This window comes from Lampetra fluviatilis, chromosome 7 (genome assembly GCF_964198595.1).
Source record: "Lampetra fluviatilis chromosome 7, kcLamFluv1.1, whole genome shotgun sequence".
Taxonomy (NCBI): Eukaryota; Metazoa; Chordata; class Hyperoartia; order Petromyzontiformes; family Petromyzontidae; genus Lampetra; species Lampetra fluviatilis.
The window spans coordinates 4327895-4472073 of NC_136281.1; the positions used below are offsets into that span (position 1 = coordinate 4327895).

The 144179-nt window shown below is 48.4% G+C and overlaps 6 protein-coding genes across 11 annotated transcripts in view; 3 read left to right on the forward strand and 3 right to left on the reverse strand.

Annotated features, from left to right (window-relative positions):
- Positions 1 to 804: 804 nt before the first annotated feature.
- MRPL4 (mitochondrial ribosomal protein L4) lies at positions 805 to 11263 on the reverse strand. The gene is made up of 10 exons (XM_078858016.1): positions 11215 to 11263; positions 10649 to 10779; positions 9452 to 9527; positions 4151 to 4292; positions 3261 to 3312; positions 2944 to 3061; positions 2650 to 2756; positions 1855 to 1964; positions 1538 to 1611; positions 805 to 1297 (listed from the first exon to the last, which is right to left on the reverse strand). Exons 1-10 carry the CDS (start codon positions 11261 to 11263, stop codon positions 1152 to 1154), a joined length of 1005 nt encoding a protein of 334 aa, XP_078714142.1. The 3' UTR covers positions 805 to 1151.
- On the forward strand, positions 11209 to 14464 carry POLR2G (RNA polymerase II subunit G). The gene is made up of 8 exons (XM_078857914.1): positions 11209 to 11348; positions 12159 to 12268; positions 12993 to 13152; positions 13339 to 13389; positions 13536 to 13601; positions 13691 to 13762; positions 13913 to 13946; positions 14098 to 14464. Exons 1-8 carry the CDS (start codon positions 11337 to 11339, stop codon positions 14109 to 14111), a joined length of 519 nt encoding a protein of 172 aa, XP_078714040.1. The 5' UTR covers positions 11209 to 11336; the 3' UTR covers positions 14112 to 14464.
- Positions 14465 to 17358: 2894 nt separating this feature from the next.
- Positions 17359 to 32973, forward strand: SDCCAG8 (SHH signaling and ciliogenesis regulator SDCCAG8). 4 transcript variants are annotated; one of them, XM_078858226.1, is made up of 18 exons: positions 17359 to 17621; positions 19683 to 19832; positions 20062 to 20144; positions 20398 to 20520; positions 20702 to 20827; positions 20995 to 21144; positions 21455 to 21519; positions 22750 to 22926; positions 23505 to 23643; positions 23869 to 24021; positions 26123 to 26257; positions 26473 to 26589; positions 26755 to 26897; positions 27251 to 27378; positions 27914 to 28022; positions 28684 to 28815; positions 31767 to 31893; positions 32843 to 32973. In XM_078858226.1, the coding sequence occupies exons 1-18, from the start codon at positions 17558 to 17560 to the stop codon at positions 32867 to 32869; spliced, it is 2148 nt and encodes a 715-aa protein (XP_078714352.1). In that variant the 5' UTR covers positions 17359 to 17557; the 3' UTR covers positions 32870 to 32973. The 4 variants fall into 4 exon arrangements, with proteins under 4 accessions (XP_078714352.1, XP_078714351.1, XP_078714354.1 ...); XM_078858225.1 differs by lacking the exon at positions 32843 to 32973 and having other exon boundaries at positions 31767 to 32555; XM_078858228.1 differs by lacking the exons at positions 31767 to 31893; positions 32843 to 32973 and adding an exon at positions 29601 to 29836.
- Positions 32974 to 33248: 275 nt separating this feature from the next.
- Positions 33249 to 100483, reverse strand: LOC144933461 (RAC-alpha serine/threonine-protein kinase). Of its 3 annotated transcripts, none has more exons than XM_078858233.1 (16): positions 100380 to 100483; positions 79434 to 79541; positions 77243 to 77396; positions 72960 to 73104; positions 53126 to 53251; positions 49671 to 49782; positions 46977 to 47124; positions 44190 to 44321; positions 43705 to 43770; positions 42959 to 43027; positions 41907 to 42032; positions 40614 to 40742; positions 39489 to 39703; positions 36720 to 36807; positions 36452 to 36554; positions 33249 to 35291 (listed from the first exon to the last, which is right to left on the reverse strand). In XM_078858233.1, exons 4-16 carry the CDS (start codon positions 73003 to 73005, stop codon positions 35212 to 35214), a joined length of 1440 nt encoding a protein of 479 aa, XP_078714359.1. In that variant the 5' UTR covers positions 73006 to 73104; positions 77243 to 77396; positions 79434 to 79541; positions 100380 to 100483; the 3' UTR covers positions 33249 to 35211. The 3 variants fall into 3 exon arrangements, with proteins under 3 accessions (XP_078714359.1, XP_078714360.1, XP_078714361.1); XM_078858234.1 differs by lacking the exon at positions 100380 to 100483 and adding an exon at positions 80067 to 80087; XM_078858235.1 differs by lacking the exons at positions 77243 to 77396; positions 79434 to 79541; positions 100380 to 100483 and adding an exon at positions 74050 to 74213.
- Positions 100484 to 108648: 8165 nt separating this feature from the next.
- ZBTB18 (zinc finger and BTB domain containing 18) lies at positions 108649 to 117144 on the forward strand. The gene is made up of 2 exons (XM_078858230.1): positions 108649 to 109042; positions 113773 to 117144. Exon 2 carries the CDS (start codon positions 113793 to 113795, stop codon positions 115638 to 115640), a length of 1848 nt encoding a protein of 615 aa, XP_078714356.1. The 5' UTR covers positions 108649 to 109042; positions 113773 to 113792; the 3' UTR covers positions 115641 to 117144.
- Positions 117145 to 127239: 10095 nt separating this feature from the next.
- Positions 127240 to 144179, reverse strand: part of ADSS2 (adenylosuccinate synthase 2) — a 21446-nt gene continuing 4506 nt past the window's right edge. Inside the window, exons 2-13 of the mRNA XM_078858237.1 lie at positions 136786 to 136888; positions 135743 to 135805; positions 135594 to 135644; positions 134992 to 135058; positions 133700 to 133807; positions 133396 to 133477; positions 132467 to 132593; positions 129778 to 129932; positions 129059 to 129183; positions 128566 to 128663; positions 128295 to 128444; positions 127240 to 127776 (exon numbers count right to left, since the gene is read on the reverse strand). Coding sequence (XP_078714363.1) covers positions 127724 to 127776; positions 128295 to 128444; positions 128566 to 128663; positions 129059 to 129183; positions 129778 to 129932; positions 132467 to 132593; positions 133396 to 133477; positions 133700 to 133807; positions 134992 to 135058; positions 135594 to 135644; positions 135743 to 135805; positions 136786 to 136888 — 1182 coding nt within the window. The 3' untranslated portion in view covers positions 127240 to 127723. The remainder of the gene's footprint in view (positions 127777 to 128294; positions 128445 to 128565; positions 128664 to 129058; positions 129184 to 129777; positions 129933 to 132466; positions 132594 to 133395; positions 133478 to 133699; positions 133808 to 134991; positions 135059 to 135593; positions 135645 to 135742; positions 135806 to 136785; positions 136889 to 144179) is intronic.

The window sequence follows — 144179 nt, forward strand, 5'->3', positions numbered from 1 at the left end:
CTCAAATAGTTTTAAATAAAGAGTAATAGTTTATTGATATGGAAATCATGTATGACACTGACCCACTGTATTGCAATGATTGTTGACAACTGGCAGTTCAACCCAATAACCAGCATTTACCATGGTCTTTTCATAGTAATACTAATAATTATTCAACCTGTAACGTGCCACAGTATTTGCTCACTCGCAACGAGAATGAGACGGTGAGAGCCAGAACCAAATACCTCCAAGCTCTGTGGTCCTCTTTGTAATGTTATTGGCCAATTAATATATTTTTTACACGTGTGAGAAAACCCACATGTGTGGGGGGGGGCAACACTACCCCATGTCAGTGTGTGTATGTATGTTGAACTTCTTTCGCACCGTACGTAGCGAACCGTGATAATCGGTGGTGCGGGAACTAATCGGAGATGGAACAGGTGGAGTTCACATTTGCTGTACCGTATTCTCTTGGCAAGCCATGGTGATATGGAACAGGTGGAGTTCACATTTGCCATACCATATTCTTTTGGCAAGCCATGCTATTGCACCTCGACACCCATGGGAAGGGAGTTTTACAACATTTCTATGAGCCACCAACTCTTGCCTCCACAGCGATGGATCACATGCGCATGCCACCACCGCCCAGAGACAATATTGATGTCCAATCACAGCTCTTAGCATTTTGCCTCGACAGGCCCTTCAGATGTCAGAGTCCTACGTCAAGAGCACTGCAGCATATTTAGAAGATAGGGTATGATTTCTGCTCATCTTTATCTACGAACTAAAATTTTAATATGGCGTTTGGCTTGAATTCACAAAAAAAAATCCAAACCATTTTAAGATGTACAATGTTTATTACCCAAGTTTCAATGTAATTATCAGACAAAATGTATACATTTTAACAAATACTCGCCAAAAACTGGATGAAGTACATAATACATCTAAGTGCACATCTGCACCCTCGTTCGCCAATACCGAAATGAAGGCTTGCCGAATAAGTCAAGTGTAATAGATACAATTATAGAAGAAAAAAGCACAAAACAGATGATAACATTTTACATTTCACATCATATCCGTGAAATCTTAAACGTATTGAGTCCAGTGAACACCTTCCATCGGTATCCTGCAGGTGATCTCGGCGGCCGCTGAGATCACCTGCCGCATCATCATCAGGGCATCCCGGTGTAGGGCAGCTTCATTGGGTAGATCGGCCCGTAGCGATCCTTGTGCCAGAGCAGCTTGCGTTCAAGGAAGCGCACCGTGTCAACTGTGAGCACGAGCGTGTGGTACTTGAGCATGCTGTACACGTTCAGCCCTGCAACATGACGGCGTGGTAAGCAGGGGTGCACGACATCAATCGTCCATGACCAACGACAACTTTGGGCGTGCACAGCCACCACCGCCATCGAGCAGACTGCCATGTCAGCATTTAAAAAAAGACATTAAAAACTAGATTACCTGGCCGTCCAGGCTAAATGGGTTTAGGCTCGGACGTTTCTTTTATCGTCTGGGTCTATTTTTAAGGCTATTTCAAGTGTGCTATAAAATAGCTTACCCAATGCAGGCATCACAGTGATGGTCTTCAGTTTTTCTGTTGCCTCCAGGATATTCTCTGGCATCTGTTCATTCCTACAAAAACATTCAAAGTAAACAATCATTGCGTTCATGGGCTTCACTTACGGCTTTATATACAATCCTTCATTGGACATTAGTTAATTGTAAAAAAAAAATACTCACGTAAACAATCTGTCATTGTGTTTTGAATGTCCCACATTTTAAGCAGTTGTATAGTGGTACTGTTAAAACGACGCTGAAGTGAGACGTAACGAAAACGAAGAATGATCACAAAGGGGCATCTCTCGTGGCACTCACACGTCCACGATGAGGACGGAGTCGCCCCACTGTCTGTACTCCGCCAGGTCGAGCAGGTACTGGGGGTCGGCCGTGGGTATGTCCAGGGAGTCGACGATGTGCAAGTCATCCTGCGCACACATCATTTCTGTAGAACTGATTTTTGTGTTTAGTTGTGCTTCACCCGCACCTTCGATTAGCACAGTTGGCTAAGTACGGTGCGAAAGAAGTTCATCATGCACCGACACCATCATTTTATTTAAAGCACACCTCGAGCTTGAGAATAGAGTCTCAAAGCACCTGTATGACCCTTTGTCAATCCAATGCCGGATGAAGGCCTCTCCACACCATGTGGGTCATGGGGGTTATTTAACCCATGCCTGTCAACCCCTTATCTATACCTACCTTATTACAGACCAATTCAGACCTTATTGGTCACCCCGTGCCCTTATACATCTCAACGTTCATCCTACAAATTCCAATCACAAGGGAGAGGCACAAACAAATAGACAAAAACAATGGGTTTTTTGCCCGTATTGAAACGGCTATATGTCGTATGGACCTGAAAACTCAATTTCCCTGTACAAGAATATGGGTAAACCATGTGGGTTGACAGGTATGTTAACCATACTTCACCATTCTGGCCAGTGTGGAATGTTGAAGGTAGGGAGCATAGTCGTAGGAACAGAGCCACAGTACAATGGATTTTATTGCACTTCCAACCCACATTACATTATTCAACCCCAATTACTCTTATATAACTGTTTCAAGTATCAATAGGAAAGCAATGCCTCTGTCGAACGAAGCGGACCGTACCTGTGCGTGCTTTACACTGAGGGCAACTGTGAGACCCTTGACGCGGACCTTCATAGGAAGCATGTAGTAGTAACTGATCGGGCCCCGAGGGCCATGCGCCACGCCACCTGCCGCACACGGTGTCGCATCACATTAACCAAATGCCACCTCACACCACTGCGCACCACTGGCGAGAGCTAACACAGGACGAAGAAATGCGTCAGCCACACGTGCTTTCTAGATCACACCACCAAACTGCATCACCGTGCTGCATCAGCGAGCGCTAACACAAAGGCACAAGCGTGCCATCCTCACCTCCTTTCCAGATCGGGGACCGGATGCTGCCGTGTCGTGCGCGTCCGCTGCCCTTCTGATTCCACGGCTTGCGACCACCGCCGCGCATCTCAGCGCGTGTCTTCGCTTTCGCGTAGCTCTGTGAATGTTGACAGGTCACACGTGTGCCGAGGGCATCGATGTAGCCACAACCAGTAAGCTGAACAGTATCTCTGGCGCTACTGCAAATGCGTACATGGGTGCTGGAATTAAAAAAATATATTTTTTTGTCAAATAAACTGCACGCATATTAAGTTTATATGTGCTGCTATCTATTTGCTGTGAAATAGAGCACTCACAATCCTCTTGAAATTCTTCTGCCATATTAAGACTTGATGTAGGATGTCAAGCCTAATGAGAAAACAAAATGTAAAAAATGTTAATAGCAGAAATACATAAAGAAAAACACCATTACAAATTATGACAGTCCCCGTATGGGTACAAAAGACTACACCAACTGACCTCAATGAGCCATTCTTTAAAATAACTGGTTGTTTCCCTCCTGAATTTCCACACTAATTTCCGTGAATTGCATTGGCTCAAAATTCAGCAAACAAAACTTGATGACAGCAACTCAGATGCTCTTTTTAATTTTAACATAGAGACATTCAACACAATGTACAATTTAAATAAGGAGTGGATCTGTGACAAAGTGGTTCCCACACTGCACTATGAACCTGATGACATTTAATCCCAGGCCATGGCTGAAATCAGTGCCAAGTGTATCTGTACAAACTCACACTGCGTGAAGTAAAAACAACCCCCATGACAACAACGGATTGACAAAGAGCTATAAATACAATATCACAATTTAATAACCACCAACAGAATATGTGACCTACAGTGTGGCAAAAAACTCAACACATTGCTCATGCATATTGCCATAAAAGAAAAAGTACATATTAAGTGACATTTTTGGCAATGGCTCGTGATTTAAATATGAAGGGCCATCGGCAAAAACGTTGCCTATTTTTCATTTTAAGGCAATTTTATTGATGTGTAGAATTTTTTGTTATTTGTACTTAAGCACAACTGCCAACGCAGTATCACCACATAATTTACCGGATGGCAATAGGGTCTAACAGCAAATACTGCTTCACCAATCAATGTAAAAAATCGCTCGCAATGGAACAAAGTGTGTGTTGCGTCACTGTGTGCGCCACAAGAAGAACGAGGAATGGGGCCGCACCGTGGGGGGACACCGAACACGTCCGGGTGGAGGTCGACGAGGCCCAACTGATCGACATCAAAACCGCGCAGAGACTCCAGCCATGCCTGGCGCATGGGCGCATACACGGGGGCGGCCACCTCGCAGGGCCACACCACGGACTCTTTGGTAGAAAGGGAGGAACGACAAGCGCACACGATTGAGTCTACGCACGTGCTTTCTAAAATATAACCCAAATAAATGAGTAAAAAAAGACATGGATTATTTAACACAATGCATCATTTGGTTATTAGTAAGAACATAAAATATGGCACACACAGACGCGTTAAATATAAAGAATTAAATTAAACTTTGAAGAGTTAAAAATGGAAAAACACATTCTCACCAAAAAAAATGGTCAGCCTATTATCTTTGAAAAAGTTGGAATTATGAGATAAACATATCAATGACAAAAAACTAAATTTCCTTTCCCATAAAGGCAGAACTGAAATGACAACAGGAATGGGCTTCATGGGAAACTGCCAAGGCTGTCATTCCATGGAAGGAAGTTGTCACAGCTCATCACTCTCTTCTAAAGGGTAGCCTATGGCAGCAAGTGACTCGGTCGAAATTATTCTCTCCCACAAATTGCAGGAGCAATGTCTGGCAATTAGTGGCCTTGTTCATTTCAAGGGGCATTACTGTTCTTTCCAATGCTATAATTCCTAGCAAAAAACAGCATTATTTTTACTTGATTTTAGAATACCAATCAAAGATGCATTTTTTTTTATCCGAGCTCCAGGTGGGCAACTAACATGTATTAATCAAGCCTCTCCTACACTGTTGGGAACGTCTGTCATTGTAGTTTACATGCTATTACCAATAAACAACAATGTTGTTACATTGGAATACATTTTCTGAGTCAATGGAACACCTTCTGGACAAAATTACGTTTTCAAGAACACAAGTTTTATTTTGTATTTTTTTTATGTCCTTAACATATGCATTTGGCCTGGGCTTCATATAAACTTGGGAGTGTGTAGATCAGCAACTCGGAAAATATTCCCACACCCGACACACATAATCCATTATCGCTCTCCCTATGGCTATGGCTACTAGTCACATGCCTACACCAATCTACCAGCGACCCAGAATATCGTCCGTAATTACGCCGTGCTTACAGTATTTTCCACTCCAGGCCAGAGAATTGTGAATTACTTGTGTAGTGGTGATACGCGCTGGGTGTATATGTCGTGTGCCAGCGCGTATGTACGGGTGTGTGTGTGGTGACGCGCGCTGACGGGGAGGAGCAGGCGTCAGTGCGCGGGTGGGGGTAGTGCTGCTGATTGGCTGTGTGCCGGTGACGCGCCCAGAGGGAGTGATCGGGTAGCAGCGCGGTGTGATTGGTCGGAGAGTGGAAACACGCGCTGAGCGGAACCGGATCGTGGGGATAGCGCGTGGGGATTGGGTAACGGAGGAGCGGTGCCGACGTTGAGGTCCGCATCCGCTCCGTCTCCCGGGAAGAAGGGGTATATAAGGTGATGCACAGAGGAGCAAGGGGCAGAAGTGGAACCATCTAAGAATGAAGACGAAGGTGTAGGGATAGAGCCCGGAGAGGAGAGAAATGGAGAGTAGAAGAGAGTAAGGTATAGTGTGTAGCCAGCGAGATAGAAAGGTCTACACGAGCTGAGTAATGTATAGTGTGTAGCCAGCGAGATAGAAAGGTCTACACGAGCTGAGTAATGTATAGTGTGTAGCCAGCGAGATAGAAAGGTCTACACGAGCTGAGTAATGTATAGTGTGTAGCCAGCGAGATAGAACGGTCTGCACGAGCCGAGTATGCATACGGTGTAGCCAGCGAGAGAGAACGGTCTGCACGAGCCGAGTATGCATACGGTGTAGCCAGCGAGAGAGAACGGTCTGCACGAGCCGAGTATGCATACGGTGTAGCCAGCGAGAGAGAACGGTCTGCACGAGCCGAGTATGCATACGGTGTAGCCAGCGAGAGAGAGGCAAAGTCTACACGAGGAGAGAGAGAGGAGTGTAGCAGAGGCGCAGAGTCTACACGAGGCGAGAGAAGGGTGTAGCCGAGGCGCGGAGTCTACACGAGGCACAGAGAGCCGGCAGCACAGAATCCTGAGTCAAGAGAAGTGCGGTGTGAAGAAGAGAGGCCACGCGTTGTATTGTTACAAGTCAAGATTTAATAAAAGAAGTGTGTTCCCGTCAAGGAGTTTCCTGCCGTCATTTTCCAATACTTCATCTGGCGTCAGAAGTGAAACGGGCTTCCAAGTATGGAGACGAGGAAGACCCGTAGGACCCACGGGATTGACCGCGAGGAAGACCTGGACGACTCGGAGCCGCTGGTGGCGGGGGGTGAGGAAGAGGACTTGCCCACGCTGCAGGGTCCGTCGACGGCGCCGGCCGAGCGACCGGGGACAGACGCCGGGCTTCGTGAGGCGCACTCCCGACTGGCGGAGCTGCTGCTCGCCGCCGCGTCCATCTTGGCGGAGATCAGCTCGTCGGGAGGAGCGGGGACGGTGGGGGACATTTTACAAGGTCGCCCCGCAGATTCCCGCCAAAACGAATGGGGGATTCCCGCCATTGCGCCTGGGCCTACTTTTGGCGGGAACGGCGAGCGCCACGTGGTGGTGGGTTCCCAAGCGCGCGCATCGACTTCATCAGCGCGCGAGGGGGTCCGCCATCTTACGTCTGCTGCTGGAGCCGCCATCTTAGACACCGACGGACAGGCGGAGAGGAACCACGAGGCGAATGACTTCATTTTTCAGCAGCGCCTGCCCACGTTGTCAGCCTTCAAGGCGGAAGGCGGAGACTGGGGCCAATTTCAGCGAAGGTTTTTGGCGCATCAAGAGATGTCAGCGTGGTCCGATGCTACGGCGCTGCGGGCATTGCCCGCCATGCTGGACGACGATGCGCTCGCGGCCTTCAGGGCTGCACGGAAGTCGGACCGCTCCACGCTGAAGGATGCGCTGGGTTTGTTGGCCAGGGTCTACGGGCCTCCCTCTACATGCCGCCATCAGTTCTACGCAAGACGGAAAGCGGCCACGGAGACCGCGCTGGCCTATCGCACGGCGTTGCTGGCTCTTGCTGATGCTGCGTTCCCTCGGATGGACGAGGAGGGCCAAGACGCGATGGTTTTGGAGCAGCTGCTCAAGTTGGCGCAGGACCTGGGGGTCCCTATCAACACAGCTGACGACATTGATATTTCTTCTTTGAGAGTCGCCACGAGTATTCAAGCGCACGAGGCCCTACAACGGAAGCAAGGCGTTGGTTGCAACGCTGCTGTCGTCGCAGCCCCGGGGTTGGTGGTCGCCGAACCCCAAGTCGTCAGCCCACGAGAGGAGGCGTTCGCCACGGGACGACCAGGGGACTGGAGGCCGGGGGCCCGGTCGCCTCTGCGATCGGGCCGAAAGTCGGAGCAACCAAGATCTACTCCGACCCTCGTCACGTGCTATAACTGCGGCCTCCGGGGCCACGTGGCGTCCGGGTGCCGCGCTCCGCGGCAGCGCGCCATGGGAGCTCGGCTGGACGACGACCGAGAGCCCAAGTCATCTCTACAATCCCCGGTGTCTCGGAACTGACAGCTGCCGATCACCGGCGGCCGGATCTCCGCGGCGGGGCCGGCCCTTTCAGGCCCGTTCCGCGCCGTCTGGAGCGGCCGGAACCGCCGGACGGTCGTCAGTGTCCCGCCCCATACGATGGACCAGCCAGACGGACTCGCGCCAGGTCGTGCTACTTTGCATGACCTGCCTCGTGAGGAGTCGGGGCAGCTGGAGCGCCTCGTCACTGCGTGTAGTCGCAGGGACGTGGGGCGCGTTCGTTTCGTATTTGCTCGTATCGTGTTATTGTTGACTTTTCGCGTTCATTGTCAATCTGTACATAGTTATTCTTGTTGTTGTTGTTGTTGTGTTATGTTACGGGGCACACTCGGGGGGTTATGGGGTTTTTTTTTGTTGGTTGTCGTTTTATCGTCGTGGTTGGTTGTTGTTAGCAGCCGGGCCGGCTGCGAGCTATGTGGGAGGGGGTGATGTAGTGGTGATACGCGCTGGGTGTATATGTCGTGTGCCAGCGCGTATGTACGGGTGTGTGTGTGGTGACGCGCGCTGACGGGGAGGAGCAGGCGTCAGTGCGCGGGTGGGGGTAGTGCTGCTGATTGGCTGTGTGCCGGTGACGCGCCCAGAGGGAGTGATCGGGTAGCAGCGCGGTGTGATTGGTCGGAGAGTGGAAACACGCGCTGAGCGGAACCGGATCGTGGGGATAGCGCGTGGGGATTGGGTAACGGAGGAGCGGTGCCGACGTTGAGGTCCGCATCCGCTCCGTCTCCCGGGAAGAAGGGGTATATAAGGTGATGCACAGAGGAGCAAGGGGCAGAAGTGGAACCATCTAAGAATGAAGACGAAGGTGTAGGGATAGAGCCCGGAGAGGAGAGAAATGGAGAGTAGAAGAGAGTAAGGTATAGTGTGTAGCCAGCGAGATAGAAAGGTCTACACGAGCTGAGTAATGTATAGTGTGTAGCCAGCGAGATAGAAAGGTCTACACGAGCTGAGTAATGTATAGTGTGTAGCCAGCGAGATAGAAAGGTCTACACGAGCTGAGTAATGTATAGTGTGTAGCCAGCGAGATAGAACGGTCTGCACGAGCCGAGTATGCATACGGTGTAGCCAGCGAGAGAGAACGGTCTGCACGAGCCGAGTATGCATACGGTGTAGCCAGCGAGAGAGAACGGTCTGCACGAGCCGAGTATGCATACGGTGTAGCCAGCGAGAGAGAACGGTCTGCACGAGCCGAGTATGCATACGGTGTAGCCAGCGAGAGAGAGGCAAAGTCTACACGAGGAGAGAGAGAGGAGTGTAGCAGAGGCGCAGAGTCTACACGAGGCGAGAGAAGGGTGTAGCCGAGGCGCGGAGTCTACACGAGGCACAGAGAGCCGGCAGCACAGAATCCTGAGTCAAGAGAAGTGCGGTGTGAAGAAGAGAGGCCACGCGTTGTATTGTTACAAGTCAAGATTTAATAAAAGAAGTGTGTTCCCGTCAAGGAGTTTCCTGCCGTCATTTTCCAATACTTCACTTGTACTCAAAAATTGGCTGTGACAAAGTGTCACGGCTATTGGAGGTAACTAGGTTCATTGCAACTGTGTTTGCTCAACCAGACAGTAGAGTCAAGACAACATTGTCATTTCATGTTAGGCAAACGAATTCAGGTGGTCAGATTATAATACTTTAGAGCATAGATGCATTAATAATCGAGTACAACGGTTTCAGACCAGGTATAATTAAAGTGCAAGCATCATGGATGGGTAGAAGGATTGGGGGAACACGTGGGTACCTGGGTGGGCTGCATGGCATAGGCTGGCGTGACTGACCACGACAGGTAATTTTGGCCCCACTCCAGCCAACAGCAACTACATCAGCAAAAATAACAACACCACCAACAAAAACGTATGAGTTCATATGCACGGCTTGAATCAAGCCAACCCATCATACCACTGAGGTCCATAAATTGAGAAAATTAAAATTACAACCAACTCCACGACAGGTACGTGAAATGTACAATACTGGCTTGGTATGGCGATTAGCACCGTCAGATACTGGGCACTATGAAACGCCAGACACACCTAGGCACAGAGCTTGAAACCTGAGTGGTACGAGCTAAGTTTCTCCGACATGACCCCTAAACCACCAGGCCACCTCGTCGCGTCCACAACCTATCCCTCTACCCCTCGCCTCTAAACTCATCATCTCCACTCACCCCTGACCCCTCTCCACTCACTCCTGTATTCATAACCCCCTGCGCTCTCTCCCATAACCTTCCTCACCCTCTCGTCTCACTCTCCGCCCTCTCCCTCACCATGCACGCTCCCTCTCTTCTCCACTCACCCTCCACCCTCTTCCCAACTCTCTCCCCTCACCACCTCTCCCCTCACCATGCACCCTCTCTCGTCTGACCCTCGCCCTCTCTCCCCTCACCACCTCTCGCCTCACCCTGCACCCTCTCTCGTCTGACCCTCACCCTCTCTCCCCTCACTCTGCACCCTCTCTCGTCTGACCCTCACCCTCTCTCCCCTCACCACCTCACCCTACACCCTCTCTCGTCTGACCCTCGCCCTCTCTCCCCTCACCACCTCTCGCCTCACCATGCATCCTCTCTCGTCTGACCCTCACCCTCTCTCCCCTCACCACCTCACCCCACACCCTCTCTCGTCTGACCCTCACCCTCTCTCCCCTCACCATGCACCCTCTCTCCCCCAACCACCTCTCCCATCGCCCTCTATCGCCTCAACTCTCTCCCCTCACCACCTCACCCTGCACTCTCTCTCGCCTCAACTCTCTCCCCTCACCCTGCACCACCTCTCCCATCGCCCTCTATCGCCTCAACTCTCTCCGCTCACCCTGCACCCTCTCTCCCCTCACCACCTCACCCTGCACCCTCTCTCGTCTTAACTCTCTCCCCTCACCCTACACCCTCTCTCGCTTCTCACCACCTCTCCCATCGCCCTCTATCGCCTCAACTCTCTCCCCTCACCCGGGGCGCGGCGCCCCGGAGTTGTCCCGCCAGCAGCCCGAGCATCACTTCGCGATCCCCGCTCCAGCACCACGAGGGCTCGAGGTCAAGCGCCGGGTGGTCTACTTCTGGGGTCGCGGACAGCGACACGACTCAAAATTTTATTTTAGTCACAAAAATATTAAATTCTTCCTCTATTGAAAGACATTCAATCAGAGGTTATATTTAATACAAGTCAAAGCAAAAAAATAAACTGTTGTAACTTGTGTATTGTTGGAGGCTACTCAAAAGTGTATCCGGTTCGCGGACTGCCCGTTCACGGGGGGAGGGTTCGTATCGATATCATTTAAAACAACTTTTTTTAAATCGATTCACGCGGTAATGGCACGGTCTATTATTAAGCTCATCGATGGTTTGGAACGCACACGACCCATGTTCAAACTCGATCTTTGCCATCGCAGACGGCACGAGACGCCGTTCAACGCAAACGAGACGGAACAACGCAACCGAGCGGCTGCAGACGAAAATCGACTCTTGATTTTTCGATTCCATTTCGGAATCGAATCGGATCGCGTTTGGATCGTCACACGTGCGGCGAGAGTGAACGACGGCGGGCGGAGTGGGGCCAGCGACCATTGTCTGGGAGACGCTGCGAGCAGGACACGGCGAGAGGACATCCCTCCACCGCACGCCCCCCGTGTGAGAGAACATGTTCTACCATGTGAGTGCCTCGCGTTAGGCGGCCAGGGACATCGACTTAGCGAGACTCTGGAGGACCCAGGGCCCTGGTTCAACCAGGGGCGTTGTGGAGTCCCGGTGACTTCCAATGGTGTAAATGAGTTCTGACCTGGTTACATTAAATATGATAATTGGTTTTTTACCCTTTTATCTGGCTAGCAACAAAACTGTCTCAGATGGTGTTGGACCAGATGACGCCGAAAGGCGGATTCCAACATCATGTGAGACTAGGCTCTAAGGAAAGCTGTCTCGGGTGTGGACCAATCAACTTCAAGGACAGTGCATACATTATCAGAGTTATGTTTTTTGTTTGCATTATGACTGCAGGTATTGTGGTTTATGCAAACATGACTCCTTGTAAAAAAGGTGTCAGTTTTGTTGCCAGATAAAAGGGTAAAAAACCAATTATATTTTCTTGGACTGTGGTGGGGCTCCAGCTGTTCGAGGATTAGTGGGTACTGTGGCTGAGTACATGGAGCCTCGGCCGTCGGGTTTAGAGTGGGGACTGACAGAGGCTCCCGTACGCGCGGTCTTGGAAAATGGGAAATTAGTGATTCTGCAGAACTTTAAAGTGATTAAAAGCTACGACTCTTTGAGTGAAAACGTTTTATTTTTCGAGATGTTCATCGTTTCCTTCCACTTTGTTTGAGATGAATTCATTATTTTCCCCGTCTCGGATGAAATATGCTGCGACGTTTCGTTGTGTGCATCGGTGGAATCTTTTAGACGTCTCCACGTAGCCGCCACACGTGTGCCCTGTGTACTGTCTGCGTGTTTTGTGTCTCCCGAGCAGATTTCCCTGGAGCATGAGATTCTCCTGCATCCTCGATACTTCGGACCCAACCTACTGAACACTGTGAAGCAGAAGCTCTTCACTGAGGTGGAGGGAACCTGCTCTGGAAAGTACGCGGGGGTGGTCCTCCTTTTAGGACTGGGCCAAGGTCCGGTTGTTTACACGATCTTGTGCTGAAATGCTCGACTTTCAACAGACATTTCAAAAATCCACTATCGGATAAAGGGCCTCCCCCACTACGGACGGCTTGTGAGGGCCAGAGGTGGGACAAAGTCATTGTTATGCAAGTCCAAGTCGAGTCGCAAGTCATCAAATTCATGACTCGAGTCTGACTCGAGTCCAAGTCACATGACTCGAGTCCACATCTCATAGGTGGGACAAAGTCATTGTTATGCAAGTCCAAGTCGAGTCGCAAGTCATCAAATTCATGACTCGAGTCTGACTCGAGTCCAAGTCACATGACTCGAGTCCACACCTCTGGTGAGGGCTATTCGACCGAACACAATTTGGCCATATGTAAAATACTCATCCAAAGCCCATTACGTTGCTTCAGTTAACAACAACAACGTTGCAACTCTCTGAGTTGTAACATAGAATCTAACACACTCAACACAAATTGGTCAGTTACATTAATGTTATTAATTGGCGTGATGTTGTCAAGTTCAAGATCAAGTTCATTTATTAGGTATAGCCCTGTGAGCCATTCGGCTCTTGAATCGGGTGCAACCGCAACAAACAAAAAACAAAAACATGAACAAAACAACATCTTAAAGTGAATATGTGACTCATTAGTTCTGTGGGCACCATCTGACGTGTAATGCTGTGTCTCTGCAGGTATGGCTTCGTCATTGCGGTGACCACTATTGACAATATTGGCGCCGGCATGATCCAACCCGGAAGGGGATTTGTCCTCTACCCAGTTAAATACCGCGCCATCGTCTTCCGCCCGTTCAAAGGCGAGGTGGTCGATGCCGTTGTCACTCAAGTCAACAAGGTATTTCACAGGTTGGCTTGTGCTACACCCATCATTGTTCAACTATAATATCGGAATGTTTTCATGAATTTGGGGATTATGTCCAGGGATCTGATGTCAATTCTTTAGCGTGACTGTAATGAGGTGTACAAGATGACCAGCATAGAATTAAACTATTAAATTATCGCCGCTTGCCTCCACCCCCAGGTTGGCCTGTTTACGGAGGTCGGCCCAATGTCATGCTTCATCTCCAGACATGTAAGCATTGGTTACAACATGATGCACAGCAACGGCAGATATGTTACCTGTGTAATAATTTACTCGCATATGGATTCGATTGTTCTGGAGGATGTTTAAGTTGTTTTGCAAGTCTTTGTTAATGTGTGTACTCTTCGTTTTCACAGTCTATTCCATCGGAGATGGAGTTTGATCCAAACTCAAACCCACCGTGTTACAAAACTACTGATGAGGTATTGTGCAGCTGAAATCGCACATCGAACAGTTTGCAAAACTACGACAAATCAGAGTTTATACTTAATTAACGTTTTATTTTAAACAGGACGTTGTCATCCAGCAAGATGATGAAATCAGGCTCAAGATCGTGGGAACAAGAGTTGACAAAAACGACATTGTAAGTGTTCAATACTTAATGCACACACAACTTCATGCACTCAGTATTTTCAAATGTGAATAAATCCATATCTTTAACAATGATACGTTAATTTAATGTTCAATGTTTCGTGTGCAATGTATGGTCTGACTTTATCCTTTGTTTATTCAGTTTGCCATCGGCTCCCTTATGGACGATTATTTGGGTAAGTGTATAACCATCTTATACATTGAAGCATAACACTTACGATTATTGCATAATAAGGTGTATAAAACAAATATGTACTTACATGATGTGTTATGATGAATTGTCATACAAAAGCACACTGTTTAAACTTATGTATGTTTGTTGTTTAGGTCTTGTCAGCTAAATTGCTGCACTTCGAAGATGCTGGGATGGCTACAGATTCAACCGTGTTAATATTTTTTCAATCATAACACACTGGCATAAAATAGAAATAATACTTTGATAGTTTGCATCAACAGAAAATATTATTTGAAAATGGATCTTTGTAGGTTAAATGATAAATGAACATTGTTCAAATGTAAGTTGTTGCTTTTTTATATCTTTGAATAAATGTACATCAGACTAATTGTTGACCTGTCTGTATATACAATTTCATTACATGTCTTAATTTAAACAAAATAACTTTTTTTCCCAGAAAACTTACTCGGTCTTCTTATTCCAAAAATAATGTAGATTTGCAGTTTATAAAAAGGTACAAATTCTTGTAATTCTGAATCCGAATCTTTCTTTAGACTGGAGGAATCTGATGAACTATGAAGCTTTTTTTCACAGATGTCCCAAAGGACAGTAAACTTAATAGGTGCATTAAAATGTGCATATACATGGGAAATATTATTCAAGGTATTAACAGGAGAAAATCCTATTAAATTCACAAAAATAACTGAAATAAATATGCCCCCATGCCATATCAGTGATGGGGGGTTGGAACATACTTCACCAGTTTCTGGTTAAATGATTCACACAAAAAACAGGATGTACAAGCACAATGTGCGTACTTAATATATGTTTATTACAATATGAATAACCCAATGGATATCCATAGTAATGTATATGCGTTCATTAACCCCCTCTGGCCTTTGCACCTGATTGACTCAAAAGTAACATCACATGTTTCCCTCTAAGAATGAAACAGGAGGATTTATCTACAACTCTGGCTCTTGCCTGATGATGCTAGTTGTAATTACCGGCGAATTGTAAATGTTGTGGATTTACTTTCCAACACACCGGTGTGTTGTACTCGTAAGGAATTTGCATGTTTTGTTTTCGTGACAAACCTTGCTAATTGGTGGTGGTGGGTTAAACTACACATTTATATTTATGCGATCTAACCTAAAAAAAAACTCATGGATAAATTATACTGCTTCTTGATGAGGATTGAATGGCGTGTAGGATTCAGCACTGGTTCATATCTCACTCGCTGCTCGTGTTAGGCATGTCCATGTTTTATAACGAAGTGTGTGAAACGCTCTGGAATGTTTGGTAATACAGGAACAATGCATACCTGTTACAACCCATACGGGTTACCCGCATTCTTGTACAGGGAAATTGAGTTTTCAGGTCCAGAGTTTTCAGGTCCATATGGCGTATAGCCGTTTAACTACGGGCAAAAAATGGTCTGCGTGTTTCTCCCTGGTGATGGGACTTTGTCGGATGAACGTTTATATTTATAAGGGCACGGGATGGCCAATAAGGTCTAAATTAGTCTAATAAGGTAGGCACTGATAAGGGGTTGACAGGTATGGCTATGCTTGTTTTTTCACGTGTATTAAACTATTATTACACGTGTTTATTGTTACACGCATGATCCCGTTTAGCAATTTGACTATTTTACGACAAAGATCCGCAGTGTGTGAGCACGGCAACAACAAAGTGGATGAGAATAAGTACAGGTTCCTGAAGGAATATCATAATCTTTATTTTGACTGCAGGAATCCGGTTATAGCTATGAAGCTCTTTTCCAAAGATGTTCCAGCAAACAGTACAAAAACAAACACCGGTAGGAGTGCAAAATAGGTCACTCAAATATTAATAATTACTGGTCATACTCTTGGTTCTTTCGGTAAAGTCACGTAGGAATAAAATAAATGAAATCACGACGTTTCGGGCGCAACACAAGTGCCCGTCATCAGGTGGGACAACCACAGCAAGAAACAATTGCTGAAGTGGGCAAAAGGGTCTGCTTGTAACAAGAGGCTATACAAGCAGTCACGAAAACTTCAAATCTACTTGTCAGAGTTATGCTGTCAGCAGAGGGCAGTGCAGCGAAATCGCACCGTGTCTGCTTCTACGGCCCCCGCAACGACCAGCGTGGTGAAGTATGGTCACAGAACCGTGCCCACGGCGTGGAGAAGCGGGTCCTCGTCCAGCAGTGGAGTAACGAAGAGGACTTCACACGACGTAGCTGTCAACCCATGCGGTTTACCCCGTATTCTTGTACATTGAAATTGAGTTTCCAGGTCCACGCGGCGTACAGCCGTTTCAATAAGTGCAACAAAAACATGTTTTGTCTATTTGTGTTTCTCCCATTTGATGGGAATTTGTAGGATGAACGTTGAGATGTATAAGGGGCACGGGGTGACCAATAAGGTTTGAATTGGTCTGTAATCAGGTGGGGCACTGATCAGGGGGTGACAGGAATGACGTGTAACTGACGGTACAGCACGTCTAACGCTAACACATTCCTGCGGAGGGAGCTGGTAGGAACGTTGGGTTGCTCGGTCAATGGCCAGGGTCAACGGCGGCGTGGTGTATTCCGCAAATCTGGCCGACTGAGAGGGCGGGCACAAGCCGGCGTGAGTAGGTGAAACGTTGCGTTTTATAAGGGCACCACGAGGTGACCAGCCCCTCCCCACCCAGCCCCACCCCTCCCACCCCCCACCCAGCCCCTCCCAGCCCCACCCTCCCCACCCAGCCCCTCCCCACTCAGCCCCTCCCCACCCAGCCCCACCCCTCCCATTTTTGGATGCACGACGGACGGACGGACACAATAATCCCCTGTGGGCTGGTGGAACCAGGAGGTTCCTACCAGTATAAGCACTCCGCTTATACATGTGGTGTAGTAATGTATTAAAATAAACACTACGCTTATGTGCTGTAGTTATAATGTATTAATATAAACACTACGCTTATAAATGTACTGGACGATATTAAAATAAACAGCTTATAAATATACTGTAGTAATACAATAAACACTACGCTTAAAAATGTACTGTAAGATAAAAATAAACACTACGCTTATAAATGTACTAGAGTATTACAATAAACACTAAGCTTGTAAATATATTGTAATAAAATAAACACGACGCTCATAAATGTGTTATGGTATTAAAATACACACTAAGCTTATACATGTACTGTAAGTATTAAAATAACCACTATGCTTATAAACGTTCTGTAGTAATAAAACAAACACTAGGCCGATGTTTGTGCTGTAGTAATAATGTACTAAAATAAACACTACGCTTATGTGCTGTAGTAATAATGTATTAAAATAAACACTGCGCCTAGGTTAGGCCGAGGCGGTTGCCTTAGGCAACGCGTGACGTCACGCACAAGCGCCCTCTCGCGCACCCATTGGCTGCGGCGGCGACGGTCACGTGGCCCACGCGAGCCCCACCCCCCTCCCGCGTGTCGTTCGTGCGGGCGGGCATCGGATTCCGGCAGCAGCAGAAGAATCGTCGCAAAGTTCCTCGTCCCGTTGCTCATCGCCGCAGCCCTAATCATCAGTACAAGCTGACAGCGACGACGACGACGAGTAAGGTTCCATCGGCCCGCTCAGGAGCGTCGCCGATGACCACGCGACTCCGCCGAGGTGACGAGGAAGGCCTGGCCGCCTACCGCGCTAGCCTGAGAGGTAGAGTCCCGGAACGTCGGCACCCACCAGGAGCCACGAGGTCGCGGTCCCTTCAGTCTCGAGCACAACTCCCCCCTGGGTCTCCTTTAAGCCATGGGCTCCTTAGCCACGAGATCGGGGCCACCTTAAGCCACGGCAAAGGGAACCCTTCAGTGCTGAGAACGGATCACTTTTTGCGTTCTTGAGGACGACTTTTATTACACTGGTCAACACACTTTTTCTGGCATAAGGTATTCTAACGGTTTTAAGGTAATTTTGAGGTGTTGATTCCAAATCTGGCATCAGTTTTTGTCTATCACAGGGTTTTGAGATATCAAATATTGCATTTTCAATAAAAGCTGCAGAAGAAAAATATTTAATAAATGTGGATATCTACATAAAATGATATTATAAACACACTATCCTAAAAATACAGCACCATATTTTAACACTAAAGCAGTCACTGACTCGCAACAACTTGCAATCATAAGTGACAGAGTTCATTTCGGGTAAAATCAATGAAAATGGGGTATGCCGATAGCATAAAAATAAAATGTGATAGAGCAAATCTGAGATCAGATTTGAAATTAGTCTAAAACAGCTGCAAAATTCCAGGCCAGAAAAAAATGTTTTTTTTTGTTGACCAGTGTTATTATTATTGTTCCACCCTTATGTATCCCAGGATATGGGATTGCTTTAGTCCGGAGAATTGTCAGCAGGAGGCTACCCTCGTTTGTGTGTCCTCTCTCTACCACGGACGTAGCTGCCAAGCGAGCAGGCGGTGCGATTCCACCGGGTGTCGTCAAGCCACGAGCACGGGGTCAATTTTGTTCCGAGAAACCCCGAGGACGACGTTCCATTCGCTTCGGTGGTGCTCTCATCCCCAAGATCCCGTTCTTGGTGTATCCCCTCGCTGGGAGGACGGGGTCGCCATCGCCGTTCGATCCCGTGGTCTTATAAATACAGCTTAATGACGGCTCGTTTTAAAGGCCGGCGAGCATAGTGCTGGCCCGTGTCCCAAAACTTTAGTGCAGTGCTTGGTACCTGGAGTCTTGAAACTCTGACCGAGGGCTGAAACCACAGCAACAGGCGGGAATTGGTCACTAGGATCGCCACTCGGCTGTGTTAGAATCAGCCGAGTTAGAATCAAAATCCGATAAGCTATGAAGCTCTTTTTTCCACATGTCCAGCCTGAGTGCTTGCAGCCCCCCATTGTAACCACACGGGGCCGCCAAAGCAGCGGCCACAGATAGGACCGCAAACGAGCAGGGGTGAATATTACATTGTCCCACTGAATGAACTGGGAAAGTGAAACAAAACAACGCGTTTCCTTCCGTGCATAGTCCACGCTTGGGCGAGATCAACCTTGCCCACGATTAAAATCGTGTACTGTAGTGTAGATGGCAACTAACGCGCTTAGCATCCTCGAGTTTGATAACCCCGAAATCTTTTTTTAGTCACCAAATATAATTAAGCTGCGCGTTTGAACCGTTTCCTGTAGAATATGCCCCTTAGTTGCAACACAAAATGAGCCAGTTGAGACTAGAATTGTCTTTTTAAGAGAGATCTGAGATTTTTAAAAAAATACATGAAACAACAAAATGTTGTGTGCTAATAGGGGTTTTCCCCTTTTTTCTGGCAACAAAACTGACACCTTTTGCAAGGAATCATGCTTACATTAACCACAATACTTGCAGTCAAATGAAAACAAAAAACAATACTCTGATAATTTATGCATTGTCTTTGAAACTGATTGGTCCACACCAGAGAGGATAGTATAGAGAGCTTTGTGTTTTGACTTATCAGACAATGCATAAATTATCAGAGTATTGTTTTTTGTTTTCATTTGACTGCAAGTATTGTGGTTAATGTAAGCATGATTCCTTGCAAAAGGTGTCAGTTTTGTTGCCAGAAAAAATGGGAAAACCCCTATTAGTATATTTTGGTACTGGCAAAGGAGGTCCCATGATGAAAATGTTGTGTGTAAATAAAAAAAAGTTAGTCTGGCATTCAGCCTAGCGTTTTAACAAATTGTATTGTGACTGGGTAACCATGAACAATGATGTCATGTAAATTAACCAGAAAGGGCCACCTTCAGCCTGGATCTACAAGGCAGCACGTTGGAGGAGCGAGCCAAGGACCCACTGGACACATCCCACACTGAGGATGAGTGGGCCCCCCTCACGGCAACTCCAAAAGTCCAGTGGCAAGAGCTGAGGCATAGCGATGCTGGTAGGAACTCGCACCAACTCCCACATCTGTTGAAGAGCAGTGTGCTGTGAATGTGCAGGGTTGTGTTTGAAACGACGTGGAGTTTCTGCGTGTTTGTACACAACACAGCCGTGTCATAACATGCATGACAACACATGTAATTTGGGTGCGTCTGACGTGGACTTTAAATATAACACCAATGCACTGATTAATTTAGAGCAATTAACCATTTTATGCCTCATATGCACAGTCACTCAGCTGCGAACCCTGCTACGCAAGCATGAAAACCAAGAATTGCCATTTTCCTCCTCACCTGGTTCATCACCCCAAAGGGTAAGGTACCAATAAAGTTGTTAAATGTAGGTAAATAATGAATGTGGAAATGTGCGTTTCACCTTGTGTAGGCTTCTGTACATTTGTGTGGGTAATATTTAATGTATGTTTCCTTGACTGTAAACCTCAGTACCCAATTTTAATGATGCTTGCTCATCTGACACAAATTTGTAAGGATAGTATAGAGAGCTTTGTGTTTTGACTTATCAATTATAATTCTTTTGAAATCCGTTCCTTGTAACTTTGCACAAAGGACCATGGATCCGGATTCCGAGAATCGGACATAAACGTGCCAACGGTGGATGAGCTTGTGCCAATCATCCACCGGCAGGCAGAGTATGTACAGCACCTGGAGGCTCAGGTGCAATTTTGCAAAGTAAGTTCAAAATCCTCAAGCTACACCACAAGTGAACCCTGTACACCTGTCCATTATTCTAACATCAAATGCACCACAACCAATAATTATGGAGATTCACTCAGCTGTGCAACGATGCTTGGCTGGAGGAAGAGTGCATTTGTGAAAGCTTACACAAGTGACGTGACTAATGACGTTACAGGAGGAGCTGTTGGGGATGAAGCAGCGAGTGAAGGTCGTTGTGCTGGAAAATGAAAATCTTCGCGATGAACTGAAGGGGGAATCTGTGCAAGAAAGTCTATCGGATTATGCAGAAAATTACGTGCTGGTAACTGCTTATTCATTTTTTCGACGTTCATATACTGTTCTATTTTATATTACACAGATGTGTGCAAACTGTCCAGAATCTTGAATTAATGTCTCACTCCTATTGTAGGTACATTACTGAAATAGGGTGACAAATGTACGCCTTGTTGCATTCCCCCATGTATATAGGATGAGGTACAGTTACCGCGTTCCCAATCCAACGAGCTTCCCAAGCGTGTGGCAGAAGAGAAAACATCAAACACAAAGCGAAGCCCATCCCACACTGCCGCTTCCTCCGTGGCCACCGCGATTCAGCAGGAAGAATGGAAGTTAGAGCTGGTATGAATTGTCAGGAGTGATTTTGCCACATTTCTTTTTTCACGTGTGTATTCATTAATAGGCATTTTAAGCATTGTGTTCTGTTATTCGTTGGTAAAAAAAAAATCTACAATGAGCTGCTTAAAAAGACATCCTGTAACATCGCAATTGTGCTAAATGCCTCGTATTGTTAGAGTCATGATTGTATAAAAAAAACACAGCTACATCAAATGGAACATGGTGCGGTCGTGTTAAATGTATTAAGTTGTCCACAAACCATTTTCTTGCTTTTACAATAATGAAGTAATGTGTATTTCCCTCTCTTACTAAGGAACGGCTAAAAGCTTTACACGAAGCCAGAACCCAGACCATGGAGGCTCAGATGAATTCATTACGGTTAGTTGCTTAAAATAACATTTGACTACTTATGTTCAAATTCTGGATTTCCGCTATTAAGCATTTGTATAAATTAATTTAAAAGACCATTCTCGTACTTTCCGAGTACAGTTGATCATCGCTTATTTGGCGGCTTAGGAGGGAAGGCGGCGCCAAATGAAAAACAACGCCGGATAATCACAAAATTATTAAAAATAGCTTATTTTTGTAGATTCTTGAATAAAATGCTTTTAGGTGTTGTGTATATTTTTGGTGTTTAAAAAAATTTCTACATGCAATTGCATAAATAAGTATTCAAATTAACAAAAATAAATATTCTGTATAAAGTTACTGCATGTGAGGTCTGTATATTGCTCGCTAACGCAATCAAACACACTGCTTGTTTCAACCATGTGTTTGACGATCACCAACCAGACTGATGCAGCCTTTAAACTGGTGCTCCGGCGAACGCAAAATCATATGCACCACCGGATTGTCCTGTATATTTTCTGTTTTTATTAGTTATTCATCATGACATATGTATATAGTGTAGTTTTTTTCATTGTTTAAGTTGTATGTAGTGCATAATGTACAGGTACATAATATTTGACACTGAAATCAAGTATAGCTACTTTTTTTTGTCACGCACATGGTGCCAATCGCCGGATTGGTACAGCCTTTGGAGCGGTTTTCCGGCGATCGCAGGATTACATGCCGGTTTCGGGGGATCGGCCCGGGACTGCCGGATAATGTTGGAAGCTGGATAATCGCGTGCCAGATAATCAATGATCTACTGTGTATTTTTTTAAAAATTCAGATGAAACAGGAGATGAATTTAGCTGCTGTAACAATCATTTATGTCCTGTCAATACAACCTATCGAAACAAATTATACGTCTTAACAATTCAGCAGAAATTCATGGGCAAAAAATAAATGAGGTCACAAAATGCATTAATCTGCCAAAAAGCCTACTCTCACATTTACTAATTTGATGCTTATAATGTGAGTTATTATTCACATAAACGTCACTTTTTAAAATACAGTGTTTAGCAATTTGTTGACACTGCAAGATTTAAATATGGGTTTGGTTTGCATTCTACTCATATTTCACTGTTTTTGTGGATAAAATCTGGAAAGCTTCTGCGTCAACTTTTTTTTGCAATTGTTTTTCTGGACACTGCCCAATAGATACATTTGCAAAACCTTGTGACGCACGAGCGACCGTGCGTTAACTGTGCAATTGATGGACAGGATGGATCTGTCGGAGTCCAAGCGCAAGTGTGAAGAGTTTCGGCTCAAGCTGCGGCAGCAGGAGGGACCTGGAGGCGGAGTCCCCGGGGGGCTGTGTGTGAAGTGTTCCCAGCACAAGGCGGTCTTGGCACACACGCACAGTGACGCGCACGTGCAGACCATAGGCAGGCTCACAAAGTGAGTCCGCAGGGGTGGCCCCTGCCGACGCTGTATCTACTGCGCATTTAAGCACATTTCATGCGTTACTTCATTAACGGTTTTCAAACCATTATGCTTGCATGGAAAGCAGGGTGGCACAGTGGTAATGATTGTGCCTTACAGCAAGAAATGTCTGGGTTTGATTCCCAACTCGGGCACCATTCTGTGTGGAGTTTGTATGTTCTTCATTTGTTCCGCATGGGTTTCCTCTGAGTTCTTCGATTTCCTCCCAGAGCTAAAAATAAATGTATTTTGTATCGGCCAAACACCCCAATGATGAAAGATGATCTTCAGATTACTCGATTATGGGATTACACATAGCGCCATCGCCCTCGACTGCGGGAAACTTGGCAGGACCCTTCTGAAAAAGTTTGAAGACTTGGTGAGGCTTTCCTGAGTAAACAAGCATAACTATAATACTAGAACAATGTAAACTAAGTAATTATAGTAATATAACAACAAAAATCACACACGATTCCAAAAACTGTCTATTTATGCTGATGTATATGCTATAAAACAAATCTGACATCAGAACACTTGTGTGTGTGTGTGTGCAGGGAACGAGATGAGCTGATGGACACCTTGGCAGGGCTGAGATGCACTGTAAGTGAGCTGCAGCGGAGGGAAGCTGCCGCCTGCGAGCAGGTCAAAGCCACTTTGGAGACAGCCGAGGAAGCCAACCTGGAGAAAGCCAAGGCATGACGTTCAACCTCCAATGCAGCATCACTCAATGTGACCAGAAGAGGAACCGAGGTTGCCTAACTTTGCCGAACGGCTGAATGTTAATTTTGCAAAGTGTTAGCGGTCAGGGAAAATTTAATAATCGGATTTGATATGGTGGCGATTTTCTCTCATGGCTAGCCATGGTGATCTACCATTGACTAAATGTTTTCTGCTTGCCTCTACTCTCTGGCCCTGCAGATGGCAGTGGAGTGTGAACAGATTCGGTCGGAGCTGAGCCGGCAGAAAGAGCGGCTCGGAAAGGAGCTGTCCCTCCTTCAGGAACGGATCGTGCTTGCCCGCAGTACAGCCCACCATGAGGCTGGAAAGGAGAAGGAGGCGTTGGATTCTACTGTAAGTCACCATGAGCTAAAATGAAGTAATCCGCACTGACAACGAGCTGAGAATGTGTCAGTCACTGATAGCACGCTTGCCTATGATCACCCAGAATGTACCAAATCTCATTAGGTCTCAGAATTTAAGCAGTTTCAAGCCCTTGCAGTGCTTGATAGAGTGACCACCATGCACAACAGGTTATAGGATACGGGGCTACATGGTGAGCGGCAGAGAGCATCTATGTAGCCCGCGTGCCTAGCCAACGCATGCCCAAGCCGCTTCTGTTTGGTCTGATTGAGGGGGTTAGACGGGCACGGCATGGGCTAGAAAAGAGATGGACTGATGCGGTACAGAAGAATGTGGAACTGATTGGACTTGCCAATGATTCGAACAAGCGGTGTCAAGATTGGCCTCTGTAGAGGAGACTCATGAAGGACACTACTGGGCAGTTGGAGGAAGCCGCCCTCCAACAACAGCGGTGGACAGAGGAGCAACGCTCATAATAACAAGCGGAGCGCCGGATGGCTAAAACGCGGCAAGTTGGCAAAGTAGGGAGCACAGGTGGTGCCTCTGACGGTCATGTCAGTCAGCCCATGGCACCTTTGTCTGCCCCTTGACCTCCTGCCGGCAAAATCTTGGGACACTTCACATGGTCTCAAGGTGCACCTAGCCTGGCACAAGCACCGTGGTGACGTCACCACCACTTATTGGCGAACTGCGATTGTTGTTGCAGCAGCGATGCTTTCTGCCTTCACAAATCCACACTACAGCATGATGAAGTATGTTCAAATAATCCCCATGACCTACATGATGGGGGAAGGCTGTCATCTAGCAGTGAATTGACAAAGGGCTATACACGTACAGTGTAATGCACTTGAATGTTTAGGCAGCAAGTGCTTGGTGAAAACTAAAATCTTATTTGGTACACTTCAGCAAGTCTTTATGTTATTGTGCATTTGTGCAAAAATCACACTGCTAACGCTTGTAATTAATTACTCTTATGAAATTATAGTGATACATCCACATTTAATGTTTATTATTGCAAATTGTTATTGCAAATTTTTTTTTTGTGCAATGCCTATTATCAACAGTTTTTAACTCCAAATTTAGAGGTATGCTTTTGCATTACTGATATTCTACAAATTATTTGCCTCTTGTACGTGCCTTGCCTTTTCACAAATTTGTACCGTATAATTTATTGTTCACTCTCCCGTAGGGGGTCACTCAAAAGATAAACTTTCTTTTTTTGTAATGGGCTCTCGCCTGGTTGTAAATGAAGGCCAACTACCATTTCTGAGCAGCCTTTAAGGGAAGGCAGTAACAAAATGCATGCATTATATTCCTGAATGTATGCCCTTGGTGAACTTGCACCGGCAGATGGTGGGTAGTTTTTTAGAGAAATTAATTATTTATGAGAAGCTGCAGCTTTCCTCGTTCAGTTTTTCCTGATTTTGAGTGCAGTCTGGGAGTCTGCTTTTACAGTGTAGTTCGAGGATGTTTTTTGTCATGCCCTGGGGTGTTGAATGCTTCGAACATGAACATGTTTTTGCAAACTGTGAAAAGTTTAGTCTTCCCGAGCTGTCTGTTGGCATTGTATGAGATTACTTGAACAAGCTAAGCGGGGTAGTGTCCTGACCTTTCGGCCAGCACCTTCTGTCAACATCCCTTTCAGATGTACAGCAAGCTTTGACACACCATGTGCTTTGTTGTCAAATCACAACTTTATAACCTTAATAACCCACGAGAAAACATGGGATTTTTTTGTTTTTAACAAGATAGGATAGCCTTACAAAAGAAAATCTACTGCTGTGTTTGTGCATGTGTGGACGTGCGTGCACAGCGGGTAGCGCGCTGCGCTACGAACCCGGCCCACCCGAGTTCCATTCTCGTTCACGACCAACACCAGTGACGATTATCTGAACTGGTCCTGGGCCTCCTCTAGGTCGACTCGGCCTATAAATGCGTGCCTGGTATAGTGTGTAAATATCTCTACTAGGGAGACAAAGGCGGCCAGGCACGGTGCTGGCCACCGAACCGTCCTTCGTGTGCCGTGCCAGCCTTCATAAGTGCTCGCTGTTAAAGGCTACACGGGGGCTCTTTGTCTTTGTGTACCACCCAGGTGAAGTTTTTGTCTGAAAAAGTAGGCACCCTGGAGGCGCAACTGGAGCGGTTGGCCCGAGAGAAGGGAGCCATTGGCGAGCAGCTGGAGGAGGCACAGAAGCAGCTCACGGCTCACGAGACCGACCTCACTAAGGTGCAGCCGTCGGTGCCTCCTGAGTGTTGCTGCATCTCTTAAACATTTCCATAAAGTGCACTTGCAATGTTGCTCGCAGCGAACATATTATGTAAATATGTATCGTATAAAAACACTGAAATTTAGATTGGGAATTTTTTTTTTAAATAGATCTGATGAAAACACCTTTTTTCACTCTGGTTTATCGAGCTGTGCCACTCCTGTCTGATGTGCAGATGTGTGGAGAGATGCGCTTCCAGCTAAACCAGGCAAAACTACGCAAGGACGAGGCAGAGAAAGAACTAAAAGAATACAGAATGAAAGCAATGCGGCAGATGGATGTAAAAGAGCAGGTTTGTACCTTCTCCCTGTAAATTAATTCAAACATTTCTACCCGTTTGCCAACAGCTTTCGAACTGTTCATCACTTGCTAATTTTATCAAGTTCAGCAGCACCAACTGCCCACAGAAACACTGTGTTACATTAGAAGTATTGTCCCCGGCCTTGCTGTTGAGCAGGAGGTTGAGCGGCTGGAGATGGAGTTGGCGGAGCTGCGGCGGCGGCTGGAGCGAGCGGAAGGCGAGGCTGCACATGCCGGGGATGAGCGCATACAGCTCACGCACCGGCTGGGCACAGCCGAACAGCAGTTCCAGGTCGCCAGGTGAGCAATCGCCAAGCAGGCTAAGCGTAGCCACTGTCGGCAATAACAACTGCAGCAGCAGCAGCAGCAGCGGGCTGGCACATTGTGTAACCCAAGATTTCCCAAAATGCATTCTTCACGCCTCCCCCTCAACCCTCCGTGGCATAGCTTTCCATTTTTACTCGCCAATCATCAGGTGCTTGCAAGGTGTACCGACTTAATTTAGATGTCGACAGAGATTACTGGTAAAGATGGAAACCTGCGCTGTCGGGGAGTGCAGAGGGAATCGAGTTTGGCATTGCCACCAGATGTGCCATTCTCATGTTTGGTTTGCGCACACGCTTTGCCCGTGTGCTTGCGTGCGCACGAGTTAGGATGGAGAAAGAATCTCTGCAGAGACGCATCGCCGACGACTCGAGGAGCCTGCACACGCAGGCTGAGCAGCGAGAGCAAGAGCTGATTGCACACATCCAACTCTCCGAGAGCCAGCACCGGGAGAGAGGCAAGTCAGGCCCTCTCCCATCAATATCAGCAATGAAAATGACGTGTGCATGAAATTGTATTACTTTTGCAAAAAAAAAAGCAGTCGTTTTTTTTTACTCTCCCCAAGATTTCAGTAATAGGACTAATGCACAGCTAACATGTCCAGTGGCTTATCCTCCAAGGTATGATGAAACAGCTGCTGTTGGCTTCTTTTTTTGCATTTACGTTTCATCAAGGAAATGTCACGTTGCCCAGGGTGTTTGCAGCACAGCTGTCTTCAACTATACACTCTGCCACACCGTCTGTTGCATTTGCTAATCCAGTGAAACAGATGGTTGTAAAAATCTTAGCTTGGATGCACTCAGTTAGTTTACAAGGATAAGTCATATACGTACAAATATAAATCCTTGGTCTTGATAGGGTTACCCTAGACATTAGATTTAAAATTCAGGTAAATATACAACTGCTCGAACTGCATTACTCTTCTGTACGTGTGGACTGCAGAGGATTACATTTCCCTCATTAAGGAATGCTGTTGCTTCATATATTTACAGTGGGTGAATTGGAGGCACTTTCAAGCTCTCAAAATGCTTTGCTGAAGCAGCTAAAAGATGAATGCAAGCTCCTTTCTGGGCAGCTCGGTGGAATGAACGAGAAACGCCGGTACGCCCACGGTTGACATTTTATTTCACTATTTAACCACTAAAGCGCCAGGCATATTTCTTGTCACGTCTTACGATAATTCAGACCACAAGCCGCCATGTTTAAAAGTAAGTGGGGCTCGTAGGTTATAAACATCAGTGTCCACTTCCGCTTGTGTTTTTTTTATTGTTTTTGTTTTGTACGGCATCGTGATACGCAGTTGTGCTTGCGTGATGCTGTGATTTGTGATTTCTGTGTATCACGGATGCCTCGTGTCTGATTTTTTTCATGCCGATACCGTACCTGATACAGTTGTGTAAGTTAGCTGTAAATGCTATCGCACTACTCTCACTTGGTTGCTATGTTGTTCCAATGGATGTGGGAACTTGGAGGGTAAGGAGCGCACTGATCTCCATCTTTTGAAGAGGGGGGGGGGGCGAGCGATACGTCGTGTCATTTCATAACCTTCATGGACCACTCCAGCTACTTCCTTCCCCAACTCATAAATCATTCAGATTTGACCGTCCGACCCCCCTACTTGGTGAAGCAGAACGTCAAAAATATTGCATTTTTATTTAAAAGACCTCCCCACCCAAAATATGAATAAAGACGTGGCACCCTCCTCGTGTGCCCCTTTCCCACAATGCCAGTGTGGACTACCGCTAAATCTGTCGACGTGCAGGGCAGAGGTGGCCCAGCTGAGCCAAGAGAATGGCGAGCTGCACGAGCGGCTCGCACGCACGCGCCAGCGAGCGGACGATCTGGAGTCGCAGTGCGCGCAGCATGGCCGAATCCACGAGCGAATGAAGGAGCGGTGAGCATCGCGCGTACACTTCCCAACCAGTAACCGTGCACATTGGCCAACCGAGCAGTCATGGGTGTCCCCCTCGATTAAGTGGAATTATTATCAGCTGCAGTAGTAGCATTTGGTTCATTATTGGCTTCATGATTTGTCAAGTGTGCAAATGTTCTTGCCAGGCATAAAAATTGTAGAGGCATGGCAAGATTTAAAAGAATACAAATGCCTCATTGCTTGTTAATCTAACCATGAGCATTCATTGACATCATCATCACCGAATGCAGGGTTGCATGTGACCAACGATGTCTATTGTCGCCAAAGCATGGGGAGATGGCACACTTCCAGCCTGGAGTGCTCTCCTCTGGATTTAGCATCCAGCTTGCAGAAAATATCACATTCTGTTATCTGCAAATAGTTCACATGTGTAAGAACACCCTTCTTATGTGCACATTCCAGCTCTGGCATATCTAGAGGGTTATTCTCTTCAGCCACCACACTTTTTTTTTAAACCACCTAAAAGTTTTAAGATGATCATCAGATACACTCTAATTTACAACTCTCACTATAAATTAAAGTAGAAATTAGATTGGCAGTTTCGCCAGGTTCATTTAAAGGTTGGCTTAACCGCTGTTGGCAAGTGGAGAAGCGAAACGAGGATGAGTCATGGCAGCTGGCATCAGGTATTTCCGTCAGTCGAGAGAGTGATGGAATTGGGAGTGGAAGGGAGGGGGGGAGACGGCACCACTATCTCCCGTCTCCCTGCCACCCCCCCGCCCTCTTTCCCGTGCCCTTGCCCACAGCAGCCCTTGAGTGCGGCTCCGGTCCTGACCACACCTGTGCCCCCCGGCAGACGCGGCTCCTAATAAGGGCGGCACAGCTGCGGGTGCCGCCAGCCAGTCTGGCTGCCGTCGGCCTGAGCCGGGTATCGGGTCTCCCGTGCAGCAACCGGAGCCTCCAGCGCGCTCCCAAATAACGCTGCACACAACACCGCTTCCAAAATAAACCCCTGTACAGAAACCGTACACTCTACCCCCACTCCCCCTTTACAATCATCCCTTTCCACTATGACTAACTTTTAGGAAGTATACACAATGTTGAGTATTGGCGCACGCAAAAAAAACTTCAGTAAGACCATTTTGTTTGGGTTTGGCGAGCGCATTTTTTCCAGTGCATAGCCCACAAATATTCCTTCTGATCAACGTAGTTCGGCGTGAGTGACGAGGCAAAATGTGAAAGAAATATAACTTGGTTCTCTTACCTGGCGGTTACAACCCAATGAGTAGCTGGCTGGGGTCAAAGAGAGTGCATTGTTATCGTGGCGAATCCTAAAAATGTCAAGAATATTTAGTCACGCTTGGTTGAATTACTGTGTTTCATATTACCACACTCGCTGGCAGGGGTTGTAATTTATAGGGCACATAAGCACGCATTATGAGGAGAGCACAAAAAGTGCACACACGGCCCTAAATTGGATAATTTAATTGGCCGGAATATGGTCGTGTGATTACTTTGCAGTTTGTGCGTTCAGTTCAAGAGGAGTTTAAGCGATTTGAAAGTGGGTAGGAAGGAGTGTTGAACAATGACAGACGATGTTGCAAGTGGCCGAGTAGACTCACAACTTGGAGTGAAAGTTCTTAAAAGATAAATTGCGCAAACCATTACACCATGTATTTTTTTTTATCAGAACCCATGTAACATGCTTTTCATATTTAATTACAAAGAGAGTGAACACATGGATTTTAAGTAAAATGTAATGTGGGCCTGTCATCTATTTTGTGATCAAAACAAATAAATGCAGAAAGTTCCAAACCCAGATCAAGTACAACATACTGTGGGCATCGATGTGACAGGCGAAGTAAACATTTCCATTCAGACCCGTATTCAATACCGCACATAGACACACCACTAAAATGTTGTATGCCTAATGAAAGTGTTTTTGAGATAACACTATATACCTCACTGGGACGTTTTACTAATCAAGTAATATTTTCGTAGACAAAAAAATGTGAAGACATGAAAATAGGTCACGAAACGTAGCAGTGGGAAATGCGCGTGCGATCTGGAAGGGCTGTGGTGATGGATGGTTGTGGTGTTGGTGAACGTTGCTATTTTGAAAAAGATGGATTTACAAAAATGTCATTCCGTATCGGGAAACTCAAAGAAGCTTCTTTGTACACAAGCATTTCAAATAACTTAATTGAATAACTAATTTTCACAGAACTGTGCATATAATACGTTACATAGAACTTGTTTTTTTTCTTATCAACGATGGAATTTGTTTATTTTTTGTATGCACGTGGAGCCACAATGGCTGCTAATTTATGTTTTGGGGCAAAGGGAGGTTGTGGCCTAAACACAATTGGGAAGTAATGCTGTTCGAAACCTAACAAGACAATAAATTGCAATCTAGCCTCAACTCCCGAGTAAAACAAGCACTGTACGAGTTGCGGATACGTTTTCTGATTGTCTACTTCCATTTCAAAAAGTTAATGGTATTAACAGCGATGGAAGGTTCTTGCTGGTAGCCAGCAGTACTGCCACACCTACACGCTCCACAGGTGACGGCGACTGTCGGGCTGGAAAAGCAGGAAACATAATTTGCATGCACAAAGAGGAACTTCAACGTGGCTTACATCCGATGCTGCGGTTATGCGTATCGGTACATTTAAATGTTTTATTAAGTTTGAATGGACATTACTATTAAGTGTAAAATTTTTAAAAATTTATCAGGTTAGCTGCAATTTCAATACAACAGTTCCATGTTCAGAGAACCGGACATTACCGTGACCTGACCTTACAGGGTTACGACTTGTGCGGCAGCTAAAATTATACACCAAGCAGCTACTGCGGGCGGACAGTTGTTTGCAGCAGGTTATTTAAACACTCCTGTCACTCCTTCCCCACTTCCCCCACTAACCCTTGCCCCCCCCCACCCCCCCCCCCCAATCGACAAACCGCCTGACCAGGTTGCAACAGCTGGACGTGCACAGTCAGGCGAGTGTGCGCCAGGTGGTGGAGCTGCTCGGCAAGCAGGGAGCCCTGCTGCACGAACGCCAGCTGCTCTCCCACGAGACGCACTTCCTGAAAACCCAGGTAAGGGTTTGGCCCAGTTTGGCGGCTTCACGATCGTAAAAAGCACCCTGGAAAGGTTTTTACGTAGAAAAAGTGCCCGCCGCCCCACCACCCCCCACCACCTTTTCAAGTTGCTATGACATTATGAATTAGTGTTAAATTCGCTTTTTAAGCGCACGTGCTCCATTTGTTCAATTTCCAGTGTGCGCATTGTCAAAAAACAATTTGTATCCCATCTTAGATTGTCAGGCCACCGTTTCCTCAACCCTAACCAAAGCAAAGCCTTTACTTCCTTATCAGTGACCCACATCCTGTTTACAACCAAGGCAGTTACGGCTTCTTAGAAAGACCCAGTCATGGACTGTGGTAACCCGCACTGCACCAGTGCGGGTTACACAGTCCATGTAAAGAGGGGGAGGGAGGGAGGCAACTCTACTTGCTGGAATCAATGTGTCGAGCGGACGGTTGACCAGCCGCCCTTGAGACACAAGCGTCACTAGTGGAGGCAACAGCTTGGCAGTGGCAATGTGAACGAGCCAAAATATTTGTTTCAATACTTTATTTAAACAAAAACGTGGCTTTAGTGTGTCCAAGCTATCAAATGCTTATATTCAGGATTCACCCTGTGACTTGTATTTTTAAGTTGTAATTATATAAAGAATTGCAAACATGTTCAGGTATATTTAGCATATTTGCACATTGAGACTTACTGTAGAATGAACAAACAAGTCTTAAGGTATGTAGCACCACTCCTTTACAAGTAATACTATTGAAGTATGCCATTTTGCTATTGCACCTCTAAAGGATTATTGTCTTTAAGTTATAACAACTCGAGATTGGCTGTATTCTTCTCACAGGCTCGTGGTTGTTGGTGGGCATGGCAACAGGAAAAGTACATGAAAATTTTATATAAAAACAGTGCACAACTAAAGCAGCATTAAAACATTACCTCTTGTCCTGTTCCTTTCAGCTGAACTTTTCCAAAGCAGATAAATGAAGATGAAGCCATCACACAAAGGAGTTTGGCTTAATATCCATGTGTGGTCCACTGTAAGCGTGTCCGTGATGTACCAATGTTAAATGATTTTTTAAAAGGTGGAAGGTTTTTTTCTAAATTAAAAAATATATATAGTGAGGGGGAAGGGGGGGGGTAAGGTTAGCATACAAAATATATTTTTCCATGAACTAATCTTGAAATTGCTTTTTTTACCATGTCTTTATATGTTTTTTTAAGCATGGCAACTTGTCATGATAAAAACCATACATGCAATACATTTGTATATGATTGTCTATTATTTACTACAGTATTGATCACTTAATAGTTCATACATTACCCGACTCTGTGAAAATGCAAAATTGGAGTGTAGCACACGTCATGAGGTACGTAATATTTTTTTATTTAAGCGTCTGAAAAAAAAAACAAATCATTTGTGCAATGAAACTTCAACTACAGTTTTACAGCATACAAAGCTTCACTGATAGGCCAGTGCCTCTGGTAAGGGGGAGAAGGAGGGGGGGTCCCAGTACACTTACCCCAGACAAACTGTGACTAGTACACCAGGTGAAGCTATACCATACAGAACATAAATCTGCTTAAGTCCTGTGAAAGAAAGCTCCGTAAATGAAAACATCCCAGCTGCAGCTGATGACTGTCCATGGAATGGGTGGAAAATATCCAATGCGTGGAAAGGCCTCCTCCATCCTGGCCTGCTTTGCACAATTCGTTTTTGTGAAGGAATAAAAAGACAGATGAAAGTCCTGCAGCATTATTTCATTAGAGGCACTAATTGACATGAGCTCTCCGATTTCTACAGTACAATGTAGAAAATATAAAATAACCTCAAATAAACCACGTGCATTTGTTACAGTAGTTTTTATTGCTTTCATGACCTGACCTTGTCATTCATTGATCTGGCTTCTAGGGCTATGCTAGTGAATTGAGAAAAATGGCTTGCTTTACTATTCTACAGTATATTCACAAATGTAGGAACTACGGTATTAGTATTTTAGCAGAATTATAGTTTACTAGTCGCAGCAAAACTAAGGCAATGAAAATGACTAAGTCACTTTCACTTTTTAAACATTCACTTTTGCTGGCTTTCTTACATCAATTCGTGCACAGGGTACCAATTAGTAAAAAAAAAAAATCACCTTTAATATCAGAATTGTTAAATATTCCATGTCGCGCTCGTGTGCCGTTCATACGGCAGAATCTTCAACATGATTTGTCAAATACCTAAATATTACCACAGCGTGGAAGTGTTTAGAAATGCAGCCGACTGCATTGTAGAACTTGAAATTCATAAACAAAAGCAGGTTTCATAAAATAAAATGAATGTCCCTTTTTCTACATTTTCACTAAAACGGATGATATGTACATGCAAGTCTTTTTTTTTTGTACAAGAAAGATTACAAGCAGTGGGTTTTTTTTTAATTGTAGCAGCAAACCTTTACAGAAAAGAGGTTAAAAAACAACAGGTTCACTAGACCTGGGCACTTTGGAAAAAGGAGGAAAAAATCTCGGTGTGATTTAAAATACAATTAAAAATTGATCCATACTGAGATGTATTGTCCATTCAATTCTGTATTTTTGTCTTTACTTTGGTGTGCTTGCAAATTTGACAACATAATTCTTCAGTGAACAGGGCTCATCCAAGTAATGGTTCTTCCGTAGATAGAAGTCATGTTGTACCTGCAGCCGTGTGTGTTAGGCTGAAAGATGTTGGGGGGAAAAGCAAAACAAATTTCACGTCTAAAAAACTCCCCAATGGCTGACCCTCATCATCCTCGTTCGTGGGACTTGCCGTGACCAGCTTACTCCACCAATTGCTTTAAAAATTTCGCTTACCTTATCTTCTGGGAAACAGTTTATCCACTGTTCACACGTCAGACCTCATTTTCCATATTCACACTACTACACTTGACAACGGCAATTTGTAATTATATTCGGCAAACAATTGTACAAAACAAAGCTGTGTTTGCCTCAGTACCTAACGCCTCTACGAATAATTATTACAGTTGCCCATTTGTATAACTTCAGGCCTTGATGCTGCGTCAGTTAAGTGGAAAGCCACCCACAGAGTTCGTCTTCACGATCATCAGCAACTTCAGGTGATCCAGTACACCTTCTAGCACACCTGAGCATTGCCGTGCACTGCCTGCCTTGAGCTCTCCTCGAGGCAGGGGAGGAGGTATCGAGCCTGTGATCGACTGGCACCGGAGGCAGGGGTTGTCGCGAGCTCATTTCGGAAGGGAAGGTGTCCTTGGTCTGGCCGGTGGTGCGGATGGGTTCGTTTGCGATGGGTCAGGCGTGAGGTCTGTGGCGTTGCCAGTGTGGAGCTACTCCTTGCCACTGGCGCAGTAGGAGAACTGCGGGAAGTGTGGTCTCCGTTCGTTGTCGAGGGACTCCATGCTGTCAACTGTGCAGAATTAAAACGCACGTTAAATCAGGTGCAACACTCAATACAAGTATATTTCATACTAAAGTTTTTTGGGTTAGATCGCGTTATTTATAAATGTGTCGTAACCCTCCACCACCCAACACGGCCAAACAGTAAAAAATGTGTCACGTTTACAAAGGACAAAATAATTCACTTCTTTAGCCCACCGGTGTGTTGAAGAGCGAATCAACATAATAAAAAATGAGTACGACGTGTTAGGTGGTGGAGGGTTACAACACATTTATAAATAACGCGATCTAACCCAAACACCTTCATTATGAATGATATTGATCGCGAAAGCCTACGTGTTAAACAAGTATATTTGCTTTTATACATAAATAAACTAGCTTTGCAATACATAGAATAAGAGCATAAATCTTAATTTTAGAACTTTCGTGACTGCAGGAATTATTATTTGGTTCTTTCGGTTAAGTCACGTCTAAAGATAAAATAATAAATTAAATTAAATAATAGAATACGACGTTTCGATTGCAACACAAGCAATCATCATCAGGTATAATGAAATAGCGACAAAATCTAACCAGAAAACTATAGACAGACATATTAGCAGAAAGATATCACCAAGATACATAGCGGGAGCAACACAGGTAACAGAGAGGGGTGATCGTCTCTGTGGGGTGGCCTTAAATAGACGGAGGGGGGGGGGCGGAGGCAGAGAGAAGGAAGGTGGGTTAGAGAAAAAATTAGCATATCAATGAGTGGTCAACAGACGTGGTGCAGCACCACGTCTGTTGACCACTCATTGATATGCTAACCCACCTTCCTTCTCTCTGCCTCCGCCCCCCCCCCTCCGTCTATTTAAGGCCACCCCACAGAGACGATCACCCCTCTCTGTTACCTGTGTTGCTCCCGCTATGTATCTTGGTGATATCTTTCTGCTAATATGTCTGTCTATAGTTTTCTGGTTAGATTTTATGTCGCTATTTCATTATACCTGATGATGATTGCTTGTGTTGCAATCGAAACGTCGTATTCTATTATTTAATTTATTATTTTATCTTTAGACGTGACTTAACCGAAAGAACCAAATAATAAGAGCATAAATGTTTATAACCTTAAGGTAATTATGAGATGACTAAGAGATTTCTAAGCCTTGTGGCATTAACAGAGGTACTCACATCTGTCCGGCGGTGTGATCGTGATTGTCTGTGCCGTGAACTCTTCGTCAAAGTAACGCGTATCGGTTTCTGAGGCTACTTGCGGCTTAAAGGGAGGCGTCATCTGGGGGTTGCGAGGTTATTGATAAAGTTAAATCAAAACATTTCTACAAATCCAGTCGAAGCTCTACCAAACAGCAACTTTCACTCAATTAAACAACCAGCACCAGACAACAACTACATTGGCAACAACACAGCAAGATGAACTCTTTAAGGAGGCTGGGCTTACCTTTCTGTCATACACATCTTGCCAGATTATTCCAGCAAAGAAACTGTGCCTCATGATCTCCTTGGCATCGTCGACGCCGCCACCCAGTCTGCCACGAGACAAACGACAATATCAAATACGTGCAGTAATCACGAGATATGAACCTGCCTTAAAGTGATAACCTTTAGTTTAATCTCAACTAGTTATGCTCTCAAAGTTCTCACGATCTGACACATTTACAACTGCTTTTTGCATCTAGTTTGTGGTCCTACCCCCACACCTGATCAGCAGTTGGCTACGGATGGTGTGCGAATGAAGTTCAACATACACACACATTCGTGGAGGATTTGGAATAGAATCAAATTATATTCTTGGTTCTTTCGGTAAAGTCACGTAGAAGGGAAATAATCTATATATATAAAATCGCAAATCTGTCTGTCTGTGTGTGTGTCTGTGTGTCGCCGGACCATACGCAGTTTCATTGGACGGCGGTTGCCCCTGGCAACGGGTAGCGACGCATTCGCTGCCGGGTGGACGCCATTTTTAATTCCCGTTAAAAATATGCGCACGCATTTGTGGTATAAACTCGATATACCCAGCGTTGCCCGGGGGGAAAATACATTTAAAATCTTATGAAAACTTTCAAACATTACATACCAATGAAAAAACAACTGTGTAATTACTTTTAAACCTGACGCGCCAAGAATCGATTCTCTGAATCGCGCAAAGGAATCGAAGGTTGTAGATTCCTTTAGATTCGGACGATTCCCGTTTACTATAAGTTGCTTAAAGTCGATATAAACTGCTACGAACGGGAAATATCCGGCGTTGACCAGGGCAAAAATGTAATTAAAAACTCCTGAAAAAATAAAATAACAATGAAAATGAAACTCTATCATTCAAAATGTAAACCCCCAACATGCCAGGAATCGATTCTTTGAATCGCACAAAGGACTAATCGAAGGTTGTAAATTACTTTAGGATCGCGCTTCCTGTTTAATAACAGGACCCTGCGGGGTGGGCTGGTAGGAATAATACTAATACCGGTAAAGGGATATCGACCGCACACACACGCACACGCGCACACACGCGCATAAACGTACACACGCACACACACACACACGTACACACACATGCACGCACGCACACGTAATGAAGTTGTGTTGCTACGCTTCCAGTTCGCCGTGAATAACGATCCGAAGCCCAATAGCGCCCATTCATCACGCCGCTCGAGTGGGCCGGACACGCACACACGCACGCACACACACGCACACAGTCACACATATACACACACGCACACGCGCATACACACACGCACGCAAACACACACGCACACACACACGCGCAGGGGGAGCGGGCGGCCATCTTGTCGGACGGACGGACGGACAAACGGACGCGGACGGACAAACGGACGCGGACGGACGGACAAACGGTCGGACGATATAATCTATTGGTGGTCTGGTCCACTTCGTTCCTACCAGTATAAGTTGCTTATAGAGTTGATATTTAATATAAGTTGCTTATAGAGTTGATATAAACTGCTACGAATGGGAAATATCCGGCGTTGACTGGGGCAAAAATATAATGGTGAGGGCGGTTGTGAGTGGCGATTGTGAGTGGTGATTAGTGAGTGGTGAGGGGAGGTTGAGTGGTGAGGGTGAGTGGTGAGGGTGAGTGGTGAGGGTGAGTGTTGAGGGTGAGTGGTGAGTGGTGAGGGTGTGATTGGTGAGGATGAGTCGTGAGGGAGAGTGGTGAGGGAGAGTGGTGAGGGTGAATGGTGAGGGTGAGTGGTGAGGGTGAGTGTTGAGGGTGAGTGGTGATTGGTGAGCGTGTCATTGGTGAGGATGAGTGGTGAGGGAGAGTGGTGAGGGTGAATGGTGAGGGTGAGTGGTGAGTGGTGAGGGTGAGTGTTGAGGGTGAGTGGTGATTGGTGAGGGTGTGATTGGTGAGGATGAGTGGTGAGGGAGAGTGGTGAGGGAGAGTGGTCAGAGTGAATGGTGAGGGTGAGTGGTGAGGGTGAGTGGTGAGTGGTGATTGGTGAGGGTGTGATTGGTGAGGATGAGTGGTGAGGGAGAGTGGTGAGGGAGAGTGGTGAGGGTGTGATTGGTGAGGATGAGCGGTGAGGGAGAGTGGTGAGGGAGAGTGGTGAGGGTGTGATTGGTGAGGATGAGTGGTGAGGGAGAGTGGTGAGGGTGAATGGTGAGGGTGAGTGGTGAGGGTGAGTGTTGAGGGTGAGTGGTGAGTGGTGATTGGTGAGGGTGTGATTGGTGAGGATGAGTGGTGAGGGAGAGTGGTGAGGGTGAATGGTGAGGGTGAGTGGTGAGGGTGTGTATATATGTAAGGTTATTAAAAAATATATTTTTCACCCGGGCAACGCCGGGTACTCACGACGTTTCGACTGCAACACAAGCAATCATCATCAGGTGTGAAATCCACAGCAAGAAAATTAGAAAAAAGTAGTGTTTTTTTTCAAATTTTCTTGCTGTGGAGATGCCTAAGAGATTTCTAAAAAGTAGTGTTTTTTTAAAATTTTCTTGCTGTGGATTTCACACCTGATGATGATTGCTTGTGTTGCAGTCGAAACTACTTTTTTCAAATGTTCTTGCTGTGGATTTCACACCTGATGATTGCTTGTGTTGCAGTCGAAATGTCGTGAGAATTTTTATTGTTTTATATTTTTATTATTTCCCTTCTACGTGAAAGAACCAAGAATATGAATCCCTGCAATTACGAAAGCTTTAAATAAAAATTGACGAAGCTGAGAAAGGACTTTTTTTTTTCATAATCTACCTCTGCTTGGGGTCTTTCTTGAGCAGGCCGGACAACAGTGCCCTGGCGTCATTGGAGAGAGTGCGCGGGAAGCGAATGTCCTCCATGAGGATGAGCTCAAACAGCTTCTCATGATCCTGGTTGTAGAAGGGCAGGCGCCCACACATCATCTCATACATGACCACACCTAGGCCCCACCAGTCCACTGCCCGCCCATAATCGTTGTCCTCCAGCACCTGTAGGAAGTTGTGGGGTCGAGGTTGTTGGGAGGAAGAAGAGAGAAAGAAAAATATCACAACCACTCTGGGTGCCTGCGAGCTTACACCACTACAGGCAGCATCCTCCTGGACATCAGGACAGGGCGCATCCCTGCTGTTTGAATCTGAAGGGAGGCCTGCCCGCCCGCCCAACCGAATTGGCTAAAACTGAGGCAACAGAAACACTCTCCCGGAGTGTGTGACTGGACACACGTGTTACATGTTAACGCAAAATGAATGTAATATACCATAGCTGGTCTGCATTTCTCACTGTACGCATAAGCTCAAATTGCATTTATAAAACACCAAGAGCTGCATCACATAATTAAATACAGTTGCGTCATTTGTGTAACCAATGTCCATAGCCTGTGGCCAATATTGTTTGCATATTAATGTATTTTTACCAAAAAAAGCCAAAGTCTTGTTCTCGGAAAATTAAGTTAGGTTGTACAAAATGCTTCTGTTCTGCCAGCACCATGACAAAACCCAGACCAGCGTTTCCAAATTGCAAGACCGCTCATAAAAACTTCACATTCAGAAGCTGTAACCCAATTTCAGGCTCACTCTCAAAAGAAACCTCGTGCAAAATTCATGAACAAGGAGCCAACCTCAGTTTCACAACATCAATTAGAAGAAAGACAATGAAATACGGCAGAAGAACGTTGCAAGTTTCCCAAAATTTGACACCCATTTGGCCATGATGAAAAGGTAACAGCTGGAGTCCAAAACATTCCTGGAGGCTGATGGCTCCAACATCTGTCACGCTGGAACCCACATAGCCAGAATCCAGCACAACAGCTGTGTAAGCCACCGTTCTCAGGCTAATATTTTGTCCTGCAGCTGCCAGGCTGATGGTGGGAGTGATGTAGCCAGGGAACCTGGTACGCACCTCGGGAGCCAAGTACTCGGGCGTGCCACAGAAGGTCTTCATGGTTGCACCATCCGTGATGCCCTCCTTGCACAGCCCAAAGTCTGCGATTTTTATATGCCCATCTTTGTCCAACATGAGATTTTCAAGCTACGTTGCCAACAAACAAAAACACAAGTCATCAACTAGCAAATCGATTTAAGGTCTTCAATCAAACAAGAAATCATTAACAAAACCATAAATAAAATAGCTCAGAGCAAATCATCATAATCGGCAAATTTGTAATCCACTGCTGGATGAAGGCCCCTCTGTGCGATCGCCTTCCCACACAGTCCTGCGATCCCACAATCCAGCCCACACCTGCACATGAGCTGATCTCATCACTCATTCTGCCTGGTGGTCATCACCCAGTCTGTTGTCTCCTTTGGCTTCCGTTCTGTAACCGCTCTCATCCACAATCATAGTCCCCTTCCCATGACGTGCCCTGCCCAAGCGCCCTCAACTCCTTAGCAGTCAACATCTCTAGCTTGTGTATGTTCTCTGATCCACGTGTACCTAAAACTAGAAAACTGAACTGAACTTTTTATTTGGCCAGGTAAGGTCCACTGAGCGATATAGCGCTCTTTCAGAAGCAACCTGGCCACAAATGATAGCTCAAAGAAGTGGCTTATCATGTGGACATTTATAGCAGCTAAATACTCTAAAACGCATGATTCTAAATGTGGAGGGAAAAACCAGAGGACACGGAGAAAAAAAATTCAAGCAAACACGGGGAGAACATGCAAACTCCAAATATACAGCAGGCGTCAGGGTTGGGATAGAACCTACGACCTCCTGCATACCAGGTGACAGAGTTAACATCTCGCTCCCACGGGCCTCTTTCTGTCAGTGCAATTCTAATCATCCATCTCTCCATACTTCTCCGAATGTGACATTTGTAACCTCATCTGATAAATGTAATAAAAAAAATGTTTAATGCAAATGAAAATCCATCACGCGAACCCCTGCGACATCCTACCTTTATATTCTTAGGTTTTTTCGGTAAAGTCACGTAGGTAAAAACATTAAAAAGCACCTTCTCCAACCATTATATAAACGCAGTGGTAACTCCTGCAATCTCTCATTTACTTGATACAGCTGTCGTGGCTGTGACGGTACCACCTGAAGACGGAAGCTTGTGTTGCCTCCGAAACGTCGTGATTTTTATTTTTTATTTTATTTTACTTTTTAATGTTTTTACCTACGTGACTTTACCGAAAAAACCTAAAAATATGAATCATTGCAGTCACAAAAGCTTCAAATCTAGAATCCTACCTTTAGGTCCCTGTACACGACATTTTTCTCAGTGTGAAGGTAATCCAACGCAGAGACAATCTCAGCTCCATAAAATCGTGTCCGGTCTTCAGAGAAAACGCGTTCCCGGGATAAGTGGAAAAACAGCTACAAGAAAAGAAGTAACACGGAACGCGAGAGAGCCTTTAAAACGACTTTTGTTCCCTGCAGATTACAAGTCATGTTGAAGATTTACACAAAATGGTTAAAGGAGAAGAGAGGCATTTCTCTGAACGTTTGTATGTGATGCAACTTATAAACATGTACTCAGGAGACTTGTAAAATAGCCAAAACATGTCACAGAAATTATCCTAAAGAAATAATCTTAGGTTAATCATTACATGCTTCAGTCATTCATTAACCAGTGACTACACTATGCAACACGATTTTTGTCCATGGGTAGTAAGTGTTATTTTTTTATTGCTTATGCCTAAAAAGTATAGAAAATGGCTATTCCCACAAACTTTGCTTTTGTGACCAGGACTTTATGTAGAGGAATGACACAAATGCACACCATGTTTTCTCAATGAAAATAGGTAAAGTTCAAAATATCACTGTCCTGGTCACAAAAGCAAAGTTTGTGGGGAATAATAGCCAGTTTCTGTACGTTTGAGGCATAAGCAATTAGGAAATAACACTTACTACCCAGGGACAAAAAAAGAAAAAAAAAATTGTTACACTTATTTCTGACAAGGGTTTTATTAATTAGATGCAGGAAGGTACTTCATATGTCATTTCATGCGAGACAGACTGTACGGTGTCATGTCGTGCGTGGGTGTATTTACGTTCAAAACTAATATCAGGTGTTGGCTGTGCTTGTTGTTTATATGAAAATCCAACATCGCTGCTTTTTGTTATTTTGGGTTCGCCAGGACACAGTTCATTGCTAAAACAAATCTCTTCGATTATAAAATGACAATTTGTGCTTCTGCTCACATGCCACAGTATTGTGATCAATAAATCACAAAGTCTCTACCCTGGAGAACGGTCACTGTTGTGCACAAGCAGAGTGTGTGAAGAGCCTGCGATCTTACCTCTCCGCCATTGACATATTCCATGACAAAGCACAGCCGATCGTGGGTTTGAAAGGAGTACTTCAGCAGCTGCAAGGCATAAAAACAGCAGCAGCTTTATTAAGGGGGTTTCCCACAAAAGAAGGTATATTACAATGTTGCTCCTCGTTTATTGCAAAGATGTTAATAAAACAGGATAACCTTGGTCATCTTAATTTGCAAAAGTTGCTTCTCGTGTAATTTGTTTTAAAAGAGCTTTTCATGCTGTTCGTGCTGTCCATTGTTTATCAAATGACCTAAGGCTGTGCAATCAACTGCAGATAGATCAAACCACACTGAACAATATCCAGCTGGCCAGACATATGGATCAAGGATGTTTTTTGGCGAATCTTTTTTTTGTTGCGCTCATATCTTGCGATGGGATATTTGTAATTTAATTCCAGTTCTTTCACGTGTCATACCAGTCGCGCATTAACGCACAGAGGCCCCGAACCCGGCGCGGCCAGAGAAACCAAAACCAGACTGGACCACCAACCTGTGGCTTCATTGAGGCAAACAAACGCTGCTTTTGTCCGACAACCGTGCGCTCCTGCCAAATCGCATTAAACACAATTGCCGCGCGCACACTCGCACATTCACCTACACGCACGCGCACACTGGCGTGTACACATACGTGTAGAAAGACAGGCGCGCGCACACACACACACACCGTCACACACTGGCTCCAGGCCTGACTCAGACGTCTGGCCATGCTGCTGGGCACTCACCGTTAAAAACGGATGCTTTGTAGTTTGCAACACTCTGTTCTCTGTCAGTGTGTGTGCAACCTCATCCTGTTGAGAGTACATAAAGAGAGTGCAGTTAATAAATCATGACTTTTCTTTTCCTTTTAATAAAGACCTTTTCAGACAACAATGGCAGGCAGATAGTTTCCTTTGGAATCCTCTCTCTATTATTTATCACGGGCAAAGGCCTGAATCATGCCCCCCTGCACAAATCCAACAAAAGCAACCGGATAACATCTGCGCACATCTCTGCGCGGTGATCACCTTCCGCGGTCCGCTGCTGAGAAACATCAATACGATGTGTACAAAAAAAAAGCACGACGTTATTTGCCGCTGGATTATTCGATATATTGTAAAGCCAACAATTTCCTTTTGTGCAGCGAAGGGGATCTTTTTATTTTTACTGAACGCTATTTATGTTCACATCCTCTACGATACCGTAATGGGACAACAGGAGCTGTTCTCACCTTTGCGACAATGACTTCTTTCTTCAAGATTTTCATGGCGTAGTACTGGCCGGTCGCCTTCTCGCGTACAAGAATCACCTTTCCGAAGGTGCCCTTCCCCAGCAGTTTTAAATAATCAAAGTTGTTCATGGTCTGTAAACAACCGCATTTATATAAGGTATTAGACACAAGAGTATAATCATTATCAGCCACTTCTTACCCAACCCCACCCCCATTGTCGTCGATGTGAAGCACTTTTGAGATTTTATCAGCTGTAATTATTTAATTTTGTTACTACTGTAAAAAATATGAAGATGCAAGGCCTTTAGACTGTACACCACTTCAAATCATAGATATGCCGGGGAATCCAAAGAAGCCAATCCGAAGCAGGGAAACGTGCCAAGAAAACTGGGTTTTAGCTGGAATAGCATTACTCGTAGACATCTGTTTTAAATAGCAATTTTTTTTTTTAAACCTAACAAATTACGCATCAACATGTGCTATGCAATGGCAAATGTAAGCTTGACAAAACCCTCCTGTGTGTAGCGTGTCCTATGACAATCTCAAGGTGCAATCACAAGCTTGTAAGATTCCACAGGTCACTGCACAACGTTGATCAAGCTACCCACATGCCACTTTAACGGCAGCACCAGGTAGAGAAGGGATGCGAAATTGGCAGCGAGGGAGCAGTTGGGCATGGAGAAAATGCTGTTAAATAGTATAAAACCATACATGACACATTCCTAGCAGATCCTTCTACCCCAAACATGTTTGCATAATTGTGCCCTTTCATCTTGTTCAAAATGGCTTTTCCATTTTATTTGTTACGGCCGCCCCTTCCCTCCGCCCCGACCCGCCACTCCAAAAGTCCATCATCGCAGCAGCTGCACATTCTTCATGCCTCTCCTGACATCAGGTCGGCAGCTTCAACGCGCGCCCCCCCTCCCCTACCCAGCTCTGACCCCAAGACAGCTGAACCAAACAGCCCTGGCATTCTTTCCACTTTACAGCACCACAATTTGCCCGCCACACACAAACTACCTTAAATGAACATCTGCTTCCAGTCCAGGCAACAGCAGTCATGAAATTGTGGGTGGTGGGGAGTGGGGGGGTGGGGGGGCGAGGTGCACGGAAGGCACGAGCTTTTTGCTCATCCTTCGCGTAGCTCCTCCCGTGAAGCCCATGAAAAGCGCGATGGTGCGAGAGCCACAAAACGAAACCAGGATTTTGAGCCCAAGCACCAAAATCTGCTCCGCCCTCCATAAGAAGTGCAGTGCGGTGAGAGGCTGCTCTGAGCGTTCAGCGTTGAGGACACGCATCACATTTGTCACTCTTTTGTAGACAATACTCAATAAACAAATTGGCCAAACATTCCCATTGCAGGACCCTCCAAAGTCGTTCGGAATCAATGAGGCTTTCTTGGAAAAATGAAAGGTCCGTTTTGATTACACTTCGAATAATAAGTATAATAATCCCAATTGTGGCTGTTTCGCTCCTGCACGAGAAATTGCGTGACAATTATATTTTAAAATGCTCGCCCAATTGCAATTATTCGTAAGAAACGCACGGATTGCACTTTGTTAAAAAGCGTGCACATACTCCCAAGGCTGGCATCAACTGGCCCTTGCACCGCGTTCACGGGGACAAAGCAAGCGTTCCCGGCGCGCACGTTCGCTCGCTCGCTCGCGTAAATAAATGAATGAGCGGCCGAGCGCTCCTCCCCGTTATTTGTGAACGAACACAATCTGCACGTGGCGCTTCAGTCATCTCCCGTCATTGTGCTCCACACAACCATGGCTGGGGAACGGGGGGGGGGCAACGTGACCTGCCGCAGACATGCGGACGGAACTTCCCGCGCGCTGTAATCCAAGCCGCAGCAGTTGTTGGGTGCGCGCACTGGGAAGTGGCGGCTCCAGAGTGGCGCGTTTAAATTTACAGAATCTACAGGAAGAGCTGTCAGGGTGACGCCACGGATGGTGTGCGATTCCCCATGTACGCAGCCGCTAACACTCAAAATACTTTTTACTGCCGAGACATGGATCCACTTCGGGCGTGTCTATTTATACAATGCAAAATCTGAATCAATGACGCGCCTGAATATAACCGTATGTGAATACCTTTTTTTTTATATATCTAAATGCAGGATCCCCCTCGATAAGTAGTTTTTGAGAAAGATTTGCAGTTCAAGTATTTTCGGAGGGAAGGAATTATTCACCCCTGCAGCATTTTGATTAACTCTCATGATTCAACGAGACTCTTTGAATCAAGCGTAGACCTTTAACGCTGCGGCAAAAGTCAGCGCCTCTGCTGGTTGCAAGGATCGCATATACTCATTCATACAATATATCCAAATTGATAAACATCGATTCTTCCACATAGGATTTCAAACATCTATCTTAAGCTCAAGAATGTATATTTATCATCGAATTGTTGCATAGTTCCACTCCTACTTCCTTGTATAAGTACGAGACTATTATTATTAAACAGAAGCAGAGGGTGGTCAGAGAAAACAAACCTCTGATACTGTGCAGATGAAAATAGAATATGCACTGCGACGGTGATAACACATGGTACAAACGGACAACAAAAGGTGCGAGGACTGACAATCCACATGTCAGGTGCCATCGCACGTGAAATTGTATCTGGGGACGCCGCTCAGGAAAACAAAAGCAACGTCTGCGACAATGGCAGCTGTTGTCGTGCACCTGAGATAAATTCAGGCCAGCAGCATGCGGGCTGCCTGACGCGCAGTACACCGAGGTCACTGCCTCAAGTGCGCCGCCCAGTACGCAAAGCGCCATCGCTTACCACTTTGGATTTTGGTTTGCTCAAAATGGTGTCCATCTGCTCCGTGCTGGAACCGTCCTCAGGGGAGCTGGGCTTGCAGTCCATCGTCTCATCTTCTTGCTGTTGCAGGCGGTCGGCCACCGTCTGGATCGCGCGAAGCCATTCCTCCCTGATAAAGCACGCGACCATACCAACGTGCCATCAGCTGCCGCCTCGTCAAAGTGCACAGCCTACGGCCGCCATCTCTATCCGTTTTCAAGCGAGATACGCAGGGTTCACGCAACCATAATTATTAATTTCCCGTAAACAGAAGGGCTTTTCAAACGTGCGACATATTGTCATTCATGTCATCTGAGATATTGCTACTGCAGTCACGCACGTGTCCTTGGGTAAATATGCCACTCGCTTCATCACACACCCACGACTATTGTGCGCTTAAATCCACAGCACATAGTATGTATTAATTATAACACATGAATTCATTTGAAAATAAATTGTGTTTTTCTTTTGTTACCAAGACAGCAATGATCACAAAATCCAAAATGGACAAAAACTATAAATGAACTTAAACAATTGCACGTGTTTATTGTCGATTCTTGGGAAATTCCATGGCTTGGCAGGAGATGTGTGCAGTGTGAGCGACATCAGCGGCGGTAGTCTTGAGCGACAGATGGAGCAAGCGGCTCCTGCTCATACCAGCAGGAGCTGCTTGCTTGAGAACTACCAAAGCGTGACCCGCGACGACACCCACACATTGCCACCACAATAGCCAATTCAACACGACTCGAGCCAAGCGACAAAACCCATCATAAATTAAACCGTACCAGCCCAACACCACGCATACACTGCAGGTCCGTCAGCCTAGAGAGACAATCTCGTTTAAGTCACCTCTACTCTACGACGGTCGTGGCAGGAACTGGAGGTACCCAACTCAAGCTTCACGAGGGCCTGTGGTCAGATGTGTTTTCTGGGAAGCCTCACACTAGTTTGCCATCCGTTCACACAACCACAACATTTTTCCAACACACCAGCCACAAATCGTAGAATAGTTTACTCGTGAATGGAAAACAACATTTTGAATTGTTGCCTCTGTTGAGCCTGCCCTGTTCACCCCCTGCAAAAATTCGTATTCACAAAGGTGCTGCACGTACGTAGTACTGTACTGCATGCCGTCTGCCCTTCTTTTGTGACGGTTTTATTACAGCTTTTCTTATATCGATTCAGAACCCAGTGATGGCTTGCACCCTTTAACATGAACAGCATCACGGTGATCTTACTTCGTCCCTCAGGCTAAAACAAAGCATAAAAGTGCAAACGTATATTCAGTGAATGGAATTAAAAAAAACTGCGTTAAAAAAGCCAACAAATCATGAATAAATAAATAACACAAAAATACATAATGGCAACAGATCGGACACTGAGCTCGGCTCCACGCCTCAGAATTGCGTCTTCGGTCTGCAACATTGCACGCGTTATAAATTGTACTATTATTAAAAATGAGAAACGCCATGAAGCCCATCACGCTCACTCGACCGGGGAGTAATTTACTAAGATGCGCAGAGCTCAGAGGGCACCAGAGTGCAATCTGCCAACTCGAATCCCTTACTGCTGTTGCCAATCAGAACATCAGAGTCCCCCGAATGCACCCACACAACACCTGCTTAACCTGTCGGCAAGGCAGCCAACTGAATGTGTATCTACTGCATAAGGCCCACAATTAATCAGGTATGGGCTACAGCTCCCTACTTTTTAATGTGGCATAAACAGGAAGTCATCTCAGCACATAGCAGGGACACATATCTCAAAGTGCCATCTGATATTTTACACTCCCATACGGCCGCCATGTTCCCATAAAAATACCACTCTAGCTTTCTCCAAGGAGAAGAGCAACAAGGTGCATGTATATGCGTCGGCAGAGCTACTTTTGTCAAACCCACTGCTGGATGAGGGGCACTCCCCGGGGCGTGCGGGTCGTTGGGGTGAATGTATCTCTGTCTATGGGACCTTTTTGCCAGTATGAAAAGTATGGAAAAAAATAAGAATATGCTTTTCCCATTCCTGGCAATAAAACGGGTGTTAAGATGTTCAAACTTCAAATCGACACATTTTGCGAGGCATCAACAGTCCGCTTTAACCACACGTACTTGTGGCAAAACATGCAAACAAACATGCTCTGATAATTCTAGATTTTAAGCTTTTGTGACTGCAAGGATTCATACTCTTAGTTTTTTCGGTAAAGTCCGTCATCAGGTGGGACCGTCACAGCCAGATTTGAGACAGCAATCTGGCTGTGACGGTCCCACCTGATGACGGAGACTTGTGTTGCCTCCGAAACGTCGTGATTTTTATTATTTTATTTTTATTAATTTTAATTTCATTTTTTACCTACGTGACTTTACCGAAAAAACTAAAAGTATGCTCTGATAATGTATCCATTGTCTTTGAAACAGATTGGCCTGCACCAGAGACAGCCTTCTTTATGGCCTTTTCTACGTCCCGACCCTCCAAGATACACACGTCTTGGATGCCCTACATGCCAGCCGCTACCACGCGGCCTCGTCTCACCAGAGAAAAGGCATTCTCTGGTCTCTTGCACTAAAGACGTTTCAGAAACAAGAGCCCGCGAAACGCTTGCTCGCGTCCACGCAATACACACCAGGCCGGGGGACAAACGACCATGGCGGCACCGTTCACGGCGGCTGAGCGGGCACGAACCTCTCGTGCGGCGTGTCCACGTGGAAGGTCCGCTCTATCACGGTGGTCCACTGCAGGCAGCGGATCATGAATGTGTTGGCTCTCGGCCGCTCTGTCCGCATGAGCTGGCATTCTGCGCACACGCGGGAGCGGGGGGGGGGCAGGGAGGGGGGGCACAAAGCTGCACGTGAGGGAGGAAATGTCACGTGGCGTGTACATTACCCGCAGGGCGGCGGAACGTTATTGGATGACGAGTGGTCTACAACTTCTTGCTGGCTGCTTTAAAAACAAATAATCTTTTGTTGATTTATTGATGGATTTGTTTACGTTCTTTACAAATAAGAAAAATTACAAGTGGTCCGCTGGAAATATGAAGGCATGCATACTTCACACAGGCAACTTCTCCTTGATACAATCGACTACAGCTGGCCTTGGAATAGCCATGCTCTGCACCTCCCTTGGTATCATTTTAAGTTCCAGGTTCCTTCCAAAACATTATCAAAATCCAAGTATGCCTCACATGTGTAAATTTTCTTTCGACACTTAAAATGTTCAGAGCAACACTCCTCACTATATGATACGGTAAGCCCTCGCTTAACGCATTTTCGCACAGCGCATTTTCGCTATAATGCGGTTCTTGTCCGTTGAGGAACACTTTTCCCACAACGTGGAATCCGCCCGTAACGCGGTTCCTGAGCAGTCGACAACTACTTTCTTGAACTGCGCAACCAAACGGTATCATAGAGTATGCGGAATGATACAGTGAGTGGAATGATAGAGTACGTGGCGTATCCTCATCTCAGTTATTTATCCCACCATGGGACGACTACAAGCCGACTTCACGCAAATTTGAATCAGTACAGTAATTCCTCGCTTCACGCGGTTTTCACTTCACGCGGCACTTTGAAGGAATGCATTTACCACGATAAACGAGGGATTACTGAGTAAATAATACATTTAACAAATTAACTAACATGCGTTTATAAAAAAAATCCATAATGCTCGGGAGTCGGCAACCAAAATAACAGGAGCAACCAATTTTTTTCGAATTCGGTAAAACAATAACTTCATATTTCAAGAGTCGGAATGCACATGAATAACGTCTCGAAGCAGCAGTCCTTAAAGAGCCGCATGTTGCCCGACCCCTGATCATGCTTAACCCAACTCATTTCGGGCGTTCATGGCGTGTCATATACATATGACTATATGTGGCAAAAAAGTAATAAGAGAGGTTGTTGCCGCAGTTCATTACAGTTGAGTGTAAAAATAACTCATGTAAGAGGAACGTTGGTCAGTATAAGAATGTTAAAAACAACCCCCTCACTCATCCACATTTCTACACTCCAACTCGACAATGGGAAAGCCCATTCCAACACTTGTTGACTCTGCTCGTGGGCCTGAGGCTACTGTTGTTTTGAAGCCAGAGGAATTCCTGGAATTTCTGACAAAGCCGTTAAAGGATTAAACTTAACCCAAACCCCTCCCACCGCCCACTCTAATCCCTTTCTGCGACCCTCCGTGCATTTACCAAGGCATTATCACCAAGCACTTTGATGACAGCAATCACATTCCATAGCCTCTACACAACCTCGAATCCATCCCAATTCTGTTGAGCTAAACCAGCTTCCACTGCTTCTCGAAAGCCACCCAATTAAAAGTGCAAATTTAACGTGAGAAAAATCCTGAGGACTTACGACATGCAAAAAAATGCACCCTTTTTTGCTCGCACGATTAACCAACGTAAAGTCGTGGCAATTTTATCTTTATCTCACTGCCACCTGATTTCAACAGACACGAGAAAAAGAAACACACACACACTTTCCAGAAACCACGTGACTTCTGCTTTCATTGTGGCCGATGGCTCACGCATGAACAATGCACCCCCACACACAAGCTGGCCCCCACAACCCCCAGGCAGCACTCAAACACAAAGACAAAAATTCCTCCCCCCCTCCCCTATATAGCCTGAACAGACTGTTGGGGCATGTGGTGTTAGCGAGTGGCGCCTATGAAGGCCGGCACGGCACACGAGGGAGTGGGTGGCCAGCACCACGCCTGGCCACCTTTGTCTCCTTCGTGACGATGTTTACACACCCACACCAGCTACTCATTTGATGTCGAATCGACCGAGGGGAGGCCCAGGACGACTTCAGATATTCGTCACTGGCATTGGCCGTGAGCGGGAATCGAACTCTAGTAGCCGGGTTCGTAACGCGGTATGCTAACCGCTACCCATTCAAACACACACGGTAAAAGACAAAAATCCCCCATATTTTAAAACAAAAATCCATTAACAGACTGTTGGGGCAAGTGCTGTTAGCGAGAATTTAAGGCTGGCACAACAGGTGAGGTGGTGTTGGGTGGCCAGAACTATGCTCGGCCGCCTTTGGCTCCCCACAATGCTGAGGCTTAGACAGCCACACAAGGCACTAATTGAAGATTCAGTCGACGTAGGGCAGGCCCAGGACTGGTTAAGATATGCTTCCCCCCTATGTTGGCTGTGAGCGGAAATTTAACTCAGGTCGCCGGGTTCGTAGCGCAGTGCGCTAACCACAACTCCGCACTCCCCACATTCACACAATCACACGTGCGAATGCACACACGCGCTCACACACAATCACGCTCACACACGTACCCACAACACTCAAGACGCACTCACAAACATAAGCAAAGAAAAAAATACAAAGATCCCCCATATAGCCTTAACAGACTGTTCGGGCAAGTGCTGTTGGCAAGGACCGATATGAAGGCCAGCAAGGCACGTGAGGGAGGGTGGGGGGGTGTGGCCAGCACCACTCCCGGTCGCCTTTGTCTCCCTGGTGGCAATGATTACTCCACGCCGCACCCACGCATACGGCCTGGAACACCTCACAGTTGGAAGCACCACGTGGCATGCCCCGTAGCCCAACACAGCAATGTGCGCAAGCAGCCTGCCACAGCAGAGCGGTGCGCGCTCCCTCTCGTGGGAAATTCCAGAGGTAAGCGACAGAAAGCCGCGTGGTGGATTCAGCTCATGTTAAAAAAAACAAATTATTTTTAAATGCAGTTCGTGCACTGAACGCATCGCGGTGTCGAATGTCAAAACAGTTGTTAATGCAATACAAATATCCCGGGCCGCACGCTCGTCGATGCAGAATGGCACAACCTAAAAACTACATCCGGCTGTAATAAACAAATGTGCCAGAACACTGCTGCGAGCAACGTGAAGGAGCAACCGATTTTATTACCGTGCACAATAAACACCACATCGGCATTTTGTCAATGCGGCCATACATGGTTAATGCATCGCCACTCGAAGAGCGCGAGGCTCTCTGTAACCAAGGCCCGGCATGGGAATCCGGCCCAACAGCATTGGCAGCTGGGAAACAGCGTTGCTGTTCACACAGCATTACTATTCACATACAGCACTCAGAGGCTAATAAAAGGCGGTGAGCGGTGGAGGGCCCCCGTCCCCCCGCGGTCTGCGGGTCTCTTACTTGCAACGGAGAAGTTGTTGAGGGGGTCCTGCTGGTCGGTGTCCTGGGGCTTCTCCTTGTAGCCGATGAAGGATCCATCCGTCTTGAGCAGGAAGTACCGCGGCCGCCATGTCTTTATGTACTCGCCTGCGCGGCGAAGGAGCGAACACACGCGCCAAAGTGAGGAGGGGACACGCGCACAGCCAAACCGCCGCACGGTGATAAAAAAAACTCAACCCAACTGAGCAGACGACCGGTTTGTCCTGGACAGGTCTGGCGTTAGGTGATGACAGCCCATTTTAAAAATGAGCTCCCCCCCAAAAATGTCATTCGTTTTCTTTAACGGGTCTGTCTCGACGGGGGTTTACGTTAAAACCCCACATTTGTAGGACTCGCTCAGGGTGGCGTGCCTTGTGCTACGGGCCTCGTGAATTGTTGCAATTCAGGCTCACAAATTGACTCTAGAATTCACTTTTTAAAATTATTATGAATGTGGCAGCAACTAGTGACTATGACAGTCAAAAGCTTAAGAAACAATATCACATTAATGTATTGACACTTACTAGTTAGCGAGCTCTAGTTGTATGCCAGACAATAGGTTTAGTGTTGTCAGCATTCAGTGACATCCCTGCATACTGGTACTGCCTCCTCTGAGCAATGCTCGCTTGGTAGAGAATGGAGGTAGACACGCATTAAGTGATGAGCAGGTGGACTAAGAAGCTGACCATAAAAGGTAGTGAACTGAACGACACCCTCAAGTGCGAAATCATTGCAGGTTCAAGTGTTTTGTGTGGACCAGGCGCTCACTCGGTGGCCAACGTTAAACAAACAACGACACGGTGCAATATATTCCCAGTAGAGAATGAAAGTTGTGTTTCAAAACACAGTTGGTAACCGGCCCCATGGGTTCCCTTAAAAGAAAGCATGAAAGTGCATAAAGTTAATGCTTAGAACAGACTTCACTTTATACGCCACTTTATGACCAAAACCGTTCGCACAGTGGGCTCGAGAGAAAGGGCCTCCAATAATAAAGTGGGCAGTCTGAAGCCAACAAAGTAGCTTTCTTTGTCGATCTTGATGGATGCTAGGGTTGCGAGAATTAGGCGCTCGTCAAGCAGATGCTCCTGCCAGAGGTCAGCTGCGATATAAGGTGTCGCGGCAAAAAGGCCAGAGCGCGAGGGGAGGGGGGCGGCTCACAATGCACGGGAGCACATCAAAATGGCCCCGCCGTCTGGCGGGGCTCTCAACCGCAGTCCACGCTGGGCTGTCAGCGGAACGGTGCCTCGCCGCCAACCCCCAACCCCACCAACCCCCCCAACTACCCTCAAAGAAGTGGGGGGTGGTTGGCAGTGGGAGCCCGGCCCATAAGCAACGAGCAGGATCGCCCCTCCAACGCCCGCCCCGGCGTAGCTCTGTCGAGCATCGTCCGACGACGACGACGGAGAGATTGCCTGCCGAAGACTGATAAATCCACAACTGCCACATTTTCGCTTCCCACCCCACCACCCCGTCCGGTGCCGAGCCGTGCTGCTGTGCAAGGTCGCGTTGACTGAATGGAGACGTAACGTTAAGCGGCATTGTCTCGTCGCTCGGGCTGCTGCTGCTGCTGCAGCTATTCATTTTCACGCATAAATATTGAAATGACCTTTTATCGCGTGCAAGCCGCCTTTGTGTTAAATACGTTATTTATCTAACAGTTTAATTATTCTGGCACGATACGGCCCAATGTATTACAGCGGCCCTATTATATATATTTTTTGTGCGAGACAGGTTTGAGGGCAATTTGCAATTCGCAATTCAACGGACAGTGAAGTCAAAACAAAACCCCATCTTGATGCAGCGGTATTAAACAGGACGGATGAAATGTGGTTGTGGTTGAGTAAACTTTCTAAAGAATATATTTTACAGGAGGAGCGATTATCTACAGTAGCATTCCTTTGTAATGCAAGACTTGAAAAATCCCCCTGCACATATACTTTAGTCTACCCTGCAGTTTTGCAAAACAAGAGATTCTACAGTTATTGAAGGGGAGAATAAAATCCAAAATACAGGGCATTTGGTTCTTTCTAAAACTACATTACACGTTTAACTATAAATAATCAATTTGCATTCAAAGTAGGAAATCTAACGATGTAAACGTTTGTTTCTTTGAAACTCCGTTTCTTCCCCGTAAATTCCCAGATGACTAATTTTATTAAAAGCTTGCAAACTTAAATTTTGTAATCATGGGAATGCCAAAAGTGCACGTGTAAGGCGGGATAGACGGTACTTGTCAACCACAGTCGAAACCTTCCCAACCGCTCATTTTAATCGCGAATGAAAGTGCGAAGAGGTTAAACCGGGTGGTCACATTCCAAGTGCGGCAGCTGCTGCTCCTTCCTGTGAGGCCGTGGAAGGCTGCCATCACGAGCGTACCGACGACACCCGGGGAAGTAATGACGACTCTTGCCCGCTCGGTCACTCAGTCAGTCGCTCCGTCGCTCACCTCGCTCATTCATTCATACGCTCCTTCGCTAACTCGCTCATTCATAAGGGGCTTAGCGGCGCACGTGATATAGCGGCACTGAGATCCAGGGACAGGGTCCAGTTGACCTCACGAGGTACGTGCGCGGCCGGATCTCGTGTCCAGCGGATGGAATAGTTTCGGCCAGACTAACGATTCCACCTCCTCACTCCCTTCTGCCACAGTGATTCGACGATTTTTGTTGCTGTCTCGTTTGTACCGTTTATCTGTTTCCCATCTCAATCTGTACCATTTTTGTCTCTGTTTGTCTCAACGTAACGTTATTATTTGCATATGATTTGCATGCTTCTTACATAATTTTCCCATAGACGCTTTAATCAACATATCACAAGCATAATAATTTACTTTCATCGGTACATTATTACCAGGTCACCAGTGACCGCACACGGAAGATGCTGCAATTAAGCCGGGGTAATCCACGTGGAAAAGTTATCCTAACTGCAATAAAAACTAAAAATAATTTTATAAACGTACATTTCCGCTGCTACGGGATATCATCGTCTGCAGCCATGATCCATAAACTACAGTGGAGAACTAAAGGCATAAATAACATTTTTTTTGTCCTCAATGCTTCATTAATCTTGCACATTCACTTGATTATTTCTTATAAAAGTGATACAATTTTCAATCAGAATAATAAAAATCCACCGGTGTGCCACCAACGGTGCCAGGATCTAAGCCTCGAACGCAATCATCACGAGGCACGTAATGAGTTCACAGGGCTCGTGCTGAAAAACACAACAACAACCACCACCACCACCCACCGCCAACACCACACAACCCATGCAGTGACCTTGTGCGGCTGCAAAGCATGCCAATTAGTTCTGAGATCAACAACAACAAAAAACATCTCGCACGCACGTATTAAGTAAAACCATGTACAGTACGCGTAAGTTGATATGTACTTCGCTAGGAATGAAAAGTCCTCTAACACCTACATCTTCTCGTTCAAAGAGGGAGGGGAAACAAAGGTTGTTTACATGGGCGAAGTGGGCACGGCAATTTAATCAGGCAGTGATTATCGACAGCCGCGGGCAAACATGTTTTTGTCCGGAGGAACCATCTGCTCTGGATTGCGCTCAGAAACACCTGCGCCACAGACGCTCCCATTGTGCGAAGGACCATCATCTCACACGAGTGCGCGCCTAGCAAGCCCGCACACGCGCACGAGACAGCTGTTCTCACCGCTGTTCGCCACTGCCGTGCATGCACGCGCCTACCGCTGCGCGCAAAAAAAAAGGTTAATGGGATCTAGTGTCGCCAACGAGCTGAATGGAGTTCAAAAGAACTCACAAACGCCGCGTGAAAGACCCGACGCGGAAGATTCCTGGGTATAATCTTCCACGGAAGCCCACGGTCCACCCGCACAAACCATGGCAGATGCAGATACCCGATGCACAAATGGAAAATTAAAAGCTCTCCTGGAGTGTGCGACAACGTATAACGACGCACTGCCCGATCCACAAATGCGAAGGAGACATCACAGCGATACACTCCGCTGCTCCTGACGCAGTTATCTGGCTTAACCACCTGAATGCGAAATTGTAAAGTTGTTGCTCTGCATCTACATCGGCCACACGATAGAAGAGCCGCCGCTGCTGCCGCCACCGCTGCCGCCACCGCTGCTGCCGTCGCCGCTGCCACCACGCCAACATTCTTACGAGCGATGTAGCGATGACACTTCGCTCCGAAGCGAATGCAGCCTCGGCCAACAGATGTGTTTGTTCAAAGCAACAAGGAAAGGACCCACAAAAAAAACCCCAGACTGATATTCATCACGGTCATCTGCGAACAACTCTATAAATTAGTCATAATTTTTTTAAGAAAATTTAATTTCCAAAAAAGAGTGGGCGCACGCGTCGACTTAGTCACAGACCAGGGTGATTTGGCACTTTGATTCAGTGGGGAAATTTCAGTGAAAAGGCCCTAACAAGGTTGTGTGCAAACAGTTTTTGCTTGGGTTTGGGCTTAGTGAAAATATTTCATTATTTCCCGAGCCTTTATCCATCAGTGATGAAAGCGCCTGCGGCAAAAGCGGCATTTGATGATAAAATACCGAATGCAAATACACACAACCATATTCAAAACTTAAGGGGAGCGTAAATGGCACGAGTGTTTCAACCGATGCATCCTAAGTAAGAAAGCTTCAAGGTGTACGTGGGGCCGTGGATGCAACGTAGGAGACACAGGTTTGGGCCTGCCCTGCCGTGTTGCCGACACGTGCAAGTGCGGGCGTGCAACCCTCGCGGGATTCTGTTAGCAAACTGACTAATCAGCTCTCATTAGCCACGGACTCTTGATGTATTAGTATTCATTATCCATCACTTACTTGGCAATTCGGAAAATAATTTCATGGGCAGTCATCACAGCAAAAATTCATTGCACCCCCTCCCCCCCACCGGAAGAGCTGCCCAATATATATACAAATTAGTGCCATCTTCGCTCAATCAAATCGCATTGTTTGCATCGGCCACAGTACTGAGTCGGTTCCTGCGAGGCGGTATGCGTTTGGGGCTAATTGCTTGTGACTTCCACTTTAACCTCAAGGGGGGCGCGTGAGCAGATATTGGCCAATTAGCACAAATACAGGAGAGCCACGCAGCCGTAAAAGCGTTGGACAACTTCTCCGCGTGTCCACGGCATCGTCCCGGTGCTGCAAAATGCAACGGGTCGGACGAAGTGCGCGACGATGTGTGCAGGGCGAGGGTGTGCATGCGAAAACTGTGGCTCAGTCTGCTGGATGTGAGCCTCGCTGGAGAGGAGCCACAAACCCTACCTCTTCCTGCACGGCCTTCAAACATTTATATGAAAACAGTATAACAAAGGATGCCGGAGGACACGCACTCATTCGGGTTAACAATGGGCACGGGGCTGCTTTTCACAAAAAAGCTGAATGCAAACGTAAAATTATATAAGACTGCGGCCACGTCCACCACTGGGCATGTTTTTATATTTGGCACAGTCCTCCCAAAAAATGCAAATGGCCTGCACTGCAGTCCTTAACCGAGGAATGCAGCAAAATCGCCCATTTCGGTCACGTGACACCAGTCCAATGCATTCCTGGAATTCTACGCCACAACAACAGTTTTAGATCACTGTGAAGTGTGCTCGCTCCATCTCGCTGCATTTCTGGGAGCGTTCCAAACGGCAGCTGACTTGAGCACACGTGGGAAACCACATGCTCGTCTGGATCCAGCCAGTGCACGGGTGACCGGCCTCGCAGGATCGGTCCACGAACAAGCGCTTAATGAATCGAAGAGCAAACGGGCAAACTGTGGCATGCGTGACAATGATCGGTGGAAATGGAAAATATGCTAATTTTAACTTGGCGGTAACATGTTACCGAGTTGCGTCCATGACATCACCCATCCAGCATGGCCCCGCAGCGATTCCGAGAACAGTCCGAGCACATGTTAACCGTCCCCATAATGGTAACCCATTACAACTCTCCATGTTCAGCCACAACATTTATATAGGTCGAATCATAAGGCAACCACACTCCCATTTGGGGTCAGGCCATATATCTTCCTAATATATAATAATACTGTGATTTATTTAAGCGTCCTGAATTGGTGGATGTTTGGCCAATTATATTTTAAGGAAAGGTTTGGTTGTGCAAAGAAACTAGACTGGATAACACCCAAAAGTCCACAATATGGGTTCACGAACCCACTTGGCCACCTTGCAGCAAGGCGTATTTATATAAGTCTCATAAATCTGTGCGCCCTTATAACCCTTGCACGAATCGCCAACACTTCATAGATTCCATTGCTTGCGCCACCACAACTCGGCGTCCACATTTGACCAAACGACAGTAAATTCACACGGAGGACACGGCCATAAAGAGAATGACTGGACGTCTGAGCGGTGTCGTTCTCTTCCAGCTGCCTCCTCTCCTCCTCCTGCTGCTGCTGCTGCTCGACACCCCACCATAAAATCCTCGGCAGCGAGGAGCACGTGGAGAGCAGCGCTCAGGCGGCCCCACGCCCACGCACGCCACAGATACCTCCTCGCGGCCAGCCATGGGGTGGAAACTCCCAGAATAGTTTTTTTTATTCCTACAGTGCAAAAAAAATTACTAGTTATTTTAGGTGTACATTTATTAGACATTTTGGGTGGCACGGTTTAAACGTCTCATGGTTTTACGCATTGAACTTACATAATAAATAAAGACTTTATCTGGCAAAGACATAATTCACAATAACACGTTTCTATAAAATGGTTCCTGTTTCTGATAAATGGCCAAAACAAAAATAGCTCTAAGTGGGCGCTGATTTTTTCCATTCACAATTTACCACAATGAATGTGTCCCACAAAGGTGTGTGGATGCTTGGATCACAGTCCAATAGACCCCAGTGCTATGGGCACTCAAGAGTCAGGACCACCCACTGGTAGAACGAAGATGCCTGTCCCCTTGCTGAAGAATCTCCTTTGAAGTTCTTTATCACGCGAGTCAGGAAACTGCAGCAATATCTCCGAACACCTTATTGCACAACTAACGGATAATGTTGACGCACTGTTCCGCTTTCACAGTTACGCAAAGGTTGTGCTCTAAATCAAACCAACACCTGTCGCCCTTCTCAGCCAATAGCAAATGGCCACCATTGGTTATTTGTTTAGGAACACTAAACACGTTCCTAAAATAGCGCGAGAAAACTTATAAATGAGAACGACGCACTCTTCGTATAGTCCTATGTTCGGCCACGCATTGATATATCCAACACTCGGGCCCGCGATGCAACAACACGACCCCTCATCTGGACCAGCAGACTGGCTTAGAGCGCACACGCACACGCCATCACGCTCCCACGCTCCCTTTATTCTTGCTCTCACACAAACCCCCAACTGGGCCCACGCCTGCTCGTGGAGCTGGGACGATCCGAGGCGTCGCCACGCCATCCGCTCGCCCATCACCTGCCGCTTCAGGTTGCGTGGCCCCAGTGCCAGCTGTTGCTTTTCTCCCACTTCCTGGTGCTGCTCCTATTGTTGCGTACACATGCACAGCCGTGCGGCGGGGATTCTTTTTCTCTCTCCTAACGGTCGGAAAAACACTAATCCCCCCCCCCCCCCAAATAAAAAGCACATGCTTGTAGTTGACCAATCAATGATAAATTTGTCACACATGGCTCTCGATTAATAATGTTAACTAATTGAGCTGCTGTAAAATATAACATCAAATTCGTTTTAAAGGTGGAGTGAAATAAGTTTTAAATTTGTTGTTTTGCGTGACTAACACATGAATGTATCACTTGCCGGATGTTGACCAAAATGCTCGTGGATTTTAGTTACAAACGATACTTTAAATCACGGCTGATAACGGCACCGGTGGCATGAGTATGCCCCATGTTAACACGGCAACGTAGCTGCCGTAGTGCCCTCCACCCACGCGGCTGGGGGTCACACCGGCGCATACAATGAGGCCATCGTGTGACACTCATTCAATAAGCAACCTCAGGGGTTTTCCACTGCATTCTTTATTACATTAGAGACGCCGAAATTGTATCATTGCATTCTTTAGCTTTCAAGAGTTCTCGAATTCTGTACCTGCCAAATGAGTTCCTCCAAACCCAAGGAATGAAGACTGTCATTTCTGTGAATGTGTGAAAAAGTCACAAGTGGTGTTTACGACTACGACAATTCAGCCGGCCTGTGAAGTGTTGTAGAATATGTGCGAGGCAGGGTTAAGAATCAATTCTTTGTTGACATTGAGGTGAATGGTAGTGCCTCTTGTGGCTGCAGGGATGACGTGAATACATACAACACTGTCGAATGGAAAAAGCATTTACTCTTGTACGCCCGATTTCATGCAAGTGTCCTTGATACGAGCCGACGCATCGTTCCACCGCAAATGCCTAATAAGTCTCACCAACCCGTTAGGGTTACGCATAAATGCAGTGCACCGGTCGGTGTTGGACAGCCAGGGACACGACGAATGCGCCTCGCATTGACAGCAGCAGCAACGCGCATTGCGAGTGCACCGAAGCCAGTCGTGCCAGCTCGTAGCAGAGTTATAGCCTTCGGGGCGGCAGGAGGCTCGCAGAGCGTGGAATCAGCGATATTTGGCAACGGAAGTGGTGGGGCGACGGGCTCCGAGAGCCGTCCTCCCATCCCATTAGCGTTCCGCCCGCGTGCGCACGGGCGGCGCGACGACGACGGCGGCGGCGTCCGAGACGACGCAGACATGACACGAGCAGAACACTAACGAGCGCGGCGCGCACCCGCTATGCCGACCCCCCCCCCCACGAGGAGAGGTCATGCCGAGGTTAGCAGACTGTCTGGCCCAGCTCCGCCAATGGAGAGAGCGTCTGCCAGCGATGGTTCCCCCACCCACTGCACGCACAGAGAGGGCCTGCATCCTCCCCTTCCACCGCCGCCGCCGCCGCCACCACCATCATGTCACAACCGTGGCCATTACTTATCTCTCTACATTCATGCGCTTGATGGACACCACTTTCTTTGGGAGGGGCGTGGGGAGAGAAAACCCTCGGTGAATGCCAGAAACACCAGGGTTTCATTAGACAAATCTTAACGTGAAAAGAAAAGAAAGTCACAACAGCTGTTCCTTTTGTGTGTACTGTATGTAAAAAAAAACTTCAATGAGTTAAGGATCCGCTGCTAATAAACAACCTCTTGTGGAGACAATAATAAATATAAACACGGTAACATAATTATGTCCCCGTGTTTGTTGCAAAGCAAATCCTTAGATATTTTAAAAATACATCTCTTCCCATCACGCTGGGAATAAAGCTCGATTTGGAGATTCCCGGTCAGCCGTGCCATTGTTTCCCAACAATGGCAGCAGCATGAGGCTTTTCAAATGCTGGGGGGGTGGTGGGGGGGGGAAGAAAATCTGACAAAATCTGTGTTTTCCAGTTACTATGGGCCTGGCGCCTCAATCCCTTTTATCACAAGAGCGGAAAAATACAGGCCTGCCATTTTGTGTGAGTCAGACTGGTGAGCTGCAACGCATCGGTACAGCAAAGGAGCCATCGGTCCGACTGTGCGAACACTCGCTTCCCAACGCACACCCTTCACGCGCAGAGACTTTGAAGTGATCCCAAACGTAGAATTAGCTGGAAGACGAGAGGCCAGTGGAGAAGAAAACTCACTGAATGTGTAATGTGTCACATGTCCCAGGGCAAGATGAACATTAGCAATCAGACAAAACCACCCCATCTAATCCCCTCTGCTTTTTGGAAGGATTAATTTATTTCCCCTTTACTCTCTTAACAAGAATGTTAATCCCACATTCATTGATAAGTTGCTTAATACTCCAAATAGGCCCAATGCGTAACATGTTATTTGTCCAACGGCGTGTTGCTACGTTGTTCTGCTTGCTTCACACCAAAGTCCTGCCACGCCTGACACCAAACCATAAAACCTGAATAATATGCACCTTACCTCTGCACCTACTAATCCAATTAATGACCGTACCATTTACAAACTATTACGGGAACTTTGCAGCCTACTGTTTTTGACGGATGTAAAGAATGTCTCAGAGGGACCCCCCCTCCCGCCAGTAAGTGACTGACAGAACTGGACCAACATGGTAAGGGACACTGCGATCACGCGCAGGAGATGGGCCAGAATATCACAGCTCTGCTGTATCATGCACCCCATTAAGCGACTCACGATTGAAACTCCACGGCTCCCAGAAAGACTGGTACATGGCTTTTGCACCTGCAATAATTAAAAGCCTCGGATATGAGACGTTCACGTCAAAATTTAATTTCTCCGGCGGCCCAGCCATGCACGGTTCGTGCCACTCAGCGGCAGTGAGTTTTGCAGGGATTACAGCGCTAATCCACTTCCAGCCTTTCCATCGCAGCAGCCAGGAGCCAACAGGACCTGGCCACAACATCACGCGCCGTGAGCCACCGGGTTTGTCCACGGCGCAGGGCTGCTTCCGCCCACGTAACCGCTCCAGTGGAGTCTCGCCAAGAAGAGATTTCGGGCCGCAGACCAATATACACTCATCCCTGCCCTGCCCCTAGCGCCGGTATGACATTACTACCGGCCTTTGGAATTCAAATGCTATCATAAATTTCCGTTTCAGAAATAAACAAGACGGGCGGGCATGGACCATCGGCGCCCGAACAAAAATTTTGAAAGGGATAGTGTGAAGACTGTCAGACGGTGGTTTATGAATACATTTACACAAGCCAATCGCTTTCACACTTGCGCGGCCAGAATGTCACAACCGATGCATGAAAGCTGAGTGTGTACCCAGGGAGAGTGTGCCCTCATACACAAAAATTATAGTTTGTATTCTCAGTGCTGCAACATAACATTTGAGAATGCACCGACATGGGGAAAGAGGTTCTCCCTCTTAAATTGGAGACTAGAAACAGATTGTCTCATGTGAGTACGAGTCAAACGTATTTGTACGTATCTCTTGCGGTGACATCGGTCGAAAAAAGAACGCTGCAAACAATATACGTTTGGAGGAAAAATTATACGAGTTTTACATTAAGAAGTCAACGGGATAGGTACCAGAAAAAATATCCGCCAGCTGGTTTGAGTTCACCAGTGATGGGCCCAGATAATTAAATAGTCACCGAGTGATGATTAAAAGGGATAAATGATACCACGGCAAAATCCAGGTCTGACACAGACAACACCCGAACCAGCGGTGAGCAATAATGCACTGCAGTGCTAAGCGTAAATGCCAACCAATTTGAATAGATGCGTTACGGTGCATTATTGCATCCAAATCCACTTATTATTTCAGTCTTTGCCACATGTTAAACTTGCACAATGCTTACGTGGCTTTTAAAACATATGCAAATTGTGAAACAAATCTGTTGTAGAGTTTTATGTTACAGCCACAAGAACTCAGTTTTGTTTCGTGAAACACGCACCAGATGAAAAAAAAAACGTGCCATTAAGCACCAGCTCTGCGGGATTCATTTCAAGCTGCCCACCCCAAACCCGCCAACCACCCCCCTCCCCTTTCATTAACATGGTCTGACACCACAGACCAAATCTGTTTTTCCGCAGTCATCAACACAACGTCGCTTTCAGTCGAACGCCAGTGCCGCATGCCAGACTGACCGAGCGACGCCGCTCTAAATAAAAAACAGGCCGGCGTCTTTGCTCTTCTTTCAGGCACAGTTATTTTAAAAAAACACAAAATCCCTTTTCCCAGAATTACGCTCGGTGCCAAGCGCGAGTGGCTGTGTGCAGTGTGTCAAACAGCGGCCAGTGTCCAGCGGGCCTCGAGCGGGGCGGCCGCAACACCCGAGGGCTCCCAAACGCACGGGCGCCCTCCCCCCCCCTCCCGTACCCAGCGCCCTACCCCCCGCGAGCAAAATACCAGCGGTGCCTGTTAAATTCTTCTAGTTCCAGGCATACATCTGGATCTTATGCGTTCGCATTTGCCGCTTTTTCAATCTTTTAATAACGCCGCACTGTAGCGTTTTTTTGGCTTCTTACTCGTATACCGTCTGTGTGTGACGTCCAAGTTGCTAAGATTTTGGAACAATGCAAACCGCATTTTCTAAGAAGAAGAATTTGTTTAAGCTTTGAAGACAGCAGCCATTATATTGTGGTATCTGACAAAATCCCCTGGTGCATTACGCCTCCAAGATCTACGAGCACTTTTAACAACACTTGCTGCAGCCCTGCTCACCACCGCAGCCGGCTAGATACAGTTTAAAACACCCAAGCTGTTCCAAGTTAAGCACAATTTCTTGCATAGTTTTGTAGAATTGCCCGAGCTAGCAGGTCCAGGCAGACTAAACAGCTTTTCCACAAGCTGGTGTGGAATGCGAACGATCTGTTGTCAAGCGGCATTTTCAAACACTGTGGCCTTAAAGCCAGCGTAAATCTGGTTTGCCTTTAAGGCACTGGCATGCCGCGTAAGATATACAGTGCTCAGCTCCCCTCTGTAAGAATTTTAAAAAAAGTTAATGTATCTGCCGGGTAAAATTAATTTACTTCGCGAGTCCATTTTAAACGCACTGTGTCTGCATAGGAAATACCGACGTGTGCGACGATGCCCCCAATAGCCAGCCACCTTTAAATGACCACAAAAAAACGAGCATCCCAGGTAATGGCAATCGGCGAGCCACTCGGATGATCAGGGTCTTCATAGACATTCCCAGATGACAATCGTGTTTACGTTGGCGGCATGGTGGATCCCCGCGGGCAACACACCTGAAGAGACCACACACTCGCCCTTCTGTGCCATAAAATTCCTGCGTGCGAGCTCCACAAACAGCAGCGCTCCTGCCAAGATAGGCACGGACTGGGTGGGGGGGAGAAATCCACTTAACGCTCGGACCTCCATGTGAAGGGCTCAAATTGGCCACGAGTTGTTTCTTAACAGACTAGTTGTTTACAATGTACCGTATGTGCGATTTTTCTAAAGAGCATATATAAAATGCACAATTACAGCTGTTTGTCAACCAACTAACTGAAGGTCCCACATCATAGTGACTGCCATGATTTGTATATCGTGTTGTATGTACGATTAACTTATTTCGCTCACTTAATGCACTTTTTAAATCCGTTTTACGACATTAGTACTGCAAAAGGTGCACTATAGTTTCGACCATGACGTACGTATCTAGTATTGTTTCAATACTGTTCTGCAAATTTGTTCCAAAGAAGGACCAGCGCACAACTTCAGTCCCAACTGGACCGATGCCTATGGTGAAAGAAAAGGCCCTGTGTACTCAGAACGCAAAACAATGGACAAGTGATTACACGCGAAAATAATAATAAAATCACGCGTGTCTTTAATTGTAAGAATATGCAAATAAAGTGTTGTTGCAGCGATCACAACGACGAGCTTCAAAACAGCGTTCTCCAGGGGCACTTTCCACCAGGAAGACAAGATACATTTTCCTGCTAAACCAGCCTGTCCAGATTTTTACACTTTCTTGTTGTACATAATATACACGCTAAATAAAGACACTAGAAAAAAGTTACACACGAAAAAAATATGCCAACCAAGTTCTTTCAAAACCCCTTTCAAAATACACGTCATTTTGACCTTTTTTTCCCCACCCCCAAAGGTCAACAATCATTTGAACATTGGGTTAACCCACATAACTCTTGTAGAATTGACTTGCGCGAGAGTGCCAACTTCAGCGTTCGAGAAGAGACACTGCCCTCGATTAAAAACAGCAAAAAATGATCTGCCAGCGCGAGACACCAAAGGGGCCACATTTATTTTTCGACAAAAAATTTGGAATGCGTGACAACACTGGAGGAGGAGGAGGGGGGGGTGCTTTTCGTGTGGAATGGGGCACGCAGAGGCCGACAGCGGAGCTGGAAAAACACCGCGCCTGCGACTATGCAGGGACAAGCCACGCCTGCTACGACATTTTCTCCCATTTATTATTATTACTGCTACTATTCACCAATGGGAGACGGCGCAGAAGAATCTAAAACAAACACAACAGCGGCATGACACCGAGGCATAACACTCGCCCGATGGAACATTCACGAGCGCTTGGTGCCTACGTGTTACCCTCGCTTAGAAAGTTTTAATGTTGCGTGCTCGCTGACAAGCCGGGCTGGTTTTGTGCACGGCCAGACGAGGCGGACGGGGCACTTGTAATATTGGTAGTGCAATTGCTAGCATTGGGTGACTGGGCATCCAACTCACACAGGGTTGAGTCATGAAGCTTGTTTTCATGCCACTCTGCTGATGATACATGAACACAAAAAACATCTGAAAAACCCAAACCGACACCATGCAGTAATTTCATGACCTAGAACTCGTTCACACGATGCAGATTTTAACCAGTGCAAATTGGTGAAAAGATTAACTAAGCACGACTATAAAAAAAATAACCTACGAAAATACACGCTACTTGCGTGCCACGTCGCCACAATTAGTTGCAAAAAATTCCCAGTAAACAAAGCGGACTGGAATAGCAGATTTAACATTATTTAGCCACCTCCTCGACAGTGGCATACGCTGTAAACACCCACCCCACACCCCCTCCTGCACCCCCATCTGCCGACCTATGCCAAACCCGGCAACGCCACCGTGCTCCTCTGGCCGCACACCGTGCCCCCGGCTCCTACGGCGCTGGCCCTCGCCCTCTCCTTGGCAGGCCACCTGCAGGCCGCATGGCACCGCGCCCTGGTGCTCGTTGACACCGGCCCACGCGGCATGCCACGCGGCATGCCACACGGCGCCTCACTGGCCTCCCCGGACTCGGCTGGCCCCAGCAGCGTAACCCAAACCCCTACGGCCGAGCCAAAGTGGCTCCACAATCATCATCATTATCATCACAGGCGCCGGCGGCGCAGTCTTGCGCTTAAACCTGGGGGCCTCAGTCGGGCGTCTCACCCTCTGTCGAGCCCCCCCCCTCCCCCATGCAGCAACAAGCCAATCTGCCAAACCTGCTTTAAATAGCACTTCCTGGGTCAGTGCGGGCTGCGGACGTACCAGCTACTTGACACACGCACCTGGGATCCAGCCAGCTCCTGCTTAGTCCTGTCAAAAGCCATTTCTATTTGGGGAATGGCGACAGCATGAAGAGCCATCTTCTCATCGTTTTTTTTGTCCACAGGCAATACATTTATCTACCGAAGACTTAGCTGTAATTGCTAAGTACACAATTCAGACATTCACACCACTCCAAACCCATTAATGGGGTTCTTTTTCACAGTAGTCATGAGGTGATAAAAATCTGACTGCACACCATACGCATGCTGTTCTTACTCACACATCCTGTTGTTGAGCGAAATTTTGTTATATTAATAACATCCTCTTTAACGGCGTGAGCACGAATCCATCTAAAACTGATACCACCGAGGTGAGTAATCAATTTTAGCACGAAAAAAAAGGTGCAACTTTCTCCCAGTCCATCAAAACACTCCATACCTCCAGGGTTCTTACGGCAAATGATTAACAAAAAACCCTTGTGACCTTCGCTCGTTGCTGTGCTCGTCTGTAAACACCACACTCTGTGAATGCACTCGATCCACCCACCGTTACACTCCATTCACACGGTCCAAACACATTTTCCTTTCCATGTATACGATTTTTTTCCCCTGTACAACTCCATTGTGAAAGTAAAACATGAAGAAACAAACACGCGCTTTACGTCATGTGTTTTCACCGAGCCCAAAATAGCTTCCACCAGCATTTTTTTCTTAAACCAACCTGAAAAATATACGCATTAAATGGCGTGTTCAATATTATCTCGTTTTGGCCTATCCAAACCTACATAACTCTACTATGCACACAAAAGCAGTCAAAGAGTTAGACAACTTGGACAAGTAATTTCGTTTTTTTCAGATGTCATAGTTTGTGTGTATACCGTATATAACAATTTAATTTACGTCACAAACCCACTACCGATTTGAAATACGCACAAGTTGGTGGGGTACGTTTATTGCACAAACTCAATATACTAAAATTCAACCTGTATGACAGGTTCGTAACTCATTGTAATGTGCATCTTGTCCAAAATATCGTCACGGTGTAAGGATTTTACAAATCATCGCCGAGTTAAACATTCGGTCACACATAGCTAGAGACAATTCACAAAATGAATGCTCGTCCCAAAATGCACTGCAAAGCCTGTTATACATGTCCAATTAAGATTTCAGTCGAAACAACTTTTGAGGAAGTGGCAATGAACAATTCGCGTTAATGCGGTTTCAAAATACAAAAGCCGAAAAGCTGCAGTCGCACAACTCGCTTGGATTTATGTTCACCGCTGCAGGACGTAAATGGCGACTCGTGTAGCGGCAGTTTGGCTGACAAAGGCTGCTTTCACACAAAAAATAAACACAAGTCATGATCCAAAGGAGCCTTATCCTACATTTTCAAACTTCTAACACATTTTATTGACGGAAAAATATATAACAGTAGGCCCACAAGCATGCTGTCATGATTTTTATATTACGGCCATTTGACTGGTCATGCTTGAAGCCAGGAAGGATCCCCACTGGGCTTTACGTCGGTGCGAATGGAGAATCGCGGAGCAGAGGTCAAACTCGCCGAAACTGTACACGCAGTAAATTCGATCTTTCAACTGTAACTCGTAAGCCAGTTTAGGCCTAATACGCCAACAGCCTTAGTTGTAATGTTCTTCAGAGGACAACGATGTCATTCAAAATCCGCTACGCACCCTTGATCTTTACGTAAACCAAATGGGAAGCAATGTTTCATTAAAGCATTTTATATTATGGCGGAATACTGAAGTAAGGGGCTAATTAGAGCGTCTTATTCACAAAAGACATTCAACGAGAATACGCATGCCATTCATAAAAAGTTTCCACGTACATTCACTGCAACAGGACACGATACAACTCCGTGTGCAACGACATCTCGCGGCAATTACCTAAGAGTCTTTTGGCACAAATGTACCATCAGCACAAAGGTTGCCATTAAAAAGACAAATCGAGACGTGGAGAGAAACACACAATTCATTCTGTGAGATGCTGCAATTCTTATCGCCATATTGTACGGTACTGCGTTACTTCAACCCTATCTCGAACCGTGCTCTGTTCTGTGAGCGCAGTTAAACAGAGATACCCAAGACTTCAAACGGCAGTGATAATAATGATGATCTCTGAATTACGTTTATGAGCTAAACGACAGAAACCTTCAATCTTGACTTGAAGCTTTCGTGACTGCAGGAATCCATACTCTTTGGTTCTTTTGGTAAAGTCACGTAGATAGAAAAATGAAATAAAATAAAAAATAATATCACGACGTTTCGATCGCAACACAAGTGGTCGTCCTCAGGTGGAAAAAATAATCCAGCAGTGGAACGGCTGAACCAGCGTGATATATTATTATCTTTTGTTTTATTTAATTTTTCTACCTATGTGACTTTCCTTTAATTTTACACAGATTTGCAAGTGACAGTACAAATGTGTTGTTGCTACAATGTAAAGGCACTTTCGCACAGTAAACACTGAAGCGCTTCACGATATTGTAAGCCAAAAACCTGCAACGTTTTACGAAAACAGAACAAAAGATCATAATTGACAATTTTAAACTTCTGCCAAAAAGTATGCAACATGACTGAATTCCTCAAATCAAATACAGATAAAGCTCAAAGCATTTCACGGTAATATAACATTTACTTTTTGTTCTGCAGTGCAAACTGCACCGTGGTATTTGATATTTTCATGTTTGCCGAGGCACGATAAGGTCAAAAACAGGACGTGCGACCCCGATAAGCACGGAGCTGCTCATCTCGCAGCATACTGTAGTTACGAGGCACCACAACAACGAGTGAAAGTAATAAAACAAAACACACCTTAGACCTCGCGAATGACAATCAAAAACACCACACGACGGCTTCGACGACAACATTCAAGAGACACCGACCGAACGAACCGCGCGCGCTAAAAAAAAAATGTGCAAGTATTTCACCGAGGTACAAGCGGACGCCACAATATTATTGCGAGTGCACAACTACTCCACACCCAAGGTTTTATCAATGGACAGCTGTTCTCAAGCAGAGCAGAGGCACAGTCTTGCTGACCACAGGCGGTGGTGGTCAGGTGACGTCATTGAGTGTCCCTGTTCTGCAGCATGCGAGTCAACGCCACCGGGGGGGAGGAAAAAAACCCAAATGCCATTCGCCATCTCACAATGCGCTTAAAAATTTTCATCCGCACAAAATGACCTTTTACACAAGCTTGCACTCAACAGCACATTTCATGGACCACTTAAAAAAAAGTATTAACTTTTACCAACTCACTCGGCTGGACGGGTTTTTTTTTTACCCATTGAAAAAAACTGCTTAATCAAATCATCTGACAATCACGTGAAGCAACCAAGTAAATTTCCAAACGTTTTCCTCGAATTCAGCAGCACAGAAAACACCCTTAGCATTTGCTGAACCTCCTGCCATAAACCGCAAGCACATACGTGTAAGCTGAACAGCACACACGAGTATTTCTGTAAACAAAACTTTTTTTCGTTTATTTAGCACTGATCAGCATATTTCCTTGGAAATTCACAATAGTATTTACACTCATACATTCTTAATAATATTTCGCCACAGACCCCTGTCTGCATCCACCTCTACACAGTACAGTATGTTCAATGGGCGCTGCAAACAGGCACACTACACACCGTATAGAATTACAATGTATCTCCACCTGATACTTTGTTTCGAACAGAAATGTTTTATCTGGCAATGCGACAATATATTTCATTAATATGCATTTACTGCAGGAAACAGCCAAACACAAGAGCCCCTAACACAATACGCATCTTATACAATCATACTTAAATACAGTGCTCAATTGTTGCTATTAATATCAATGCGAGGCTAAATTCGGGACGTTACATTTTCGATAGCCACATCCTGGACCAGGGATGGGAAACCCCAAGACCTTCTGGCCCACACATGGCCTTTCTTTACACATCTACCATATGCTAGATGTGCCAATTTACAAGTGAAAGTGCACATTGGAAAGACAAATGACATCCTGCCTTGCAAGGCCCAAGGCTGCTGCTCATCCCTATTGATTTACCTCAACGATTTCTTGACGCCCCATTTCTAGGTGCTATTGTTCATCCACTGCTGTATTAAAGATCTGGCCATGCGGCGCAGTGTCATACAGCGAGGGTTCCACTCACTATGTTAAGGTCATAAGTTCAAATGCCGGTCAGATGTCGACCTCAACATATTCAGGGCTGTCAATGAAGACGAGTGTTACATGAAAGCATTTTCGATGTAGAAAACTTAAGCAGTTTGACTTTTTGTGAACCAGACCATGGCTCCAACAGAGGCAATAACAGCAGCTATCCCAAGTGTTTAATAGTGATTTGTGCATTCCAATTATCATTCTTTTTTGCTTTTTATTTCCAGCTATATGTCAAATATTTTATTGCCATTACATAACTTCGACAAATATATTTACATGCCAAATTTCCCACTGAGCACATTTTCTTGTTTTTGAGAACAGGTCTTGGGAGACGTCACGTAACCATTTCTGAATTCACTTCAACAACCTCTTACCTTCACTTACAGATGTCACCTTTTAAAAGCCTCGCAAAGGGTGTTCTTCATACGTAAATAAAACATTTTTTTTTATTCTCAGAGCAGGAGTAAGCTAAAGTGTTAACAACACTCAGTACGATGGGGTGGGGAGTTTGTACAATCCTTGGCTGCCGGGATAAGCCCATCGGACTAGATGACATTAAACAACGTGGGTTTGACCAGCGGGTGGCTGAAATCCAGTATCGAACCCAGGATATCCACGGTGCCGGCTCGATGTTCGGACACAGTATCAGTGCCCGGAGCCACTTTGAGGATGCTCCCCCCATCACATTGTGAACACACCGGGGGGGGGGGGGGGGGGCGAGCCGATAGCAGCATGTGCGAGGCTCACCGCGCTTGTAGAGCCAGCCCTCCTTCACCACCGCCACCTCCGCCATGGCGTCGTAGTCCTCCTGCTCTCAGCTCTCCGCCACAGGCTCTCCGTGCGCCTCCTCACACGAGCATGGGCGACGCGTCACTCCTCACCGCCACGACCACTGCAAAGGAGAAAGACGAGGTAAGAAATATGGATGATGCTGCATTATTGCGGGTTTTCTGTCGGACGCAGCAACTTAACTGGCATTGTATGCCTCTGCTGCTGGATAAGGTTCATTACGTCTTCATGTCCCGTGAATTAAAAAAAGCATTTTCATTCCTGTTTTCTGTTGAAGTAAATTATTATTATTGCGTATTCATAACGCGGACAGTTTCACGTAAATACAAAGAGTACAGTTCGAAAGTGGATCTTGTCAGTACAGTATACATCTTGTCAGTACAGTAGAGTCCAGTGTTAACCAGTACAGATCATAACCAGCATAACATAAACATTTAAGACATCACAATACACAAAAACCATGACGATAAAATAACATGACCATGTGTTAAGTTGACATACAGCGATAGCTGAATACATCACGTTCACGATGTAGGCGACTGAGAGCAGAGTTGCATTTGTCTTCTTGATCACTCACTCGCTGTCCATCAAAGGCAGCGAGTGGCTTAACATCCACTTGCAATCTCAGCGTGTCACGGCGGGTGAGTGAGCACACGTCAAAATCAACCATTATTTATTACCAAACCCATTCCCACAAAGCCACCGGCAGACTTTAAATATTAAACAAAATACTTACGCGACAAACTGGAAGAAAACAAAACGAATGCACACATTTTTAAACGTAGAGAGAAATGAGCCTTGAAGCGTTAAAAACAACACAACACGTCACAAGCAAGACGCAAGAGCTCGGCTCACAAGGTCCATACCACACCGGGCAGCACAACCACCACCACCACACACACTGTACCACCACCACCACACACACAGTACCACCACCACCACACCGTACCACCACCACCACACCGTACCACCACCACCACACCGTACCACCACCACCACACACACCATACCACCACCACCACACACACCGCACCACCACCACACACACCGTCATCGGCCGGACACACGTCCCCGGCTCCAGCTCAATTGACAAGAGACACAGCCACGGCCCCACAGTGCGCCCCTTCGCAGCCACGGGCGTCACGCTTTGTCGGGGGGGGGGGGTGTCTCTTTGGCCAGGAACCGTGGCCCTCAACCGGGGAGCCACCCACCTCGCCACCCGCCCCGTTCACCCACCCCACCACCACCGCCGCCGCCTGCCCGCTGGGAGTCCTGGGACCTGGGAAGCACCCCGCCTACACCCCCCACTGCCTGGCCAGCCCTCCCGTCCGTCCGTCCGCCCACCCCCCGTGCTCCAAGCCTCACCACCGGCGGTGGCGGGCCGCGTGTTGTTTTGTTGTTGGGCGTGGAATGTGATCACTTGATCACTCAGCCCTCCCCCCGACCGCCACCACCACCACCCCCACCACCACCGTCACACACAAACTCGCTCAGCTCGCACACAAACAACCCCCGGCACATACTTACACACCCAAGGCCACACACAAACAAGGGAGGAGGTATAGGTCACAATTTTACCCTTCTTACAAGGAGGCCCGCTTCCCATCTTGGCGAGTGGCCACACCACTGTACTTTTGCCCAGTTCTGGCACGGAAGGCCACTTTCGACGAGAAATTTCCAATCTTCCAACGGGGAAAATGGCTCTTTTTTTTGTTGCCAAGACAGGAACCAAGCTCACGCCACACACAAACACGCAGCAGCAGCAGGCGCAAGCCACGAGCGTCCACACGCAGGCAAGGCTAAAAACACACGGCAGGTACTCGGAACTCTTCACCACCACTGCGCACGCGGTCACAACCACACACACAAACACGGTGGAGAGGAGGGGGGGGGGTTCTCGAACGAGCCTCCCGTACCAAACCGTACACACCGAGGGCTATCAACAACGTTTCACAAGCAAGATATTACATTTTGTAGATACCGTATGAGCACACACAATGGAGACACATTGCGAAATATGTTTACATTATAGTGAATCACTTACATATTCATGCAAATATCTTCCGTGAACAGCTGACAAACAACAAGGTAGAGTATGAAACTGAGCTTGACACGAAGGGCTGGTGGGAAGTTTCACAATCCACCTCTGTTCAAAACAACGTTTTAACCACTGCTTGTATACACAGACTGGAACACAGACCACGCCGCGCCGGAGATAGGAGGAGCGTTTACAGGTAAGTCAGCCAGGTATATTTCGTGCAGGTAAGGCAAAGGATCAAGTATCCAGAGAGAGGGAGAGGGCGGACAGGAAGATGCGAGCAGCAGCAGGTAAAGGTGTGTCGTCCAGGTGTGCCCTCCCAATTCGTCAGCCACCTTGATTCACGGCTAGCACAATAGACACACACACCTGGCGGCGTGAGACAGCCCCCCCCCCCCTTCTTTAATCACAGGCCGTTCAATGGGGAAACAAAACCAAGGCTGATGGTCCAGCTCTTACAGATATGTACAGGTATGCAAAGACAAAAACCTGAATAGACTTGGGGCAGGTGCTGTTAGCGAGTAGCACCTATGAAGGCCGACACGGCACATCGAGGGGGTGGGTGGCCAGCACCACGCCCGGCCGCCTTTGTCTCCCTAAGTAGTTATGTTTACACATACCAGGTACTCATTTGAGGCTGAATCGACCTAGGGGAGGCCCAGGACCGGTTCAGATTAAATAATCGTCACTGGTGTTGATCGTGAGCAGGATTCGAACTTAGGTAGCGCGCTAACCGCTCCACACACACAAACACACAAACACACATCCACACACGTACGTACATGGGTGTGCTGTTGAAGACACCCATATCATTTACACAAACACACAACTGTACTCGTACACACATGTACACATACATGTACATGGGGTGCAATACATCTATAATTACGGCACTCGGGTGTAGGTCTGAACGATTTTAAGTCAAGCTTCAGTTCAATATTCACTGTGTAATAAACTTAAAACATGTGATGGAGCATTACCACATGATACCATCAACATATGAACTGCTCTATATGTGACAATGCAAGGATGAGAACTTCAAAGATATGAATTGCTTCCAACATGTATTTATTAAAATGTTTCAATTGAAATAGAACAATCAAACATAGAACAATTGTTAAGTTAAATAAATAAAGTCATACTAATCAAAAAGAAAACAATTCCAATAATAAAGTAATGAGACTTTTCAAATCGCAAAAAATCGCAGCCTTTGAGATTTGTTAATCGCATTGTTTCAAATTTCGATTTAAAATCGATTAATCGTTCAGCCCTCCGAGGGCGTGCTCATAAACACACACACACACATCCACATATTTACATGTACAAGAGTTTGCTCATACGCAAACTTCCACACACATGCACTTTGCATGGGTGTGCTCACACACATGATCGTACATGTGCCCAGTCGCACGCGCATATTACTACACGGACATGTACAGAAGTAATCACATGTTCACATATACTGTACACAAACACAAGTGTAAGCAATGTATTGTGCGCACACAAACGAATCGTCAGACTACACACACGGGAGTTCACAAAATAGGAAAACCGGGTTCAAATAGCATAAAACAAAAATACATTAAGCACAGCACACTTTGTACATTTCACGCAGACAATCTGAAATGTGCACCACACCAACACAACAATACTATATAAACACAAATCATTCATAATTGTGTTCTTTTGCGTAAGATCGTGTAGGTATAATGCCAATGTTTACCATGATGGGGGCACACACGAATACACACACAGACACAACATGTGGACACCACCTTAATCGAGTAAACAACACATCCCGTCACAGACAAACACCCCCAACACTTTCTCCAACAGGCTGAGCACATGACAACCGGACAAAAACTGTGAACCCGGAGTCTGATGACCGGACCCCATATCCCTGACCCCATATCCCTGACCCCATATCCCTGACCCCATATCCCTGACCCCTCACCCCAGACCCCACCACAAATATCCCAATCGCTGGACCAGTGGCTCGATAACCTCACAATCTGAAAGGTTTCTTTCATACTGGAAGAATCCGATGAGCAATAAAGCTCTTTCACAGACGCATGACCCCACAATGAGTAGACCCCATCCCCGCACAAAGACCCCCGCGATGAATCCCATGAGCAATAAAGCTCTTTTTCACATATTCATGACCCCACAATGGGTAACCACCTTCCACGCACCACTCACTCACCGGCGGTGCGAGGCGGCCCTGGGGTTGCTGCTGCTGCTGCTCCTTGTGGCTTAGGGAAGTCACCCCGGCGAGATTCAGCAGGAGGACGAGGACGGTGGTGGTGGTGGTACTGCCCAGACTCGAGTGCCCTCTGCACTGTGTGTCGTCTCGGGTGCTAGTCGTGCACAGACAGTGCCGCGTATTGAGTAAGAGTTACTGTGAAGTGTCGGCTGCTTTGTACAGAGTTAATCATGTGCAGCAGTAGCAGCAGCAGACGTCTTCTCTGCTGTGTTCTGCGTAAAAGGATGTAATGCACCACCCGACGTCCTACGGTGTTAATCGGTGTACCGTATGCTAGTTGTACTGTGTAACCGCGTACTGTGCGTGCTGTATGATGATGTGTAACTCGGTGTAATGGATCTTCTTTAGAGGCGTGGTGTACAAGCCCGTGTAACGAGTGCTGCCCACTTCGTCTGCCTGTGTGTGTGTACCACCTTTGTGACAGGTCTGTGTGTGTGTAAAGTCGTGTGTGTGTGTAGTCGTGTGTGTGTGTGTCAAGTCGTGTGTGTGTGTAAAGTCGTGTGTGTGTGTAAAGTCGTGTGTGTGTGTAGTCGTGTGTGTGTGTGTGTAAAGTCGTGTGTGTGTGTAGTCGTGTGTGTGTATCAAGTCGTGTGTGTGTGTCAAGTCGTGTGTGTGTGTAGTCGTGTGTGTGTGTCAAGTCGTGTGTGTGTGTCAAGTCGTGTGTGTGTGTAGTCGTGTGTGTGTGTCAAGTCGTGTGTGTGTGTCAAGTCGTGTGTGTGTCAAGTCGTGTGTGTGTGTGTAGTCGTGTGTGTGTGTCAAGTCGTGTGTGTGTGTAAAGTCGTGTGTGTGTGTCAAGTCGTGTGTGTGTCAAGTCGTGTGTGTGTGTGTAGTCGTGTGTGTGTCAAGTCGTGTGTGTGTGTAGTCGTGTGTGTGTGTCAAGTCGTGTGTGTCAAGTCGTGTGTGTGTGTCAAGTCGTGTGTGTGTGTAGTCGTGTGTGTGTGTAAAGTCGTGTGTGTGTAGTCGTGTGTGTGTAGTCGTGTGTGTGTGTCAAGTCGTGTGTGTGTGTGTGTCAAGTCGTGTGTGTGTGTCAAGTCGTGTGTGTGTGTAGTCGTGTGTGTGTGTAAAGTCGTGTGTGTGTGTAGTCGTGTGTGTAAAGTCGTGTGTGTGTGTGTGTCAAGTCGTGTGTGTGTGTCAAGTCGTGTGTGTGTGTAGTCGTGTGTGTGTGTAAAGTCGTGTGTGTGTGTAAAGTCGTGTGTGTGTGTAAAGTCGTGTGTGTGTCAAGTCGTGTGTGTGTGTCAAGTCGTGTGTGTGTGTCAAGTCGTGTGTGTCAAGGTGTGTGTGTCAAGGTGTGTGTGTGTCAAGTCGTGTGTGTGTGTAAAGTCGTGTGTGTGTCAGTGTGTGTGTGTCAAGTCGTGTGTGTGTCAAGTCGTGTGTGTGTGTAAAGTCGTGTGTGTGTGTGTGTAAAGTCGTGTGTGTGTGTAAAGTCGGGTGTGTGTGTAAAGTCGTGTGTGTGTCAAGTCGTGTGTGTGTGTCAAGTCGTGTGTGTGTGTGTGTAAAGTCGTGTGTGTGTGTCAAGTCGTGTGTGTGTGTGTAAAGTCGTGTGTGTGTGTAAAGTCGAGTGTGTGTGTGTAAAGTCGTGTGTGTGTGTAAAGTCGTGTGTGTGTGTGTCAAGTCGTGTGTGTGTAAAGTCGTGTGTGTGTGTGTCAAGTCGTGTGTGTGTCAAGGTGTGTGTGTCAAGGTGTGTGTGTGTGTCAAGGTGTGTGTGTGTAAAGTCGTGTGTGTGTGTAGAGTCGTGTGTGTGTGTAGAGTCGTGTGTGTGTGTGTCAAGGTGTGTGTGTGTGTCAAGTCGTGTGTGTGTGTCAAGTCGTGTGTGTGTGTCAAGTCGTGTGTGTGTGTCAAGTCGTGTGTGTGTGTCAAGTCGTGTGTGTGTAGTCGTGTGTGTGTGTGTCAAGTCATGTGTGTGTGTCAAGTCGTGTGTGTGTGTCAAGTCGTGTGTGTGTGTCAAGTCGTGTGTGTGTCAAGGTGTGTGTGTGTCAAGGTGTGTGTGTGTCAAGTCGTGTGTGTATAGCTGTGTGTGTGTGTGTGTCAAGTCGTGTGTGTGTGTGTGTGTTAAGTCGTGTGTGTGTAAAGTCGTGTGTGTGTATATAGCTGTGTGTGTGTGTAAAGTCGTGTGTGCCAGGCGCTCTCTTACGAATGCAGTAGCAGCGGCGTGCCGTGAGTCCCGAGTCCCGTGAGCACCACGACTCACGACGACTCACGAATCCCAGAGGGCTGTGGGCACGAGTGCGTGTGCTTGGTCCTGCGGTCAATGATGAGCAGGGACGAGTTAGCACTGTGTCCTGTGGTCCCTGGTGAGTACTCGTGAGTTCTAGTGATCTCTGGTGAGTACTGGTGAGGACTGGTGAGTAAAGGTGAGTACTAGTGATCCCTGGTGATCCCTGGTGAGCACTAGTGAGTAGTAGTGAGCACTAGTGATCCCTGGTGGTCCCTGGTGAGTGTTCGTGAGCCCTAGTGATCCCTGGTGAGCACTGGTGAGTACTAGTGAGTAAAGGTGAGTACTGGTGAGTACTAATGATCCCTGGTGATCTTTGGTGAGCGCGAATGAGTACTGGTGAGTCTGTAGTGATCCCTGGCGATCCCTGGTTAGTACTAGTGAGTACTAGTGATCCCTGGTGAGTACTGGTGAGTACTAGTGAGTACTAGTGATCCCTGGTGAGTACTGGTGAGTACTGGTGAGTACTAGTGAGTACTAGTGAGTACTAGTGAGTACTGGTGATCACTAATGATCCCTGGTGATCTCTGCTGGTCCCCACTGTCTGAGTACCGCGCGCAGTGCCGACCCGCGCGCGCCACGCACTGTACGCGCTGCCCGGGCTCTGGGCTCGCCGCCCCGGGGCCCCTCCCCCCTCCTCCCTCCTCCTCCTCCCCCCGCCCCCTTCGCCCCCTCCCCCCGCCCCTTTCCCCCCCTCCCCCCGCCCCCTTCTCCCCTTACCCCTCCCCCTCCTCTTCCCGCTCCTCTCCCCTCCGCCCCCGCCCCTCCCACCCTCTCGCGCCCCTCCCACCCGCCCCCACCCCTCCCACCCTCTCGCGCCGGCCCCCACCGCCCCCAAACGTGACGTCACGTCCCGCGCGCTCGCGCCGGCAACAACTCCGGCGGCGGCGGCGATTAATCGATCGGCGGTGACGTCACCGACGATCGATTAATCGGCCTGCGGTTACTTCACCGCGGATCGATTAATCGACTGGCGGTGACGTCACCGACTGTAGATTAATGTATCGGCGGTGACGTCAACGATACTAGATTAATCTGGTGACACTAGAGTGACGTTGCCGCCGATCGATTAATCGACTTCCGGTCACCGATTGCCGATTAATCGATCGGTGGTGACGTCACCGGCAGTCGATTAATCGATCGGCGGCAACGTCACCGCTGATCTCGTTTTGTTGACGTCGCCGCCGATCGATTAATCGGCTATCGGTGACGTCACCGCCAGTCGAATTAATCGATCGGCGGTGACGTCACCACCGATCGCACGCCGCCGTGTTTGTTTGAGGACCCCCCCCCCAAACCCTCCGAAAGCGTCGAGCGGCCAGCAACAAGCAGCACTGTTCTAAAGTTGTGATTAGGCTTGAGAAGTCGACGCGTTTCTGGAATTGTACATCCCTTTGAAATAAAAGGATTCGAACGAGACTTTAGAACAAGCATGAAATTCTCGAACCTTAAAATCGAATCGAGGAAATTCGTCGAACCGCCGCTTGGGGAGTGAATGTTTCACTTGCTGACACGCCCCTGAGAAAGAGCTTCACAGCTCTTCTGATTCCTCCAGTCGAAATAAAGATTGTAAATCTTCACGCGCTTTTACGCGTATTGTGTAAAAGCGCGTAAAGAAGTTACAATTTAAATGTATTATACAGCGTCCAAAATACTTTACAACGGTGGTCCATATGTCTTCTGACCCCCATTTAATTGTCTGAAACGTAGCAAAACATTTTAGGGGGTTAATTAATTTGGGGGGGGGGTCACAATACACCTGGACCACCCTGTACAGGCAATTCAACTGCATCTGAGTCGCTTCGCAGAAAACAACAACAAAATTGCAGCTAAATCTCGACTTAAAGCTTTCGTGACTGCAGGAATTCATATTCTCTGCTCTTTCGGTAAAGTCACGTAGATAGGTTCAAAGAGAATAACAAAAAAATCTACGACGTTTCGATCGCAACACAAGCGGTCGTCATCAGCACCGCTTGTGTTGCGATCGAAACGTCGTAGTTTTTTGTTGTTTTATTATTTTCTTTGAACCTATCTACGTGACTTTACCGAAAGACCCAAAGAATATAAAAAATTGCAGCTATTTTGCCCATTAAGCCAAATGATGCGTCAGTCATACTTAAGTCTAAAACTTGAGCATGGGGCAAGGACACACGGTGAACGCTTTGCTGTACGTCGCTGTTGGCCCAATCTGGTGCAGTCGAACCCATCGTTGTTACTCTACCTGTGCCCTCCCAATGTCTGTGTGTGTGTGTGGTGAGGTATGGGGAGCGGTGGTGTAGCGGTTAGCGCTACGATCGGTGGTGACGTCACCGGCAGTCGATTAATCGATCGGCGGCAACGTCACTGCCGATCTAGTGTCGTTGACGTCTCCACCGACCGCTCACGGCCAACACCGCCAGTGACGATTATGTGAACCGGTCCTGGGCCTCCCCTAGATCGACTCAGCCTCAAATGAGTATCTGGTGTGATGTGTAAATATCGCCACGAGGGAGACAAATGCAGCCGGGCCGGGCGTGGTGTTGGCAACCCACCCCCTCGTGTGCCGTGCCGGCCTTTATAGGTGCTTGCTAACAGCACTTGCCCCTAAAGCCTGTTAAGGCTATATGGTGGATCTTTGTATTTTTTTATGTTCAAACAAACCCCCCATGATCGACGGGGGCTTCGTAGTGGGGAGGCCCTCGTCCAGCGGTGGATTGACAAGGGGCTGATTTCTGTAAAATTCGTCTCCATCTCGAATCCCAACTACAACTTGCAAACTGTAACATCACTCGTCTGTGAATTGGAGATGCACGCTGTAGTGCAGGTAAGTCTGCGTTCAGTTGGCCCAAGTGTGACTGACAACACAAGTGCCCCTTACATTAATCGCACGTCCTTTATCACCAAATTCGAGCTGCTGAGGAATAATACCGACGTCCTTTACATTTCTCTCCTTCCACGTCCAATATACATCGACGCATTTTTACACATCCCATCAGTAAACACGGTCTTCTGGGAGTGCATCGTTTCAACCAGCGCTGGTTCAAAAACAAGCAAACTGGACCGATTTCAACAATCAGTGTCTCAAGCCTGAACCAAATACTGGTGACCTGCCAGATATGTCTATCGGCAACGGTCCTCCCTCTGCCTGCTGAGCTACGAGCGAGTGATCATCAGGTGAGCACAGTCCGAAGTAATCATGACTCACGGGGGCTGCGGTAGAAAGCGAGTTAAAAAAAAGTGCATCCTGTCCGTTAAACGCTGCACCCGCCCGATGTTTGCTTAACCGTCCCACGTGACAAAGAGAACGTTCATAATAGAGGTTTTTGGGTTCATTCAAATTTTAATAAACACAATAGACAGGAAGGACAAGTTCAAAGGGTTCGCGTAATGCACATGCATAATGTACGTTGCCTCAGTAATCCCCAACCACATTGTGCAAGAGCGCAGCTGCGTCGTCACGACATCTACGCCTCTATGTAAGGAACTAAACAGGAGGACTTCTCCACAAATCTGGCTATCGCCTGATGAAGCTCGTTGTAATTACTGGCGAAACGTCGGACTCAGATTGTGAATGTTGTGGCTTGGCTCTCCAACACACCGGTTAGTGCTGTACTCGTGACGAATTGGCCACCTTCTCTTAATGTGACAACCCTTACTAGTTGGCTGTGTCGGGTGGTTGCGGGTTTTAACGACACTTTTATATATTTACGCGATCTAACCCAAAAAAACCTCTATTATGGATGATATTAGTCGCGAAAGCCTACCACGTGTTAAAAAGAACGTTGATTCCATTTAAGACCCGTCCGTCCCTACGTCGGGCTGGCGATGTGACATTGCCCAGTTGGAGGTTCACGGTTCGAACCCGGCTGGCCGTCCTGGTTAGCACTGTGGATGTGTATTAACCATAAGATACACGCCCGTCTGCTTCACAGGAGACGTTAAAGATCCAGTGACGTTATTTGACGAAGAGTAAACCACGACCTGTCGGCGTCATCATCCAGTTTGCCATTTGTTTGAATAATTAGAGAACTGTACTCTCAAATTACTTCATTTGGAAGCGCATAGTAATCGTCGCCCCCGACTGCAAAGACTTATGAGCAGAGGTCGCAACCGGGTACCCGATAGCCGTACGATACCCGGCTACCCGTACCCGGGTACGGGTACGGGTAGCCGTTTGCGACCCTGGTGCGGCCGGGTACGGGTAAGGAATCAAAACCCGTTTGCGACCTCTGCTTATGAGGACCATCCTGTAGGGCTTTCCAGAGTAAACAAGTGTAATAAATACAAGTAAACATAACGAAACACGGACCAGATTTTAATTTGAACGGGTTCCCTCTTTCATCGCGTGGGGCGTGCTCATAAAGTACCGTGCACGCCCAACGGTGTAAACAACTTAATTTGTCTCTTTTAGGGGGGTTGGTTAACCTAATCAGTGATCACAAGATGGCAAATGCTCCCACCTGGCTGGACTCTGAATGTGAAAAAAGCAACCTCGCAGTCAGTGTATGACATACGGGTGCATGAGCTCGTATGCTCAGATAACATATCACCTTCTATAAGTAGAGTCCCACTAATTCATAACTAATTTTCCCAAGAACTACATTTGTGGTCATCCTCATGAGCTATGATCAATCCACTGCTGAATAAAGGCCCTCCCAAAGTCGTTATGATGTCTCATAGCTCGGCGCTTTAACAATAAACGTATTTCTGCAAAGAAGAAAAAAGGTAAAATCATAATGGGCTGTTAGAGGCAATTAAGATGCCGCTGCGAGTGTTGTGGCAGTAACTTTCTTCACTGGAAGTTCTGTTTAAGCTGTGTATCCTGTTGGGTTTTAAAACATCCCAACTCTGCACCCTCTTGTAAAATATGTTGAGAATCCAAAGCTCGGCTTTCCTTGATAAGCGAAGACCTTTTGAGTCTCTTGGAATTTCAAGGATGCACTCACGTGGTCGTAAAGGAGCCAGCACTGTATCTCAAACACCGTTTGCATGGAATTTTTCAAAAGCACACAGCCCATCGATTGCCATTCTTTTTAACCAGGTGATTGGCCTTCCATACGGAATATTTCTTTTTGCAAGAAAGAGAGACCGGTCAGTTAGATTTACACTACAATTGAAACGTTTCAACAGAGTTAGTCAAGCAATGCTGTACAATACATTAAAATGTACAGCCACTTTGTCAATCCACCGACGGATGAAGGCCTCCGCAAACCGTGTCGGTCATGGCGGTTGTTTGACCATACTTCATCACGCTGGTCAGTGTGGGTTTGTGAAAGGGGGTCATAGCTAGAACCGGTTTATATGTAATTCGTCACTGATGTCAGCCGGGACGAGGAATCGACCTCACGTTTCCACACAGCGCAGTGTGCTAACCATTACATCACCACTCCAATGGGAATACGTGACCGATTGAAATTCTGAGAGATAAGACATTCACACGGTTTACAACGAGACGTTGAAATAAAAATTCAACTTAAACAAATAAAAACAATGTAACCACTCTGATTCGTTATTTCCTAAATACATTCATTTGATTAAAAAAAACTTTAAAGTGACGAATATGTTTTGTTCGAGCCGTCCTATCTTCTCAACCATTTTCAATCAACAAGTGGCAACATTGCAAACCCAGTGGTCATATTCACAAATCTCTACGTATTTTTCTGCTTCCTCAAAGTCATCAGCACTTTGAAGAAATGTCCATCGCGCTATTCCCGTCGTGAGTGCTCAGATGACCACAGTCCGAAGTAACGGAGCTGCAGCAGACGCGAGGTTAAAAGTTACATTCAGTCCCATGCGCGCTGCACGCGCCTGATGTTTTGTAAACGTCCCACGTGACGAAGATTATTAATCCTCGTGGTTTCACAGGACCGCGATTGTGTGCGTTCGCACTTCGCGGTGACGCTCGGCGACCGTGGCTTTTTTTTTCGCTATTTATACGAGCGAGCGTCTCATTTTGTTTTGGTGGGGGGGGGGACGCATACACTTTGTAAACGAACGTTGGGACGCGCGCGCACGCTTCTTCCATAATGTGCTCACCCGCTAATTACACTGACGTGCCTATTCGGGTCCCGGTGACGACAGTGGAAACGCTGGCGTCACGGCCAGCGGAGCGCGCGAGCCATTCTCTTGTGTGTGTGTGTTTTTGTTCAACGAGGCCGCCTTTCCATTGACAGGGACGAGCAGGGTTATCAGATACAGGGCCGCCTCAAGACCTCGACAAATATCCCATTACCCCTGGACACTATATCCGCGTAATTTAATTAGTGCGCGCTCCCGGCTGCACGAGCTGATGCCGTGTTGCCGCACACGTGTGCCACGTGAAGGCGGTGCCGAGGTGGTGGCAGGTGGCGTTATTTTTGTTTTTTTGCGGGGGAGAAACTTTGCCGTTTAGCAACTATCACCCTCGCCAACTTTTTGTGCTCTCCCAATACAACGGATTACAATCGTTAAGGATGTACCGGTAATTATTTGCCAATCCACTTCTGGATGAAGGCCTTCTCGAGCCACTGCCATCGCTCACAAATCGTGTGATGTTAGTAATCCACCTCGTCTCCGAAACACGGGTTGATTTCATGGCTCCATCTACTCCCCCGGTGGACGTCCTCCCAGGTGCATTCGCTGCCTTCATTATTCTTGACCAGTGGTTCGTTTTAACGCACCCACTCGGGTGTACGCACCCACTGGGGGTGCGAGATGCCCTTTCTGGAGGTTCGAGACACTGGCAGATTTTTTTTTTAGAAAGTACATCATCAAAACACAAATGAAGCACGTGACACGTAAGTACAGCTTACTATGTTTCATCAAACCTATGTATTTATAAACATTTTTTTTACGATTGAGAACGAAAAGGGTGCACGGCTGCAGTAAAGGTGAAGGGCCAATGAGCGAGACCATTGGCCATCGTCTCGAGACGTGAGTCGTGCCCAGGCCCCGCTTTACTTTTATTCGGAGGCCTTCACGAAGTCTTTAACCCGTGCGTCCTCTCCAATGCATCTGCCTCTCGGTGTGATTGAAAGGCGCAGTGACAGACAGAAAGTGGAAATACCCCCTGCAGAAAAGTATCGGTGACGGAATCGGTCACGCCCCAACGGCCGAAAAGACGAAAGGAACCAGATTGAGAAGATAGTCATTGACAGCCGTCTGTCAATCCAAGTCTGGATGAAGGCCGCCCCCACACCGTTGTCGATCATTGGGGTTGCTTGACTATTGAGTGCTTCGCCGCGCCGGTCAGGGCATGTTGGCGAAGAGAGAGAGAGAGAGAACCCAGGACTGTTTCAGATATCGCTCAACCTTGAAGTCAGCAGTTGGCAGGAATTGAATTTCCGGTGGCCCGGATCGTGTCGCAGTGCGCGAACCACCACCCTGCCACTCTAATTACCGCACCGTGACAGGTTCAATCACTTATTGGCAATCGCAAATGCAGGTGTTTTGTGGGGTCATAATCCATACGACGATAGCAACTACCCCGAGTGTAATCATTGTTGTCACCTTTTGTGTAGGTGCCCAATTGGCTCTCAGGTCTGGTGCTGCATCAGAGCGAGAACTGAACGTTTTGCAATATGCTCGTGTGAAAATGCATGGCTGAAATGTTTAGTTCTTAGCCATATCTCAGAAGCGAGGTGGGTCTGACTCCGGCTAGTGTTTGGATGCTGGATGGATGAGAGACTGCTTGGAAATACCAGGTGCTGTCGTCTTGGGCCCCGCGAGGTGGCCAAGAGATTTCAGTATAGCAATGGATTGGCGGTCTATGTTTGGGGAGTTTTAAGTGTTGTTTTTATCCGAGGCTTTCCGGATTGCGCCCACATCTCAAACGCTCGTAATTGGATTTTTTTGGCCGAACATTCCAATGCAGGGATCTCCTGGAAGAGAGCTCCAAGACGTCACACCGATGCTTTCGTGGATCAATAAGGAGCAGCATGAGTAATTTGCTGAGATTTTTTGTTGGTTTTCCTTCTTATACACTTAATTTTTGCATTCATATATTGATACTGTGTTTCTTTCCTTGCATCCCTTGTAAAACGTTGGCCTCAATAGGCTGTTTATGGGTTATAGGTAAGTTCTATCATGGCATATAACTGTGTTACGTATCATAGGAAACATTCGTAGATAGATAATCGTGCTCATTGTACTGTGCTCTACACTCAGTACAATCACCCAGGTTCTAAACTAAACTTTTTTATTTTACCAGGTAAGGCCCACTGACCTCTATGGCTCTTTTTCACAAGAGGCCTGGCCACAAATGATAGCTCAATGAAGTGGCTCATCGTGTGGACATTTGTAGCAGCCAAATACTCTAAACGCGTGTCGATTCTAAATATGGAAGGGGAAAACCGGAGGAAAATCCACGCGACCACGGGGTGAACACGCAAATTCAAAATATACAACAGGCGTCAGGAGTCAGTGGGTCGGGATCGAACCCACGGACCTCCAGCATAGCAGGCGAAGAAGTTAAAATCTCGCCACCACTCACTGCGGGTCACCCCGATATGTAAGACCAGTCGTGGGGGGTTCATGTTATGTGCACGTGCTGCCTATATCCGGACACCATAGCTTACGCATCCTTTATCAACGGCGCAAAACAAAGTCGTACGTCACCCGTTATCGCTCGTCGAATGCGATTGCTTTACGTCAGCCTCCGGGTCACACGTCACGGTGGGCGAATAACTTGGTTCACTGATGATTGCGAGCGCGTTTCGGATTTGCACCGGACAGCACTGCATGAGGACGCTTTCGTCCAACAGGATATTGACAAACAACGACACTTTATTCGTGTTATTAATAGGCGTGCAAGCAGGCAGTGCCGGATTAAGCGAGTGCGGGGCCTGTAGCATTATCTTATAAAGGGGCCCTAAATTTTGAAAAAAAAACATAAATATTTAAACACATGTTTTACTTCCACAATAAAATGATTGTATTTTTTCATTTGCTATACAGCCAGATAATACGACAAATCGCTAACCTTAAACACCAACACCCAGTCGTTCATAAAGTTGAAGGCGGTATAGTACTGTAGCAATAGAGCAAGTGCAGAATCACTGAACCGGAATTGATAGCTTGAAAGCATTTAGCGCGGGGCCCTTGAAAGTGCGGGGCGCTGAGCTGCTTGTGTAGCTACTTGTGTAGCTACTTATGCAGCTACTTGTGCTACTGGGAGAATCTGGCACTGCAAGCAGGTAGGCAGTCAAGTATGTAACTAAACAGGGTGGAAATTAAGTAGGTAAGCCAACACATCAACGAGCAGACATTACATCTTCATATATCTCGCTCTCCACATACAAAATAAAAGTATGTTTACCCATATGTAGGATTCACATATTAAAGAGAGTGGCTTTGCCCATCATATGTAGCAGCTCAGCATTGGATCAAACAAACCTGACTATACTCTTTGGTTCTTTCGGTAAAGTCACGTCGGTATAAAATAAAATATACTGATAACCGGTCTAGAGGTTGCTTCTTTCGGGCAATGACTCTTCTGAATCGCACATAATGGCCCTTTGTCCGAAACGTCGCCTATTAATATATTTTTTATTTTAAAGGCAGTGGTTTTTTTCACGAATGTGTTGAGTTTTTGATTGTGTTGCACCACTGCCAACGCCGTGTAAGTCGGGCAAACAGTTACTCAGGTAAGTAGTTTGGCAGGTGAGTAGGAAGGCGGACAGGCGAGCAGTTATTCAGGCAGGTAGTTATTGAGTTTGTGTATTTATATTGAACTTCATTCGCACCGTACGGCGCCAACCGTGATCATCGGAGGTGCGGGGGAAGGACAACAAAGAAGGTAGTGAGACGGGCAGACGATCAGCTATTCGGGCAATTGGCTAGGAAGGTAAGCGGGTGAGCAGTTATGTAAGGCAGGTCGGCCGTGTAGCTGGCGAGTATCATAATCACGTGTCCGCCACACGAAAATGCGCTCTTGTTGACACGCAGCGCTCAGAGGCGGCGTATCGGACCCCTAGCGGCTGCCAAGAGGAAGCACAAAGCCCGGCTCAGCCGGCCACGGCTGGACAGATGGGGGCAGATTGCTAAGTACCCTGTTTATCACGAGCTCGGGGTGCTGCAGGGACAGGGGGGACGCGCCGAGCCTCTCTTCTGCGCTGCACGCAGCCAAATGAATTAAACATGAATCGCGAACGGGCGCAGAGAGAGAGAGAGCAGACGGGCAGTTGTGACTGTGCGGGCGTGAAGACCACGCGGTGAACTGAGTGCGCGTGATATGCAGTGTACATGTCTATGTGTGTGTGTGCACGTGCTTAAACAGAGTAGATGTTTAGTACACGCCTGTCCGGTGATCCACGCCACATTGAGTCCATTTTCTGATTTTCAAGCAAATCTTCCTGAATTTGTAACAACCACGGCAGATGACGGACGCAAGATGTTCTTGAGATACTGATAGTTCAAAAAGACTGAGCTATGTGTGAGTGTATGCTAAGAAGGAACCTTCAGCATGTGTTGAGTACGAGATGCCTAATTAGGTATGTGAGTAGAAGATGTGCCAACATGTTCTTATGAATCACAGAAAAAAACCACTCTTGATAAAAAAAGGAATTGGTTAAACAATCCGATGCGGGACACCTCCTGAAAACAAAGTCTTAATACCTGGCGAGTGTCTTTTCTGCAGAGATACATGAGTGAGAATGTGGCGAGATGTTACCTACCTCGCCTGGTATGCAGGAGGTCCTAGGTTCGATCCCGGCCCTGACGCCTGTATATGTGGAGTTTGCATGTTCTTCGGGTCCTCAGGGTTTTTCCCTCTACATTTCGAAACATGCGTTTCGAGTGTTTGTGCTGCTATACGTTTTCACGTGATGATAGGCCACTTCGTGGAGCTATCATTTGTGGCCAGGTCGCTTCTGATAAAGAGATACGTAGTTCAGTGGGCTCTCTATACCTTGTTAAAATGTTTTTTTTTAATACTACAAGTTTTCTCAGCATTTGTGCGATTATACTTCAACATGAACTGAGTGCAAGACCGCGACAGCTAATCGATGGTGGTATTATACACGTGTAATTTTGAAGCCCTGTCTATTTCAGTAAGCCCATTTTTTTTGGTTCATTCATAAGCAGATGCGGATTGGATGATATGAGCCTCTTGTGCAAAGGAGATCTGGTGGTGACTATAAGGAAATCCCATTTAAGCACTAATCATACACAGCATTGGCATCGCGTATGAATATTGCATGGCAATTAAAAATAAATGATCGCGCCGTCGCTTGTGATGCGTTCTTGTACAATAAAGCGGGTGTTCACATCCTCTGTGGTCGACATGCAGCAGATACACGCGGTGTGTGCGTTAAAGCGCAGTGTACACGGAATCGTCACGAATCGAATCATTTCAACTCGTCAAGTGTCTTCTTGGTTCTTTCGGTAAAGTGACGTAGAAGGGAAGTAATAAAATAATATTATTATATTATTATAATATAAGAGTATTTATTATATTATTTTATTATTTTATTTTATTATTTTTATTTTTATTATTTTATTACTTCCCTTCTATGTGACTTTACCGAAAGAACCAAGAAGATGAATCCCTGCAGTCACGAAAGCTTTAAATCGAAATCGTCAAGTGTCCTTTATTTGACGAGGTGAGAGTGACGTGAGATCTCGAACAGGTCTTGCAAACAGAGAGCCGGAATGTTGTGTTTGTCAATAAATAAGCCCTATACTGTACTGCCCATTTTACTCGCCTATAAAGTAATACTACAGGTCAGTGGACCGTCACCCGTATATACAAAAAAAATTGGTATTGGTAAAAAAAAATGTTCCTGCAAATGACTCATTTTGGGATTGCTCAGAGCAACAGCGCCCCTTTGTTGAGATTTACTTTTAAATGTCAAGACTCTTGAAAATAGTTTTGAGGCTTAGTGAAGCTATCCTGGTTAAACAAATAAACAAATCATCATACTAATGTAGGGGTGTTATAGAGAGAGCCGTTATGCATGGCAGCTTATGGGAAACAAACACAGTGGGCGGGGCTACGTGAGTGCACGGGGGGGGGGGGTGCTCTCAACGACGTCCGCACCAGGCAGCCCGGGGCCCCACCCCTCAGCGGGGGTTGAGTATAAAGGGGGATGTGTCAGAGGGCTCGGGGCAGAATGTTAAAGCTAAACCAGTGAAGACTGAAGATCGTCTAGCTAGAGCCCTGGACTCCCCTGGGACGCCGCCCTTGTCAGGGCCGCGCAGGACCGAGCCAGCGGCGTGGTCCCGAGAACCAGAGCTAATGCTCTGGGACTCCGGGTACCGTAGCCCGACTTACCAGTGTCGGGCCAGACAGCCTCCCCTAGCCCGTTAGTGGAGGACTAGGAGGTAGGTCAGAGATAGCTAGCAGTGTATTCCCAGCTAGCCGGGTGAGGGGGCCGATACCCCCTCCAGTATTGTATGTCCGCGGTTGTGACAACTGTTGCGGAATAAATACGTGTGCCTCAACCCCGGGTGTCCAAGAGTCCTCAACGGTATTACACTAACATCACAAATAATCTACGTTTGAGTTTCCTGGCTGGCTGCTGGCTGGACGCCTCTCCACCCCAACAATAACTCTGTTGTTGTTCGTGGCTGCTGCGAGTCGTTGCCAACGAAACTAACTGGGTAACTGGCTACACGGGAGTTTCTGTGTCTCAAGTAAACGTTAGGATGAAACGGCGGAAGACGTTCGGAAGACGATGGCGCCATCAACAGAGGGTGGGAGTAAGGAATAGAGAAGACTCACCACGGTTCAGTTTGCTGTAACTTTCAATGTGTGCTCCTATCAATGTAATCCTTACGCCAGAATAATCTTTAAATCGTCGAGAATATATACGTTAAAAAATTTAACCTGACTGTGTATTATTTTGGCTTTTTATTACGTGAAAAGCAGATTCATTTTCATAATCCGAGTTCAGGACTTTGAGGAAATTTTGAGTATAACATCTGTCTCTCATTTTCCATTGCAGAGTAACGGTTTATCCACGAGTAACAACAAACACATATCTCTGTTAGCCCTTTGTTAATGCACAACTGAGTGAAGGCTTCCCAATACTGCACAAGACTGGTCAGTACGCGCTGGTGAAATTGAGGCAGGTGGAAATGTCACTCGCCACTGGTGTTCATAGCCGTGGCCTGCAATTGAATTCAGGTCACGTGGTGCACGCGGCAGTGCATTAACGACTGCGTCACCGCTCCGCCTGGTTATACATGTGATTAAATAAAGAGTACGCCTTCCTCTGTGAGTAACGCATCATCAATGCGAGCAGCATCGTCATCACCACACTCGTCCTCGTCATTGTCGTCATCAGTGCCGTGGTCATAGACGATGTTTACGCAAAACTCGGAGCAGCCAGCGAAACGGAGAGCCGGCCACGTGTGGTGTTGTCGGTGGGGTTTTATGGTCAGTGGAAGACCTCGTGCTGGTGGCTGGCTAGTTGCTTTATGGGTAGGTCTCCTATAAGTGGCATGTTGGTAGGGATTTATACGAATGACCATTTGGCAAGTTGATGATGGCTCAAGGTAGGGCTAGTACTAGTGGCTGGTTAGTTGAGGTGAGACGTAGGGCGAGAACTAGTGGCTGGTTGAGGATTGAGGGAGGGCGAGTAATAGTGTCTAGTTGGTTGATCTTAGAGGTAGCGCTAGTGTAGTGTACTAATTCAGAGACACTAGTAGGAGGCGTTATCCCTCTTGTTTATTCCGGCTCTCACAGTCATAGGGGATAACTCTATACCGGGTCGGGACAGCCAACTTGCTTCCAGACCCACAGCTTGAAGAGGCGAAGACCACGACGACAGCAGCACGACGAGTTCCATTCCCGATGGCAGCCGGCCCCGACCGGGAGTCGGAGCTCGCTTTTTATTCTCTCCTCCTCATGCGTTGGGATGCCCAGTTGGAATGCCATTGTGTGGTTGTGCCCATTGGGTTGCGAGTTAAGTTGACCAGGGCCATTCACAAGAAGCTTATGCACCTCGGCTACCATAAGGCCTTGTTGACCGTAAACAGGGCTACTATTGGCCGGGGGTGGAGGATGATGTGGCCCTTATTTTGAAAGGTTGCCATGACTGTGCGCGGAGGAAGGCCCCGGTGGGTCAAGATCGGGCCCCGCTGCAGTCCATCCGGGTTTTTTGTGTGAATGAATTTGTGGCACTCGACATTTTGGGGCCATTCCCTGCATCCCAACGGGGCCACAGGCACCTCTTGGTGGGGGTGGAGTACCTCATGCGTTGGCCTCTGGTGGACCAATCGGCCTCGTCCATCACTGAGGCGTTCGTTCAGGGGTATGTTCTCGATAAGGGGGCACCAGAACAGCTCTTGACTGATCAGGGGTGGAATTTTTCTTCCCGTTTGCTCAAGAAGGTCTGTGACCTCCTTGAGATGAAGAAGGTCCGCACCTCGCCCTACCACTCCCAGTCCAACGGGATGGTAGAGCGACTGAACCGTACGCTCACTTCTATGCTGTGCCATCACGTGAGCACGTCCCAATCGGACTGGGACCTGTTGATCCCGGGGGTGCTGGCCGCGTACAGGTTGGCTCCTCATGCCTCGACGGGGTTCTCCCCGTTTTATCTCATGTACGGGAGGGAACCCGAGCCCCCGATGCACGTCCAGTTGGACCTGGGGCTTTCCAGGAAGGGTTCCCCTGTCCCTGCGCCCATGAGGGTCGCGCTCGATCGGCTGCGCGAGGCGCGGTAAGCGGCGGTGGAGAATTCGACCAGCCGGCAGGCAGCTAACGAACACCTGCCCAAACACCAGGCTGCTGGCCTTCCGTGGGAAAAAGGTCAGTTGGCATGGCTGCACTGCCCCCAAGTACCTGTTGGCACATCCCCAAAGTTGCATCGCCCTTGGCAGGGTCCCGTCGAGGTGGTGGAGGTTCGTCAGCCGCAGTGTGTGCGTATTAGGTTGGGTCGCCGCCGGTGGATCGTTCACCCGTCTAGGCTCAAAGAGGTTGTACCGCCGGGCCTCCAAGATTCATCCCCACTTCTGAAGCGGCCGCCGATTGATGCGTACGACAAGCCGGGCCTTGTGGGTTCTGATCACGAGGGCGATGCCCTGCCCGTGTGTGCATCCGCAGAGCCCCCACAGGTGAAGCTGGCGGCGTCAGGCCGTACAGGGGGGTTGCCGGCAACGGACCTGGGTCCGGCGGGCGATCCGCCTGTTCCGACGGCCAAGGCCGCACGGAGTAGTGGCCTGCCCGCGGATGCGTCACCGGTGACCCCACCGACTGCGCCGCTAGGGGCGCCTACACTGGCAGATGTGCCAGCGGCGCGCCCACTTCCTGCCGGCACGCCGCCAGTTCCGACGACCGGGGCTGCACGAGGTGGCGGGCCGGTGGCTAACACACGCTCGAGGGGCATGCGTAGCCACTGACGGCCGGGGGCGGGCCAGCTTCTCCATTCCCAACCCTCGTGGCCTCTTCCATAGTCCGGTGGGTGCCTTGTCCTTACTTTATCATGTGCCGTGCTGCCCTAACGTTGTGGGTTTCTAGTGAGCTCACGCATGACCCGCTCTCAGGATGATTGCAGCCGGGTCGGCTGTTTTTTTCACGGAGGGGGGGGGGTAATGTAGAGGAGTAGTGGGTGACGTCGGAGAGAGTGGCGTCGCAGAACGTGACGTCAGGCGGACCTTGGGGGATGGTGACGTCATGCCCCCGGGAGGGGGGGTATTTAAAGGGGGACCCGGGATGTAACCGGGAGTTGTCGGGGGTAGGAGTGGGGACTCGGGGTAGGTGATCCTCACACGAGGCTAGGGGAGGCTACTCCGCCCGACCGGCCGAGGTTGGGATAGTCCCGGCCTGGGGCAGGGAAGAGAGCTGAATTAGCCGGGGTTGTAGGGATCACAGTACCCTGTCCCCTGGGGAGTTATAGGCTAGGGTGGTTTTGGTTCGGCGTAAACCCTTAATAAACTTGGCGTGAGCCCCTAACTGAAGCTGCCTCGGAGTCATACATTGCGCCACAACACCAGTACTAGTGGCTGGTTGGTTGATCTTAGAGGTTAGGGCCAGTAATAGTGACTGGTTGGTTGATCATAGAGGTAGGGCTAGTACTAGTGGCTGGTTGGTTAATCTGAGAGGTAGGGCTCGTACTAGTGGCTGGTTGGTTGATGTTAGAGGAAGGGCGAGTACTAGTGGCTGGTTGGTTGATCTTAGAGGTAGCGCTAGTGTAGTGTACTTATTCAGAGACACTAGTAGGAGGCGTTATCCCTCTTGTTTATTCCGGCTCTCACAGCCATACGGGATAACTCCATACCGGGTCGGTACAGCCAATTTTGCTTCCAGACCCACAGCTATTAGAGGCGAAGACCACGACGACAGCAGCATGACGAGTTCCATTCCTGATGGCAGCCAGCCCCGACTGGGAGTCGGAGCTCGCCTTTTATTCTCCCCATCGTGGCCAGGCTCCGTCCTCGGCCACGCACCCTTCTGGATCCCCCAGAAGGCTCTGCGCTTGGCCCACGGGTCCAACTGGTAGAATGGGCTGCCAACCCTAATTCCATTGTCTACCAATCTCCCAGCGCCACGTGCTACAGTGACCCATTCATTGTCAAAACACAAGTACTCGTGGCTGGTTGATCTTAGAAGTAGAGCTAGTAATAGTGGTTGGTTGGTTGAGGTTAGAGGTAGGGCTAGTACTAGTGGATGGTTGGTTGATTTTAGAGTGTCTTGAATCACGGACGAATAAACTCCTTTGAGGCATTCTAGATTTGAAGCTTTCGTGACTGCAAGGATTCGTATTCTTAGGTTTTTTCGGTAAAGTCACGTAGGCAAAAAGAAATAATAAAGTAATAGAAATAATAATAGAAATAAAATAATAAATCGCGACGTTTCGGAGGCAACACAAGTCTCCGTCATCAGGTGGGACCATCACAGCCAGATTTACTGTATCAAGTGAGGCAAAATTCCAAGAGACAAGCTCTTAAATACAAGTTAAAGGGGAAGGGGGGGAGGGGCTTATCTGAATGTGGTAGCCAATGAATGGAACGTGTTGGGGGGGTAGGCGGGGCTAAAAGAGAACAATCGGTGCACCTAGACTTAACCGGTGTTGGCTGACAATCCAAATACAAAAAAGCAGTACTGTTAAACGCTGGGGATGTCAACACTCGGTAAAGTAGAATAGTACTTGTCAAATAAGATGGTACAAATATGTGTAGTTAAATCTTTTTTACATGGTTAATAACTACACATATTTGTAACATCTTACTTGACAGGTACTATTCTACTTTACCGAGTGTTGACATCCCCAGTGTTTAACAGTACTGCTTTTTTGTATTTGGATTGTCAGCCAACACCGGTTATGTCGAGGTGCACCGATTGTTCTCTTTTAGCCCCGCCCACCCCCCCAACACGTTCCATTCATTGGCTACCACATTCAGATAAGCCCCTCCCCCCCTCCCCCCTTAACTTATATTTAAGAGCTTGTCTCTTGAAATTTTGCCTCACTTGATACAGTAAATTTAGCTGTGAGGGTCCCACCTGATGACGGAGACTTGTGTTGCCTCTGAAACATCGTGATTTATTTTTTTTCTATTATTATTTCTATTACTTTATTATTTATTTCCCCCTATGTGACTTTACCGAAAAAACCTAAGAGTATGAATCCTTTGAGGCACACAATGTTTATTGTCTTTCTTTGACGTGGTCCCTAACACACAAGGGGTATACGGTCCCCTTACCCGTTAACCTGAGGAGGTACAGCCTCCGGCCTTGGCGGGACCTACACACAAGCCTACCCGCTTAACCTAAGGAGGTAAAGCCTCCGGGCTTGGCGGGACCTACACACAAGCCTACCCGCTTAACTTAGCGCCCTCCGGCTGGGACCTAGGGGAGGCTAACTGACCCACCGTTGGCTCGGTGGGTCCCCGACCTCTGGTCACGCAGAGCCTCAGCTCTTAGAAGGGCTAGAAGGCCGGGACCCAGGGTCCTGCCTATCCAGGACCTATTCTCCCCTTGACCGCTGGAACACTGAGCCTCAGCCCTTAGAAGAGCTAGAAGGCTTGGTCCAGGGTCCTATCTCCTTCAACCCGGGCTTCGGTCTTCGTGTGTGGAGAACTGAGCCGGAGCTCTCAGCGCTCTGGCTTTTATACTGGTTCGTGGCTGGGCTTGTCCAATCACACGCTACTTTGTGGACCCTTCTGATTGGTTCTTCCCAATCTGCCGTTTGGATCCTGTTTTCCCTCATCTGACCCTTGGCCGTTTGTCTGGCGGGAATCTGTAAATACGATCCGCTCTCACATCTCCCTGACCCCGACCGTTTACCGAGGGAGGCAACGCTGTACCGTAGGTCCCCGAATAATGAGTAGCTATCACCTCTACACTAGTGGCTGGTTGGATGAGGTTAGCGGTAGGGCGAGTGCTAGTGGTTGGTTGGTGTTAGAGGTAGGGCTAGTACTAGTGGCTGGTTGGTTTAGGTTAGAGGTAGGGCGAGTACTAGTGGCTGAAAACAAATAAATTAAATCACGACGTTTCGGAGGCAACACAAGCTTCCGTCTGCAGGTGAAACTGTCACAGCAAAATTTCTGTATCAAGTAGAGAGAAGTCCCAAGAGACACGACCTTATATACTAGTTAAGGGGGGAGGAGCCAGGATGGGCCGCGGGAGAGGTGGTATGGCTGGTGGAACTGAGCCTTTGTAATGTAGATGGCAGAAGTAGATTAGCAAGCTAGGATTAGGCCACATTTTGTTATGCTGCTGGGTGGGTAAAATTCAAAGCAGGCCACCAGCGTGTGAAAAAAGAAGCTAAACATGGTTAAAACAAAACTGGCTGTCTATTAGTAAACTGCACGGTAACTAAAGTAAAAAAAGAAGCTAAACATGATAAGCAACGTGTGGTGATGTTGATGGTGGTGCGTGGAGCTGGGGGTTACAGACTGGTAATATGGAAATGTTTCAGAAGATAAACCTAAACTGGCTGTCTATCAGTAAACTGCACAGTAACTAAAGTTTAACTTGGTTAATTACATCTTTCCAATGATTGCCCAATCTGAATCCATCATCTCGGTTGAAATTATGTCTGTGTTTGTATATCTGGATGGCCTCGTGGACAAATCTTTGGTAGTATCCAGGAGGTTTGCAAAGTACTTTGGTGTCTGAGAACACAATGTCATGAGAACTAGCAGTATTATAAGTGGTCAGCAACGGCCGACGAATTCGTCTTGCCATGTTTCAAATCCGACTTGTGCTCTCGAATGCGGTCAGCAATGTGTCGTTTCGTTTCCCCGATATAGCAGTCACCACAGGTACAACTCAATCTGTAAACACCAGGGTACTGTAATTCAGGAATGGCGTCCTTTACGGATGGGATCAGATCACGGATTTTGTGTACTGTATTGAATCGGACCTGGATCTTGTGTTTGTTTAGAATTTTGGAAATCTTTTTGGTAACGCCTGCTATGTATGGCAACGTGATGGTTTTGATCGGAGGTTCAGGTGGTTGTTTCTGCATAGTGGGAGAAACAGCTTGCGGATAATGTGGTCAGAGTATCCGTTCATCTTGAGGGCCCGATGTACATGTTTTAATTCACTGGCCAGGTGGTGTTGGTCAGAGATGCAATGAGCCCTATGGTGTAATGTTTTGATGAGGGAATTCTTTTGAGCCGGGTGGTGGTGGGAATCAGGCTTCAAGTAGGAATCTGTGTGGGTGGCCTTCCTGTAAACAGAATGACCCAAAGAGCCATCGGGCCTCCTCTCAAACAGACCATCCAAGAATGGTAGTTTGCCATCTTTCTCCACTTCCATGGTAAATTTGATGGATGGGTGTCTGGAATTGATGTGGTCCAGGAATTGGTTTAATGCCGGGAGGCCATGTGGCCAAATGACGAAAGTGTCATCCACATATCTCTTCCACAGAGAAGGACGAAAGGTGCATGTCTGGGTGGCATCTGATTCAAATTTCTCCATGAAAACATTGGCTATCACTGGTGACAAAGGGGGACCCATAGGGGTACCCTCATTTTGTTTCTAAAAGGTACCATTCCAGGTAAAGTAAGTGTTGGTGAGGCAGTGCCTAACCAGAGCAGGTACATCAGGATTCAGTCCATGTTGGACCAAGTCTTCAATTATAATTGTTATGGTGTCATTGTTATGGTACCACCTCTCCCGCGGCCCATCCTGGCTCCTCCCCCCTTAACTAGTATATAAGGCCGTGTCTCTTGGGACTTCTCTTTACTTGATACAGTAATTTTGCTGTGACAGTTTCACCCGAAGACGGAAGCTTGTGTTGCCTCCGAAACGTCCTGACTTAATTTATTAGTTTTCTTTTAACCTACGTGACTTTACCGACAAAACCAAAGAGTATGAATCCTTGCAGTCACGAAAGCTTCAAATCTAGAATTACTAGTGGCTGGCTGGTTGGTTGATGTTCGAGGTAGGGCTCTGTTTTGTTTGGCTCGTGAGCTCCGCCTCCCCGTGGCCCCGAGTCGTCCCCACACTTCATGGCCTCGGCGCGTCGTCTTATCCGCCGTGCACGGAGCCAGGGAGGGATCCGTTCTCGATATTCCAGTTGCTCTGCAATCCGCGGGTATCGAGCACGATGCCCCCCCCACCCCTCCCACGCGCACCACGCCAATCCTCGCTTCCAACCATCACAATAACCACTCCGGTGCGCACCTCGAACGAGAGGGAGAGACACAATCCCACCCCCCTCCTCTCCCATCGCCCACCCCCCACTCCTCCTCTCCCATCGCCCCCCCAGCCCCCCCTCCCCCTCTCCCATCGCCCCCCTCCTTTCACATCGCCCCCCCGCCCAACCCCCCCTCCTCCTCCTCTCCCATCGCCCCCATCGCCACCCCCCCCCACCTCCTCCTCCTCTCCCATCGCCCCCCCCCTCTCCCTCCGCCCACAGTGAACCGGCTCAGCCCACAGCCGCACTCCGCCGACAGCGCGAGATGATCAACCCGCGAGCCCCAATCCCCTCCTGGACTCCTCTCCCCTCTCACCGTTCGCTCGGGATGATCAGCCCGCGAGTCCCAATCCGGTTAAAGTCTCGTCGCCGTGTAAACAGCGGCAGTCGTCGGTGGCGTTGGAACAACGATCCATTGTCCCTCCTCCCTGGCGATCGTAATATTAATGTACAGCGGCCACGTCGATGTGGCACACAAAGATCACTCACTCGCACACTCACTCACTCACTCGCACACACTCGCACACACTCACTCGCACTTACACACTCACTCGCACTTACACACTCACTCGCACACACACTCACTCGCACACACTCGCACACACACTCACTCGCACTTACACTCACTCGCACTTACACACTCACTCGCACACACACTCACTCGCACTCACACTCACTCGCACACACTCGCACACTCACTCGCACACACTCGCACACACTCACTCGCACTTACACTCACTCGCACTTACACACTCACTCGCACACACACACACACTCACTCGCACTTACACTCACTCGCACTTACACACTCACTCGCACACACTCGCACACACACTCACTCGCACTCACACTCACTCGCACACACTCGCACACTCACTCACACTCACTCGCACACACACTCACTCGCACTTACACTCACTCGCACTCACACTCACTCGCACACACTCGCACACTCACTCGCACACACTCGCACACACACTCACTCGCACTCACACTCACTCGCACACACTCGCACACTCACTCACACTCACTCGCACACACACTCACTCGCACTTACACTCACTCGCACTCACACTCACTCGCACACACTCGCACACTCACTCGCACACACTCGCACACACACTCACTCGCACTCACACTCACTCGCACACACTCGCACACTCACTCACACTCACTCGCACACACACTCACTCGCACTCACACTCACTCGCACACTCACTCACACACACTCGCTCGTACACTCACTCGCACGTACACTCACTCGCACGTACACTCACTCACTCGCACACACTCGCACACACTCGCACACACTCACACTCACTCGCACACACTCGCACACACTCACTCGCACACACACTCACTCGCACTTACACTCACTCGCACTCACACTCGCACACACTCGCACACTCACTCACACTCACTCGCACTCACACTCACTCGCACACACTCGCACACTCACTCGCACACACACTCACTCGCACACACTCGCACACTCACTCGCACACACACTCACTCGCACACTCACTCGCACGTACACTCACTCACTCGCACACACTCGCACACTCACTCACACACACTCGCTCGTACACTCACTCGCACGTACACTCACTCACTCGCACACACTCGCACACACTCGCACACACTCACACTCACTCGCACACACTCGCACACACTCACTCGCACACACACTCACTCGCACTTACACTCACTCGCACTCACACTCACTCGCACACACTCGCACACTCACTCGCACGTACACTCACTCGCACACTCACTCACTCACACACACACTCACTCGCACTTACACTCACTCGCACTCACACTCACTCACACACACTCGCACACTCACTCGCACGTACACTCACTCGCACACTCACTCACTCACACACACTCACACACACACTCGCACACACTCACACACACTCACACACACTCACTCACACACTAACTCACGCACTCACACACACTCACACACACACACTCACTCGCACACTCACTCGCACACACACTCACTCGCACGCACTCACACACACACTCGCACACACTCACACACACTCACACACACACTCGCAAACACACTCGCAAACACACTCACACACACTCGCACACACTCGCACACTCACACACACTCACTCGCACGCACACACACACACTCGCACACACACACTCGCACACACACACACTCACACACACTCACTCGCACGCACACACACACACTCGCACACTCACTCGCACACACACTCACTCGCACGCGCTCACACACACACTCGCACACACTCACACACACTCACACACACACTCGCAAACACACTCGCAAACACACTCACACACACTCGCACACACTCACACTCACTCACACACACACACTCACACACACACTCGCACACACACTCACTCCCACGCACTCACTCGCACACACACACTCACACACTCACTCGCACACACACTGACTCACACACCCTCACACACACACTCACTCGCACACACACTCACTCGCACACACACTCACTCGCACACACACTCACTCGCACACACACTCACACTCACACGCCCTCACACACCCTCACACACACTCGCACACTCGCACACACACACTCACACGCCCTCACACACCCTCACACACACTCGCACACTCGCACACACTCACTCACAAACACACACACTCACTCACACACACTCACTCACACTCACACACACTCACAGACTCACACACACACACTCACCCACACACTCACATACACACTCACACACACACACACTCACTCACACACCCTCACACACACTCACACACTCACTTACACTCACACACCCTCACACACACTCACACACACACTCACATACACACTCACACACACACTCACTCTCACTCACTCACACACACTCACACACACTCACTCACACACCCTCACACACACTCACGCACACACTCACACACTCACCCACACACTCACTCACACACACTCACTCATACACCCTCACAACAACAACAACCGCCATTCGCCACTAAGTGGCGGTGACGTCACCACGACGCTTGTGCCAGGCCAAGTGCACATTGAGGCCACGTGAAGTGTCGAACGCCCGCTGGCAGGAGGTCACGGGGCAGACCCAGCAGGTGCCACGGGTCGACTGACCGAGATGACCGAGATGACTGGCTGATGCACCACCTGTGCCCCCTACTGTGCCAACTTGCTGTGCTTTAGCCACCCGGCGCTCCGCTCGTTGTTGTGAGCGTCGCTCCTCCGCCCTCCGTTGTTGTTGGAGGGCGACTGCCTCCAACTGCCCAATAGCGTCCTTCACGAGCCTCCTCCACAGAGGCCGATCTTGACACCGCTGGTACCAGTCATCGGCAAGTCCACTCAGCTCCACGTCATCCTGTACCACATCACTCCATCTCTTCTCTAGCCCGTGCCGCGCCCGTTTAGCCCCCTCGATCCGGCCGAACAAAAGCTGTTTAGGCATGCGGTGGCTGGGCATGCGGGCTACATGACCCAGCCAACGCAGCCTTGCCTGCCGGAGGAGCTCACCGATGGGACTTTGACCAGATCTTTCAAGGATTTGTGAGCTCCTCACACAATCCAGCCATGTTAAACCCAGGATGGATCGTAGGCAGGCAAGCCTAAATGTTTCCAACCGGCGAAACACCCTCACACACACTCACTCACACACACATTCACCCACTCACTCACCCTCACACACACTCACACACTCACACACACACTCACACACACTCACTCACACACTCACTCACACACACACTCACTCACACACCCTCACACACACTCACACACTCACACACACTCACACACACTCACACACACACTCTCACACACTCACACACGCTCACACACTCACTCACACACTCACACATACACTCTCACACACTCACACCCACTCACACACTCACACACACCCTCACACACACACTCACTCACACACTCACACACACGCACACACACTCACACACACACTCACTCACACACTCACTCACACACACACTCACACACACACTCACACACACACTCTCGCTCACTCACAAACTCACTCACACACTCACACACTCACTCACACCCTTACACACACTTACTCACACACACACTCACACACTCACACACACACTCATACACACTCACACACACTCACTCACACACACTCACTCACACACTCACACACACTCACTCACACACTCACACACACACGCACACACACTCACACACACACGCACACACACTCACACACACAAACTCATACACACACACTCACACACACAAACTCATACACACACTCACACACTCACACACACACACTCACACACACACTCACTCCCACACACACACTCACACACACACTCACACACACGCACACACACTCACTCCCACACACTCACACACACTCACACACTCACACACACTCACACACACAAACTCATACACACTCACTCCCACACACACACTCACTCCCACACACACACTCACACACACACTCACACACACACTCACACACTCACACACACACTCACTCATACACACTCACACACACTCACTCACACACACTCACTCACACACTCACACACACTCACTCACACACTCACACACACACGCACACACACTCACACACACACGCACACACACTCACACACTCACACACTCACACACACAAACTCATACACACACTCACACACACAAACTCATACACACACTCACACACACACTCACACACACACACACACTCACTCCCACACACACACTCACACACACACTCACACACACGCACACACACTCACTCCCACACACACACTCACACACACTCACACACTCACACACACTCACACACACAAACTCATACACACTCACTCCCACACACACACTCACTCCCACACACACACTCACACTCACACACTCACTCATACACACTCACACACTCACACACACTCACTCACACACACTCACTCACACACTCACACACACTCACTCACACACTCACACACACACGCACACACACTCACACACACACGCACACACACTCACACACTCACACACTCACACACACAAACTCATACACACACACTCACACACACAAACTCATACACACACTCACACACTCACACACACACTCACACACACACTCACACACACACACACTCACTCCCACACACACACTCACACACACGCACACACACTCACTCCCACACACACACTCACACACACTCACACACTCACACACACTCACACACACAAACTCATACACACTCACTCCCACACACACACTCACTCCCACACACACACTCACACACACACTCACACACACACTCACACACACACTCTCACTCCCACACACACACTCATACACACACACACTCCCACACCCTTACAAACTCGCTGGTCATCGGTAGCAGTCGTAGCATCAGCAGATATTCTCCTGGATTATAAGACCCCCCCCCCCACCAAAACGTGTGCCTGGGTATCTGTGGAAAAAGAGCTTAATAGCTCATCGGATTCCTCCAGTAAAAATACAAATTCTAATTCTGAGTAACGTTTTTTTACATTGTCTCAAAAACACACCACACATGTGATTTGGTTCTTTCCGTAAAGTCACGTAGATAGAAAAAATAAAGTGAATAAATAAAAATAAAATAATAAAAACAAAAAACCACTAATGGCACACACACAAACCACCTACCTGGAGTATAGGAAAAGTCTGGCTTTACGTGTAGCGGCGGTGGTGGTGGTGGCAATGCGTATTATAATCAGGACATCGCGGTGGTAGTTGTGGTAGCGGCGGCGGCGGCGGTGGTGGTGGCGGATCGTAATAAAAAGTAAGTATGCTCGAGAGAGGTGACACGTGTTGTAAGTGCGACGTCTTCCTTCCGTGCGTGACAGCACGGCCTCACACACACGTGGTGGTGGTGGTGATGGTGGATTGGGGGGGTTATTGCGACGCAGGCAAACGAAGCGACCTACAACGGGCATTCCTCGCGCTGCCCAAGACAAATAAACCCACGCGTCTTTAATCTGCTGCTGCTGCTGTTGCCGTCCTAGAAATCTGCCCCTTCTCCCAACCCCATCCTCCTCCCTCCTCCTCCTCCGCCGCCACCTTCTCTCTGTGTCCCTCTTGTTACCGCAGCTGCACTTGCAGCTGCCCCACAAGGACGCGTCCATCACCCATTAATCCACCACTGCCACCCCCCCCAACAATCACTGCCACCACGCTCACCGCACAGGTCACGCATTCCACGTCCCACAGCGACTGAAGCCTCACAATGGGGGTGGCGACACAAGGTAGCGCCCTACGTACAGATGCGCAGACTCCCACACACAGACACACACACACAGACACACACAAACACAGACACACAGACACACACACACAGACACGCACACACAGACACACACACAGACACACACAGACACACACACAGACTCCCACACACACACATACACACACACACAGACACACACACACACACAGACACACACACATACACACACAGACAGACACACACAGACAGGCACACACACATAGACAGACACACACTCCCACAGACAGACACAGACAGACACACACACAGACAGACACACACAGACAGACACATAGACACACACAGACTCCCACAGACAGACACACACAGACACACACACCGACACACACATACACACACAGACACACACACAGACTCCCACAGACAGACAGACACACACACATAGACACACACACAGACACACAGAGACAGACACACACATAGAGACAGACACACAGACAGACACAAATACAACGTCCCCCCCCACCCCCCTATAGATGTTATAGACTGTTGGTGCTGCTGGAGAGCATCACAACACATAGACACACAGACACACACATAGACACACACAGACACACACATAGACACACACACAGACACACACACAGACACACACATAGACACACACATAGACACACACACAGACACACACAGACACACATACACAGACACACATACACAGACACACATACACACACACACAGACACACACATAGACACACACACAGACACACACACAGACACACACAGACACACACATAGACACACACAGACACACACACACAGACACACACATAGACACACACATAGACACACACACAGACACACACACAGACACACACATAGACACACACATAGACACACACATAGACACACACACAGACACACACACAGACACACACACAGACACACACACAGACACACACATAGACACACACATAGACACACACACAGACACACACATAGACACACACACAGACACACACATAGACACACACACAGACACACACATAGACACACACAGGCACACACACAGACACACACAGAGACACACACACAGACACACACATAGACACACACAGACACACAGACACACACAGACACACACATAGACACACACATAGACACACACATAGACACACACATAGACACACACATAGACACACATACACACACACAGACACACACATAGACACACACACAGACACACACAGACACACACATAGACACACACAGACACACACACACAGACACACACATAGACACACATACACACACACACAGACACACACATAGACACACATACACACACACATAGACACACACAGGCACACACACAGACACACACAGAGACACACACACAGACACACACACAGACACACACACAGACACACACACAGACACATAGACACACACACAGACACACACACACAGAGACACACATAAACACACACTCACACCAGTCACACACACACACACACGCAGACACACACATAGACACACACAGACACACACACACAGACACACACATAGACACACACACACACAGACAGACACACACACAGACACACATACACACACACACACCAGTCACACACACACACACGCAGACGCACAGGCAGACAGATAAATAGTCACGCAGACACTCAGAGAGAGACACACAGAGGCACAGACAGACACGCAGACAGACACACAGACACACCCACACAGACACACACACACAGACACACACACAGACACACACACACAGACACACCCACACAGATACACACACACAGACACACACGAGCCGCGTGCACACACAGACACACACACCGACACACACGCAGACACACCCCCACAGACACACACACACACCCACACACACCCCCACAGACACACACAAACACAGACACACACACACAGACACACACACACAGACACACACACACACACCCCCACAGACACACACACACAGACACCCCCACAGACACACACACACAGACACACACACACCGACACACACACACACAGACACCCCCACAGACACACACACACAGACACCCCCACAGACACACACACAGACACGCACACACCGACACACACACACACAGACACGCACACACCGACACACACACACAGACACACACACACACCCACACACACCCCCACAGACACACACACAGACACACACACACACAGACACGCACACACCGACACACACACACAGACACCCCCACAGACACACACACACCCAACGCTTGCCACGCTGCGGGCTCCGCGGGTCGCGCGCGGCGGGGGGTTCCGAGGAGAGCGCGGTGCCATATGGCGCGGGAGGCGGCGCGCAGCTGGAGGGAGCATTCCCGGGCAGGGGAGCCGTGATGTCAGAGCAGCTGCCAGCCACACTCGCTGCTGCTGCTGCTGCTTCTACCTCCTCCTCCTGCTGCTGCTGCCGCCGCTGCTGCTTCTGCTACTGCCGCCGCCGCCGCCGCTTATTCTACACAAGCAGCAGCAGGAGCAGCATCAGCAGCAGCACGCTTGTTGCCCCGGCGCTCTGCGAACGCTGCATCGATACTCTTATTCTATCTGCTGCTGCAGCTGCAGCTGCGGCTGCTGCTGCTGCTGCGTTGTCGCGACTCGGGCCGGGCCGGACCAGAGAGGCGGAGGGGAGAAGACGCAACTGCAGCAGCAGCCGCCAGGATCAGGTATGCAGAGCCGGGTGCCTGCCTGGGTAGCACTGTGTGTGGTGGTAGTGGTGGGCGGGGGGGAGGTGTTGGTACGTTGGGTCCTGGTACGAGCTGTGGATGGGTACGCGTGGGCAGGGTGGTACAAGGTGGGGGGGGGGTTGGTACGCTGGGTCCTGGTACGAGCTGTGGATGGGTACGCGTGGGCAGGGTGGTACAAGGTGGGGGGGGGGTTGGTACGCTGGGTCCTGGTACGAGCTGTGGATGGGTACGTGTGGGCAGGGTGGTACAAGGTGGGGGGGGGGTTGGTACGCTGGGTCCTGGTACGAGCTGTGGATGGGTACGTGTGGGCAGGGTGGTACAAGGTGGGGGGGGGGGGGGGGTTGGTACGCTGGGTCCTGGTACGAGCTGTGGATGGGTACGCGTGGGCAGGGTGGTACAAGGTGGGGGGGGTACGCTGGGTCCTGGTACGAGCTGTGGATGGGTACACGTGGGCAGGGTGGCACAAGGTGGGTGGGGGGGGTACGCTGGGTCCTGGTACGAGCTGTGGATGGGTACACGTGGGCAGGGTGGCACAAGGTGGGGGGGGGGGGTACGCGGTGCTAGGCGACTGCTCCACGAAATCTGCTGCTGCCGGGGTGGCACACGCAGGCGTTGTAGTAGGTAGGAGGGTGAGCGGAGTTGTGTGTGTTTGTGTACACGGGGTAGACTGTGCGTGTGTGTGTGTGTACACGGGGTAGACTGTGTGTGTGTGTGTGTACACGGGGTAGACTGTGTGTGTGTACACGGGGTAGACTGTGTGTGTGTGTGTACACGGGGTAGACTGTGTGTGTGTACACGGGGTAGACTGTGTGTGTACACGGGGTAGACTGTGTGTGTGTGTACACGGGGTAGACTGTGTGTGTGTGTACACTGTGTGTGTGTGTACACGGGGTAGACTGTGTGTGTACACGGGGTAGACTGTGTGTGTGTGTACACGGGGTAGACTGTGTGTGTGTGTACACTGTGTGTGTGTGTACACGGGGTAGACTGTGTGTGTGTGTACACTGTGTGTGTGTGTACACGGGGTAGACTGTGTGTGTACACGGGGTAGACTGTGTGTGTGTGTGTACACGTGGTCGACTGTGTGTGTGTACACGGGGTAGACTGTGTGTGTGTACACGGGGTAGACTGTGTGTGTGTGTGTACACGGGGTAGACTGTGTGTGTGTGTACACGGGGTAGACTGTGTGTGTGTGTACACGGGGTAGACTGTGTGTGTGTACACGAGGTAGACTGTGTGTGTGTGTACACGGAGTAGACTGTGTGTGTGTATACACGGGGTAGACTGTGTGTGTACACGGGGTAGACTGTGTGTGTGTGTGTGTACACGGGGTAGACTGTGTGTGTGTACACGGGGTAGACTGTGTGTGTACACGGGGTAGACTGTGTGTGTGTGTGTACACGGGGTAGACTGTGTGTGTACACGGGGTAGACTGTGTGTGTGTGTAGACTGTGTGTGTGTGTACACGGGGTAGACTGTGTGTGTGTGTGTGTGTACACGGGGTAGACTGTGTCTGTGTGTGTGTACACGGGGTAGACTGTGTCTGTGTGTGTGTACACGGGGTAGACTGTGTCTGTGTGTGTGTACACGGGGTAGACTGTGTCTGTGTGTGTGTACACGGGGTAGACTGTGTCTGTGTGTGTGTACACGGGGTAGACTGTGTCTGTGTGTGTGTACACGGGGTAGACTGTGTCTGTGTGTGTGTACACGGGGTAGACTGTGTCTGTGTGTGTGTACACGGGATGTTGGTGGCAGTGGTGCTGGTGGTTACACGGAATGTGGCGCGTGGTGAATCCAGTGCTAGGATGGCGAGTACACGAGGTGTGTGCCTGGTACACATGGGGTAGTCGGCTGGTACACGGGGTAGACTGTGTGTAGTCTGTGTATACACGGGGTGTGTACACGTGGTAGTCTGTGTGTAGACGTGGTAGTCTGTGTGTACACGGGGTGGGTACACGTGGTAGTCTGTGTGTACACGTGGTAGTCTGTGTGTACACGGGGTGGGTACACGTGGTAGTCTGTGTGTAGACGTGGTAGTCTGTGTGTACACGGGGTGTGTACACGTGGTAGTCTGTGTGTACACGTGGTAGTCTGTGTGTACACGGGGTGTGTACACGTGGTGTGCAGTCTGTGTGTACACGGGGTGTGTACACGTGGTGTGCAGTCTGTGTGTACACGGGGTGTGTACACGTGGTGTGCAGTCTGTGTGTACACGTGGTGTGTAGTCTGTGTGTACACGGGGTGTGTAGTCTGTGTGTACACGGGGTGTGTACACGTGGTGTGCAGTCTGTGTGTACACGTGGTGTGTAGTCTGTGTGTACACGGGGTGTGTACACGGGGTGTGTAGTCTGTGTGTACACGGGGTGTGTACACGGGGTGTGTACACGTGGTATGTAGTCTGTGTGTACACGGGGTGTGTGTACACGGGGTGCGTGTACACGTGGTGTGAGCCCGGTACAGAGTTTGAGGTGCCGCTGAACGCGAGCTCGGCGCGCCGCCCTGCGCTGTTTGTCATTAACTCGCGGCTCTCTGTAGCCAGCTCACAGAGGCAGAGACAAAGGTCCCCCGGGTAGCCTCAGCGGACTTTTTGGGCCAAGTGCCGCTCGCGAGCACATTCAAGGGCTGGGCACTGCGCACGATGAGGCGGTGTGGTCGACACCGCGCCCGGACCGCCTTTGTCTCCCTGTTGGCGATGATCACACACACCGCAACGGTTGACTCATTTGAGGCTGAGTCGACCTAGGGGAGGTTCAGGACTGGTTCAGATAATCGTCACTTGGTGTTGGCCGTGCGCGGGAATCGAACTCGGGTGGCCGGGTTCGATGCGCAGTGCGCTAACCTGAGCGCCACCGCTCCCTACATACGCCAACAGAGACAAAGATTCCCCGTATAGCCTTTAACAGACTGTTGGGGCAAGTGCAGCTAGCGAGCCCATATGAAGGCCGGCACGGCACACGAGGGGGTGGGTGGATGGCCAGCACCACGCCCGGCCGCCTTTGTCTCCCTAGTGGCGACATTTTTAGGCATCGCACCAGGTACTCATTTGAGGCTGAGTCGACCTAGGGGAGGCCCAGTAACCGGTGCAGATAATCGTCACTTGGTGTTTGGCCGTGAGCGGGAATCGAACTCGGGTCGCCGGCGTCGTAGCGCAGCGCGGAAACCACTCCCCACTTACGCCAACACACACTCAGACACTCACACACTCACACACACACATGCACACACACTCACAGACACACTCACACACACACATGCACACACACTCACACACACTCACACACACACTCACAGACACACACAGACACACACACTCACACACGCACACACACTCACACACATGCACACACACATACACACACACACGTGCAGGCAGGCACGCACCCGCACACCCCATGAATTAACTCGCAGCATCAGCAGGCGACCACTGGTCGTACCTGTTACTAACGCGCGTGCCCGCGCTATCACGCCCGCGCGCGCTGCTGCTGCTGCTGATGTTGTTGGCGATGATGTTGTTGCTGGCGATGATGTTGTTGGGAAGGAGGTGTGGATGCTTTAGCTGGGATGAGCGCTCGCGTTAATGCGTCCGTGCGCGTTTATCTGCACCGCAACTGCCGCCATCTGGCATCATCATCATCAGCCTCATCAGCTGTTCCCACCTCCCTCTCTCTCTCTGTATGTCTCCATTTCAGCTCGCCTCTTGTGCCTACGCGTCGCGTTAGATGAATAGTCGGTGTCCAGAACATCTCGCTGCGCGTGTGTGTGTGTGCATTGTGAATGTGTATGAGTGTATGTGTCTGCTCGCTGACGGCACTCGCCCCAGCGGTGTGTGTGGTGGATGTAAGGGATCTCTTTGCCTTCATCTTTGTGCCTTTATATTCGTGCCTTTTAATGGGTCTGTGACTCTAGCCGTGGATTGAGAGTGGCTGAAAAATATTGTTCATGGGTTTGTACGCGTGTCTGGGTTATGTTCCTGTGTGCATATGCGTAAGTGTGTGTTTTATGCTACGAACGTGTGTATGTATCTTTAATGTATGTGTGTCTGCATACGCATCTTATGTACGTGTGCGTGTATTGAGGCGTTGCGTGTGTCTGTGCCCGTGTCCGTCTGTACGTGAGCACGCCTCTGTGCGTTGAATGGACACGTGCGCTCGCGTTTTTTCGTGAGCCGAGATTTCAAAACAAACGCGCGTGCGATGATCTCCGTGGGGTCGCGTGCGTTGCACGTGGCCGGAGCTCGAGTGCTAACCCACGACTGTTGGTGCCGGCACGACCTGCTTCTCCTCACCACCACCGCTACTACCAACAACATCCACCACCTCATACACCACAAAACGCCACTATCACCACCACCACTACCACCACCATTCCCATCACCATCCTCCGCGCCACCGCTACAACCACCACGACCACCAATCCCCACCACCACACCACCACCACCGCCCAGAGGTCGCAACCGGGTACCCGATACCCGTACCCTACCCGATACCCGGCTACCTGTACCCGGTCGGGTACGGGTAGCCGTTTGCGACCCTGGTGCGGCCGGGTACGGGTACGGGTAGGCCGTGAGCCACTGGTGAGTAACCGTTTGTCACTCATTTCGGGTAGGGTACGGGTACCCATTTGCCACCCTGGTGCGGCCGGGTACGAGTACGGGTAAGGAATCAAAACCTGTTTGCGACCTCTGCCACCACCCCCATCGCTCCCCGCAGCCCGTGATGCTGGTCCTGCGATGGAGTTCCCGGAGCACAGCCGACAGCTGCTCCAGTGCCTGAGTCGCCAGCGCTTGCAGGGCTTCCTGTGCGACTGCACCGTGCTCGTGGGCGGCTCCGAGTTCCGAGCGCACCGCGCCGTGCTCGCCTCCTGCAGCGGCTACTTCCACCTCTTCTACCGCGACGAGAGACCCCGACGTGGCTTCCGCGACCACCTCGGCCTCCGAGGCCGGGAGAGGGGGGGGGAGCGGGAGCGGGAGGAGGAGCAGGAGGAGACGGCGGGCGACGCGGCGGAGGCGACGGCGGCGGCGTCGATCTCCGGGGGGGTCCCGAGGCCCCCCGCGGAGTCCGCGGCGGGGCTCGTGGTGCGGCTGAACGGGGACGCGGTGACGGCGCCCGCGTTCGGGGCCCTGCTCGAGTTCATGTACGAGGGCCGCCTGCGCGTGGACGGGCTGCCCGTGGAGGACGTGCTGGCGGCCGCCAGCTACCTACACATGTACGACATCGTCAAGGTGTGCAAGCAGAGGCTGCGAGGGCGCGGCGACGGGGTGGTCGGGGTCCCTGCGCCAGAGCGGTGCCCCCGGCCGTGTGCGGAGAACATCTGCGTGAAGATAGAGGCGGGGGAGGAGGAGGAGGAGGTGGCGTTGGCGGCTGTGTGCGGCGACGAGGGCGTGAGCAGCGTGCGAAGCGTCGCCGAGGGTGGCTCTCACGGCGGTGGCAGCCGTCTGGCGGCGAGGGCAGCGCCGTACGGCGCGGCAGCTGGGAAAACGGCGTCAACGGCTCCATTGTTGCGCGGCGGCTCTGGCATCTCAATTAAGGGCCTCGGTGAGAGCGCGCTCGACCTGTCAGTCAAGCCGGCATCTGCGGCGGCGAGGGCGTGCGACCCCGACCTCCCGGGGCACACGGGCCTAGGTGAAAGGGAAGCGGCTGCCGCCGCAGCTGTTACAGCTGCTGCCGCTGTTGTCTCGGTGAAGGGCCTCCCGCCGCAGGAGGAGCGAGGAGGAGATTGCGACGTGGAGATGTGCGACGCGGACGAGGACCCGACGAGGAGAGCGGACGACCTCGCGAGCAACTCGTCGCACCGCTCCAGCGGCGTGAGCTGCGAGCTCTCGGAGAAGGTTCCCTCGACCTCCAGCGAGCTGGACCACGAGGACGACGTGGGCAGCTCGGACGAGGGCATGGAGCCAGAGATGAAGCCGCCCCCGTCTCTGGGCCACTTCCGCTTCAAGGACGAGGCGCTGCTGCTGCCCTTGTCGCTGCACGAGGGCGGCGGCCCGCTGCTGGGCTCGGCGGGGTTGGTGTTTGCCTGCCCCCTGTGCGGCCAGGCCATGCCGTGCCCCCAGGCTCTGCAGATCCACCTCAGCCTGCACTTCAGCGAGCGCCGCACGGAGCCCAAGGTGGAACGCGTGGCGGGCCACCGTGGCCCGCACGGCCTGCAGCCCCACGGCAACGGCAAGGTCAAGCCGCCCCTGCCCCCTCCGCCGCCGCCGCCTCTGTCGGGCGCGTGTCCCGGCGGCGCGGCGCCGTTCGGGCCGGGGCCCGTGGGCATCGCGGAGGCCTCGCCGCCGGCCCTCGGCGGGGCCGAAGGGGACGTGCCCACGTGCGCCACGTGCGGGAAGACGTTCTCGTGCGCGTACACGCTGCGGCGGCACGAGCGCACGCACTCGGGCGAGAAGCCCTACACGTGCGCCACGTGCGGCAAGAGCTTCCAGTACTCGCACAACCTGACGCGCCACGCCGTCGTGCACACGCGCGAGAAGCCGCACGCCTGCAAGTGGTGCGAGCGGCGCTTCACGCAGTCGGGGGACCTGTACCGGCACATGCGCAAATTCCACGGCGGCCTCGCGGGCTCCGTGACCGCGCAGTGAACTCGCCGATGGCTCCCCGTCTCTCCGTGCGGGATCCGCGTGGCGGCGGTCCCCGTTGCTCCGTTGCCCTGCACTTCTCGCCGGTGATCGTTGCCGAGATGACTCCGCGCGGGGGACCGTGGGCGCCGTGGGTTTGGCCCCAAAGTGAAAAGCGAACGCAGAGTTGTGAAAGTGGGCTGGGTTAAGACGCCTGAAGTGAGGTGATGGAGGGGGGTCATAGGTAAGGTCAAGGTGGCAGATAGTGAGATGGTCGGGTTGGATGGTATGCTAGAGGTAGGGATATTCTTTAGTGGGGTTGATGTTAGGGATTGTCTTGTAGGCGAGGTAGCTAGTCTGCTACTGATATGATCAGGGCGAGGGTCTGGTTGAAAAGTGTAGTTAGAGCAAGGGCTGCTCTTCAGGGTTAGAGCTCGAGTTTGGGTGGCTCTCGCCCTTGTAGTTCGCCTGTCACTTTTGGGGCGTCAAGTGCCCCATCCCCCCCCCTCCCATCCCCCAGCGCTGGCGTTAAAACCCAGAGGGCATTCATCAGCAGTGCTGGGCCCTGCGTGCAGGAGTCACTGTGTGCACGTGTACAGAGCGTGCTCGCCCCGTATTTTGTTTACGTCCACACGTGTACAGGTCATTAACCCAGCCCACTGCCGAACACAAGCTCCACACCTGGGTAGCGTGAGTCTGGTACTGCCGGGAAATTAACCTTTTCTTTTGTTGTTGTTCAAATCCGTGCGGCGGTACGTGGCGGGACTCTGTGTGAAGAGAACAAAGGACTAATCACTCACCGACACACACGCTTCACACTCGAACCCCTCCCTCCCTCCCCCCACCACCCCCCCTGCACACACTCGCGTGATTTTTGAGTGAACCTAACAGGTATAGAACACTGTCTTTAAAGATATATAATATATATTGATATTACACAAAAAGCGTCGCTCTGAGACGTTTTATGAGACTGAGAATATCGAGTGAATAATTAATTATGCAGATGAATCATATGCGGTGCGAGAACAAAGGCAAAGTGTGGTGGCGGAGTTCACAGTGACACGTGGCTGCTGCTGCTGCTGTTGCTGCTGCTGCTGCTACGACTACTACTCGTGTATCTGTATAGTCAGCCTTTCCTCAAAAGAGCACTATGAATTGAACACACACACACAGAATAGAATATAACTCACATTATAAGAAGGCTTCCAGAAAGCGAAGTGAGAAAGAGACTTTTTTTTTTAAACCCCACGAATTATTTTTTTATTTAAGAACCGCAACAACAACAAAAAAACTAACATTAGAAAAATATAAATATAATAACCCCAATTACTCCCAGACTTTGTCCCCAAAAATGCAATGTCGCTGTTTGCTGTTTGTTGTGTAAGTTGCTTGAGCAATGCAAACTACGCGTTTCTCTGACTGGTTTCCAATTTTGGGGGTAGGGGGGCATTACCTCCTTCCGCCCATCACTTATATCATAGGAAAACAAAAGTTTCCTCATTTGTATTCATCGCTCTAAATGTCAGTATTCAAGAGGGGGCGGGCGGGGTGGGGGTGGAAACACATTTAAGCCTGCAGGCCATTCGTCAATCTCACTTGCCGGATGAGGGTCTTGCCGGTGTTTTTGTGTGTTACCATACTTCACCACGCTGGTCAATGCAGAGAGCGGAGAACACAATTGACGGTCTCCTTTGCGCTGCCCTCTGCCGCACGCTACGTGGCCACGCACCCGCGACCTACGAAGACCAAGCCAAGCAATGAATCCATGCTCCAGCCTGCGTAGCTTCCGAGTTAAGGTGCATTCCAGGAAGAATACAAAACAAATCCCATCACGTGTAATGTAAAAACATGTCGTAAGTGCTGGGTTGGGGGGGGGGGTATTTTAAAAGGAAGGTTAAACTTTAAAAGGAAGGTATAGACTCTTAATTGATTCTCCAAACAGATTTTACGCGAATAAAAATCACAACGTATTCGTGCCAAAACTTAGGAAGAAGACCCCCTAATTGGAAAGCCAGTGCCTGACCACGCGCGCGCGCACACACACAGTCACCGTCCACTGCTTGAATGCGGTTGACGTCCACCCTGACCGCTGTGCCTGACTTCACGGAGCTCGGAGTTTACCTGCCCTGTGCCCTCTTCCCCGTGCATTACTCGTCTTCTTGTCTATCAGATCATTATAACGTGCGGGGGAGCGGCGGTGTAGTGGTTAGCGCGCCGCGCTACGAACCCGGCGACCCGAGTTCTATTTCCCCGCTCACGGCCAACTACCGGTGACGATTATCCAATCCGGTCCTGGGCCTCCCGTAGGTCGACTCAGCCTCAAATGAGCGTCTGGTGCGGTGTGTAAAACATCGCCACGAGGAGGATAAATGTGGCAGGACAATGTTGTTGTCCACCCACCCCTTCTCCATGGGCGCCCCGTGGCGGCCTTCCTCGGTGCTCGCTAACAGCACTTACCCCAACAGTCTGTGAAAGGCTGCGAGGGGGTTATTTGGTCTTTGTGTAAAAGCGACGGGCAGGTGCCAGCTTCCCAGCGATATCTGCTTCAGCGCGCCAGCCTTGAACAATCGATTGGTGTCGTTCGTATTGACCCGAGATTCTTTAAGCGCGATGCACAGGACACACAGATATATATTTGGAATGTGTACGAAAATTTGAGGACAATCTCAAACGGAAGTTGCTGGTTGTTCCGGGTTTCAGATTTGTAATTTTTCCCCCTCCCACATTTGCAGAAGTTTGAAATTCGTAAGGCATCGTTTTTGTTTCGCTCTTTTCCCGCGTTGTAAATCACTCGGCCCTGCCAATGCCGGTGTATTGATTGTTTTGAACGCCGGGGCAATAATACACGTGGCATTTGCTGTGGAATGGTTATCTTGAGAAGGTATACGCAAAACAAACTTACTTTATTGACAAGGCAGAGAGAGGAGGAGGAGAGGGGGGGGAAACACTAAACTTCGAATGAATGAATGAATGATTGTTGTCTTTAATAAAAATCAGATTTACACTGACCAGCCCTGAAACCCCCCTTATCGCCGTGACGGTCCGTGAGCCCCGTCTGATGGTGGTGTGACGCCGCGCGCGCGCAGAACTGCAACACACAATACACACACACACGCACGCGCAAAGATCCTCGTAGAGCTTTTAACAAGCTGTTGGAGTGGGTGACCAATAATACCACCCCCGGCCGCCTTTGTCTCCCCAGTGGCGATGTTTACACATAGCACCAGGTACTTATTTGAGGCTGAGTCGATCTAGGGGGGAGCCCAGGTCCAGATAATCGTCACCGGTGTTGACCGTCAGCGTGGATCCAACTCGTGTGGCCGGGTACGGAGCCCATTCGCGATAACCGCTACACTACCGCTCCCCACTAACCGCTACACCCCACCACACACACACGCAGAACTGCACACACACACACGACACATCCCCGTGCTTATCACGCACGCTCACACCACGACACGCATACGCCCCACCACACACAAACACCGTTAAACGCGCACCCTCCAATATAACGCAATACCCTCGCCATTCGCCACGAAGTGACGGCGACGTCACCACGGAGCCTGTACCAGGCCAGGTGCACTTCGAGGCTGCCACGTGAAGTGTCGAAGGCTCGCTGGACAGGAGGTCTCGGGACAGACACAGCAGATGCCGTGGGTCGGCTGACTGAAATGACCGGCAGATGCACCACACCAGCTGTGCCCCTCTACCAGGCACCACGGTGGAAGCGCCAACATAAATCCACACCCTCCAAAAATGTATTCACCCTCCACGCGCATATTCACCCTCCACGCGCCTATTCACAACCCTTCGACGCATACACCCGTTACGTAGTTAGCCCACTCCACACACACGCGCGCAGGCATAAGTTCACTTCCCAGCAAGAATCCAACGTTGGTCCAACCACATGCCGACTGCAAAACACGACACACAACTCTGGCTGTCCGCCTGATGATGCCTGTTGTAATCACTGGCGAAACGTCGTACGCCGATTGTAAATGTTGCCGGCTTTAGCCTTCAACACAGCGGTGCGCTGAACCAGTCACGAATCGTCACGTTTTGTTTACGTGACAAGCCTCGCTGATTGGCTGTGTCGGGTGGTGGCGGGTTTAACGACACATTGCTATGTACGCGATCGAACGCGAAAAACCTCCAACATGGACAACATAGAGGTGTGTGGTTGGGTCCCCCCCCCCCCTTTCAATGAACACCGCCTTCACAGAAAACAATATAATCGGCGACGTTTCGAGCAATGACTCTTCTTCATCGCACGCGCACGACTGGTTTGCGCACGCCGGACCCAAGCTAAGAAGCCCTCCCCGGCTCGCCACGGGGCCACGGGGAGGTCCATGGAATTCCTGCCGGAGACAGTGGTGGGTGGGTGGGGGGGGGCCTCACAAAGCGGCCGCAATCTGGAGGCGAGTTTCGAAGGGCATCGGTTTGACGCCACCTCGTGGGCAAGCCCATCAAGGCGAGGTCGTTCACGCCATTCCAGCACAATGTCCGACAAACAAAATAACGAGAGGAGCCATTATCAATAATCAAAGCGGTTTTTTTGGGGGGGGGGGTAAGTTTGCGTAAAGATAAATGTGTCGTTAAAGAGGCATTTATTTTGGAATGCTAAAGAAAAAACACCCTCACTATTTCAAGAGCCGCAATGTGAATAAGAGAAGGGTGGTCCTTAATAAATAAAGTCACGAAGCAGTCCCTTAAAGAGACGCGTGCGTCTGCGGAGCCGCAGGTTTCAGACCGCTGGCCTAGCAGACAGCAACGGCGACCACCGCCAAAGAGAGGGATTGCCCCGGGCACAACAGAAGAAGAAAAAATTAACCCGTAAAAACAAAGTTTTTCACTATAAATCCTTTATATGCGTGTTCAATGGGCCACAACCCAGCCCACATTGGTCTTTGAAACGGGCGGCTAGAGTCCTCTCGTCCTCTGGCTTGAGATGGCTGCCACCTATGGGTCCGATGATTGCCTGCCACCATTAAGCAATTGGTAATTAAATATAAAAACATTTTCCTAAAAAGTGTAAAATTTTGGAAAACATTTTCACGAAAATACATTGTCACGCACAACGAGTCTGCGTGCAAAATGTCAGCTCGATTGGATCACGGGAAGTGGGTTAAAAAACGACCGAAAGATTTGCACGGTCGTAAGCGCGCAAGCAAGCAAGTGAACTTAATATAAAGGATTTTAAAAAAAACCCCACAGCGCGAAAGCGAGAATTCAATTTGAGGCCCACGGATGATAGAAGTTCACAGCCGCACACACTCGGCAACTCTCTTAGCGCGGTTCTTCACGCCTGCGATGCGACGCATTGGAGTCCGAGGGCTGGTGGAGCGCTGGTCACGTTTGAAAGCATTAAAGCTGCCGGGCTGCGGGGTAGTACAGCAAGTGTGTTCGTGAACACGCGTGTGCGGATGTCTCTTGAGTGTCATCGCTTTGTGCTGCTGTGAATCAGGGCTGAACGATTTGGGGGAAATATCTAATTGCGATTTTTATGACAGGTATTGCGATTGAGATTTGATTTGCGATGAAATTTGTTTAAGTCAAGCTTCAGTTCAATATTCACTGTGTAATAGATTTAAAACATGTGATGGAGCATTAACACATGATACCATACAAATATCAACTGCTCTATATATTCTAATGCAAGGATGATAACTTAAAATATATGAATTGCTTACATGTATTTATAAAAAAACATGTAATTGAAATAGAACAAGCAAACATAGAACAATTGTTCAGTTAAAAAAAGTTATAATAATAAAAAATAAAACAATTCCAATAATAAAGTTAAAGGACTTTTCAAATCGCAGCCTTTGTGATTCGATAATCGCATTGTCTCAAATTGCGATTTCGATTTGAAATCGATTAATCGTTCAGCCCGACTGTGTTTGGTGCGTTCTCTCTGGGCGTTTCAGTTGTATTTCCATACGCCCAAAAAAAGTCACTGGCCAAACATTGAAATGTAGGACCCTCCTAAAGAAAGACCCTCGAGACGCGGAGAGGATTTCCTTCATGGATACGGTAAGTCCTCGTTGAACGCGGTAGATGCGTTCCTGAAAAGTGCCACGTTGAGCGAATAACGCATTAAGCGAAAACATTTCCCCGTAAATAATGTAACGATAAAGTTTGGCGAGATACGATGTACACGCGCACACGGTAAGATGGCGGAACAAATAACGGAGGGTACGCCGCCGCGTTATTGTATCACCCCGCGTCCTGCATCGCTCAGCCACGCTGCTCAAGAACAGTTCCGTCATCGACTGCTTAGAACCCGCGTCATAACAGGCGTGGTCGGTGTTATAACAGGCGTGGTCGGTGTTATAACAGGCGTGGTCGGCGTTATAACGGGCGCAGTCGGTGTTATAACGGGCGCAGTCGGTGTTATAATGGGCGCGGTCGGTGTTATAACGGGCGCAGTCGGTGTTATAACGGGCGCAGTCGGTGTTATAACGGGCGCAGTCGGTGTTATAACGGGCGCGTTTCGCGTTGTGCTGAAAGTGCTCCCCAATGGAAGAACCGCGTTATAGCGAGCACGCGCTAGGCGATGACTTACCGTAATCGACGTTACCACCAAACGCGTGGATTCGCTGCAGTCTGTGAGTTGTTCCCTCCCTCTTGGGGCAGATATATAAACTGTACACATATAGCCATGTTGCCGTTTTAATGGCGCTACCTAGAGTTGTGGCAGAAAACGTTTGTGATGGCGGTCATACACGCACCTGCACTCGATTAAAGCGATTTAAACAACGCGCATATATATTAAACAGGGTGTTGTACATCAAGGCCGAATGGATTGACATTCACATGCAAATTTACGCGACTGCGTTGAATGTTCGTTGGAGCCATCGACGAGAAAATCACCGTCCGTATATTATCCCGTCTTATAAAAAAAAAAATAACCCATCACATGAAGCAAACGCGCTCACGGCGGACCATGATCCTGGCCGCCGTGAGACGAAGAAATGGCCACAACGGGGAGCGTATTAATATTAAGTGCGAACATTTCGGTTCGCGAGGAAGAGTTACACATGAAGACCTCTTGCGAAGCAGCACTGAACGTTCTTTCTGTCCTAACGGATTAAAGGTGCGAGCTTAGAGAGCGGCGTGGGAAGAGGGGGAGGTGAGAACGCAGGGAAACCGCGGCTGGCATTTTGATGGCCGCGCACTCAGCGACTGCTCCAAGTTCCGCGCAACGGGATCCGTGCCGCATGAGTACCCGACTCGGCCCGGCAGGCGATCTTCAAAGTCACGGAGCGCCGTTTGCGTTCTCCACCTGGGTCAGCGTGATCGGCCGAGAATCAGGCGCGGGCACAATGAGATAAATACAACGCGCGTGCCACGGCAACTATGGAAACGATTCGGGTTTCTAAAAAAACAACTGCGTTGTGGGTAGGGAGGGACATTGCGTGCACAGGATGAAGGGCGGCCGATTGCCGACAGAGGCATTACTGCGGTCTCGCACGAGCCCGGCAAAAACCAACGGGGGAACGCCAAAGCGCATAGTGAGACACTTGTGAGGGCAGCCTCTGTTTACGTGTCGCGTGTTTCCCGTGTAGCATCCGCGGGATTTGCCAGAGGGTAGAAGTGTTGGCGATGTGTGGAAGACATCGACGGCTTTAGCCACGAAGCCACGATACAATGAGCTCTCACATCCTCTTGCGTTGATGTGGTTTTACAGTAATCACGTGTGCTGTCGTGGCGTTTAAACCGACTTTTTTTTGTCGTCATCTTGTCAAATATTTCAGTGCTTCACAATTGATGCAAACTTGTTTTTGGAGGTTGTGTGTCGAAACCCGCGCTGCAGATTTGTTTACATTATAAATTGACGATTAAAATGGCGTATTACACACACACGCCCGATTGATGTGTGACACGCAGATTCGATTTGCTGGCCAAACGTGAGAAGAATTGGAGTTGAACGGTGACGATTGAATCGCTGGAATTTCGGCATTAAGAAGATATGAAGCCCCATTGATTTGTTGCGTATGAAAATATCCATTGATTTGAGCAGAACACATCTGAACGTCCATATAAATCTATTAAAGCACTATCTGTAGTATATTGTATTTTTTTCCCCTATAACGTAAATCAGAAACTCAAACCCACGTGCTTGTTACGGATCAATATACTAAATGCAATAGGACACATTGGAGGTCGTGCTTACATTGGAATATAACCCTTTGTTGATCTATTAAAGGCAAGACCACACCCAAAACAAGCATCTCTTATCCAATTTGTGTCAAAAATCACGGTCAAGCACTTCATCACAGCACTCTTACGCGAGGTGGTAACTGTATTGGCATTGTGAGTGACATCACCTCAGTGCCTGGCTCAACTAACATTCTTTTTAAAATCATTAATGAAGCTTAGAACTACACAGGACATGGCTTCGGTACGTATATGAACATCTACAAGGTAAAACTATATTCTTTTTTGGGGTTTCTTTAACATTGATTTCCGAAGAATCTTGATCACTTTCAGAGGATATCGATTGAAACTGAAAAGTAAGTTACATTGGAATGGTGTTCAGTCAGGCAACCGAGGGGAAGACCAAAAACTAGATGGGGCGCATCGTGGAGGTCACGTGTCCACTGTGCATCAGCTGTGGACTTCGTCAGAGGAGAGCAGTTCTTCACGAATTTTCATCAGAGGGGCCACTATCGCCCATAAGACATCAGTGCGAGAACCGTCATACATTTGAAACCATTGGGTTTGTGACAGCACGATGGATGAGGGGGTGTTTTCACACGTGTCGTCGGGGACCGCACGTCAGGGCCGTACTAGTGGCCCGCGGGCCTTGCAATAAAGAATGGAGTAGAAAGCGTTTGCAAAGTGTGGCGGCATCGATGGTTTTGGTCCCGTTGACATCTTTAATTGGAAGTGAATGAATGGTGGGCTCTTTACAACGGTCTTCATTAAGCTGAAGATCGGCGATTAAAATCTTCACCTTCGTACGAATGCTACCGCCGGGTCAACCCAACTCCACAGCTATCAACCTGTGGTCCCCCCGCCCCTACACCCGCATCTGCAGTGGCCATGCTACCACAGGTGAAATTCAAGAGCAACCCGTCAATTCGTCAAATGCTTGGTAAAAGAAAAAATGTCAACTTGTTTTGGCATCCTACCAGTATTTACTGGCTATCTTGCGTGTCAGCCGTTTCCAACCTGGGTGCCTTTCTTACCCCAGAACAAACGGAACGAGGAAACCTATATAGGCATCGAAAAACATAGCTATGACTACAGGTATTAGAATTATGCAATTTTTTCCACGCAAGATTTACTTTTGCCTGGAGCTTAATAGATGTGTCATATGAAACATCTGAATAAGAAAGGTTCTACGAGCCAAAGTTGCATAATGCAATTCCAATATGCCAGTGCACTCAAAAACTTTGCTTTGTAGAAGTTGTTCAGGCTATACAGACGGGGCAGCATGGGCCAGGACATGTTGTGCTACAGACCGGCTTGTCAATCCATTGTAATTTCAGGGCGTGCTTCATTTCACGTAGAATTGCAGCCATTTCACAGCAATGAAATGACGGTTTTCCTCATGCTTCCTATAACTTTGGTGAGCTATGACTAAAATAAAGAGCCCTTGGTGCAAGATATTCCAGCAAGTGCTTTACACTTCAAAGAGTAAGAATTGCAAAATTAATGGTCCTGTCCCTTAACCACATTGAATGAGAATGTCGCTCCCCTGCAGCAAGATTACGGGATGCAGCATAACAGAACACAAATCAAGACCATCATATGTCAAGACAGCAAATAAAGGAAGAGGACAAATGTTTTACTGTTCAGGTATAATTCATTCCCAGTGCTACAGGTGTCACCACTCAAGCCAAACAATACAGATCACCACCAATGCCTCCAAGTTACCTGTGATCAAAAAACTTGCTCATTAATGAGGAAAAGTTTGAAAAAATTTACAAGCGCACAAATGTTAGTTGCTGCATCAGTGTGCAAGGTAACGCAATTTTAACAAATACAGCAGTGAGTGAGAAATGCAGGACTGTCAAGGTCTGAAGGGCCTGGTCCCAAAACAAGCAGTGTACTTTATGGTGTTTTTTAAAGTCCCGCAAACAGTATGTTTACAAACACATAGATGGCATTTAGCAACTGATGAATTGCTGAAGTTTATGTATGATTCATATTCTTAGGTTTTTTCGGTAAAGTCACGTAGGTAAAACATTAAAATTAATGAAAGTAAAATAAAACAAAATAAAAATAAAAATCACGACGTTTCGGAGGCAACACAAGTCTCCGTCATCAGGTGGGACCGTCACAGCCGAATTAGCTGCATCAAGTGAAGCAATGATTCAAGATGTAATCCCTTATAAGCAAGTTGAAGGGAGGTGGAGAGGGGGGGGGGGTTTGGAGAGCTTATCAGATTGTGGTAGCCAATGAATGGAAACGTATTGGGAGGGAGGAGGAGCGGTGATCAAAGACTGCACGTAGTGCTCAACACAATGAATGGACACGTGTCGGGAGGGAGGAGGAGCGGTGATCAAAGACTGCACGTAGTGCTCAACACAATGAATGGAGACGTGTCGGGACGGAGGGTGAGCGGTGATCAAAGACATCACGTAGTGCTCAACACAATGAATGGAAACGTGTCGGGACGGAGGGTGAGCGGTGATCAAAGACTGCACGTAGTGCTAAACACAATGAATGGAGACGTGTCGGGACGGAGGGTGAGCGGTGATCAAAGAACAATGAAGAGATTACTGTTAAACACTGGGGATGTTAACATTCGGTGAAGTAAATTAAAATAGTGCCTGTCAGATAAGATGGTCCAAAAAGTGTAATTAAGTCTTTTTTGCGTGGTTAATAACATCTTTCCAGTGATTACTAAGTTTGTACCCATCATCACGGTTGAAATTGTGTCTGTGTTTGTATATTTGTATGGCTTCGTGGACCATCTTATCTGACAGGCACTATTTTAATTTACTTCACCGAATGTTAACATCCCCAGTGTTTAACAGTAATCTCTTCATTGTTCTTTGATCACCGCTCACCCTCCGTCCCGACACGTCTCCATTCATTGTGTTGAGCACTACGTGCAGTCTTTGATCACCGCTCCTCCTCCCTCCCGACACGTGTCCATTCATTGTGTTGAGCACTGCGTGCAGTCTTTGATCACCGCTCCTCCTCCCTCCCAATACGTTTCCATTCATTGGCTACCACAATCTGATAAGCTCTCCAAACCCCCCCCCCCTCTCCACCTCCCTTCAACTTGCTTATAAGGGATTACATCTTGAATCATTGCTTCACTTGATGCAGCTAATTCGGCTGTGACGGTCCCACCTGATGACGGAGACTTGTGTTGCCTCCGAAACGTCGTGATTTTTATTTTTATTTTGTTTTATTTTACTTTCATTAATTTTAATGTTTTACCTACGTGACTTTACCGAAAAAACCTAAGAATATGAATCATTGCAGTCACGAAAGCTTCAAATCTAGAATTTATGTATGATATAACTTACAACCGCAAGTGCTATATTTCCTTCTTGGTTAAACAAAAATCTATTTTGCTGCATGAATACAAATGTCTGCAAATGCAAGCTTGGACATAATAAGATCTTGAAGCATTAAAGTCACGTAAGGCAAGAACCACCCACTTCAAGACTTGGCTTTATATAGACTGGCAAAATATTGACAAAGAGAAACTGTACAGGATTAAAATTTAACTTTAAAACTAAAAGGCATTTTTCATTTACAACTTAAGGGATTACGTGTTAATTTACTTCCGAAATTTCCTTGTGCGTTTAAAACATTTTGACTAAAATGTAGCAGCATAATAGCAAAATGTCCACATCTCTGTAGCCAGTATTATTTAGGCACACTGCAAATGCAGCCACGATTGAAATCACAACGTTGACATCGTATTAACATCACTGTACAGCAACAAATGCAAAAACCCAAGCGTTAAACTCCTCAATGCTCTGTCAACACCTGTAAATGTGAAGACGTGCAGTCGCATGCATTGCTGGCCAACCCGACCACCATTCGTTGCACCGTGGCTGCACCGCGTGTCCCAGCTACAACCAGCTGCATGCATCTGCACGCATCTGCACGGAGCAGCTTGCAGCGCCACCTCCTCAGAACAGACGGATCATCGACTCCCTCGCCTTCCCCACGCCGATCCATTTAACTGCACAACACAACATCACAAACAGCAATCAGCACACCGCGATGGCAGCCTACTGCCATTACGTAGCACGTGCATCACAAATTTAATTTCTCATTCAGTGACGGTGGAGATCTAAAGGTGAGGTCATGCTTGCAGTGACTTCCAGCCCACGTTGTGGAAATCCATTTTGCATTCAGATTAATCATTTTTAACCTTACACAACGTACAGTGAACCTGGTTTGAAATTGCCTTATGTGAATAACGGCACAGGGATTTTTAACTACGAGTTTAATGTACGTTAACCAATCATCATTGTGCGTACATACCACATGAGCAGCCTCATGTGGCATTCAGTTCCCATTGTACACCACTCACTGACCACACATGCCAATTACCGCACAAGTGGAAAAGAAAATCGTTACGTGGTTAAATTAAGCCTGTAATACGAGCAATAAATGCAATGCTAATCGTTTGCGGGTAAAATGTGGCCTAAGACAACAATGCCAGAGGGACGATGCAGTAGCGGGCGGAGGGCTCACTGGGCACGCTGAGCTGGTTCTCGATGAATCGCACGTAGCTCTGCGCGGCCGCCGGGAGCTCCTCGAAGGTGCGTGCGTCTGCTGTAGACGTGTTCCAGCCCGGCAGCGTCTTGTACTCCACCTCCACCTTGTTTAACACCTCCTGGTTGGCTGCTCGGACACGGCCGTGTTTGCAATGAGTCAAGAGCTCGTACTGCACTCGAAAAGGGCAGTGGTCAGAATCTGTGATATTTTTGTCCAACAGGCAGTGTCAGCGGCAGAATTTACTTACCAGGGAAATAAGGAATGGGTTTATCGTCAATTTTGTACGAGATGCCCACTTTAATTTCGCTGAAAACATCCAGGATATCCAGCTTGGTCAGAGCCAGCCTGATAGGAAAGAGTAGTGCAGACCATGCGAGTGTTACACACCACCTCAAGCCCATCGGCTGAAAGAAATATTAAACATTATTTCACGTGAAATGACACAATTACAAAGGTTAATGGGCAGCTAAGGATCGCTTTCTAGCTCAAGAGGCATAACTAATTCATGAATCACCTTGTATTGCATAAACAATAAACAAAAAAATATTCAATCTCAAAATTTAATTCAGCCTCATAACTTCAAGTATTGATTGATTTCCGTCTGCCCATCTTTTCTCAGCCCCGCTCTCCACCGCCCCCCCCCCCATTCCATAGACTTTGGCTTGGCTGCTGCTGCATGGTAGCATTGCTCGCAGACAGCACGAGCGATGCCTCGGGTCACGCTCGGGTGCATCCCTTACGCGGTAAAGCCGTTGATCATGTGGGCATAGCGCAGGAGCACCAGGTCCAGCCAGCCGCAGCGTCGCTTTCTACCCGTTGTCACGCCAACCTCCCGGCCGCGCGTCTGCAGCAACTCACCCACGTCCTGCGAGCCCAGCACAAACAGAAACAATGAAAAGCAGCAACCCAACCTTGACTCCAAGTCCCTTCCTTTCATAATGAAGGCAACTTACATCAGCAACTTCTCCATGTAAAAAAATAAATCATTGACTTTGTGTTGCGAGGGCGGCCGGATGGTTCAGCGCAGCTGGTGTTACATCAGATCACTGAACCTTTCCAATGTATTTGTGTAAAACGTATAGCTGAAGGGTACGTATGCTTATTCTTGCATGCATACGCTACATTTACATTACGATGAAAACGTCTTTACTTTTTTATGTGCCGAGGTTGTTCTTGCAAGGGTATCTTTTTCTGCGCCGAGAAATATTGGACTGCACATTCTTTGCATCCATACGAGGTTGCCCCTTTAAGGGACTATTGCCTCATTGGGCTTTCACTTATAAAGCTATGCATGTAATGCGTTCACATGCTTAAACTCTTGTAAATATATACATTTTAAAGGCATTTCGTTTAATGAACCCAGTGTCCCGTTGTGACTCAAAAATAACCAGATGCACACGACGCGGGGAGGAGGCAGGAGACAGGAGCGGCGTTGCCAAAACGAGTGGGAAGCGCTTACATTTGTCTGCTCGGTGGGGAATGCGCCAACGCCGACGCGGGTGGTGTAAGCCTTCACCACGCCGTAGACCTCGCCCACGTTCTGGGGCGGCACGCCGAGCCCCGTGAGCACGCCGCCTACCGTGCAGTTGGATGATGTCACGAAGGGGTACGTGCCTGTAACGTCCGTGGGAATGGAACACAGGGTTGAACAAGGAAAACGCTTTTCTTTCTTATTGCACCACTGAAACTGTGACAATGGGAAGCGCATACCTCAAAATCAGTTGTAGGTTTGTTAACAAAAAATGGTACGGACTACATCATTTTGAAGTGAGGCTACTAAGGGTTGGACTGGGCAACCGTAACATTGCATGATTAGACCGTCGTGGAGTTAAGACGTTACACACCATGCACCACTTAAATCAGCTGCCAGCAGACTGAAGTTAAGTTAAACCAAGTGCAAAGCAGTGCAATTCCTGGGCTAGCTAACCCGGTTTCCCAGTGGCCTAGTTTAACCCTGATGGTACTTACAGCGCTTGTGCTTAACGAGAACAATTGTCTAAATATAATGAGACTCAGGTTTTTGTTGACAATTCAGAGGCAACCAACATTGTGGTACAAAAGCAGTATATAAACATCACTGGAATTCGGCATAGCCTTTGACAGTGGTGTAAATGAACTTGTATATAAATACCCTGCTGATGATTGTCAAAATGAACACGCACAGCCATCAATGTTTTTTTCATCATCAACATCTCAAGACTGTCCACCAGACTTTAGATATTGATGGTACTCTTTCATGAAGTCATGCAACTGGATGGAATAAGATTGCTTTCTGACGCAGTTGTATACTACATAATAAAAAGCTTTGCGAGTTGGTTATTTAATTTTTTTAAACGTATACTAAAGTTTAAATGCACGAAGGCATCATAACCTATGTGAACATGTTGATAAGTGTGTGTAATACATTTTAAGTTCTTTTAAATTGTTTTGTATCCGTGGCTCGCATTTAAGTAAAGCGATGCATGCAGGCCTGTTATAATGCACTGTGCTGTTAAGCGAGCATTGTTTGGCCCATATTGTCTGGAGAAAAACTTTATAATGCAGCCATCTTTACCGGCATCATTAAGCTACGTGGTTCTTTATGAAAATCTACGGTTGGTTTCACATTCAAGAGAACCCACGACACCCATAAAATTCCTAATTCCTAACAGCCTGCTAGAGCACACGCATATAAACAGTCAGTCGAAGGGAGGTGTGATGCAAATGCCATTATAAAATGGCCCTTAATGTTCACTCCAAGTGGTAATTTTCTGTTCCATGTACCGCAGAACTTCCTAACTTGCTGTTGTGGAAATCTCTTCAAGTTTCGTTCGCTAAAGGGTGCCTGCTGCTCTGACCAGATCATAAATTGTTTTCACTTATACATAGCTACTAGCTTACATTTATCTGAAACCTAAATTTCTGAACTTTAATTCCCTTTGTCCAAAAGTCTTAAGGGCAATGTGAAAACAGTGCATCTCTCTTTATCTTCAGTTAACAGTGTTGCATAATGCTTAAATATACCGCAATGGGTTTTTATATTTGATGGCCTAATGCCTTTTAAAAGTTCATGGCTTGTTTTGGCCAGATGTGGATGTTCCAGCAGGGACCAGGATCCGAGTGAAACCCTAGAAGCTGGAAGGTCAGAACCATGTTCCCTGCCAATCAGTCGTGTGCCCTCCTAATCCACTCCCACGGACACTTGGCCTAATGTTAGCACACCATCGTGCAAAACAACACCTCGCTGCTGCTACTGCAGTAGCCCTTGACCGATTCACAACGCTCCGCCGCTCAAGCATAAGGTTACAGCAGTGGCTAGGATTGCATCCCACCGAGAACTGCCCTGCTAAAACATTTAATCTTCTGAGCTTCAGCCCACCACAGCACTCCCTGCAGTTTCCTGGCTGTAACACAGACTCATAGGCGCTCAGCAGCTGCTGAGACAGTGACAGCTCAAACAGGAGTGTGGTGATTTACAACGCTGCCAGTAAAATGTCATGACTGTACAGAACAAGAAACCGCCTTCTAATGTGCTCTCTTACGTACGTGTGCCTCACTTTCATCACTAACCTGGGAAAACTGAGATGCACACCAGTAAGGTGCAAATATATCCCAAGCTGGAATTTTGAGCATCAAGAAGCATTTTTTCCCTGTCTCCGAAGAATGAAGAACCCAAAAATAAATGTACAATTGAAAAATATAGCATTTTAAACTACAGCAAAATACTCTGAAATTAATACTGAACCTGTGACATAATGTGCAATAGACCAAGTCATAATTTAAACATATAGACCAGAGAGCGGAGCCATAACTTCTGAGAACCTGGGTTCGAATCCAGGCATCCCATTGTGACTAGACCATTTCTTAAGTAGTAAGTGGATGGTCTCCTCATGCACCAGATCTTAAAGGTGGCACGGTGCTATCCGCTTTGGTGGACCATTCTCCAAGACAGAGAGCTCACTGCTCTATGCGGGATCCGAATGGATCCTTTGCCTCATGACATTACACCAATAGCGCTATCGGGATAAACTTTGGGGGAAAAAATATGCAATCTATTTAACCTGGTTAATAAATACTGCAGTATTTATGGGAATGTTTTTTGTAAGCTGTCGAGATGCAGCTGGAGAGCTACGGAGGGGAATTCTGCCTCCGAAGTCCCATTCCCATACCAAAGTCAATGTCGAGAAGGGCAGCATTGGCGCCCTCCACCAGGATCTTCTTGGGCTCTCCGTGCAGTGCTTCATACATAAAGTACACCCCATCTTTCACCATGGGCCGGATGCGGTCCGCATACACCTGTGCATGGAAACAATTAGCAACTGGGCCGGTAATATGTATAGCCCTTTTTTGTTTGAAACATGTGTTTAAGAGTATTTGGCTGCAATAAATGTCCACGTGATAAGCCACTTCATTTGGCAAACCTTTTGAGGCCAGTGGCTTCTCAAAACGAGCTATATAGCTCAGTGGGCCTTACCTGGGGGGAAAAAAAACCCTTTAGTTTAGTTTTATAGTCTATCCCCACTGATGTGCTAGGCACGGTCTAAGCTACGTAGGCCAAACTGGTCAGTGCGAGTTGAATGCAGGGACCACATACATGGGAGCATATAAGTACAGTACGACAATGTATTGTTCTGCCCTGCTATCTACCACATAGCCTCACAGCCTATTATATCCGTTTTAGCCATGGTGGTCACCCATCCAAACATTATCCAAGCTGAGCTTCTGAGATCAGATGAGATCAGGCACATTTCAGGAAATTTGGACAGCCGGGATAACAAAAATGAGGGCTTAAAATGGCGTGCATCAATTGTGAAGTGTTCTTTTCATAAGGAATACAATTTGCATCATGGCTTAGCCTTTTATATCGGCTCACTGTTCCTGCACATCACTGAATTTGCTCTTAAACAAGAGAATATCCACATCATCTTCTGCCATAATGAGCCTTTTGTGCAACAGCAAATTTTCATTTTGAAGGACATTTTTGTGCCAACCACATGCAAAATGTATTATCAGTGAGGTTAAAAATACTGCTTCACCACGATTTGGAATTCCACAATAATCCCCCAAACAATGAATTATGGGAAACTGCTAGGCACACCTTGAGCTTCTTCAGCTGGTCCTCTGTGTCTATTTGCAGAGAAGGGTACATTGTCTGGTAGTGCCGTGCCAGGCCCTTAAACCTACACAGCAAATACATAATTAATAGGAACAGCGAAGCACAAAGCAATCAGAGAAAACTGTAAACTTACTTAATTTGACCACTTTAAAATATATTTTCAAGAAATTAGTCTTTGAACAAAACACAATGGAATCGAAAAACTTGATTCGCACATCAGGGCCATTGTTCCACCACAATCGTGCGGTCTTAGCTTTGTGGAACAGGCCGTTAATGAAGAACTCACCGTTCAGAAAAATAAGTAAAATCTGCCAGAAGATCACAGATGCGAAGGCCGCTGCGGGAAGCCTTGGCCGAGTACACTGGCCCGATGCCTTTTTTGGTGGTGCCCAGGCTGGGAGCGGGGAGCCAAAGCTGGCATTAATTTACAGCACCACAAGCACAGGCACACAGAGCCACACATTTCATCAACCGCAACCACTCTAAAATGTAGCCAAGTACAAGCTCATAACGAAACGTAGAGTTACCACTTTTTTTTGCTAGATATGATAATGGCTTGATAAAATTATTTTGAGAAACGGTGTGCACACTCACTTTTCAAACTTACTTTTTCAACACAATGGTATCAATGAGTGTAGTTATTTCAAAAGATATTCACCATTAGCCTCAGATTAGTGTGGTACCACTTATAAAAAACATTTAATTAAACGATTTCACTCCTGTTTAAAGAATATAATTGTAATGAACTCACGCCACCTAGTGGAAAATATATGTAGAGCAGTCCGATTCATGAAACTGAACTGCACATAAGTCAGCATGCTGCTAAATGGGCAATTGAGTGCACAATACAAAATATGACAGATAATTTTGACTGTTATTCTCATTATGCAAGATCCTTTTAGTGAAATTGTCCCTATGCACAAATAAGCCATAAAAAAGGTCTGCTAGTGCACCGATCCCATAAGTGAAATGTTTACAACATACGGTGCGAAAGAAGTTCAATCATACAGGCCAAGTTGCTCCGTATTACAAATTCTTAAAGGCTACAAAGCAATAACCATGTTATCAAAGAAACTCACAATCATCAATAACACTGCCTTAAAGAGGAACAATATACAATAGCTGATGTTTTAGGAAATGGCCCTATTTCATCGCACACAAACTGCATTGCCAGAAACGTTGCTCATTACATTATTTGGGTCTTTTGGTCAAACCACGTAGATAGAATATGAATTCCTGCAGTCACGAAAGCTTTAAGTTGCCTATTATGTTTCACAAAAAAAATGTTTTTCCTTTTAAGGCAGTGTGATTGACTTTTGTTATTTGTGATTATGCACCACTGCCAAATTACATTGTCTTAACCTAATCAGTATTGCAGATAGTTTTTAAAAATAGATTTATGCAAATAATAGCTGTGGCTACTATTTCATGAAGCGTAGGAAACAATATTTCAGCAGCTGATGATTACGTGCTTTGCGTCAGTGAATATGCAAAAATAAAATTTGAGCTGTTTTTTCTGTTTTCACACCAAACATTGCCCGACTTTGTTGGCAAAGTTCCTCTCCCACCAAATCTCACTTTTTTCCAGCCTCCGATTGGCGTTGTACTTCCTGTAGGCCATCCACATCCTGGTGAAAATCAAACACTGTCAAAACAAGAAGGAACAGTGCAAGGCGTCACATTCATGGTTATCTAATAGCTTTTTAAACGCATAGAGGTGTGCATTGCATGTACTAAACCTTTATCCAGACCACGATTTAAATATAAATTAATGTATTGCCATGTTGTCATTTAGACCACCAACTCAAAGACTTGAGAAAACATGGCCATCTAAACAGACGGGTTTCGTCCTCATTGGGACTCATCAGTACAGTACTCGCATAAATGTTCGCTGCTGCCATATATGTCTCTGGGAAACCTCAAAAATGGAAGGACCATATTAGCACTTGCAATACATAGAAATCTGTAAATGATGAGATAACTCATCACCATAGAAAAATTAATGCAGGCGGGAGACTTGTTGAAATGGGTTTTCTCGTCATTTAAAGATCTGAATGTGACGTTTCTTGGAAAAGTATTCACGTCAATCTGCAGGTCATCGTTATCATGACCACTGCGAAAGTTAAAATGCAATGAAATGTGCAACTACAGGATATGCATATGTAAATATCCCTACTTACCAATGTGGGCCCTGTCCGAAATGACTAGCCTTTTATCCCAGTCTTTGAGACCTGATCAGAGAGAAAGTAAGAGCACAAAAAATTATGAGAGCAATATTCAGTGATATTCACTTCATTCTGGTGAATACCCGTCAATGCTTGCACTTTACCTTTTTTCTCATTTTTCTCTGCCTCTTCAAACAAGCCAGGGAGATGGATGACAACACCGTTTCCTGAATAAATGGCAAATAAAAAAAAGCTGTTTGATAGCGTCGCACACTTAGCTTTCCTTTCACAAAAAAAACTTTAAAACAAATGCAAGGAGCAGTTGGCATCCACAGAGAAGAATTTCATAACATCCACAAGACACCTCATATAGATGAAAGTGGAGAATGATTATGACATGTGAAACTGTGGCAATAAAGCATCCAAAGGTCAATAATTTTCAGTGTCAGGAGATAACTCGTTACTGCAAGCAGATTGGCCAGTCCCTCTTAATTTTCCTGCCACTCCCCTCCTGACAGCTGGTAATTCTACACCACATCAAGTGCAAAGGCTGGTTGTGTTTCAAAATATAAAATACACGTGATACAATTCTTTGGCAGCCAAGGCATGGCAGACACATGCTACTACAGCAATAATGGCTTTGAAAATCTACTTTTCCAAAACAAACCATAATATACATGCTTTTCCATTGTATCGCACTTGTCGACATATTTTGTATATACTGAATGCACACAAAGGCCAATGCTAATATGTTTAAAAGGCCACAATTAGCGCATAGGGTTATTTCATATTCCTCCTGGATTTGTTGTCAAAGCAAGCATTGGGTCGGGCTCACCTCCATGGCCAGTGCTGAGCCATTGGTTAAAATTACACATTCATATGGCAGTTGTTAGTCTACAAAGGATGACCATTATTTATTGTTAGATACATTTCACATGATAATTTACTATACTGCCCATTTTGTTGTCAATATGCTCGAGTAGAAGCAGTAACCAAGAAAATCATGTTGCCATGCCGTTTGTTTGGTTACCATGCTCTCCACCACACAGGGCTGTACTTCCTTTAAAGTAAATAACACACTTGTTCCAGAGGCAATGACTTTGCAAAATACACATTTCTTTGGGGGGATCTATTGGTCATGCTAATGGAATCCTTTATATTAAGTTTACTTAACTTTAACAAAATATGTACTGTGCTGAGCCCCCACCTATGTAGGAGGTGGCATTCCTGTTGATGATGCCACTGGGCAACAAGTGGAAGTCGTACTCCACCGAGTCCACGACGACTGTGTGCCCCGCATTGTTTCCTCCCTGCAAGCAGCACAGTGAGGTTTGGGTCCGGTCACATATAAATCTCTCACAAGTTCAAATACAGCAGCGGTGTGGCACCGCATAACAGTTGAGTATGGTATACAGTACTGTATGTCCACGTTTACGGTCGACAAAAGCGCTTGGATTTGTTTACAAATGTATAATTTAAAAAATATATAGCATTTTACATGTTTCTATTGGCCCGAAAACATTTACTACTATAATGAGACAAGAATGTCTGTGTGTCCCATGCGTGACGTCACTCCACGTCGGCCAGCCCCCCTCATTAATAATCATGAAGAGGTGACGTCCTCCACATGGATCTCCCCCTCATTAATAATCATGAGCGGGTGATGTCACTCCACATGTAGCACCCCCCTCAATAATAATCATGAGCGGATGATGTCACTACACATCGAACAGCCCCCCTCATTAATAATCATGAGCGGGTGATGTCACTCCACATCGAACAGCCCCCCTCATTAATATTCATGAAGAGGTGACGTCTTCCAAATGGCCACCCCACCATTAATATTAATTAGCGGGTGACGTCACTCCACATGGAGGAGCAAGGTGCCTCCTCCCCCCTACTCAGAGTCAACTTACAACCCTCACTACAAAGGCAGAACCCTCACGTCACGTGATCTCCGTAACGCTATTGAGACATAGAAGTAAAAAGGACATCATGATGAACAAGGGATTATAACCTTTAAATGAAATAAGTCTGTCACCGCGGCCTTGCAAAATGCACACAAATTGATAAAATGAATATCACGTCGCGGTCTGCTTTTCGCTTGCAAGTTTCAGATTTACTGAAATACACCCGTCCTTGGACGGCCAAAAGGCTAGTTTGTATATATTTGCACACATTTACGGTCAGCCAGGGATAGAAATCATTGTAAATTGGGAAACCTGCCGATTAGCACGTTTAGCTATGTATGGTTCGAAAGACGTTCAACATACATATGTAGTGGTGATACGCGCTGGGGTAGCGATCAGGTGCCAGCGCGTTGTGATTGGTTGTGTGAGTGGTGACGCGCGCTGACGGCGAGGGATCAGGGGTCAGCGCGGGATCGTGGGTTGTGTGGTGTTGATTGGCTGGGTGCCGGTGACGTGCTGGTGTGGGAGTGAGCGAGTGGCAGCGCGGCGTGATTGGGTGGTGAGTGAAAACACGCGTTGGGGAGAAAGGATCGTAGAAATAGCGCGTTGTGATTGGTTCACCAACAAGCGATGCTCGCATCGAGGTCCGCATCCGCTCCGTCTCCCGGGAGGAACGACTATATAAGGGGATGCGCACAGGCGCACAGGGAGAGTGTAACCAGCGAAGACAGAAGACGGGAAGAAGAGCAAGGGCCCTGCGGTACCTAGTCCCGCTGTCCTGAGAGGACCGGGACTCTGTGTAACCCAGAGGCGGGGGTAGTGTGAGCATGCAGTGTCAGCATGCCGAGTGTGTAGCCGGGGCCTAGAGTCTACACGAGACGAGTGGTATAGGTGTAGCCAGAGGCGTAGGGTCTACACGAGACGAGTCTACACAAGAGGAATCTACCCAAGACAAGTGACGTATGTAGCCGGAGGCATAGGGTCTACACGAGAAGAGTCTACACGAGACGAGTGATGTGTGTGTAGCCAGAGGCATAGGGTTTACACGAGGCGAGTCTACACGAGACGAGTGAGATGTGTGTAGCTAGAGGCTTGGAGTCTACACGAGTTCAGTACGGTGTGTTATAAGAAGAGGTTACGAGTTGTACCGGTGTCTGGTGACCGTACGCGGAAGAATAGAGACTACACGTTGTATCGAGATAAGTGAAGATTTAATAAAAGAAGTGTGTTACCCGTCAAGGAGTTTCCTGCTGTCATTTCCAATACTTCAACTGGCGTCAGAAGTGAAACTGTCTTCCAAGCATGGATACGAGGAAGACCGTTCGGACCCACGGGAGTGACCGCGAGGACAACCTTGACGACCCGGGCCAGCTGCCGTCGGGGGGTGAGGACGAAGAATGGCCCACGCTGCAGGATCCGCCGGCGGCGCCGGAGGAGCGGCGGGGGACCGAGGCCGTGCTCCGGGAGGCGCACTCTCGTCTGGTGGAGCTGCTGCTCGCCGCCGCGTCCATCCTGGCGGAGATCAGCTCGTCGGCTGGAGCGGAGACGGCAGCGGACATTCTACAGGGTCGCCCTGCAGATTCCCGCCAAAATGACTTGGCGATTCCCGCCATTTCATCGGCGGCGACTTTTGGCGGGAACGGCGACCGCCACGTGGGAGCGGGTCTCCAAGCGCGCCATCTTACGTCTTCGACGCGCGCTGCGGACCGCCATCAGGCGTCCGCCATTGGAGCCGCCATCTTACACACCGACGGCGCGGCGGGAAGGAACCACGACGCGGAGGACGACTTCATTTTTCAACAGCGCCTCCCCGCATTGTCAGCCTTCAAGGCGGAAGGCGGGGACTGGGGCCAGTTTCAGCGCAGATTTTTGGCGCATCAGGAGATGTCGGCCTGGTCCGATGCTACGGCGCTGCGGGCATTGCCTGCCATGTTGGACGACAACGCGCTCGCGGCCTTCATGTCAGCTCGGAGGTCGGACCGATCCACACTTAAGGCAGCGCTGGGTCTCATGGCGAAGGTCTACGGACCTCCCTCGGCGTGCCGCCATTATTTTTATGCGAGGCGGAAGGCGGACACGGAGACCGCGCTCGCCTATCGCACGGCGTTGCTGGCTCTCGCCGATGCTGCATTCCCTCGGATGGACGAGGAGGGCCAGGATGCGATAGTTGTGGAGCAGCTGCTTAAGTTGGCGCAGGACCTGGGGGTCCCCATCAACACGGCCGACGAGATCGACATTTCTTCCTTACGGGTCGCTACGAGTATACAAGCGCACGAGGCCCTTCAACGCAAACAAGGGGTCGTCTGCAACGCTGCTGTGGCTTCAACTCCGGGTCCGGTGATCACCGAGCTACAGGTCGTCAGTCCGCGAGAGGAGGCGTTCACCGCGGGACGACCGGGGGACTGGAGGTCGGGGGGTCGGTCGCCTCTGCGATCGACCCGCAAGCTGGAGCAACCGAGATCACCGACGACCCTCATCACGTGCTACAACTGCGGCCTCCGGGGCCACGTGGCGTCCGGTTGCCGCGCGCCCCGTCAGCGCGCCATGGGATCTCGGCTGGACGACGACCAAGGCCCCAAGGCATCCCTACAAACCCCGGCACCTCACATGCTCGGCCCACACACTCGACACGCATGGGCCGTCGTGGAGCGACGGAAGAGGGCCGGTTAGGGTTCGGGGATTCGGTACGGCGAGGGGGTTTCGGCCGGGACCGGAGAGACATTGAGTGGTCGGAGTTGGGACATAGAATTGTGGCTGCTTCAGCAGGTTCATCCGTCGTTGCGGGTTCTATTGATGGGGTAGAGGTCAGGGTATTGGTGGACACGGGGGCGTCGGCAACGATTATATCTGACCTCATTTATAACATTCTCCCCGTCCAGTGCCGTCCACTGCTCCCAGTGGATGTGCCGTTTTTCGCCGCAAATGGGGGATCGTTGGGCATTATCGGTCAGATTAGGGCGTCCATTTGCATTGGAGATATCAAATTGTCGGGACCCGTTTTTGTTTCGTCTTCTTTGGCGGTTCCTTGTCTATTGGGCACTGATTTTTTGGCTAAGATGACCATTAAAATTCTAATCGATCAGCGTTGCATTGAACTACCTTCGGGTCGCCGCATTTCATTTTTGACGAGCCCTACTGAGATTCGGACGGCGTGCGCCACGATACAAGCATTGGCGACGCAGACCGTGCACGTGCCCCCGGGTTCACAGATGTTAATTCCCCTCCGGTTAAGGAAACCATGGGTAGAGGGGACTTCAGAACAAGGCGTGCTTTTGGGTCCTTCTAACAGGGCTGTAGGAGGGGTCGATCTGTCGGTGGCTCACACTTTGGTTCGGGCGGACAAGGATCCGTTTGTGATGGTTTTAAACGCTGGATCGCGGCCAGCCGTCATTCAGCAGAGTACCGTGCTGGCTCACGCAGCGCGGGTTCCTGCGGAGGAACGGCTGGTTGCGCATGTTGATTCGAGCCCCACGCAGAATATTGAACCGAAAGAGGACCTTGAATGGGTCCATTCGCTGTGCGCGGGCGCGGACGATTTGTCAGGGGTGCAGTTGGGTGCGCTGCGCGAGTTACTAATGGAATTTTCTGATGTGTTCAGCAAGCATAAATATGACATTGGGTGTACGGATTTGGTACGCCACCACATTGACACGGGCGATGCGGCACCGGTCAGGTTAAATCCCTTCCGGCTGAGTCCTGCCGAAAAGGAACATGTTCAGTCGGCCGTTAACGATATGCTTGAAGCCGACATTATTTCGCCTTCCTCCAGTCCGTGGGGAGCACCTATTGTGCTGGTTAAGAAGCAAGACGGCTCCTTGCGATTTTGCGTAGATTTCCGTCGCCTGAATAAGATCTCTGTGGCTGACGCGTATCCGCTCCCCAGGATGGATGAGTCCCTCGATGCATTGTCTGGTGCACGATATTTTTCGACTCTTGATTTGTTATCGGGATTCTGGCAGTTGCCGCTCGACGAAGAGTCTAAACCTAAGACAGCATTTCGGACTCCAGGGGGCCTGTTCCAGTTTAACCGGTTGCCCATGGGACTTCACTCCTCTCCAGCGACGTTTCAGCGCCTTATGGAGTTGGTTTTGTCAGGCTTGCAATGGGAGACGTGCTTGATTTACCTTGACGATGTCATTGTTTTCAGTAAAACATTTGAGGAACACCTCCAGCGATTGAGAGGGGTGTTCTTGCGAATGCGATCGGCTAAATTGAAATTTAAACCGGCCAAATGCCACCTTTTTCGTAAGTCCGTTAGATACTTGGGTCACATTGTCGACTCTTCGGGGATCTCTACCGATCCCGCGAAGACGGACTGTGTCGGTTCATGGCCGACGCCCACGTCGGTTGCAGACGTGCGCAGTTTCATTGGGTTTGCTTCGTATTATCGCCGATTCGTTGAGCACTTCGCCACTATTGCAAAACCCTTGCACGCTCTCACGGCAAAGGGTGTGAAGTTCAAATGGGGACCGGAAGAGGAGGCCGCATTCTGCGCCCTTCGGAACGCCTTGGTGGGCGCCCCACCCTTGCGTTATCCGGATTTTGCGAGTACCTTCTTGCTAGACACGGATGCTAGCAACACGGGCATTGGGGCGGTACTGTCCCAGGTCGTTGGGGGAGTCGAAAGGGTTGTCGCTTATGGTAGCAGGGTGTTGTCTCCGGCTGAGCAGCGCTACTGCGTCACCCGTCGTGAACTGCTCGCCATTGTTTTTTTTGTACAACAGTTCAGACGGACCACGCGGCGCTACAGTATTCATTGAGGGTCGCCCAACCCTCGGGCCAATTGTTGCGGTGGTTGGAAGTCCTCCAAGACTATCAGTTCACGACCACATACCGAAAGGGGTTGCGACACACAAATGCCGATGCCCTGTCGCGATTGTTGCCGTGCCAGAAATGTGCGTGTCTATCGGGATCGGCGCGCTGTAAACCGCCGGTTGTGGAAGATAAGGGGACATTGGCTGCGACTGCGGGCGCGCCAATCGGGGAGGTCCCCGCTACTTGTCAGGATCGGGACTCGCTGCTCTCATTGTCGCTGGGCGAGTGGGGCTGCCTCCAAATGGCGGATAGCTCCCTGCTAGCATTGCGCCGCAGGGTGGGTGGTCCTAAAGAGGACCAGGAGCGAACTGGCTCCTATGTACTTAAACAGGGCATGTTGATGAGATGGGACAGTTTGTCCCGGCGGCACGCGCTGGTGGTGCCTTCGGCTGTAAGGGGGAAAATTGTTTTGGCCGCACACGAACGCCTCTTGCATTTGGGAGTAAACAAAACTCTTGCCCTGCTTCAGCGTGACTATTATTGGCCGGGAATGGGGAGTGACGTGGTAAATATTCTGAAGGGGTGCGTTGAGTGCGCCAGACGGAAACCACCACCCGTGCTAGCTAATCCACCGCTGCAATCGATTCAGGTCTCGCGCACTAACGAGCTCGTTGCACTCGATATTTTGGGGCCTTTTCCAGTCACGCCTAGAGGGAATAAATACCTGTTGGTGGGGGTCGAATATTTCACCCGGTGGCCTATGGCGTGGCCTCTCGCCAACCAGTCGGCAGCGGCTGTGACGGACGCCTTTGTCCAGGGCTATGTCCTGGACAAGGGGGCTCCCGAACGCTTGCTGACCGACCAAGGTAAAAATTTTTTGAGTAAATTGTTGCAAGAGGTGTGCGATTTATTGGGTACTAAAAAGGTGCGTACCTCCCCGTACCACCCGCAGACAGACGGGATGGTGGAAAGACTTCACAAGACTTTGACTTCTATGCTGTGCCAGCAGGTGTGTGAGGCACATGTAGATTGGGACCTGCAGGTCCCGGGGGTCCTTGCCGCGTACAGAATGGCCCCCCATGCAGCGACAGGGTTTTCCCCATTCTATTTGATGTACGGTCGGGAAGCCGACCCGCCCATGGAAACGCAGCTTGGCCTGTCCGCTCCACGAACCAATTCTAAATTGGCGGAACATATTAAATTCAATATTCACAAGCTAACAGAGGCAAGGGAGGCCGCGCGGCTTAATTCGCGGGCTCGCCAAATTGCTAACGAACGACTGCGGGCACGGAAGGTGTCCGTGCACGAATGGAAACCGGGTGACAGGGCCTGGCTGCATTGCCCTCAGGCGCCCTTGGCTACGTCGCCTAAATTGTTGAGGCCATGGCGGGGGCCCGTGGAGATCCTGCGCGTGGCACGGCCCCAGTGCGTTCAGATAAAATGGGGAAAACGACGGTGGTACGTCCACCCCTCCCGACTGAAACCGTTCTCGCCTCCATATGGCCTCCCATTGTGTCGTGAGGGCCGAGCATGTGACGTGACCGACGACCCAAAGGGGGAAATGTCTCTGCCTGATCCTCACATGTCTCCGCCTGATCTGCTCCCAGGTGTCTCGGAACTGACAGCTGCCGACCACCGGCGGCCGGATCTTCGCGGCGGGGCCGGGCCTTTCAGGCCCGTTCCATGCCGTCTAGAGCAGCCGGAGCCGCCTGACGGTCGTCAGTGTCCCGTCCCGTATGACGGACCAGCCAGACGGACTCGCGCCAGGTCGCGCTACTTTGTTTGACCTGCCACGTGAGGAGTCGAGGCAGTGGGAGCGCCTCGTCACTTCGTTAGTTGCAGAGACGCGGAGCGCGTTCGTTTTCTAGAAATTGCTTTTATTATGTTGTTCGTCGGGCTGTATATAGTTTTTTTTTATATATATAAGGTGTTGTGT

Coding starts and splice junctions, on each gene's coding strand:
- SDCCAG8 (XM_078858225.1), top strand. CDS start 17,558: ATGACCACGCGACTCCGCCGAGGTGACGAGGAAGGCCTGGCCGCCTAC. Junction 20,828..20,994: donor ATGCAGAAAATTACGTGCTG/GTAACTGCTTAT, acceptor CCATGTATATAG/GATGAGGTACAGTTACCGCG. Junction 28,023..28,683: donor GGAATGAACGAGAAACGCCG/GTACGCCCACGG, acceptor GTCGACGTGCAG/GGCAGAGGTGGCCCAGCTGA.
- POLR2G (XM_078857914.1), top strand. Junction 12,269..12,992: donor GAGGGAACCTGCTCTGGAAA/GTACGCGGGGGT, acceptor GTGTCTCTGCAG/GTATGGCTTCGTCATTGCGG. Junction 13,602..13,690: donor GTTACAAAACTACTGATGAG/GTATTGTGCAGC, acceptor TATTTTAAACAG/GACGTTGTCATCCAGCAAGA.
- ZBTB18 (XM_078858230.1), top strand. CDS start 113,793: ATGGAGTTCCCGGAGCACAGCCGACAGCTGCTCCAGTGCCTGAGTCGC.
- LOC144933461 (XM_078858233.1), bottom strand. CDS start 73,005: ATGGCGGAGGTGGCGGTGGTGAAGGAGGGCTGGCTCTACAAGCGCG. Junction 47,125..49,670: donor GTGGACACGCCGCACGAGAG/GTTCGTGCCCGC, acceptor GTGCTTTATCAG/GGAGGAATGGCTTCGCGCGA. Junction 39,704..40,613: donor CCGAGTACTTGGCTCCCGAG/GTGCGTACCAGG, acceptor AACTTCCTACAG/GTGCTGGAGGACAACGATTA.
- MRPL4 (XM_078858016.1), bottom strand. CDS start 11,263: ATGGTCGCTGGCCCCACTCCGCCCGCCGTCGTTCACTCTCGCCGCACG. Junction 2,757..2,943: donor GTCCCCGATCTGGAAAGGAG/GTGAGGATGGCA, acceptor CGTGTGCGGCAG/GTGGCGTGGCGCATGGCCCT. Junction 1,612..1,854: donor TCCGTCCTCATCGTGGACGT/GTGAGTGCCACG, acceptor ATGTTTTTGTAG/GAATGAACAGATGCCAGAGA.